The 140,174-nt window shown below is 37.6% G+C and overlaps 5 protein-coding genes across 5 annotated transcripts; 3 read left to right on the forward strand and 2 right to left on the reverse strand.

The window, feature by feature from the left end:
- Positions 1-1,173: 1,173 nt before the first annotated feature.
- On the reverse strand, positions 1,174-18,231 carry LOC103035678 (rab GDP dissociation inhibitor alpha). Its single transcript, XM_022676805.2, has 11 exons — positions 17,870-18,231; positions 13,119-13,226; positions 11,788-11,887; positions 10,423-10,557; positions 8,460-8,658; positions 7,686-7,817; positions 6,417-6,516; positions 6,148-6,319; positions 4,665-4,809; positions 3,408-3,462; positions 1,174-1,778 (listed from the first exon to the last, which is right to left on the reverse strand). Exons 1-11 carry the CDS (start codon positions 17,912-17,914, stop codon positions 1,626-1,628), a joined length of 1,344 nt encoding a protein of 447 aa, XP_022532526.2. The 5' UTR covers positions 17,915-18,231; the 3' UTR covers positions 1,174-1,625.
- Positions 18,232-23,551: 5,320 nt separating this feature from the next.
- On the forward strand, positions 23,552-37,618 carry si:dkey-150i13.2 (mitochondrial carnitine/acylcarnitine carrier protein). The gene is made up of 9 exons (XM_022676804.2): positions 23,552-23,734; positions 26,907-26,999; positions 28,497-28,624; positions 29,045-29,135; positions 30,429-30,546; positions 31,790-31,862; positions 31,997-32,106; positions 34,188-34,309; positions 35,403-37,618. Exons 1-9 carry the CDS (start codon positions 23,621-23,623, stop codon positions 35,463-35,465), a joined length of 912 nt encoding a protein of 303 aa, XP_022532525.1. The 5' UTR covers positions 23,552-23,620; the 3' UTR covers positions 35,466-37,618.
- A 2,054-nt stretch (positions 37,619-39,672) lies between these two features.
- On the forward strand, positions 39,673-48,016 carry tafazzin (tafazzin, phospholipid-lysophospholipid transacylase). The gene is made up of 11 exons (XM_022676802.2): positions 39,673-39,755; positions 41,376-41,512; positions 41,593-41,721; positions 42,862-42,907; positions 43,373-43,458; positions 44,260-44,340; positions 44,437-44,478; positions 44,593-44,655; positions 45,205-45,257; positions 45,350-45,427; positions 46,852-48,016. Exons 2-11 carry the CDS (start codon positions 41,404-41,406, stop codon positions 46,951-46,953), a joined length of 789 nt encoding a protein of 262 aa, XP_022532523.1. The 5' UTR covers positions 39,673-39,755; positions 41,376-41,403; the 3' UTR covers positions 46,954-48,016.
- A 3,633-nt stretch (positions 48,017-51,649) lies between these two features.
- Positions 51,650-65,806, forward strand: atp6ap1a (ATPase H+ transporting accessory protein 1a). Its single transcript, XM_022676801.2, has 10 exons — positions 51,650-51,803; positions 53,436-53,562; positions 55,150-55,224; positions 56,450-56,640; positions 57,444-57,484; positions 57,604-57,689; positions 58,427-58,689; positions 59,400-59,450; positions 59,537-59,774; positions 62,737-65,806. Exons 1-10 carry the CDS (start codon positions 51,676-51,678, stop codon positions 62,944-62,946), a joined length of 1,410 nt encoding a protein of 469 aa, XP_022532522.1. The 5' UTR covers positions 51,650-51,675; the 3' UTR covers positions 62,947-65,806.
- A 22,823-nt stretch (positions 65,807-88,629) lies between these two features.
- On the reverse strand, positions 88,630-100,676 carry tnnc1a (troponin C type 1a (slow)). The gene is made up of 6 exons (XM_007236308.4): positions 100,573-100,676; positions 95,088-95,118; positions 92,341-92,487; positions 90,420-90,534; positions 90,187-90,323; positions 88,630-88,835 (listed from the first exon to the last, which is right to left on the reverse strand). Exons 1-6 carry the CDS (start codon positions 100,594-100,596, stop codon positions 88,804-88,806), a joined length of 486 nt encoding a protein of 161 aa, XP_007236370.1. The 5' UTR covers positions 100,597-100,676; the 3' UTR covers positions 88,630-88,803.
- Positions 100,677-140,174: the final 39,498 nt, after the last annotated feature.

Raw genomic sequence — 140,174 nt, forward strand, 5'->3', positions numbered from 1 at the left:
TGTTATTTTATTCTTTATTCTGTTTATTATTGAGGTAAAAGTCAGATAGGATTGGGCAGATGACTGTTGACTGTTGTCAGGGTTTTAATAAGTCAGTGGCGCACCTGTATTTCCTGCCACCAAGATAGAAACATGGCAGAAATTTACCTGAACACACCTCACTTCCAGACCACCACACCCATCAGTGTATCAGATGTATTCCTAAACTCTAATGCTATTTAAACAGCGCAGTTTTTAGCACAAGGCGTGAAAATTAAGACTGTTAATGGGGTGTAAGATAGCAAAGAGCATCGATAGAGCCCTAAGTGTGTTAAGATGTTTATAATACACTGAATTTGAACAGCTATCTATTTGAATGTGCTGTATATCAGCTTGTTTCGATTAAAGTCAACCACTTCAGAGACTAGAGAGTAAATACAAAACGAAGAACAATCCTACAACAACCAAATCTGTGTCTACTGCATTCATACACACCCATCCGGCACATTCCACACCACGACACACTACAAAACTCTCAAACCACACGGAACTAAATACACTGAAAAAAAATTATTCGTAAAATTTACTTACAACTTACAAGTACAACTTTCTGCATTTGCTTTTTTAAGTTAATTCAATTTCATGTAAATGTAAGTAACTTCAACTCAGTTTTAAGACTTAAATGTTACATACAGTAAATAAGTGAACTGAACTTCAGTTAATTCTTTCTTTTAGTAAACTTTACTTCATTTCTGCATACAATATTACCTAATTACAATTACTTAATTTATACAATATTACTCAAATAATTTATGATACATAATATATTATAATTCCTGAAATTTAAATATTTTTAGTTAAAACACACATTCAAATATTTACATAATATATAATTAGATTTACTTTGTAAACAGACCAAGTCTCACTGTCTCAACACATGGATGGCATGTAATACATTTTTTTTATACTAAAAATAATATTACATGCCATCCATGTGTTGAGACAGTATTTATAAATTTCAGGAATTATAATATATCATGTATCATACATTATTTGAAAAATATTGTATAAATTAAGTAATTGTATTTAGATAATATTGTATGCAGAAATTAAGTAAAGTTTACTAAAAGAAAATATTGACTGAAGTTCAGTTCACTTATTTACTTTATGTAATATTTAAGTCTTGAAACCGAGTTGAAGTTACTTAAATTTATCTGAAATTAAATTTACTTAAAAAAAGCAAATGCAGAAATTTGCAAAAAACTTTTTGTAAGTAGAAGTCATTTTCCTCATCATTTTTTTCAGTGCACAAAGAAAAAGGAAATGGAAACGGCGGAAATGAAGTGAGCGTGAGAAGTGCAGCGCAGACAGGCAGAGGATGTATAATGAAGGTTTCAGAGAGAAGGCGATGTGTGTGTGTGTGTGTGTGTGTGCATGTGTGGGCTGATGGTGGAGCTGGGTGGGCTACAGGGGGTCCCAGGGTTTGCAATATTGGGTTTAACTACAAGTTTAAACCTCAATTAACCTCTAAAATCAGAAATCTCTCAAATTTTCCTTCAGTTTTTCCACCGATGACCCCATATGCCCCGCCCCCTGGACCCACCCACCTCGACCGGCCACGCCCACACACTGCGGCCCCCGCACTCTCATTGCTCGTCCTCCCCGAACACGTCGTTCTGTTTCCGCTTCATGTTCTCAAAGTCAAAGTCAGTTCCCGTCATGCGCTTGTAGATGTCCTTGATGTCGTTGCAGGTGGTCTCGAAGTGGGTGGTGGCGTCGTACGCTCTGGAGCAGAAGATCTGTGGGGGAGAAGACAAATTGTATAAGGAGATGCACTTAAAATTTCGATATTCATATGATTATTATTACTATTATTAATACAGCAAATTAAGATCAATCCCTCTAAAGCAATTTATTTAAAGTCTCATTCCATCGTTTTTTAAAATTCATTTTAAAATGTCTATTTGTGGTCTCTAGCATGAATGAATGCCACATATCACCTCTGATTGGCTAACAGTTAGAAATGTTTTAAAAGACATTTAAAGACATTTTAAAAATAATAACAGTCTTTGCAGTGTCGTATATCACTTTACAACATGTGTAATAATGCTCAGCTAAGTGCAGTTCTGCCTCTGACCTAGTCTTAAGAGTCTCTGTAAACTGCAAAATCCACCGGAGATCCTATGTAAACCTATTGTTACTAACACACAGAGGTGGGTAGTCCAGGTCCAGAAAGTAAAAATCCACCCCGGGGTGGATGGAATCAATTGTACTTGGCTGGTGGTGTTCCTCCATAGACTAATTCTAACCGTTTGTTCCTTAGCTCTGAATTACTGTGTAAAACATATTAAACACTGATGTGTTATTCGCACAAATAACACAGGAATGAACTGCCATGCTGTTCCTAGCGCTGTTATTTCGCTCCTATCTGACGAGACAGCGGCGTCGCTGCGTGGCTTGAGTTCTGCCTGTGGGCGTTCCCGAGTTGAGGTGGGCGGGGCCATAAATACATGAAAAATTCACGGGTTGGCGTAGACATGGTGCTTTTTCTGATCGACTCGTTTTTCTGAACATTTTCTTTTACTAGCTACTGCAGACAATGGAGGCTGAAGAAGAGTTTCATATGCAGCATCATATACAACTCAGATAGAGCTATAGTATTTTACAAAGAACAAGAAAAAGTGGATTTTAGCGGAATGACACCTTCAAAGTCATTCCTCTAACATTAGAATTTGTTTTAGCAACGGAGCTAGAATTAAACAAAGCGTTCAGCATCACATATCACGATTGGTGCCCTATTTTAGCGATCTATAGTGCACTGGTCAATTGATCACCCAGCTCAATTTAAGGCGTATCAGTTTGTCTTTGCTATCGTAATGACGGGAAAAGTATACCTTGCGCAGCTTGAAACACGTAAAAGGCATGTACTAACTTTTTTCCAGAGCTGTACAAGTATTTACTAGTATTTTAATTGACAAAACCAATATAAATATTATTACATTTTACATTTTTTATTTACATTTAAATATCCGCTATAAAAACTTCTTCAGCGTCTTAAGAACAAAGTGTGATTGATCATAGTTAATCACAGATAATATTGTCGTGATTAATCTGATTCAATTTTTTTAAACGATTTACACTAATAATTGTTATTATTACTGGTATTATTATATAAAAAATAAGTTTTAAATGATCACAGCTCTACTGTAAACTGAGTAACAGTTCTGTGCCCAGGTCTAAAACAGTACTGTGTAACTACTACTACTAGCAATACAGTTATTCATTTACTTGTAAAAAAAAAACAAATTCAGTGCGAACTGGTTTATACATTCACTTTTATGGTTCTTGTTGTCTGTCTGTCTCTGCTCATGTCCATCCGCATGCTGCTGCTTCTTCAGATAATGATTAATGTGGAGTGTGACACTGACCTGACTCTCTGATCCATCATCTGACGCCTCGTACAGATCGCTGATGGCCACAAACCTGCAGAACCAATCAGAGAGCACAGCGCGTGAGAGAAACACAGAGAAACACAGGAAATCCCTGAGGAGATGTCACCTGACTCTCTGTGACCCAGTCTGCTTTATGAGTCTCCCTGAGGGCCCGAAAGCTTTAGACACACTTTAATTTCTTCTCACAGAACAGATCCTGACTGTTATCAGCCTTCTGACAGTACAGCCACTGATCTGTGATCAGCTTTAGCTGTCATATTTTAATATTTATGCAATAATACATGAGAGGGAATGCAATAACATGTAATACTGGTAGTGCATAATACAGCTATAGAGACTACCACAGTTTCTGAATCAGTTTCTCTGACTTTGCTATTTATAGGTTTATGTTTGAGTAAAATGAACATTGTTGTTTTATTCTATAAACTACAGACAACATTTCTCCCAAATTCCAAATAAAAATATGGTCATTTAGAGCATTTATTTACAGAAAATGAGAAATGGCTAAAATAACTAAAAAGATGCAGAGCTTTCAGACCTCAAATAATGCAAAGAAAACATGTTCATATTCATAAAGTTTAGAGTTCAGAAATCAATATTTGGTGGAATAACCCTGTTTTTTAATCACCATTTTAATGCATCTTGGCATCATGTTCTCCTCCACCAGTCTTACACAATACTTTTGGATAACTTTATGCCTGCACTCCTGGTGCAAAAATTCAAGCAGTTCAGTTTGGTTTGATGGCTTGTGATCATCCATCTTCCTCTTGGTTATAGTATTTTTTTATTTGGTAAAATAAAAAAAAAATCTTCATTTTTAAGTGGACTCTTATATTTTTCCAGAGCTGTATATCACTGAGTAACAAAAGAAAACATTTTTTTTATCTCACAATTTAAGCTAGGCTAATTATCGAGTAGCATCACAGCGCTAACGCTCAGAGAAAAGTGCAGCGACTCGGTTCTGATACATCAGCTCACAGATGCAGCCTTGTTCTGATCCACATTACCCTAGGAGGGGAAAGAGCACCATCTACTGTACCCACCCAGAGAGAGCAAGGCCAATTGTGCTCTTTCGGGGCTCTGGCAGCTGATGACACATGCTCTACACACTACTCCTGTATGTGTAGCTCAATAAATATGACCCATATCTTCTTAACAGCACTGCAATCCCACATTTCCTTCTAGGCACAACTATTTTTGCAACAATTAAAAATGAAAGTATGAAAGACTGACTTCTGGTCGATGGGCTCCAGCAGCTCCAGAGCGGGTTGGATCTCAGCCTCAGGGTCGCTGGTCTCGACTGTGGTGCTGACTATGGCGATGTACTTGCCCTGCGCTGCCACATTATGGGCATAGGAGATCATACACACGTATATATCTGAAAGAGAGAAACACATGGTGAGAAAGCTGTACTTTTCCCGCTGTTACGATAGCAAAGGCACACCGACACAACCTAAATCAGGCTGCGTGGTGCACTGCATGTCCATAGATCGTTAAAATACTATACTGTGATCATTTTCAGTGCTCAAAAAATATTGATCAGTTGTTTATAGAGTGTAAATGAAGCCTGCTTAGTTAAATTAAAGCCCCACTAGGTAGGATTTCCTTGATTTTCTCTCTTTTTAAAGAAGTAAAATTACAGCTTGAAACTCACTGCAGTGCTGCATTGAGGTGTAATAGGAGGAACAGCGGTGCTCTCGTGTCTGTGCCGGAGCTCCTCTGAGCTCAAACCAGACTCTGTAAGTTTTCCGAGGCGGCCGCGACCAACGCTCGCGAGAACTGCGACCTGCTTTCCGACCTTTAGTTCTAACAGTTCTACAAGGACTACTGGTTCATTCTTTACAAACTAACATACAGACACTCTGGCAGAAGCTGGGAAGAGACCGAATATGTCTGTGAAAGGCAGAAAACGAGAAAGAGAAACTAATCCGCCTGAAACATTTATTACACTCTGCAAGTGTAGGGGGAGCCCACGAGCACAAAATCTCAATCCTACCTAGTGGAGCTTTAAGTGCAGCAAACATTAAATGTAAAAGTATGACACGGTAATTTAAACTGTAAACCCATATGTTGAATTGTTTGAACTCAAATAATTTAAGTCTTACATAAGTTTTAAGTTTTACATAAAATTGGATATTTCTAAACATTACTCAACTATTTTGAGTTAGTTGAACATTTGTGGGCACATATATACATTCAAACTGAGATATTTAAGTTTGAGTTGAACCAACTTACGATAACTAGAGTATAGTCTGTTTTGCCTTTGGCAGCTTCTTTTCCATTGGCTTCTGTCACAATCTATTTGCATACTGGGTGTGTCCAACAGTTTCTGACAGATACTCACCATCAGTGTGTAGTGATTCCCCCTGGGCTAGCATAGAAATAAATCAAGTTTCCCCTTTAGTTGTAAAAACTTGATGTTTTAATTTAAGAGTTAATTTAAGAGTTAAGTAACTCAACTTATCTGGTCTTACAGTATAACAAAAATAAAAGCGTTAAATCAACTTTCCCTTTAGTTGTAATAACTTGATGTTCTAAGTTATGTTAACTTAATTTTCATCATCCATTACTTAACTTTTTTAAGGCAACCGGTTTCCTCAAAAATTTTTAAGTAAATTCAGCTTATCCAGGCTTACAGTGTAAAATGTTTTTTTTAAGAATCTGCCACTTTTTTACCGTATGGACCAGCTCTACCCGGCAGCACGGCGTCACTCACCAGAGGTGCGGTTGACTTGGTTCTGGGGGATGATGATCTGGCAGGAGTTGGCGTCGTTGGTGTTTTTGATTGGATGGCTGAGGATACAGATGACGCGGATCACCTGACCAGCTTTACGTACGCGGTCCTGCACGTAACTGGGGTCACAGATCAGCTGCTTACAGCGAGCCACCTGGAGGAGAAACCATCACAGTTAGGGTCTGTTATATAATAAAAGTAATTAAAATGTTAGTAAATCTACTTTTTATCAGTTTCGTCTAATACATTACCTCTCCTTCAGACTTCACTCCCACCACACGTCCTCCCTCCATCACGATCTCTTCCACCGGCTTGTTCAGCATGTACGTCCCTCCATAGATCGCACTTAATCTAAAAAAAAGAAAGAATGAAAGAATTACAAAAGGAAAAAAAAACAGCAGTTCTTATTTTCTATAACATATCTACCAGATATACAGCACTAATATATGTTTTATATGTTTTTTTTTTATCACAACCTATTTTATCTGTACTATAATCACACACTGTACATCCTGTACATCTGCACTCCTGGACACTATTTACACTTTACATAAATTCAATATTTGTACAGGTTTATATTCAGTATTACCTTATTTATTCTGTATTACTACACAATCTACATGGTATATATTTGTATAGTTTGTATTTATATATTTGTGTATACATTCTTTGTCCACTATAGTAGGCGAGATACTTACCTTGAGGTTACAGCATTTTTTTTATTTTTATTATAGCTTATAAGATATAGTTAATTTTTCAAGCCTCAGTTATCATCTATCTATCTACCTACCTACACTGTAATGCCGGATAAGTTGAATTTACTTAATAAAATGTGAGGAAACCGGTTGCCTTAAAAAGTTAAGTAATGGGTAATAAAAAATTAGGTTAGCATAACTTAGAACATCAAGTTATTACAACTAAAAGTTGATTTAACTTTTTTTATTTTTGTTAAACTGTAAGACCGGATAAGTTGAGTTTACTTTACTTTTTTAAGGAAGCTGATTTGCTCAATTTTTTAAGTAACGGGGAATGAAATCTTGAGTTAACATCAATTAAAACATCAAGTTATTACAACTAAAGGGGAAGTTGATTTATTTCTAAGGGAGCCCAGGGGGAATCACTACACACTGATGGTGAGTGTTAGTCAGAAACAGTTGGACACGCCCAGTGTGCAAATAGATTGTGCCAGAAGCCAATGGAAAAGAAGCTGTTAATGGCAACAGACTAAACTCAGTTATTATAAGTTGATTCAACTCAAAGTTAAAAAACAGACTTAAATCATTTAAATTCAAACAACTTTTGAGTTTACAGTCTATCTATCTATCTATCTATCTATCTATCTATCTATCTATCTATCTATCTATCTAGTGGTGAAATTTCTGTCTGATTTCTTGTATTTTTGTGGCTGAACAACATTATACTGAATTTAAGTTTTAGAGTAATGTGGTGCATCCCTGATTGAGTGTGTGTGAGTGTGTGTGTGTGTGTGTGAGTGTGTGAGTGATGAGCTGTGTGATTACCTGGCGAATCCCTGAGGCAGCTCTCCGAGTCCGTACAGAGGGTACAGATAGGGGCTTTTCCCATAGCGAGCCAGTGATTCACTGTACAGCTTAATACGGTTTATAGTCTCCAGACAAGCCTGGTCCAGGTAACTGCGACAGAGAGTGAGGAGAGAGAAAAAGAGAAAGAGAGTTCAAGTTCCAGTAGTTTTATTGTCAATACTGCATATGTACAGAGGATTAAAATTACATTACTCTCTTCAAATTGATAGTAGACTAATGTACAGCAACATAATTATAAATGATAAAAGAACGACACTAAATGTACAATACAACAAGGTCACATATATAGACATATGTGAGACGAGAGACACAAGACAATAGGGGGGAGAGGGGATTAAAGAGCATGACTTTAGTTTCCGCCTGTTCTCATTTTTCCGCGCATTCTTGGGCTTCCTATCTTTTTATAAGGGCGTTTTTTTTCCCGGCAGTGTCCCAATTCACTAGCCGGGGTAGCTGTGACGACAAGGGTTTGATCCCGCGTGAGGAGTGGTGTGTTTATTTATTTATTATTTCCTTTCTTCTTGGCTTTAACTGCTTTGAATTCAACTGTTCTGCAGTTGGGTTTAACAACACTCTGGGCTGGAGAGCTACTAGTCTGTAGCACTCCATCCCATTACACTTCATTTTACAAGTGGCTTTTAAAATATCTGGCCCGCGGCCAAACTTAATTGCCGACCCCTGTGCTATAGTCTATCATTATTGTGAACTTTTTCCTTTGCTGGATGCACCTACTCATCTGTCCTGTAGAGGGCGAGAGCGTGGCCTGTGAAATCGATCACATCCTGCCCCAGATCAAACTTCTTATACACGTCCCGCATGGTGGTGGTTTTAGGGTCCACACCCTCAAAGGTTTTGGGGTCGTTCTCATCGAAGTTAGCCACAAAAACCAGGAACTTCCGGAATCTCCTCTTCTCAAACATTCCCATCAGATCTGAACACAAAGAGAACAACAGTGATTTCTATACTACAAAAATATCTGGATTTCAGTTTGTTGGAAATGTTAAATATTCTTTAGGGTATTAGAAAATCCCAGCAGACTAAGGCATTGCCACTATTATCGGGTGATCGCTGGTTCGAATCCTGCTCATGCACCTTGCCATCAGCTGCCGGAGCCCTGAGAGAGCGCAACTGGCCTTGCTCTCTCTGGGTGGGTACAGTAGATGGCGCTCTATCCCCTCATCAATTCTAGGATGATGTGGATCAGCACAAGGCTGCATCTGTGAGCTGATGTATCAGAACCGAGCCGCTGCGCTTTCCTCCGAGCGTTAGCGCTGTGATGCTACTCGGCAATGCTGCATTAGCAACAGTTCAAAAAGAGGCGGAGTCTGACTCTGAACTGAGAGTTTTGTGCAGTAGAACTGATTCAAAACTGGCTTGACTCTTAAAATGTTGTGCCACATATTTGTTTTCCTTAATTTTTCTCTTAGAATGAATATACTGATTTGTAAATAAATCAATATATCCAAATATGACACTTTTATGTTTTGCAATACTTAAAGGATAGGATAGGTTACAAAAAAGATTGGCTTTAGATAATGTTCACACCCTGCCTTCAGATTGGATAAAAAGTACCCTGATGTGGGGCGCCGAGTGGTCCAGGGGTCTAAAGCGCTGCCACTATGAGCGGGAGGTCGCAGGTTCCAACCCCCGTTCATGCAGCTTGCCATCAAGCTGCCGGCGCTCAGAGGGACCACAATTGGCCCTCCGGGTGGGTAGATGGCGCTCTCTCCCCACATCACTCCTTGGGTGATGTCTGAAGCACAGGGCGTCTGTGAGCTGATGTACCAGAACCGAGTCGCTGCGCTTTCCTCCAAGTGTTAGCGCTGTGATGCTGCTACAGCAACAGCAGCTTGAAAAGAAACAGTGGCTGACTTCACATGTATCGAAGGAAGCATGTGCTAGTCCAACACCTGTTGTAAAAAGCGCTATACAAATAAATTTGATTTGATTTGATTTGATTTAGTCTTCACCCTCCTGGTGTGTTGGGGCATTACTAGTGATAGGGGGAGTCCTAATGAGTGGGTTGGGTAATTGGCCATGTAAATTGGGGAGAAAAATGGAAAAATTAGAAATGAAATTATATAAAAAAATAAAAAAGTACCCTGATTAAAAAAATAAAAATAAAACAGCATGGCCAGCTCAAGATGTTCAAGATGGAAAATGCTGTTCAACCAGCATGACGCACTGTATGACCAGTGTGAAAAAACATGACCAAGTCTATACTGTACACTTTGGAACATACATAATAGTATATACACTGGCAGTAACCAGGTGAATAGCACAAAGAAAAGAGTGTCTTGCCTACAGTCAAGCATGGGGTGGTAGCATCGTAGTCTGTGGCTACATGAGTGCTGCCAGCACTTCCCTTCAGAAACGGGGCAGTTTTCCAACATGATATCCACCCCAAACTCACCTCCAAGATGACATCTGCTTTGCAAATAAACTAAAGGTAAAGGTGATGGACTGCCAGTCAACCAAGCATGTCTTTAAACCTAAACCCTATTGAGCATCTGTAGGGCATCCTCAAATGGAAGGTGGCACCATCAAAATACATAATTACCAAAGACAGTCCCAGATGTGTTGGATTGTATTGTATGAAAATAATAGATGAATAAACTCATTTAAAAATCAAATAAAAAAAGTAAAATGCTGTAAATGTAAAGTGAATGTCATGGCAGGCGTCAGGCTGACTCACTGGAAGCTAGAGCCTCGGATTCTGTGGAGGGAACCTTATAGATCTTCCCTCCTTTATACACAAAACTGCCCTCCACCACCTTAAAGTCCAGGTAACGGGTCACTTCTGTGTACAGCAGCATCTTCACCAGCTGACCTGGAGAAACACAGACAGGAGGAAACATGTATATCATCACTATTACGCAATATCCTTTATATGTGCTCATTTTATCTATGAACAAAATTATTGGGACACAACATTTATTGTTTCTTCTGAAATTAAGAGTATTAAAAAGAGTTTGTCTCTGCTGTCCAGAGAAGACTTTTTAGTAGACTTAGTAGAAAGTATTGTTGTGAGGCTTTGATTGCATTCAGTGACAAGAGGGTTCATTAGTGAGGTCAGGATGTTGGATGAGCTCTTCGTGAGCTTTGACAGCTTCGGTTGCAGTGCATTAACGGCTGATAACGGCACTCATAAAACCCCTCTCAGCCAATCACTTTGCGCTGTGGTATAATAACAATTATATAACAATACTGTAATTCTCTAATACTTGATATATCACAAGATAATTCCCTACGAAACTTCATGGATTTCTTGGTTACTTTAGTAAGTAAAATTGGAGTTTAAAAAATGTATATGTTTCTACCATCAATGTAATCTATAAATTGATAATGTATCACAAATAAAAACGATATGATTGCAATATTGATTTTTTGGTCTCACTCCTATGCACAGTTCAGCTTGATTTAGGGCATGGCAGCGTGTTTTTGCTATCGTAACGATGGGAAAAGTACACCTTGCATGACTCAAAACATGAAAAAGGCATATATAAATTCCCTTAATTATCCATGAGTGTGTTTTGGACAATGTAAAATAAACCAATCAGTGAGTCACTTGCCATTTCCTGACTTTGGCGGATTGTAAAGGTTTTTGTAAAGGTGCAGCTACCTGGGCGTGCTCAACTCTTCTTAGCCGAGGAAACTGATTTGCTTATTCACACTGTGAAGAATAGCTACCAACAGGCACACACTATGGGTTTGTGCATGGCTGCATGTCCATGTGTTGCATAACATGCAGGGGTGTACATGAGTTGGGGATGTGTCTTTGTTGACAATTCACTGCCAAGAAAGCAATGAACGTCTGACTTTCGACGTCTGTCTGCACCTGTGTTTTCTGGTGCCAAGATAGTAATACGCCAGAAATGTACCTGAACACACCTTATTTCCAGAACACCACGCCCATCCGTGTAGATTTATTCACACGAACTGTTGCTATTCATACGACATGGGCACAACGTGTGAATATAGACGGTTGGCGGAGTGTAAGATAGCAATGAGCATTACAATGGCCCATTGTGTGTATATATGCATATATGGTCCCACTCACCATTAGCCATGAGGAATTTGGGGATGAGGTCGACGTTCCAGTCTCGTCCTCGACCCATGGACTCTGGTGGGCTGTCCGGTAGGTCAAAGCGTTTGTAAAGCTGTGGAATAAACGCAGAGTCAGCGTCCAGAACTCGGCTACGAGCCAAAGCAGGAGCTGTGCATCAAATCAGGTCAAACTTCTGGCTCACAAACTCTACATCATCTTTAACACCACTGCTCTACCGCTCTCTCTCTCTCTCTCTCTCTCTCTCTCTACTTGATAGTGACCCCTTAACAAACGACAGGAAACACATATCCTAGCTTGAGTTGTTGCTAATCCAACAATTATTTCCAATAAATTCATATGCAAACTACCAGAATATTATAAAACTTTACATTTACTTACAATTACAATAGTAATACCATACAATATTGTATCATATTGTAAATACTGCATATATATATATACCAACATACAAAAAGTCATGGGCCAGAATTGATCCTGAAGTGTTACCTCATGGGAGAGATTAGGAATGTGACAGTTGGTGCAGATGGATGGGACGTTAATTTCTGAAGTTCTTAAAGTTCAGACTTTTTTTCCCATTTTCTCCCAATTTACACGGCCAATTACCCAACCCACTCATTATGACTCACTCCCCCTATCACTAATAATGCCCCCCAAAACCAGGAGGGTAAAGACTAGCACATGTCTCCTCTGACACATATGAATTCAGACTCCCCATCTTTTTGAACTTGCCGAGTAGCATCACAGCGCTAACACTCGGAGGAAAGCGCAGCGACTCGGTTCTATCAACATCACCCTAGGCGTGATGAGGGGAGAGAGAGCAAGGTCAATTGTGCTCTCTTAGGGCTCTGGCAGCTGATGGCAAGCTGCATAACTGGGATTCGAACCAGCGACCTCCCGATCATAGTAGCAGTGTTTTAGACTGCTGGACCAATTTGAGCCGAAGTGCAGACATTTAACAAACCTCAACAAAGGCTTGTTTGTTAGTTGATTAGTTAAATCAGGTGTACTGTAATCATACACATTACAATTCAGGGGTTACCGTTTAATATATTTGGATATATGGTGATACTCTAAGTAAGATGATTTATTAAAACAAAAAATATTACAATTTCAGACTGTCATACTATAAAAATGGAGTATTATATTTAAAAAAAATCTAAACAAAGAAAAAATTGACTTTTTATTTATTCATAATATTGGAATCTGAAGTCTGATTTCAGGAGGTCATGTGATCGGTACTCCGGACCGCACTTTCCGGTATACCGCCCAGCACTATTTCCTTGTTTACTGTAAAACAGCACAGATGTGTTTTGTGTACATACCTCCTCCAGCGGGGTGATGGAGGAGCTCTCCCCACCATAATAAGGGTTCCTGTCCATGTGCAGGACCTTCTTTCCATTCACAGACATGATCCCCGAGAGGATACACTCCTGAACACAAAGAAACACCAATCAGAGATCAATAAGACTTTAATTTAACACATTAATTTAACTTATTAACATTCACAGATATCCATGAGCTATATCTTCATTTAGTAACATCATGAAATTAACTAATGAAACAATGGCAAATTACTTGAAGAGATATTGTTCATAGGAATGCACAATGAAATTGAAAAAAAAAAACGTACAGTTCTGGAACAAATAAGAGACCAGTTAAAATGATGAGTTCCTTTGATTTTATCAAATTGAAAACCTCTGGAATATAATGAAGAGGAAGATGGATGATCACAAGCCATCAAACCACCAAACTGAACTGCTTGAACTTTTGCACCAGGAGTAAAGCAGCATAAAGTTATCCAAAAGCAGTGTGTAAGACTGGTGGAGGAGAACATGATGCCAAGATGCATGAAAACTGTAATTAAAAAACAGGGTTATTCCACCAAATACTGATTTTTGAACTCTTAAAACTTTATGAATATGAACTTGTTTTCTTTGCATTATTTGAGGTCTGAAAGCTCTGCATCTTTATTATTATTTCAGCCATTTTTCATTTTCTGCAAATAAATGCTCTAAATGACAATATTTTTATTTGGAATTTGGGAGAAATGTTGTCTGTAGTTTATAGAACAAAACCAAAAATGTCCATTTTCCTCAAAATATACATATAAATAACAAAATCAAGATATGCTGCAGTTAATTGTTTGTAGTAGATTTTGTTTTACATTATTTTACATTATTTTATTTTTGTTACATTTTTCATTCAGTTACACTCTACATTATTTTATACACATTTATACACATATTTTAGTATAGATTTATTGTTATATTTATACTAAATTAAGCTTGAATACATATTTAATATAACTAATTTGAATGAGAAAATTCAATGTTTTGTCACATCGCTAAGAATATAGTTATCTTATAAATACCCTGAAATATTGTGATATTATTTTAGGGCTTTATCACCCGCCCCTCCAGCAGCAGCCTGGCTGTATAGAGGAACAGGGGAACAGCCCTAAAGCAGCACCCCTGACTCAGAAACACAGCATCAGAGGAATAAAGTGAGAGACAGAGGAACTGGGGAAGTGCTCAGCACTGCACAGTCAGCACAGCACGCCTCCCACACCACAGATCAGCTGACTAACACAGAGAGAGGAGAGGTGCACCCTGGGATACGGCTAGCCCCCCAAACCCCACCCATACAAATGCATGAGCAGAGCAGAGCTGGCAGCTTTCTCCCCCGATACCCTCAATACCACCATAACCCTACAATCCTACAATCACCCTGCAATCATCCTGCAATCACCCTCCAGCTCACAACCTGTAATACACACAGCACCAGCACACACAGCACCAGCACACACAGCACCACAGCTCAATTCATCTATTATTGATGATTATCAGTCAACTGCTGACTAATGTTACTCAGTGGTAATGTGATATACTGCCCACAAGGTCTGCAATAGAGCTACAAGAATATAAAATAAATTATTATTATTATTAATAAAAAAAAAAAAAAAAAAAAAAAAAAAATAATAATAATAATAATAATAATAATAATAATAATAATAATAATAATACGTTAATAGATGGTATAACTTTAGAAACAAATGTAAAATCCTCCTGAGAAATTAGTTTTCAAATGTTTACTACTACTACTACTACTACTACTATTATTATTATTATTAGTAGTAGTAGTAGTAGTAGTAGTACTATTAGTAGTAGTAGTATTGATAATAATAATAATAATAATAATAATAATAATAATAATAATAATAATAATAATAATAATAATTGTGCTCTCTCAGGGCTCTGGCAGCTGATGGCAAGCTGCATTCCTGGGATTCGAACCAGTGATTTCCCGACGATAGCGGCAGAGTTTTAGAACACTGGACCACTTGAACCCGAAGTGTGGACATAATAATAACAATAATAATAATAGTAAAAGAGTGTGAAAACCAATTTCTTAGGAAAAACATTTTAGTTAATTGTTTGTATACAGTTGATTGAACATTTGTTTATAAAGTTATACCATCCATTATTAATTATAAGTGAACTGCTGACTAATGTTACTAAGTGGTAATGTGATATACTGCCCACAGTGTCTGCAATAGATCTACAAGTATATAAAATACATTACTGTTATAAACATGTATCATAGAATACAGTATTTCAATATTATTATTATTATTATTATTATTATTATTATTATTATTATTATTATTATTATTATTATCAATACTACTACTACTACTAACAATAATAATAATAATAATAATAATAATAATAACAGGAGAAACCTTTCATTTTATTGTTTGTATACAGTTGGCAAATACAATTTACATTTGTTTAAAAGTTATACCATCTATTACTGATTATTAGTCAACAGCTGACTAATGTTTAACAATAATAATAATAATAATAATAATAATAATAATAATAATTATAATAATAATAATAATAATAATAATAATCAGTAAAATATATTTGCCAACTATATACAAACAATAAAATGAAAGGTTTCTCCTGTTATTATTATTATTGTTAGTAGTAGTAGTAGTAATAATAATAATAATAATAATAATAATAATAGTAATAATAATAATAATAATGTAAAAAAACGAATTTCTCAGAAGGAACCTTTCATTTTATTGGAATCTGAAATATACAGCAAATACATTTTTAAATTTTGTTGTAAAATTATACCCGGGTATCTAATCTCTTCAAGCTCTAATTGTGTAGATCAGCATCAGCAGATAAAGTATATACAAGTGTAATATATCTGATATCAGCATCAGACCAGAATTCCCATATCTGTACATCACTAATCATTATATTATATTACAATATATTTAAAGCTTGACTCACTGATAAAGTCAGTAAACAACATAACTAATAATGAATAATAATATAATAATATTAATACATAATAAATAACTGTGTGGTAATTAAGTTGGGCAAGGCTGGAGGGCCTGCTGTTAACTCTGTTACTCCAGCAATAGTAGTAGTATTTATATAATTATTAATACATTATTATTATCAGTTAACATGACCTTTAAATGAATTAAAACTGGTGTTTTGGTAAAACAAACACTTTACTATGATTAAAACTCTGTTACTCAGATTTGTAACAGACGTCAATGATCCAAAATATCATGATGATACTAATAATACACTCAAAATATAATATGTCCATATATCCAGGATTAAAGTAAAATAAATGATACCAGACAGATATAATCTGTCTCTAGAAGATATATAATGGGAAATGAGAACAGTGTGAATTTTTCTTTTTTTTTTTCTTTTTTTTGCTAAAAACAGTAAAAAAGTAGCTCCCTGATGTGATAATTAGAGGCGGGCGATATGGAACGATAGATATTATTGCATGCGATACGATATGACACACCGCTAATGTATTGTTTATTACCAAATTATGTGTATTTTTGCGAAAGATCACATGACCTGGGCCTCCAGAAAGAGGAATGAAACGAAAATGCACATTTTGCAAAAAGCTTTATACAATGATGCAACGCTATAATATTGCATTACTGCCTTATTACACAACTTATTACACCACATGGTAGTTATATATTAGCTAAAATATAGACATTGCCCATATCAGTCTAAATATTTTATATATTCTTTTTCCTGTTCCTAGTAACTTTATCTTCATTTTGAATTCTAAATATTACTGTAATTCAACACTAATGATGATAAGTGTCTATTGCATCATACAATACACATATATTTACTTATATAACATTACTTAGAATGGCATACTTCCATGCATGCATTTGCACAGGCCTACTGTTCCCACACAGCATAATATGGACAATGCAACCCAATACAATATCACAATACAACCAGCCTGAGCCCTGAGAGTATTCAGTTCATACATATAAAGAGCATTGAGGACACTGCATTGTGTGCAGAATAAGAACTGCACAGTGCATTCAACCAGACTGCAGGGGAATATAAAGGGCGTGTTATGGGGGCCTTATGGAGTAGTAGCTAGCAGCACCACGTAGCATCATCTTCACTGGGCTGGGTGGGTCTAGGCCTAGTCTAGCCGCCCATTATATATTATAAATATATATTATATTCAATAGAGGAGTCTAATGTTGATGCACATGTTGGATTATAAGAAAAAAGCATGCAAAGTGCATGTGCAACGTGTCTAAAGAAAGATGCATGATGCCCAATGCAGCAGGAGGGTTTATACAGCATGCTATGTAGCTCTATAGCTAAAGATCAAACCATTTAAACCATCTATCTCATGCATTTTGTAGATGCCACTGAAACACGCCCCCAAGACCACAGCAACCCCCGTGCACGTGCATTAGATCTCATTAGATCATTTAACGTGGTTATAACCATAAAAAAAAAAAACATGAATAGCATCAATTGCATCAGTTGCATCATTGCAACACTAAAACAGTGCAGCATCTGCCTGCATTACTGTCGACATATTACATAATGCATGGCTGCGTTATGGAGGCTGGCAGATGAGACAGGTTTTTGTCTACTGAATTGAAAGCTTTTGTTACATTGTAACACTCTAGCCCTTTGATGTTTCTTGTTTTTGTTTGTTTGTTTGTTTGTTATCGAAGACGATCATCTAGCTGTCTTACCGTCAGTCCCGTGCCCAAAACGATAACATCATACTCCTCATCCATGATGAAGACAGACCGGGTGTGTTGCTCTGTGTGTGTGTGTGTGTGTGTGTGTGAGAGAGAGAGAGAGAGAGAGAGAGAGAGAGAGAGTGTCTTCCTTTCCTTCCTGCAACAAAGTGTCCAAAGCAGGATGACACTTCAAAGGGAATTCCAAAAGCGCCCTGTCCTCTCTTTGATCCCGTCAGATAATCGTTTGAACCTCGAGGAAAAAACGATACATTTAAAAGCCGTATTCTTTTCTTCGCTCTGCCTCCTCGACCCCGCGTAGCAGCGCTGCTCCCAGAACAGATCCTTCCGCGTCGACAAATAGGGCGCCGCCCTAATTCCCCCTCCCGTCCCTGGCTGCTGCTGCTTCCCTTCCTTTTGGAGTGTGTGTGTGTGTGTGTGTGTGTTGGGGGGGGCTCAGGCAATATTTTTCTCCTCTTTAAACAAGCTAAATATAACCACCATGTGGTGTAATGAGTTGTGTAATAAAGCAGTAATGCAATATTATAGTGTTGCATCACTGTATAAAGCTTTTTTGCAAAATGTGCATTTTCATTTTCCTCTTTCTGAAAACCCAAGTCACGTGATCTTTCGCAGTTCCACGTCACTTCTTCATTTTTATGGATAACAAATTACACATATTTTAGTAATATACATTAGGAGTGTGCCATATTGTATTGTTCAAAATACTGGATATCGTGAACGATATTATACCCTGAAATATCTATTGCGCCATATCACCCACCCCTAATTACCATACCAGGGTGCTACTTTTTTACTGTTTTTAGCAACAAAAAAGAATAATTCACATTGTTCTCATTTCTCATTATATACAGTATCTACTCAGTCAGATTATATATTTCCATTATCATTTACGTATTTTACTTTAATCCTGGATATATGGAGATGTTATTATATATGCAGTGCATTGTTGGAAATATTTTTTTATTCTTGTATTTTTTAATATCTCAGCTAGGGGTGTGCCATATCATGTCGTATGCAATTTAATTAAAATTTAATTTTCATTTTGTAATATCCAGTAAAGTATACAGTAAATAGCTTTAACTGACGTTTAAGGTTATTAGGTTGTAATCCAAAATATAGCAGGAAATACTTAACTAAAAAGCTAAAGAAAAAAAGAAAATACATTAAGAAATGAAGAAAAAAAGTAGTTTGAAAGGGGCACTGGGTGATGTATGGGTTTAGAGGTGGGGCAGGAGGGAGAGCAAATTGGCTGAACAACGGTAGTGTGGCTCAGATGGCTGGATCTCAGCAAGGGTGGTTATTATTGATAGACTGATCTGCAGATTGTGATTTGTCTGCATAGCAAAGTACGTAGACATATCGTTGTTGCCTATAGCACAATTAAACCTGAGAGGGCGCTGCAGAGGTGGAAATTACCACAATAAAAGTGTAAAAAAAAAATTAGCAGGACTGGTATGTTTTATTACTTCAAAGGAACACATTTCAGCTATGAATGGGAAAAAAATATATAAATAAATATATCATATATATATATATATATATATATATATATATATATATATATATATATACAGTGAGTCCAAGAAGTATTTGATCCCTTGCTGATTTTCTTCGTTGGCCCACTAATAAAGACATGATCATTCTATACTTTTAATGGTAGATGTATTCTTACATGGAGAGACAGAATATTAAAAAGAAAATCCAGAAAATAAATCTAAGGAATATATATTAATTGATTTGTATTTCATGGAGTGAAATAAGTATTTGATCCCTTAGTATTCATTAGCAGTTCTGGCTTTTACAGACCAGTTAGACACTCCCAATCAACTTGTTACCTGACCTGAAGCCACCTGTTCTCACTAATCACTTGTGTGAAAAACACCTGTCCACAGAATCAGACAGATCACACAGATTTCAAGTCTCCAACATGGGTAAAACCAAAGAGCTGTCACAGGACCTCAGAGTCAGAATTGTTGACCTTCACAAAGCTGGAATGGGCTACAAAAAGATTAGTAAGGTTTTGGATGTGAAAGTAACAACTATTGGTGCAATTATCAGAAAGTTTAAAGAGTATAACATGACAATCAACAGACCTCGGCCCGGTGCTCCAAAGAAGATTTCGCCTCGTGGGGTGGCAATGATGCTGAGAACGGTCAGAAATCGTCCTGCAACCACTCGGCAGGAGTTAGCAAATGACCTGAAGGCAGCTGGGACCACAGTTTGCAAGGAAACAATTGGCAACACTTTGCGCAACAATGGATTCACATCCTGCAGTGCCCGAAAGGTACCCCTGCTGAAGAGAGCACATGTGGAGGCGCGCCTCAAGTATGCCAATGATCATTTGAAAGATGAACCAAGTTATTGGGAGAAGGTTTTGTGGTCAGACGAGACCAAAATTGAACTTTTTGGCCTCAACTCCACCCGCCATGTGTGGAGGAAGAAAAATGCTGCCTATGACCCCAAGAACACTGTGCCCACCGTCAAGCATGGAGGTGGAAGCATAATGTTTTGGGGGTGTTTCTCTGCCAAGGGTACAGGGCTACTTCACCGCATCACTGGGAAGATGGATGGAGCCATGTACCGCACAATCCTGAGGGACAACCTCCTCCCCTCTGCCAGGGATCTGAAAATGGGCCGTGGTTGGGTCTTCCAACATGATAACGACCCTAAACATACAGCAAAGGCAACAAAGGATTGGCTCAAGAAAAATCACATTAAGGTCATGGAGTGGCCCAGCCAGTCGCCAGACCTCAATCCGATCGAAAATCTATGGAGGGAGCTGAAGGTCAGAGTTGCCAAGCGACAGCCCACCAACCTTCATGATTTAGAGAGGATCTGCAAAGAAGAGTGGGCCAAAATTCCCCCTGGTGTGTGTGCTAAACTTGTGGTTAACTACAACAAACGTCTCACCGCTGTGCTTGCAAACAAAGGCTTTGCCACTAAGTATTGAGTGTGTTTGGCAAGAGGGATCAAATACTTATTTTCCTCATTGAAATACAAATTAATTAAAATCTATACTTTAAAATTATATTCTGGATTTTTGTCTTGAAATTCTGTCTCTCCATGTTAGAATATATCTACCATTAAAGGTGCAGAAGGATAGTGTCTTTATTAGTGGGCAAACAAAGAAAATCAGCAAGGGATCAAATACTTCTTGGACTCACTGTATATATATATATATATATGGTTTAGGGTTTAGTGGCTCTTTAAACCTGTCAGTCAGCAGGTTAAGATTTCAGCACCACGGCCAGAGAATGTACACGTGACATGATTGTTTAACATATATTACATTCTTTTCATTTGAACTTTCCCATTGTTTTGATGTATATTAGCATATACAACAAAGACAAATGACGTAATCACTCCATATATGTCTATATGTGTCTGATTATTTACATAAGCACATTTGAATGTGGTTTAATATTTGAGTGTGTAAAACACATGCAAAGGTCAGGCTGATCCTGAAACCTGCAGCAGGTGTAGTAGCATCCTGCTCTCTGGCTGCAGTTCATAGGATTGGCCGATAGAGGCCGCTGCTGCTGCGTTAACTTAAAGAGGCCTAAAAGCTATGGCTGTGTCCCCATTCTCAAAGGTACCAGTCAAAAGTTTAGACACACCTTTTCATTCAATGTTTTTCTTTATTTCCTTATTTAATTATTTTTCTACATTGTAGATTAATATTAAATACATTAAAACACGTAAGGGACACATATAAAATTATGTAGTAAACAGTAAAAAAATGTTAGTCCTCCACAGTCCCCTGATCTAAACCTCATTAACTTATTTATTTAATTTTGTACTTAATACAAAAAAAACTAAAACTTAAACAGAAACAATAATAGGCCAATTTCATGATTCATGTATCCAATAACATAAAAATATACTAAAATAAAACAATACAGACAAAAAATGTGCAGAGTATTTTTTAGCAGATTTTATTTTATGTATAAATGATTTACCAAAAATAAAACATAAAAGTATTATAAATCTTTCCTTGTGCTCAAATAAAGGTTCATCAAAATCCAAAGTCCAAAAAGAACAAGAAGATACACAGTAAAACATACGTTTTTAGTGAAATTAGTATGCCAGGTGGTTGCAATGGTGCTGCTGAATAGTTGCTTATAGTGTAAAAATAAATCGGATTGTGGTGTTGCTAGGTGGTTTATATGACTCTGCTAGGTGGTTGCAGTGGTGGTACCATGCTGGCTACAGTATGCGAGGTGGTTGTAAAGGTATTGCTGTGGTTGCTATGGTATGTCAGGTGGTTGCAATGGTGTTACTTTGTTTGCTATGGTATATAAGGTGATTGCAAGGGTGTTGTTTTATTTGCTTTAGTATAAAGGTGGTTGCAATAGTGTTGCATTGTATGCTGTGGTATGTCAGGTGATTGCAAGGGTGTTGTTTTGTTTGCCATAGTATGTCAGGTGGTTGCAATGGTGTTACTTTGTATGCTGTGGTGTGCCAGGTGGTTGCAATTGTTTTGCTGAATAGTTGCTTACAGTATTACAGTTAATATGTGTATGGTGTTGCTAAGCGGTTAATATGATGCTGCTAGGTGGTTGCAATTGTGTTGCTGTGCTTGTTGTGGTATGTCAGGTGGTTGCAATAGTGTTGCTTTGTATGCTATGGTATGTCAGGTGGTCCCAGTGGTGCTGTTGCATAGTTGCTTATAGTTTTAAAAATAATCAGTGTATGGTGTTGCTAAGCGGTAAACAAGTTGCTGCTAGGTGGTTGCGGTGGTGTTGATTTATTTGCCGTGGTATGCCAGGTAGTTGCAATAGTGCTGCATTGTATGCTGTGGTAAGCCAGGTGGTTGCAATGGTGCTGCTGAATAGTTGCTTATAATGTTAAAATCAATTTGTGTATGGTGTTGCTAAGCGGTTAATATGATGCTGCAAAGTGGTTGCAATCGTGTTGCTGTGCTTGCTATAGTATGCCAGGTGGTTGCAAAGGTGTTGTTTTGTTCTCTATGGTTTATGCCAGGTGGTTGTCGTGGTGCTGCTGAATAGTTGCTTATAGCGTTCAAGTTAATGTGTGTGTGATGTTGCTAAGCGGTTCATATGATGCTGCTAAGTGGCTGCAATTGTGTTGCTTTTTTTGCTATGATATTTCAGGTGGTTGCAATGGTGCTGCTGAATAGTTGCTTATAGTGTTAAAGGTAATCTGTGTATGGTTTTGCTAAGCGGTTAACATGATGCTGCTAGGTGGCTGCAATTGTGTTGCTTTGTTTGCTATGATATGTCAGGTGGTTGCAATGGTGCTGCTGAATAGTTGCTTATAGTGTTAAAGTTAATCTGTGTATGGTTTTGCTAAGCGGTTAACATGATGCTGTTGGTGGTTGCAGTGGTGTTGCTGTGCTTGCTATGGTATGCCAGGTGGTTGCAGTGGTGCTGCTGAATAGTTGCTTATAGTGTTACAGTGTACTTGTTGATGTTGCTAGGTGGTTGCTAAGTGGTTGGCAGGTGCTGCATGTCTCCGTGTGACCGATAGAGGACGCTGTTGCTGTGGATTTGAGGTAGGACACCTCAGGGCATTAAGTTCTTGGCTCTGGATCTTCTGAGCTTAGCAGAATGGAGTTAAAAGTCCAGCTGGAGCAGATTTACAGGGAGGAGGCGGGGTGTGTCGGGAGGGGGCGTGGTTTTCAGTATGTTGTGGGTTATATGCTGCTGTGGGAAGTTCTCTCAGAGCGCCAGTAAACAGGTTTTTCAGTGTGGGGCGCGCGGAGGAGCAGAGCGCGCTATGGGAGACGCGCCGGCGCTGGAGAGACGGGTCTCCCCGCTGAAGAACTTCGTGGCTGGGGGAGTGGGAGGAGCCTGCCTGCTATTCGCTGGACACCCGCTGGATACCATCAAGGTGAGGGTCACCTGTGCAACTGAGGTGTTGGCCTGATTATAGAAGTAGGAAGTTAAGAGTGAAGTTATTGCTCTAGGAGAAGTTTGAGTAGAAACCAGATGTTTTATGTTCCAGGAAATTCCTTAAACAGTCAAGTTGGATCCGGTTAAAACCACCAGAAGTTGTTAAAGTGCATTCCAGATGTTCTTGTAGATGCATGTTAAAGGCCATGGTCCTTTCTTTATATTAAAAAAAAAACCCGAAATCAACTGTTGGTGGACTATTCTCAGTCCAGGAGTGACACTGAGGTGTTTAAAAACTCCAGCAGCACTGCTGTCTTATTCACTCCAAAAGAATACTTACTTACTTAGTTACAGTTACAGGCTGAATTATCTACTGTTTTTCTCTGAACTCCGTGGTCCTCCCGTAATTTTAGTCCCATCCGGACGCACATCTTTGAGTTTCATCACCTCACATTTAATAAAATAGCTATTTGTCCACTGCCACAATTACACTTTGGACACACGTTTCCACGGAGAGCCACGTAAACACAACAGCGAATGGAAATGGAGGAGCTACTGAACACGATGTCAGGTGACAGAGAAAGCCTAAAAACTCACTGGTCCTCCTGTTTTTTTAATTGCAGTCCAGATGCAAGAGTTTTATCACTGAGTAGAAGTGTTAAATATTTTTCACAGACGTCCCCCTGAGAAACTAATCCTGTCCGGATAGCGCTTTCCCCCCTCCACCAGTTTTACACGCTGCTTTTGGATAACTTTATGCCTTTACTCCTGGTGCAAAAATTCAAGCAGTTCAGTTTGGTTTGATGGCTTGTGATCATCCATCTTCCTCTTGATTATATTCCAGAGGTTTTGTAATTTGGTAAAATCAAAGAAACTCAACATTTTTAAGTGTTTTTTTTTTTTTTTTGTTAATGCCAAATTGAGGCTTTCCACAGTAGGCAAAACTTTATGGCTGCTAGATGTCCTGCAGATATCAATGGGATGTTTCACCACAAGACCTCCATAATCCAAATTGACTGACCATCAGTATTAAAACAGATGCTGTTCCTGGACAGAGAAATCCAGGTCTCTCCTCTGTGACACCAGGAGAATCTGAGACAGTGGTTGCTGGCTGACAGATGACTTAGATCCTGCTGTGGTCCTTTGTTTTTTTTTGTCATTTAGGGTAATTATAGTTCTCCTCTACATAAAAAATACAATACATTAATTATTATTTACAATAACCATAAGCACTTTAAATATATGTGGGGTCTTTAGTTGTTAATAAAGTACTGTACAATTATATCCACCATAAGCTGTAATAGTAGCATTAGCATTTTATTAGCATTGCATTTTTCAGACAGTATAAAGCCAGCATGCTTTGCAGTAAAGACAATGGTAACTTGCTCTTATGTCCTACAACATTGTGACCAGGCAGTCAAGAGTCAACCATTATATAAAATACAACTAAATACCCAAGCAAAGGTAGCCTACATAGGCCAGAGACACTGATAATAATTTAGATGTGGGGGGGACATACCCATTATGCAAATAAAGGATGTCAGGGGCCAATAGGGAGCTTTTGTAACTTTGTGTAACAAGCTAAAAAATGTTGGATTTTTAAGTGCATCTCAGATATTCATTTTAAGTAGTATTTACTCAAATTATGTGGTGCAAACTGTTGCTGCAAATGTATTGGGTAGATTCTATATTGTACTTTTTATAGTCTCTAATTGGGTAATTTGATGTGTTTCTTGGGAAATTCTTCAGTATAAGCGCCCTATAATCTTAGAAACTGTTATGCACTATATATATGTGGCAGCTGTTTGACAAAATGTACTGAACAATGCACTGTAACAGGTAATAGTTACAGTATGTATAATAAGCAGATAACATAGATATTAGGAAAAGCCTATGCTGAGCAACAAAACTCGTTTGGAAGAACCTGTTTTGTCCTTTAACTTGAGCGTAAGCTCTTGGGTCAGGCTTTAATCCTCCTCGATCAGAGTGTCTTAGTCAGTCCTGAGATTAATTGTGAAGTAAAAGAATTACCTTCTGCTACAGACACTGTTCTTCTATGACAAATCAACTAATTGTAGTTCATATATTATATATTTTATTTAAAAAAAAAAGTCCTTGCAACAATATACAGTACCAGTCAAACGTTTGGACGCTCCTTAAATTCAGTATTTTTTCATTATTTTTAAATGTTCTGCATGAAGAAAAAATACAGAATTATTATAAATTATTATTATAAATATTATAATTATATATTTTACATATTTCAAAGTAGCTCATCTTGCTTAGATTAGACAGTTTTGCACATCTTGGTTGGATTTTCTCAATCAGCTTTATGAGGTAGAGTCACTTGAAAAATTCAGGCTTTCAGTTAACAGCTGTGCTGAACTCATCAAGAGTTAATTACTTGAATTTCTTTTCTCTTAATAAAGTGTTTGAGAGCATCAGTTGTAAAGTATACAGAATACAGTATACAGTAAATAGTGAATATTTGAGTAATGTTCTAATCCATATATTATGAGAAGCAAGAAATACATTTTGATGAAACTGGCACTCATCAGGACCAGCCCAGAAAAGGAAGAGCAAAAGTTTCCTCTGTTGCACAGGATAAGTTAATCAGAGTTACAAGCCTCAGAAACTGCAAAAGTTTGGACACACCTAAATCATTTTACAGCCTAATTTTCTAATATGAACTATTGAAAAATGTATGGTTTTAACTTTAAACAAGTTTATGAAACAGTAATAAAATATGTCTTTTTAATTGATACGGACCCTTTATGTGTTTTAAGTCTCATTAAAACCCAGTGAGTCCGGAACATTCCAGTGTGTGGAGAGTGTGGTTTTGCTGGATTCAGATTTAGTGCATGTGGTTGTGTTTAAGAGTCAGTCTGCAGTTTATTGGTTTTTGTGTGTTCCTGCAGTAATTTTACACAACACACATACACACACCCACACACACTACACACTACACAAACACACACAATACCACAGAAGCACAGGCAGCAGATGATAATACACACTCCACCCCTCCCATAGTGTGTATTATCATTCAGAACATTATCAGCCTGCTCACACTGCCCTGTGTTTGCAGACTCATGCTCTATCTGTGTTCATACTGATCTCTGTGTGTGTGTGTGTGTGTGTGTGTCTGTGTGCATGTGTGTGTGTCTCAGGTTCGGCTTCAGACTCAGCCGAAAGCCTCGGGTCCTCAGTATGTGATCTATACAGGAACGTACGACTGCCTTCGCAAGACCGTCTCCCGAGAGGTCAGAGTTCACCTCATGTTACTGATCAAAACCTGATCGATCAATATCATCAATAACATGTCTCATCTTCACTCCATTCAATCACTCTTTCATCCACCTGTTTACTCTTTCTTTTTCTTTCTATCTTATTTAGCGTCTACTTCCCCGTTCATTCATTCACCCAACATTTCTTTCTTTCTTTCTTTCTTTTCTTTTTATTTAACTTCCACTTCCCCATTCATTCATTCCTTTTTTTCTTTCTTAGTCTCTCCTTACCATTATTTTCTTCATTTATTTAAAGTATTCATCCTTCATTCATTCCCTCATCCACTCTTTCTTTCTGCCATATCCACTGCACATGTAGTCATTAACTTATTTACTCTTTCTTTCGTTGTTTCTTTGTTTGATTTGTTTGTGTTTTATTGTTTTGTATCTTTCTTTCTTTCTTTCTTTCTTTCTTTCTTTCTTTCTTTCTTTCTTTCTTTCTTTCTTTCTTTCCATATTTGATGTCTATGTCCCATTTCATTCATTAATTGCTGCATCCCTTCTTTTAATCACTTTTGCTTTCTCCATTTATTCATTAATTTATTTTCTTTCTTTCTTTCTCTCTCTTTTTTATGGTATAACACTTTTTGATGTATTAAAGTTCATGTAAAAGTCTCTCTTTCTTTCTTTCTTTCTTTCTTTCTTTCTTATTTAATGTCGACATTCCCACATCCCTTTTTCCTTTCTTTCTTAATCTCAATGTAGTCATTAATTAATTCATAATTTATTCATTTACTCTTACATTCTTTCTTATTCTATGGCCATTTTCTCCCTCACTTCATTCATTCATTCATTCATTAAAATGAGTGAAGTGAAGTGATTGTTCTATTTCCATTTTCTTTTTATTTATTCCTTTCTCCATTTCAGCTCCCCAGCATTCAACCATTGTTCTTTTACTCACTCTTTCATTCATCCTTTCATTCATATTTGGTCTCCACTGTACAATTAACACTCATTTCTATATTTTTCTGTATTTTGTCATTTGTTATTCTATCCCCATTTCATTCGTTCATTCGTTCATTCATTCATTCATTCATTCATTCATTCATTCATTCACTTATTCATTCTTTACTTTCTTTCATATTCTGTCTTTACTGCACATTCTTAATGTATTTTTTCCTTTGTTATTCTATCCCCATTTCATTAATTGATTTATCAACTTTCTTTCATATTCTGTCTCCACTGAACTTTTAACACTCATTTCTATCTTTCTGTTTTTTTTTTCATTTGTTATTTTATCCCCAATTCATTTATTTATTCATTCATTCATTCTTTTGTTTTCTTTTATATTCTATCTCCACTGCACATTTACATAATATCTTTCTGTATTTTTCCTCTCATTCATTCATTCTTTGTTTCTTTCTTTCTTTCTTTCTTGCTTTCCTTCTTTCTTTCTTTTCAGTAACTTTCGGTTCAGTAATTGACAGTCTCTGATCCCCCGTGTCCTGGTTTCTGTCTCTGGCTGTGTTTCAGGGGGTGCTGGGTCTGTATAAGGGGATGGGAGCTCCGCTGGCCGGTGTTGCGCCGATGATGGCCATCAGCTTCTTTGGGTTTGGTTTGGGGAAGCAGCTGCTGCAGAGCGACCCGTCCGTTCCTCACACGTCAGTATACCACCACACACTATAAATAACCTATACATAGCTAAACACTGCCTCACTCCTGTTACACAACAACACCAGACCCTACAGTAATATCACAGCAGAGGTGGTCCTGTGGTGCTGTGTTTCTATTGGTGGAGGAGGTAAATGGGTAAATTCTCAGAAACTGGGAGGTCAGAGTACATAATCTACATATTAGCCATGAAGTAGTTAAAGAACAATGCTATTCTAAATACGCCTCTGTTGAAATTTCCATTTACACCCTTTACTTCATAACTTTTTAAAACAATTATCTGTGTATGCATATTAATCCCACACGAAATGTAATTTTTTCACTCTAGGCATTGCACTGCTTTCTTTGTTTTGAATTTAATCTAGTCTTGATTTGAATTTAGTCTGTCTGTCTGTCTGTCTGTCTGTCAGGTATACACAGATCTACCTGGCGGGGATGTTAGCAGGGGTCTTCACCACTGTGATTGTAGCTCCAGGAGAAAGAATCAAGTGTCTTCTTCAGGTAAAGAAACACAGAGGAGCCTAAATCAGCTCTACTGGCTTCTACAGCACTAATAGATCTACTGAACTGTCTCACCTTCACCCCACTCAAACACTCTGTTCTTCACCTGTTTACTCTTTCTTTTCTTTCTTTCTTATTCAGTCCTATTCATTTCTTTCTTTCTTTCTTTTCTATTCTTTTGTTTATTCATCCATTCTTTCCCTTTTACTTTATTTTATTATTTCTTTCTCAGTCTCCTCTTACCATAATGAATTCACTTATACTTTCTCTTTTATTTTATGGCCATTCTCTTCATTCATTCATTCATTCATCTTTCTTTATTCCTCTTTTTTCTCCCTCTCACCTTACCATCATTAATTTATGTAGAGTTAATTAATTCAATATTACTTTCTTTTTAATTCTATAGCCATTTTCTCCATTTGTTCAATGTGTCATTAATTTATTCATTAATTCATCCATTCATCCACTCTTTCTTTCTGCCATATCCACTGCACATGTATTCATTCATTCATTCATTCATTTATTCATTTATTACTTTTTTTTCACTCTCTCCTTACCATCATCTTGTCGTCTTTTTTATTCTCCATTTGTTTAGTGTATTCATTCATGCGTGTATTCATTCATTCCCTTATTCACTCCTTCTGTATATCCACTGAACATTTAGTCATTAATTTATTTACTCTTATTCTTCCCTTTTTCCTTTCTTTTTAAATGTCCATTAATTTATTCATTCATGAATTCATTTATTCCCCTTTTCTTTCTTATTTACCGTCATTAATATGTATGTAAATGTAAAATTAATTAATTCACCTATACTTTTTTTTATTCTGTGGGCATTTTCTTTTTTTTCATTTGTTCAAAGTATTCATCTATTCATTCATTCACTCATTCATTGCCTTATCCTGATATACCTCTGCTTTGTTTAGCTGGTGTATTGCAAAAGTGATGACTCACAAAACCTACATCCTGTATTATAACTGACTTTTAATTTAACCCTGTGATAAAAACACTGTTATTAGTCCAGATTGACAGATGGTGCTGCTGTCCTCTTGCTGTATTCTCTCAGGGCAGTATGCTGTTAGACTGACATTTGATCACATGTTGTCTTTGAAAAGGGATTGCAGAGGGTGTAAATATAATATAATGAATGAACATGGTTTCAAATTAAGAATTACATTTATATGTCGACCGGAAATGTTTACTAATAAACACTGCAGTATATTCCTGTGTGTTCCTCGTCTTCTCTGAATGTTCTCTCATCTGTCTCTGTGTGTTACTGTTCTACTGATCCAGGTACAGTCCAGCGCCGGTCAGCTAAAATACGCCGGGCCTATGGACTGTGCAGTCAGACTGTATAAAGAACAGGGGATTCGTAGCGTTTACAAGGGAACCGTCCTCACTCTTATCAGAGGTATGTATGTTTAAAGTGTGTAGGCCCTATTTTAGTGATCTATAGGTGAGCAATTTAGGGTGTCAGTGTGTGTTTGCTATCGTAATGACGGGAAAAGTACACCCTGCACAGCACAGAATGTGTTTTGGGTGTAACGTAAAATAAAAAAGTATGTCACTTGCCATGTCCTTTAAGAGAAAGGTGTGCTCTGACTTTGGCGGATTGCTATTTTAACGGTGCAGCTACCTGGACATGTACAACGCTTCTCAGCAGAGGAAACTGACCTGCTTGTTCACAGTGTGAAGGTGTGAGAGTAGGTCATTTATGGGTACGGCAGGAATCCAACAAAATATAATACTAAAATAATGATGTTATTTTATTTTGTATTCTCTTTATTGTTGATGTAAAAATTGGGTTCGTTGGCTGGGTAGAGTAAGTAAGGTAGCAAGAAGCATTGTGGCGCCCATGCACTCTTACATACACATATAGACACACATATATAAAACATATATGAGTCACGTTATTACATATATGGCAAACCATAATTATTGAACCTAGGCCTTTTATTCAGGCCTCAAATTTCAAAACGCACATGAACAATGACATAAAGTCACATGAGTACAAAAAGAGTTCGCAAACAAGTTTTATTACATGGCTATTGTGGATTTTTCTGTTTTTTGCTAATGTGGCGACAGCCATAGGCACCTAAGGCTCATTGAAGAGATCCATGGAGACCTCAGTTCACTACTAATGTTGGTCTTGCAGTGTTTTCCCACAAAATCTTATAGCACTTCATGTTCATGATTTCATTTTCCAGCAGGACTTGGCACACTGCCCACACTGCCAAAAGTACCAAATGTTCTTACTTTTATAATATTCTAATTTTCTAAGATACTGATTTTTGGATTTTTATTGGCTGTAAGCCAAATCATCAACAATGAAAGAAATAAACGCTTAAAATCTATCATTCTATGTGTTTAATACATCTATATAATATATGAGTTTCACATTTTTAACTTTTCAATAATATTCAAAATGTTAAGATTGAGATGCGCCTGTATTTATGACCTTTTGTCATTTCTCCATATCTGTCTATATTGCACACTGTGTCCTTTAAAAATGCCGTGTCAGAGTTTTTCTACATTAACCACGACTGATTTCCCAATGTCCATGTCTGCAGAGTATTGCACCAGAACATCGCTGAGTGTGGTTTATCTGTATGTGATGATCCAGCTCGTTTGTCTTTGTCCTCTTATCTCTTCAGATGTGCCTTCCAGTGGCCTGTACTTTCTAACATACGAGTACTTAAAGCATGTCCTCACTCCTGAGGGTCAAAGGTAAGAGTCAGCTTTGCTTAATCCAGTCACTACTCGACTCTGTAGACCTGTAGACTTTTATCACCATTCACTGATCTGTGATCTGTGCTTCTACCCCTCCCCCCTGCCCTCAACCCGCATGCCCGCACATGCAGCGTTCAGCAGCTCAGCACGCCCAGGATTCTCCTGGCTGGGGGCACTGCTGGTATTCTCAACTGGGTGATCGCTCTTCCACCTGATGTGCTCAAGTCCAACTTCCAAACAGGTACATTATAAGCATTCTCTGCTTTATTATGATACTAAAGGTGGCTTCAGTAGCATAATTGGGTTAGTTAAATTTACTACATCACACTGTATGAGATATTAAAAGAACAATATACTAAATTATAGCAGGTGTGTAAATTGGCTATATTTTTTATACTTTTATCTGTATTTTTCTGACTATAAGGCGCACTTAAAATCCTTTAATTTTCTCCAAAATTCGACAGTGTGCCTTATAATCCAGTGTGCCTTAAGTGTGAATTCTACCAGTCAGATATTAAGGATCAGTAAAGCCACTCTGCTGAAGTACAGCGTTATAACGATGAGTTTTTAGTGAAGTTTCTCCAGCACTAAGGCTGGGTGCAGCAGCATTAGCATTAGCCGCTAACCACAGCACTAGCTCTTTCGTCATTCATAGATGAGTATGTGTGAAGCTCTGAATTTACACAACTGAGTACAAGACAGGTTCTTGAACTTTTTGCAACAGTAGTAACTACTGTATTCTTTCAGGCTATAAGGCACACTTAAAATCCTATAATTTGCCCAGAAGCCAACAGTGCACCTTATTTATAAATTCTACCAGTCAGGTATTAAGGATCAGTAAAGCCAATCCGCTGAAGTACAGCGTTGTAAGGGTGAATTTTCAGTGAAGTTTTTCCAACACTAAGGCTAGGTGCAGCAGCATTAGTATTAGCTGCTAACCGCAGTGGGACACTTACTGGAACACTTAGGGTTCCTCAGTCTAGCAGCATTTATGTCTCACTAGCACTGCGGCTAGTGACTAATGCTAATGCTGCTGCACCCAGCCTTAGTGTTGGAAAAGCTTCACTGAAAACTCACCTGTATAATTCTATTATAGGATTTTAAGTGTGCCTTATAGTCTGAAAGAATACAAAAAGCGCTTTACTCACCCAAATAAACAGTTTTCAGGAGAGAAATCTGTGTAGATTAACATCCAGCAATTGTTTGACTTGAAAATGTTTTTTTAAGAATTACAGTTTTGTTTACTTGGGCACTTACCCCCAGATTCACCATTAGAAAGAAAAAACATGGCGACACGCTTCACCACTTCGATGTAGGCATCCTTACTAGTGTCGTTTAATGCACCTTACAATCCTGTGTGCATTATGTATGAAAATAGACCAGAAAATAGACCTTCATTGATAGTGTGCCTTATAATAAAAAATAATTTAGCACATCAGCATTCGTCTTGTAGTCCTTCTGGGCTCTAAGCTGTCATTATCTACCAAACACATTGCCAATATTTACTTTTTACACTGCAGAGTTCTGTGTTTTTTCCACTGTTGTGTTCCATACTTGGCAACCTGGTGTGTGGAAATAGGACTAGGGAATGGGCAGAGCAGTGATCAGAAAAACACAAAACACAAAAAGTGGCTAAAGAAGCACTACAGAAAAAAATGTCCATAGAAAAAGTTCTTATTGCCCATGTATTTATTCATCTGCCCGTAAGTTTCGTATAAGTATAGTCCATGACAGAGACTATATGCATAATTATGTAGTTTTAATATTAACTTACTAAATCAATACTAGTTTATTTAAGTATTAAGTGATGAGTGATTTATTGTTTATTATTTACGTTTTACGCTGCAGCCTTCTGTGTTTTTCCACTATTGTGTTCTATACTTGGCAGCCTGGTGTGTGGAAATAGGACTGGGGAATAGGCAGAGCAGTGGGTGGAATCAGATGCTAAATCACAGAGACTGGCTGAAGAAGCACTACTGTCAATAAATGCCAGTGTTTAAGTTTGGCATGATCATTTTGATCAATTAATATTTTTTTATTAATTATTACAGCAAATATAATATATACTGGTCATGTTTTTTAAAACTGGATTTTTCAGTAGGGATGTGTGCATTCATATATCTGTCAGATCACCACGCTCCACCTTTATGTGCCAATATAACACTTTCAGAACATCATGTCTCTTTCTGTCTGTTCCTGTCGTACAGCAGTACTGCTGAGTAGAGCATCATAGTCCAACACTGCCCACAAGTGATGAAAACCTGCTATTACTACAGATAAAGTCTTCAGTGAAGTCATAAACCTCTTTTACCTCTCCTGCAGCTGCTGATGGACGTTATAAAGGTTTAGTTGACGTCTTACGAACACTGATACGGGAGGAAGGAGCCAAGGCCCTTTACAAAGGCCTGAGCGCTGTCATGCTACGAGCTTTTCCTGCTAATGCGGTAAGATACACACATACTGTACATCAATTACGAATTTTTATTTGTCAAATACATAGTAATACACAGTACGACTCGCAGTGAAATGCTTCGAATGACAGTCTGCTCACACAACGTTACTAATTTTAAAATAAAAAATAATTTTAATTTAAATTTTCAATTTTAAACTACATGGTTTAAAAGTGCAAAAATGCAGATGTGCAACGTGCAAAGATAAAAGGATATAGGTAACCAAGTATACAATGTATACAACTGTAATAAACAAGATAAATATGTAAAAAAATATAAACAGATTTTTAAATCTAAACAGAGAGTAAAAGTACAGAATTGCCTTTGAAAAATAAATTATAAATATAATTATAAAAGTACTTTGAATAATAAAATGAATGATCTGTGTGTGCAGAGTTAGAAATGTGCATAGAAAAAGTTTTTATAGTCAGTGTATTTATTCATCTATCCAGAAGTCCATGAGTTCATGACAGAGACCGTATACAAAATTATGTAATTTCATTATTACCTTATTAATTTAATATTAGTATATTTAGATATATTTAGTGATTAAGTGATGAGTGATGATGTTTTATAATTTTATCTTATGAAAACATTCAGCGACTACAATTCCACCAGAAAGCATATTCATATTTTTTCAGTTTTAGGTTTAATGTATAGTACCAGTAAAAATTTGAACACATCTTAACTTCAGTGTTCTTTCTTTTTTTAAATGTTCTAAATTGTAGATTAATACTAAATTCTTCCAATCTATGAAGAAAAATATATTAAATTATTTATTAAACAGTATTTTCTCAGTCAGTTTTATGAGGTAGAGTCACCTGGAATTCAGGTTTTCAGTTAACAGCTGTGCTGAACTCATCAAGAGTTAATTACTTGAATTTCTTGTCTCTTAATAAAGTGTTTGAGAGCATCAGTTAAAGTAAAGTAGTGAAGAGGTAGAGTTACAGGTATACAGTGAATAATAGTGAATATTTGAGTTACCAGCCTCAGAAACCACATGTTACCAGCTCCACAGATTTTGGTTTGTTTAACACTTTTTTTAAAGTATAATCTGTGTCTAAAACATCTTCTTTTGTATTCTCAGGCTTGTTTTCTAGGTTTTGAAGTAGCTCTAAAGTGCTTGAACTGGCTCGCCCCATCCTGGTGATTTCTATACATGCTGCTGACACTGCTGCTGATCACTTCTGGCCTACTAAACTGAGCTTTATATACAGCTCTGGAAAAAAAAGAGACCAAGATATTTTTCTTTGATTTTACTGAACTGAAAACTTCTGGAATATAATCAAGAGGAAGATGGATGATCACAAGCCATCAAACCACCAAACTGAACTGCTTGAATTTTTTCACCAGGAGTAAAGCAGCATAAAGTTATCCAAAAGCAGTGTGTAAGACTGGTGGAGGAGAACATGATGCCAAGATGCATGAACACTTTGATTAAAAAATATTGATTTTCTAAACTCTTAAAACTTTATGAATATGAACTTGTTTTCTTTGCATTAGATAGATAGATAGATAGATAGATAGATAGATAGATAGATAGATAGATAGATAGATAGATAGATAGATAGATAGATAGATAGATAGATAGATAGATACTTTATTGATCCCCGGGGGGAAATTCTTGGCATCCAGCAGCAGGTTACACAATACACAAAGTTAAAAAAGATAAAATATAAAATATAAAGATACATATAAATACAATCAAATAAGAAATAGAATATACAGTGTAAATGTACAGTCTTCGTGTGTGTGTGTGTGTGTAATGGAGATGGAGAATGGAGGTAGTGCAGTTGAACACAATAGACAGTGAACACCAGTTGATGTGCATAATGTGAGGATAACTGATGTCAGCCAAACAGAAAGTGCAAATACACAGTTATATAATAATTATTTGAGATCTGAAAGCTCTGCATCTTTTTTTTTTTTTTTTCAGCCATTTCTCATTTTCTGCAGATAGATGCTCTTTAATTACAATATTTTTATTTGGAATTTGGGAGAAATGTTGTCTGTAGTTTATAGAATAAAACAACAATGATCATTTTACTCAAACATAAACCTATAAATAGCAAAATCAGAGAAACTGATTCAGAAACTGAAGTGGTCTCTTAATTTTTCCCAAAGCTGTATATATGAAAACTCTTCAAGTGACCTCACTGAAATGTGAATGTGGAAATGTGGATCTCCTCCACAGCTTTAATGTTTAAGGTCTGTAAGTAGTAGAGCTGGTTGATATGGTAAGCATTTTTTGTCATGATATTTAAGGACATTTTTATGATATTTATCACAGTATTTATCACAAAGTTTTGATACGCAGACAAAATGCATCAGCAGTGGCAGATTGTTAATAGTTCTTAAAATAATAAAAAATGAAATACTCTTTTATATTATAGTTGCATAGTGCAGTGATTGTATATTTTTAATACATATGATTGCATTTTTTACACTCTACATAATGACATGTACAGTTGGATGAGTGTTCTTTATTTACTGATGCATATTGTTAATTCAATAAGACAATTTATCAAGATATGATAAAATACCATCATATTGCCCAGCTCTATTTGTAAGGCCCTGTTTTATCGTTTTGTTTTTACATCAAGCCTAATTTGTTAGAGTGTGTGGACAATTCTTTTCTATACATAATTGATGGAACCATGAACTAGGCTCTCTACTCGGAGAATGTCTGTCCATCAGTTTGTGACCTCAAGCTCAGGCATGCTTGGGTTCTGCAGCAGGACAATGAGCCTAAGGACACCAGCAAGTCCACCTCTGAATAACTAAATAAAAAAAAGAAATACAAAATAAAATGAATGTTTTTGAGTGGCCTAGTCAAAGTCTGATATTCTAATCTTGATATTCTGATATTCTAATTATGTTCTATTCATTAAACCAGTTTAACAGCAGTAAATTACTACACTTAAAAGTCTTGAGAAATTGCTAGTAGCTGGAACTGCTAGCATGTATTAATATTAAAAACATGGCAACATTGCAATGCATTACAGATACTTACAGTATGTTAGAGATGTTTACTCTTTTAACATATGGAATTATCTTCTGTTTGCATTCTGATTAATTGTTCAGTTATCTACACGTCTAAATAATGTCTATCCAAAGATGTACAAATGAAGTGTTTTATGTTATTATTGTGTTACTGATAGTGTATGTACAAAATTGTAATTATAAATCAACTTCAAATTGTTTGCTGTTTGATGGTGGTTTGGAAGGATGATTGTTCAAAATTTGTATTTTTTTAAAAAACAAATATTGTTTTTTAATAAAAAGTAATTTTGTGTTAATTTATTTTTTAATTTGTTGCGTATAATCTTTGCTAGAATACATTTTAAAACACGGGTAAATTTAAAAATAATAATTGCTTAACATTTAGTAGTAAGTGTTTTCAGTCCTTTAAAAAATAATCAGTGTAAAGGTTGTGATGTCACTTTCTTAAAGGGGCGGGGTTATACCAAGATAACAGGGTGAACAGGCCCCTGACAATAAATGTATGTATATATGTATATATATGTATATATACATATATTTATGATTACTATTTAAATGTCCCTTTCTACTCTGCAAGACCAACACAGTACGTTATAATAATAAATAAAACAAAAAGATACATATTTAGTGGAAGGTGTATTTCCCATTACATCTGATGTTAAACTAACTAACTATAATTTTATAAAAAAAAAACATCATACTGAATGTAAAACATGGTGGTGGTAGTGTGATGGTCTGGGGCTGCTTTGCTGCTTTAATACAGACATTAGACATGATTTAATTGCCAAATAAAGGATGAAAACCCTTAAAACCCTTATGTTTAATTTACTTGCTGTGCTATCGACAAATGTTAATTGATTCATGTGCTGTTCTTCTGTATATTGCAGTTACTTTGAAACATACTTAGAATAATTACAGATGTTTCAGATGCGGGAACAGGACTGAGTAAAACCAAGAGACACAAATCAAATGTGTGTTTTAACTTAAATATTATGGATTTATTATGAAAAATATATATTTTTAAAGCGTAAATGGGATTTGGAGTCACACAACAATGCAAAACAAATAAAAAAAATAGTATTATAATTATATTTAATGATATTCTTTTGTTAGAGAGTGGGGACAGGTTACAAATGCTATTTTTTTAAAATCAGTGTTCTAAGTAGTTTTTATTAATGTTTTTTAATTACATATCTTTTTTTTGCAATTAGGTCAATGTACAAGACACTATGCTTAATAATAAAATGTATTTTAAAGTTATTTTGTGTGCACATTTATACACGTAAATTCCAGGAGACAGAAATATATCACCAATAAGCAGAGGTGGAAAAAGTACTGAAAATTTGTAATTAAGTAAAAGTACCTTTATTTTGCTAAAATTCTACTCAAGTAAAAGTAAAAGTACCCATCTAAAAATCTACTCGAGTAAAAGTAAAAAAGTACTTAATTTAAAAAGTACTTTGAGTAAAAGTTACATAGTTACTTTTAATTATTTGATGTAGAAAAGTACAAGTCATAAATTAAATAATTATTAAATTAAATAATTTGGGCAGTATTTGTTCAGACAACCCCATAAAACATTTTCAAGAACAAGTGGCATAGGTTTCTATGATCCATTTTTTTCTTTACTGTTAAAAAGTTAAAAGGTTATGGCCATATATGTGACAATAAACTGTATTTTTATAGTTTTACAGCTCGTTATTATTTTTTAACTTGCCATTTCTATGCTTTAACTGCTATTTACATGCTTTTTTAACATCCAAGCAGATTGATGTTCCTAATAAAAACTTAAGGAATTATTATGAAAAACTGTTGGTCTGTGCATGCGCAGTGCCGTAAAAAGAAGCGCATATCGATGGGTAGCATATCTTGACAGAACACTGGTTCCCCCGAGTCGCGCGCACACAGACCCCAGCTGATTCACACAGCATCTATCATGCTAACCGTAATAAACACTGCATAGAGAAGTTCAGCTGCGCTGCCATGGAGAACAAAACTTTTTTTTTTTTATTCAGATTATTTGTTTTGTTGTTTAAAATGACCTATTTTAAAAAACTACTTTAAAAATTACAAATTACTCATAAAATCTACTCAATTACAGTAATGTGAGTAAATGTAATTAGTTACTTTCCACCTCTGCCAATAAGGGATAGAAATATAGATTGTACATTCATTATTCTTTAATTATATCCTTATAAATCTACAGAAAAGTCATTTTATTATGGAATGGCCCCTTAAAGCATTTTAGCTTGACCTTTTGACCTTTATACAGGGTTGGCAGGCTTTGTGTCCATTTTGTAAACAAGGAAAAGCTCCAATCATGGCTGCAGCGGCAGAGCGGCTAAAAACTACGTCTCCCATGATGCACTGCTGTGGTGTATCTCTTCCTGGTCGGTCCGTGTGTGTGCCTGACCCAGCAGCTGACGGGGCAGAGAAGGTGAGAGGGGGCTTTAAGCTCGTTTTTGAGGTCGTATTTAAGGTGTTTCTGTGAGTGGAGCTGATATAGAGCTGCAGCAGGCCTGAACCGATGAGTTTATATTAATTTAAAGTGTTGGGTTTTGGTGTTTAGAGTAAAAACAGCCAGCATGCGCTGCTGTGTGCTGTGTGGATGTAACTGCTGTAACTGGAGCTGTAGAAACTTTCTACAGGGAGCTGCTTTAGGTTAGTTTAGCTAGTGTTTACTGTCCTGCTCTGCGTAATTAAAGGATTTATCGGCTGTAACATTAATTTTATTTTCTGTTTAACTAACTGCAGCACTGCTGAGATTCTGTCCTGCTGTTTTAACAGATTAAACCAGGCCTGGTTTCTGTTTTAGTCCTGATCCATTCATTACTACACTGCCTGCAGGACTGATTTTTAGTTAGTTTATACACTGTAACGTTAACTGCTGTTTTAAGGAGGAATTAATAATTACCTACTAAAATATAAGCTAAATTTGTGATGGAAATTTGTTAGAATGTCATTAAAATGTTACTTTATTTTAGTAATTTTGTTCAAAATGTGAAAACCCATATAATATATAGAGTGATCTATTTTGGTCAGTGTAACGTTTATTAATTTAATTTAATTTCAGTTTGAGGCTAAATGCAAAAATAGAAAAATTGATGTAAAAACTCATTCATTTTTTTTACGTAGTGCAGTGTACAAGAAATACGTTTTCATCCATGTTTCCCATTTTATTTTATTTTTTTTTATCTCTGCCCCTTACAATAGTAATTTCAGGAAAAAATAAAAACTAAATTTATTTATTTATTTTTTCATTTTTGCATTTTGCAAGTTGAATTATACCGTCAGATTTGTGTTACAAGATACAAAATTGGACGAATCTGAAAATCAAGAGAAGAATCAACTTCTCATTTTCTTGAAACTCTGTTTGCGATAGGCTGAAATGAAAAAACTTGATAATTGAAAAAATGGATAAACTTTTTTCTTGTTCATTTCGAATTTAGTTTCATACAGTCAGAAAATTAAACTGCTAAAAGGTAGACTGACCTATTTTAAGTGTTAATTTTTTTATTGTTGTTGATGATTATAGCTTACAGCCAACGAAAACCCAAAAATTTGTGTCTGGGCAGTGTGCCAAGTCCTGCTGGAAAATGAAATCTCCATCTCTATGAAAGTTGTCAGCAGCAGAGGGAAGCATGAAGTGCTGTAAGATTTTGTGAAAAAACTAAACTGCACTGACTTTAGACTTGATAATAAAACACAGTGGATCAACACCAGCAGATGACATGTCTCTCCAAACCATCACTGATCATCAGTAAATTTTACATTTCATTTAAAGTAAATCAAGGGAGCAGAGTCTGGAGGAAGAGTGGAGAGACACACAGTCCAAACTGCTCGAGGTCTAGTGTGAAGTTTCCACCAATCAGTGATGGTTTGGAGAGACATGTCACCTGCTGGTTTTGATCCACTGTGTTTTAATAATATTAACCCAGTATCTACCCACCCAGAGAGAGTAAGAGCTCTGATAGCTGATGGCAAGCTGCATCACTGGGATTCAAACTAGTAAATTTAATTATTTTTATGTTTTTTTTTATATATACTCTCTCTGTAGTCTGAATGAAAGCTGCGGTGAGCCTGCAATGCCCCTGGAGGTGAAATGGCCGTTTCCACAGTGCCCTCGCCTGGGCTGGAGGATATCCAGTTCAGTAGTCATGGGCATGGTGGGATCCTACAGCTACCTGTGGACCAGTAAGTTGTGCTTCTTACTCTATTATTATGGGTTTATTTGATTCAGTCTAAACCTCAACCCGTGTATCTCTGTTCTGTAGAGTACGCGAACTCCCTGTCCGTGCACAACCAGGACGTTCTGCTGGACTTAGTTGATGAACGTCCTCAGAACACGCCCCTGATCACTGTGTCCAATCACCAGTCCTGCATGGATGACCCACATATCTGGGGTAGGTAGAGTCTCATGTTTAGTTACATTACTGTTTCATTACTGTTACAAAACCTCAAAGCATTTGAGGCACCGGCTGCTCTTTACATTGTTTCAACTTCCAATTTCCAGAACAATAGACACATACATGAATCGCTGCTTGAATGACGTTCATGTAAATAGGGGTGGGCGATATGGCTCTAAAATAATATCACCATATTTCAGGGTATTTCTGCGATAACGATATACTTGGCGATATAGGAAAACTAAAATAATTCATTCATTTCAGGAACATACAATAATAGTATAACAGAATAATCATAATGTGGCAAAATAAATAATATAGCATAAAATAATATAATGCAGCAAAAATATTGCAGAATATTTAGTGCATGAATATAAACTGCAAACTAAAACAATTATACAATAAATACACCTAAAGCTTCACAGTGAATAATAGACTACTTTTAAGACAGAACATCTCTATTATCACGATATGGAGTTTTAATTTCTGTGTCACGATATATTGTATACGATATAATATTGCCCACCCCTACATGTAATAGTGCTAGTACTCACACTTGCCAGCGAGGCTCTGATACCAACATCCGAAAACTAGTATGCATTCCTGCGCCAATGAACAGACAAATTGCTCAAGTATGAGTTATATATACACTACTGGTCAAAACTGTTAATACACCCATATTGTTTAGGTTTACCCAGACAAGCCGCTTTTTTTCTCATCTTATCAATGTCTTTATTACTGCAGTTCCTCACCTCTCAGTCCTGTAATTCTTCTCTTTTCTGCTGAAACCGAGACTTCTGTGTCTTTTTCTAGTTATTATGATGATGAAAGTTTGTGTAAATGCTGCAGTAGAGAGTAACAGCAGTAACGCCATCTGTTCCAGCACTGCTGTACTACAGAACATTTTTTAAACCCATTTCCAAAGCTCAGTTTATTATATTGCTACTTACCAGCTGTAAGCTGTTAACCAATTAAATGTTTGCTAAAAAAGATTTCTAGATTTATTTTTTACAATACTAAAATAAGTTTTCTTGGCCCCATATATAAGTACAATATTTTATTATTCAATAGTGGCAAAATGAGCTGAGTTGCTGTTAAACGTTGAGGACAGTCATTTACTCTGGTGGATTTTTTCAGGGGTGTTGAAGTTTCGGCAGCTATGGAACTGGAAAAAAATGAGGTGGTGAGTACGCATTCAGAGGATAAATACATATATACAGCTCTTGAAAAAAATAAGAGAGCACTTAAAAATGATGAGTTCCTTTGATTTTACCAAATTGAAATCCTCTGGAATATAATGAAGAGGAAGATGAATGATCACAAGCCATCAAACCAAACTGAACTGCTTGAATTTTTGCACCAGGAGTAAAGCAGCATAAAGTTATCCAAAAGCAGTGTGTAAGACTGGTGGAGGAGAACATGCCAAGATGTTTATTTGGAATTTGGGAGGAATGTTGCCTGTAGTTATTATTTTTAGATTAATAAATGCAAAGAGCATTTAATAGCATAATAACTTGTTACTAATATTAATTGTAGATATTAAGTAGATGGCCAGCTGATGTTTTAAGATGGTATAAAATAAGTATTAGCATGTTTTAATGGCTAATTGCTGATCAGTTGAGTTTTACTGTGTGTGTTTTCTGTGCAGGACTCCCACTGCCGCTGACATTTGTTTCACCAAGGAGCTGCACTCTCGGTTTTTCAGCAGGGGAAAGTGTGTTCCTGTGGTTCGGGGTATGTTCTTTAAATACAATAAATACAATAAATACATCAGCAAGTATCGGTTTTGAAATATTGGCCATATCAGCTGATGCAGATGATTATGCTGATATAATTTCAGTAAAACAGTGTATCTCTAGTAAAATATTACAGTAATTAAAATAATTTTAGAAAATCTGAATGCATTATAGAAACAGAACAGGCTTACTATGAATAATTCAACATGTCAACATTTGCTGTGACTGGGTGGACACATGTATGACTGGGGGGGGGGGGGGGGGGGCGGGGGTGGATGGCGCTCTCTCCCAATATATCTCTGAAGGATGATGTCCGCAGTGCGAGGCGTCTGTGAGCTGATGTATCAGAACCGAGTCATTGCGCTTTCCTCCAAACGTTAGCGCTGTGATGCTACTCTGCAATGCTACATCAACAGCAATTCAAAAAGAGGCGGAGTCTGACTTCACATGTATCGGAGGAGGCATGTGCTAGTTTTCACCCTCCTGGTGTTGGGGCATTACTAGTGATGAGTGGCTTGGGTAATTGACTGAGCAAAATTGTGGAGAAAATGGGGGAAATTCGGAAATAGAAATAAAAAACTAATTTGAAAATATAATGTGATTAAGCTAGATAACCTATACTTATGTGTAAATATAATAAATAGTTAAAAGAATAAAACAATAAGTCATTTTATTGAGAATGTTGAAGTGATAATGATAGATAATGACCCAGATCCATAGATTCTTGTTTTTTAACACATTTAATAAATACATTTATGTTTTTATTTGTTTTTATTTATTTATTTTTTTTTTTCTGAAGGTGATGGAGTTTATCAGAGGGGAATGGACTTCCTGGTAGAAAGACTCAATCAGGGGGACTGGGTGCACGTGTTTCCAGAAGGTGAGAAGAAGAGCAGGATGAGGAGAAGGATGAAAACGTAGTTGTTTAAACTAGAAATTGTTGGCATATATGTCTCATATATGTTCTCCTTTTCAGGAAAAGTGAACATGACAGAAGAGTTTATCAGGTTTAAGTGGGGTAAGATTTATATCTGTGTTTTACACTGTTTTACACTGTTTTACACTGTCATTTAAAACCCAGAGTTCACACTGATGGAAAGTGACTGGTGTACTCTGTATTTTTATGTGGCAGGGGTCGGACGATTAATAGCAGAATGTTCCCTTCATCCAATCATATTACCGCTGTGGCATGTGGGTGAGTGCTAATGCAAGCCTTTGTCAGAAATTATTATAATAACATTTATTATTCATAATAAGCTGGAAATGTGTCTCGCGAGACTTTTGCACAGGTAACCAAAACAAATGTTTGAACTCTGCCTCAGAAATATACAGAGAGGTTCTCTTGTAGGTTGCCAGGTCTGTATAGAACCTTCAGGAGAGGATTGCCAGTTGAATACAGAACCCTCACTGGGAGGATTCTGACAATAGTTAATAATAAGGTCTGAAGGGATTCATGTGAGATCATACAGGAGGGCAGTTTATGCAGTGTATTATAAAACTGCTTACAATTCATACTGTTCTGTATTTTACTGCACATGATAAATCATACATAGTTCATACAAATTGATTGACATTCATTTCTTACTCAAGATTACTCAATATTTTTAAGTTCTTCGTTCCAGTTTGTCAAATAAAATATTTTCAGTCCTATATTTAAGTTAATTAAAATATTATATATATTGTTAAAATCTTTTCTGAAAAACTGTATTGCTTAAACTCCAATTCAGATCTTTTCTTTCCTCAGGTTTGAATGACGTTCTTCCAAATGAAACACCGTACATCCCTCGGACAGGAAAGGTGACCACAGAACTTTACAGATTGTTCAAAGTTTTCCAAAGACAGGATCACATAAGATGTGTGTAATCTCTTCTTTTTTTTTTTTTTAATAGAAAATAACTGTCTTGGTTGGAAAGCCCTTCATGGTCAAGCACTTGGTGGATTCTCTGAGAGCAGAAGACAGAAGTCCGGTAAGAAAAGTGTTCCTCTGTTGTGGGAAGGAGCATCAAAATACCACTGATTTGTTTGTCATTGGAAATGAGAACAGTGTGTATTTTTATTTCGTATTAGTAAACAGTAAAAATTTTTTTAAATGTTTATATTGCACTTAAAGCAGTAGGACAGGAGTCTGCAATAGGCAGCCTGTAAGGTTTTTTGAACGATAATGAAAAAGATAAAAAATTTAAAAGCTTCTCTGGTGAGCTTTTGTTTACATGCCTCCCCTGTCTCTCTCTCTGTTGCGCTTGGCGCGACTTTAGTTTCAGCCCATTCTCATTTTTCTGCCCGTTCTTGGGCTCCCAATCTCCTTATAAGGGCGTTTTTTTCCAGCCGTGTCACAATTCAACAACCCTCTGGGCGGAGAGCTGCTAGTCTGTAGCACTCCATCCCATTACACTTGATTTTCCTAAACAGATTTTTTTTTTTTGTGGCCCGGAACATAAAAGTTAGGAAAATATCTGGTCAGCGACCACGCTTAATTGCCGACCCCTGCAGAAGGAGTTTGGGACACGTGCTTAAATTGTGATATTGAGTCTGAAATAGTACACTGTATTTACAAAAGTATTCTGCTGCTCGGCCATGAAAACTCATGAGAGAAAATTTCATGAGTGTCTCTACAATCTACTGTTCCAGTACTGTGCACTAAGGGTGGGCAATATGGCTCTAAAATTATATCACGATATTTCATGCTATTTTCACGATAACGATACTTTTAACGATATGACAAAACACTGAAGTATAAAAAATATTTAGAATTTTATTATTGCATGTGATATGATATGGCCAACTGAGATATATATATATATTTTTTTAATCAGATTTATAACAGAGTTCAATGATTCAGAATGTCATTATACTAATATACTCATGCACTCTATATATCTCCATATATCCAGGATTAAAGTAAAATAAATGATACTGGACGGATATAATCTGTCTCTAGTAGATATATATCAGCATCCGCTGACCCCGCACTGTTATTTTACACTGACAGAGCACAGAGTCACCGTCGTTCCCAGTCTCTTCTACTGTGTTATAATCAGTGTTGGGCACGTTACTTTAAAAAAGTAATTATTTATAGTTACTAGTTACTTCTCCAAAAAGTAACTGAGTTACTAACTGAGTTACTCTACTATAAAAGTAACTAGTTACCAGTAAAAGTAACTATTGCATTACTTTTGTGTTACTCGCAACCGTAAACCCGACTTGTTTGTTGCACAGTTGCCGCATTTTATAACGGTACCACAGTGCGGGAGTTCACTGAGCTCCTGAGAGCCTGAGACCCATTCTTTCACTAATGTTTGTAAAAGCAGTCCCAGCATGCCTAGCTGCATGATTGGAACACATGAGTTTAATGGTTCCTGAGGTTAAACTATACTTCTCTTCTTCTCACCAGATGGAAATGAGGAAAGCTGTGACCGACTTCATTCAGGCCGAGTTTCGCACTTTAAAATCGCAGGCTGAAGCTCTTCATCACAGGATACAGGCCGGCCGGTGATCCCTCATCACTAGCTTCTCTTTCCTCAGGAGAAATGCTGGACCTGAACTGAACCACAGAGTGCACACCCCTGCTTCAGCAGACAGCGAGACAGCAGAGAGCAGTCTTTCTCTCAGTCTTTCTTACAGTCTGAGAGGAGAAGAAGATAAAGAAGAAGAAGAAGCAGCAGCAGCAGCAGGTGTATCTGTGCAGAGGATTCTCTTGCATCTGCTGAATGATTATAGATAATAGATTATAGATCATATCGTCCATTTTTAAATCCCTCCTGATCAATACTTCTTACTTACATCCATCCAGGGTCTGTATATATAAAGTGTGGAGACAGAATTGCTCTGTTTTTCCTCACATATGAAAGAAATAGTTTTCTAGATTTGTGGTGACCTGAGCCATATTTTGATGAAATGTTTGATACAATGATTATAATAATTTTAGATTTTTAATAGCCTATATGCTAATTTGCCAATTAATGATGTCCAATCATTGTCAGGTTGTAATTATTAGGAGTGTAATGGAAAATGAGTAAAATGGGTCAAATGGGTCATGGCTTGGTTTGAAACGCAGTTTAAACCTCACAGTTCGCTATAGGGCCCAATCCCATTTCACCCCTTGGCCCTACCACTTACCCCTACCCCTCTGTAGGGGTTCTTGTTAGGCTGGAGGGGTGGGTTAGGGGTTAGGTTAGGGCTTGTTAGCCCTTCAAACTGATATTTTTTAGATGCACACTTCAAACCGAGGGTGGTGAGATGGCGGAAGAAAAGCGACCAAAGAAAGCCAAAAATAGGTTAAGCATTTTCTTGTTAAAAGTGACTATTAGCTGGGCGCCGAGTGGTCCAGCGGTCTAATGCGCTGTCACTATGAGCGGGAGGTCGCAGGTTCGAACCCCACTCATGCAGCTTTGCCATCAGCTGCCGGTGCTTAGAGGGAGAAAAATTGGCCCTGCTCCCTCCAGGATGGGTAGATGGCGCTCTCTCCCCATCACACTCAAGGTGGCGCTGGGCGGCATGAGGCATCTGTGAGCTGATGTATCGGAACCTGGCCGCTGTGCTTTCCTCAGAGCGCGCTGGCTGCTCAGGCAATGATTAATCAGCAGCAGTTCGAAAAAAGGGGTGATTGACTTCACACATGTTGGAGGAGGCGTGTGCTCGTCCACATCCTCCAAGGGTCATGGGCGTCACCGGTGATGGGGACGCACAAAGGGGTGGGACAATTGGATATCCAAATTGGGAGAAAATGGGGAAAAATCAGAAATAAAATTATAAAAAAAAAAAAGACTATTAGTGCTGTATTACCATAGTTTCTTCACTAATTCTTCATAACAAGCATAAAAAAAATCTAGCTAACTTTCCCGTTCCACCTTAAATGATGCAACAGACAGCAGTGGCTGCAGCGTTTAAGGCGAAATTAAGGAATGAACAATAATAATTAAGGGTTGAAGGGTTGTCCCAATTCTTAAGGTGGAGGATTTCACCTCTTCCCCTTATTAATCTGTTCCAAGGGGAAGGGTTACACTTGAAAAGAAGGGGCAGGGGTAATTGGTAGGGCCAAGGGGTGAAATGGGGCTAATCCTATGATCTTTCAATAATAATAATAATAATAATAATAATAATGATGTATATTTATTTATATTTATTTGATTTAGTGCCATATAGTGCCCCCCTCAGGTAGCTAATACAGCCTGTAGTGTGTTAATTAAGCAGTAAAGTTTATTATTATTATTATTATTATTATTTTTTTTTTTTTATTACACGCCAAATGCCATGTGAAATAAACCAGTATAACCACTTGTCTGTTCACATGGACAAATTCATTGTCCAACCACTGCATTGGAATATAAGTATGCACAAATATTATTATTATTATTATTATAATTTACATGTACAGCATTTAGCTGAGACTCTCATCCAGTGCGACTTACAAGGTTATTCTGAGAGCACTGACATTTAAAATGAGGCACTGAGAGCTTTGAAAGTGCACTGATAGTTTATTAAAAACACTGTACATTTATTACACACACAGGACCGTACAGTAAAGTAATGTTTCCCTATCCTAACTATTCGTTCGAACTCATTAGTCAATTTTTCATGACTTAATTTCAAGATGGCGGCACCCACAAAATTATTTCAGTGCTTCTGTGTGTATAAACAGTGTTTTATATATAAACTATCTGTGCACTTTTAAAGCTCTTAGTGCCTTATTTTAATAAGTCAGGATCTTCAGAATTCTACCAATGAGGTATGAAGCTACCTTGAGCTTGTTAATAGTGTAAAAATAGTGATGTATTTGTATGGACAACACTATGCCCCTTTTACTAGCATTTTAAGCCTGTTGGAAGCATCGGCTAAAAGCAATGTATCCATTTCACACCAGAAATGTCCACTTTCCAAGTTCATTTTATACCAGATTTCTCCTTTAAGACTAAGAAACTTGGCTAACAGATTCTGTTGGCTTTAAAAATACATCATTTGAGGTAATTGAGGTTGATTTTGAATGAATTTAACTATGTACGTTAGCTTTAGCATGTTTCTGGCAGCTGAATGTGAAGTCTGTCTTTGTCAGCAGTACATTTTTAATCATGAAGATCATTTATAATTACTTCCTCTTCCTTGAATGCCTTTTCTGCCTTTCTGTATTCCCACCCCCTTTTCCCACATATCGTGGTTGGATCCAGCCTGTTGAATCTGCCTTACTGAGATGAACTGTTACCCCAACCTGTGATCCGTATGCCAGTAACTGATTTAAAAAATCATGCTTCATGCTTTTTTCAGATGGTTTTACTGTGAAGGCACAAGTGTCCTACTCTTCTTGTGTGTGTTGCCAGTTATTTGAGTAGGTATTACATAGTATAGCCTAAATCAGAACACAGAGTTTCACACCGTGTGCTATGCAAAAGTCTTCTGTCCTGTACCTCGACTGTATTTAATGAATGATGTTTGGTAAATCTGATTGATTAAATGATTCACTTCTAAAAAAAAAAAAATAAAGAGACGAGTGGTATTTACATATATATTTGCTGCAAGAATTGAGCTTGGGGAGGTAATGTGGTCTGTATAATGGGAGCATTGCTAAAAATAGGATTTTACCAAATTGAAAACCTCTGGAATATATATCCATCTGGAAGATGGATGATCACAAGCCATCAAACCAAACTGAACTGCTTGAGTTTTTGCACCAGGAGTGGCGGCATAAAGTTATCCAAAAGCAGTGTGTAAGACTGGTGGAGGAGAACATGATGCCAAGATGCATGAAAACTGTGATTAAAAACCACCAGGGTTATACCACCAAATATTGATTTCTGAACTCTTAAAACTTTATGAATATAAACTTGTTTTCATTGCCTTATTATTTGAGGTCTAAAAGCTCTGCATCTTTATTATTATAATATGCTCTAAATGACTCAAATAAATGCTCTAAATGACAATATTTTTACTTGAAATCTAGGAGAAATGTTGTCTGTAGTTTATAGAATAAAACAACAGTGTTCATTTTACTCAAACATAAACCTATAAATAGCTAAATCAGATTTAAAACCGATTCAGAAATTCCTTTTCAGGCCTGACCTCGCTCCAGTAATGGAAAAAAAAAGTAAGAATACAGTTTTCTGTCTGTAATGCTCAGAAAAGAAGACAATAAAGTCTATATAGCAAATAAATCAATTTAACTGAAATATGTATTAGCTTTTTATATATCAATTGCAATGAAATCCTTTTTATTTCATAAACCATCTCTAAACCATAAAAAACATGATTAAAAGTGTTCTAAATCACATTAAATTAGTAAAAATTAGCTGTTACTTTGCCTCAATGGCTCCCTGTAATACTAACTTTTTTTTCCAGGATTTTTTTTTAACCGGATGGGGCAAAGTTACTGTTTCATTTGGTTTATAAACTTGTTTATTATGGCTGGTTCTTGTTCTTAAATAGTGTTATGTGCAACAAAACATTTAAAAATATAGAAAATACATGATAATACCATTACAATGGATGCAGGATCTGAAAGGGTTCATTTTTTTTCCAGAGCTGTAGATAAATATACTATGGAAGCCCATTCCCGCCACCTAAAAAAACAAAAATAATCCAGCATTTTTTTTTTATTAAGTAAACTGCTATCTCAACATTTTGAGAGACTAAGTCAAATTTTTTGAGATACTAAGTCAATATTTTGAGACACTAAGTCAATATTTTGAGACATTATCTCAATATTTTGAGACACTACATCTATATTTTGAGACACTAAGTCAATATTTTGAGACACTACATCTATATTTTAAGACACTAAGTCAATATTTTGAGACACTATCTCAATATTTTGAGACACTAAGTCAATATTTTGAGACACTATCTCAATATTTTGAGACACTATCTCAATATTTTGAGACACTAAGTCAATATTTTGAGACACTAAGTCAATATTTTGAGACACTATCTCAATAGTTTGAGACACTAAGTCTATATTTTGAGACACTATCTCAATATTTTCAGACACTAAGTCAATATTTTGAGACACTATCTCAATATTTTGAGATACTAAGTCAATATTTTGAGATACTACGTCAATATGAATGGGCTTCCATATTATACAGCTTTTTCAAAAGGGTTGGATAACTTTACTCTCTGTTCCCTCTGTAGGGATCAGCCTGCATAAGGTGTAGGGAGTAGGGTGTAGGGATCATGTATACAGAATGAGACGCGCCCAGGCCGCAGACAGCTAGTTACCGAGCTGAAGATGGTGAAGATGGCCGCTGTGAGGATGGCTGCTGGCCGCTTTGCTGCGATTATTGCGGTGTTTCTCTGCGTCCTCTCTCCGGGGAGCTGCAGCGAGCAGGTTCCGCTGCTGGTGTGGGCCAGTAACGGGTAAATGTCGCATATTTTAACACTGTTCGTGCTTTTAATGGCGAGAAATGAGCTGAAATTGGCGCTTGTGTATCAGCTAGCCGCTCATCCTATCTCCACCGAATGACCGTTAGCTAGAGCTGGCGAGCTAGCCGAGCTGTTAGCTTAGCTCACTGACTGAATTTTTTGGGGGGTTTTAGAGATAAATTTGGGTGTTACTGCGTTGTGAAACCCTTTAAGACATTTCCACGAGAGTTTTAATTCTTAAGATATGATAGAATTCGGATTAAAACAGATATAAGCTGCGAGTCGTGACAAAATTGTAATGCTAAGCTAATAAGCTAGAGGGCAGGTGTTTCTTATTTCTAGGCAGGTAATTCCACAGTGTTTGGGTTGGTCAGTGAGTGTTTTCTGCATGTTTATTATGTTCTCATTGCTTTTGTGTGATTTTAATAGTGTATAAGTATTAAAAATCCATATTTTAGTTTAATAATTAAGGCGTTAAAACCCCTTCTGTGTCCCAGTTCTCTCTTGTCATTTGGATGAACAAATCATCCTCTCTTAAAATGAATAAATATATACAGTATAGGTAACTTATATGTTTGAGTAAAATGAACATTGTTGTTTTATTTTATAAACCACAGACAATTTTTCCCAAATTTAACATTAAAATATTGTCATTTAGAGCATTTATTTGCAGAAAATGAGAAATGGCTGAAAAAAGCAAAATAAATGCAGAGCTTTCAGACCTCAAATAATGCAAAGAAAACAAGATCATATTCATAAAGTTCAGAAATATATATTTGGTGGAATAACCCTGTTTGTTTGTAATCACAGGTATCATGCATCTTGTCATGTTCTCCTCCACCAGTCTTACACACTGCTTTTGGATAACTTTATGCTGCTTTACTCCTGGTGCAAAAATTCAAGCAGTTCAGTTTGGTGGTTTGATGGCTTGTGATTTGCTTGTGGCATTTATCTTTCTTTTAATTATATTTCAGAGGTTTTCAATTTGGTAAATTCAAAGAAACTCATACATTTTAAGTGGTCTCTTATTTTTTTTCCAGATATGTATTAGACACAGAGTGATCTATTTGAAGCGTTTATTTATTTTATTGTTGATTTATATGGATTATGGCCAATTAAAAAAAAAGTGTCTCAGAAAATAAGAATATTATATATTTAAGACCAATTGGTACTTTTGGCAGTGTGCCAAGTCCTGCTGGAAAATGAAATCCATATCTCCATAAAGGTTGTCCGCAGAGGGAAGCATGAAGTGCTGTAAGACTTTGTGGGAAAACAAAACTGCACTGACTTTAGACTGGATAATAAAACACAGCAGATGACATGTCTCTCCAAACCATCACTGATTGGTGGAAACGTCACACTAGACCTCGAGCAGTTTGGACTGTGTACCTCTCCACTCTTCCTCCAGACTCTGCTCCCTTGATTTACAAACGAAATGTAAAATTTACTGATGATCAGTGAGGGTTGGGGAGACATGTCATCTACTGGAATCAAGTTTCGCAGCAATCTGGGGTGTTGTCAAGCTGTGGAGTTCTACTAAGCTGCTGCAGTTGGCCCTTAATCAAGGCCCCTTTCCTTTTCTGCATCTCTGACCCTTTACTCTGTATACTGTATTTATTTCTGCAGGTTTTCGCTGGCCTCTCAGAATGCCCCCGCCTCCGGTCACATCGTGTCCAGCAGTCAGCTGCAGTCCTACCTGAGTTCAGCACTCAGCTCTGCACCTCATAATGTCCTGCTCTTCCTTCAGGATAAGGTCAGTTTTACTACAGTGCAGTAGTTCAGTTTACCCATTGATAGTGCATTTGTTCATTTATCTTTAAATAAATTAAAACTATGGAGGAATTAGAGACAGCAATGCTGAGGTGGTATCGCTTATGTGTGACCGGCTAGGTTCTAAATTCCACGCTCCTTAACACTGATATTTGTACATGGTAATGTAAGCATGTAAGGGTCTCAGGATTTTTATCATATGTTTTTTTTTTTTTGGGAAGAATGTCCATGTTTTGTAGAAAAACACTAATGCATAGTGCATAGTGATTGACAATGTATTTAACACCTTGTATTTCTTTTTGATTCAATAAAATCATTGTATCACGGCAGTGTTTCTCAAAAGCACTATTAACCTATTATATCAAACTCTAGCATTAAGGCTATTAAAAATTCATTCAGTGACCACAACCATCCCCAATGCATTGTCAAGAATCAAGAAGTGTAAATTATTCGTTGTGCAATTAGACATTTCCAGAGTTTTCTTAAAGTGGCAGTCCATGTTATTTTGTTCCTAAACTGAAAGCAGAAGCATTTCTGAGTGGAGAAGGGATACAATATTGTGTTTAATGGTACCAGTGTGCTAAAATTGAGCCTAATATATTTATTCTAAAATCTGGGGGGTCAGGTCGCTTTTCGCGGGAGTTCTTCTTCTGGCCACATCACGCTTCTTTACATACTTACGTCACACGTACAGCCTCTAAAAGAGGATCCAGCTCAGTTTTACTGAATGTGAGCGGCTGGTGGAGCAATGGAGACTTCAGAAGAGGAAACTCAGAGCTCTGTAGTGTAATTCATTCACTCGTAGTAAAAACAAGGAAGCAAAGGAGTGAAGTTTATGACTGAGCGCTCCCTCGCTCTCTCTCTGACTGAACATAACCTGGAATCAGATTCATCCGCTCTGAAAGGAGACCACATCACACCCGCCCAGTTTAAAATGATTTTTCTGCATGCTCAGTGCAATTACCTATTCTCAACAGAGAGGGCCCTATATCCCAAAATGACAGAAATCAGCTTTAAAACTATGGAGGAATTTGAGACCGCAATGCTGAGATTGGATCACTTAGGTGTGACCGGCTAGGTTCTAAATTCCACGCTCCTAAACAGCATCTCAGATGGTTTATGTTCTTATCCATAGGGTTTTTATCATAGGGTTTTTTGGGAAAATGTCCATGTTCTGTAGAAAAGCACTAACGCATAGTGATTGGCTATTGCCCTACATGACTTGCATTGATTAACAATGTATTAAACACCATGTATTCCTTTTTAATAGAATACAATTATTGGATTATAAAGTTTCTCACAAGCACTATTAACCGATTATACCGAACTCTAGCAGTAGGCTATTAAATATTCATTCAGTAACCCTAACCATCCTCAGTGCATTGTTCATTGTTGAATCAAGAAATGTAAATTATTCATTGTGCAATTAGATATTTCTTAGAGTTTTCTTAAATTAAGAGCTTTAAGCTTGATATAATGTTCCTTATAGCGTGATAATATGGTTTGTTTATTTAATATTCAGTTGTGATGAACAGGTTTAACTCATAATTGATGTGTCTCTGTTTTTTAGCTGAGTGTTGATGATTTCACCATGTACGCTGGAGTTTTTGGCAACAAACAGGACACTGCTTTCCCCAATCTCGAGGTGAGTATTAATCTCAAACACAGTCTATATTGCTTAACTGACATTTTAAACAGCTTAAAACTCTCAGATCTCACTGTGCTTTTATTAAGATACACTGAAATCATTTAAAATAATTGTTCAGATGTTAACAAATATTGCGTTAATGCATCCATATTCAAATTTTAGATTAAGAGTTTGTTCATCAAAAGGGATTGAATATGGCCTTACTAAATTGCATGTGTTGCGACAATAATTTATTCTAAAGTTATTTATTCAAGTAATTTATTTAAGTTGCTTAACATTTCTCATTTTTATTTATTTTTTACCCATGCAAGATTTTTATATTTATTTATTACTTTATTACAGTTACTGCTGTTATGGGTCACACCACGTTATATTTGTCACCTTAATAACAGACATTTAGAAGACTAAACTAGAGTTAGCTAATGTTTGGTGAAAAATTAAAGTACCAACATAAACTTAAACTCACTAAAATGCACACCAATTAAACCCATGAGCCCCTGTGTCCTCTGATTGGTCAGCGCTGTCCGATGCAGGAGCAAGAAAGTAAATATAGTGAGAAGATTCTGTGTTCCAGTGTGAAGCTGCTTTAAAACAGAATGCTGAACATTTGCTGCTGCACTTTCAAGCACAGTGTTTTTAATAGAATGTGCAACGTGCGGCTGCAAGCAGTGAACACAGCACAGATTATGCTTGTAAACAGCATGGAGCAGCAGAGACGACGACGGCTGCTGCTGTTTTGTAATCTGGCTTTTATATTAGACTTAACTGCACCTTATCAGCAGTTTAGCTCAAATAAAAGGAGTATATTTGATAGCTGGGTCGGATGAAGACCAAATCACATTCTCACCACAAGTTCTGGAACGCTTTGGACTGGAACGAGGCCACCTCCTATGACAGGTTGTTTTGATCCGTGTTGTTACTGTTTTCTCACCTGCTCTATCGAACCCCACTAAGGGTACAAACAAACCAAAGTTCATTTTACCTGGATCAAAAAGTGCTGGTGTAAAAACGCCTTAAAAAATTTTTGACTGAATATAATGTAGGCAGACAGAAAATGTAGGCGTCATGTGATTTTTACTGTTACTCTTACCACAGGTGCCTAAAATTTTTGCACAATATTGTATAAAAAAATATACATACATACACTGTCTATTAAACCAGTCTAGACTATATAGGTTCTAGTGTTCTAGTTCAGACACTTCTGTATCTGTTTTATCTCCAGGCGTCTCTGCGGTTGTCCTCCTCTCTGCTGCTGCCGTCCGTGTCCTCCTCAGCCAGTGCGACCCTCCCCACTCTCCTGCAGGAGCAGCTGGACACGGCTCCGCTCTACATGGACCCGGACACTCTTGCCCAGCTGCGGCTGAACGCCTCCCTGCCTGCCCTGCTCATCTTCCGCCTCCCCTACAGCTCCGGGTTAGTGTCCAGCACTCACCCAGCACTCAACACATAAAACATGAAATAATTCTCCTTTAAAGGAGACCTTTTACATCTTAAACTCCTTCATCAAATCCAAACGGCAAGAGCGCAACAATAAACTGCATGAAATTCAGCCTTTGTTAAGACGCACAACCTTCAAGCACAACTCAAGATCAGTTCAGACAATCTACACAAGATGCCGTATAAGTCACTCAAAAATAACACATGGACACCTTATAACAAACGACGAAATAACATCATGTCAACAGTGTAACATCCCACTAACTATGAAACACATCCTCATCGACTGTCCAGCCCATAACCATACAGGGCCATCTCAAAAAATTAGAATATCTTTGAAAAGTTCATTTATTTCAGTAATTCAGTTCAAAATGTGAAACTAATACATTATATAGATGTATTAAACACACAGAGTGATCTATTTTAAGTGTTTATTTATTTTATTGTTGATGATTATGGCTTACAGCCAATGAAATCCCAAAAATCAGTATCTCAGAAAATTAGAATATTATATAAGACCAATTGGTACTTTTGGCAGTGTGTGGGCAGTGTGCCAAGTCCTGCTGGAAAATGAAAAATCTGCATCTCCATAAAAGTTGTCAGTAGCAGAGGGAAGAAGCATGAAGTGCTGTAAGATTTTGTGGGAAAACAAAACTGCACTGACTTTAGACTTGATAATAAAACACAGTGGATCAACAGCAGCAGATGACACGTCTCTCCAAACCATCAAATTTTTCAAATTTGTTCTTTTTTTTTTTTCTTTATATCCTCTCTAATAGGTCTGATATGATGTCTGCAAAAGAGGTGCTCAGTGGTAATGGTGAGTGCTTTTGGATTTCTTTCACCACCTTATTAGAGTGACTTAAATTGTTCTTTAGTTTGGTTTGTTGACTGACTTTGTAGTTGAATTTTTACCTAATTGTCACATGTGTGTTTCAGATGAGGTGATTGGTCAGGTGCTGAACATCATGAAAGGCCAGTCTGTCCCTTACACAGCTATATACACTGCTCTCAGACCCTCACGGGTAAGTAACAGTCCTAAACACTGAGAAAATGACGCCAATAAAGCCATAATTTCTGTTATTTATTTATTTAGGAGTATTTATACTCTGTGAGGTATTGTAGAGACTTCTTTAGTTTCTGAATCAGTTTCTCAGATTTTGCTATTAATAGTTTTATGTTTGAGTAAAATGAACATTGTTGTTTTATTCTATAAACTACAGACAACATTTCTCCTAAATTCCCCCAAAAAATATTGACATTTAGAGCATTTATTTGCAGAAAATGAGAAATGGCTAAAATAATAAAAAAAAAGATGCAGAGCTTTCAGACCTCAAATAATGCAAAGAAAACATATTGATAAAGTTTTAAGAATATTGAGTTCAGAAATCAATATTTGGTGGAATAACTCTGGTTTTTAATCACAGTTTTCATGCATCTTGGCATCATGTTCTCTTCCTCCACCAGTCTTACACACTGCTTTTGGATAACTTTATGCTGCTTTACTCCTGGTGCAAAAATTCAAGCAGTTCAGTTTGGTGGTTTGATGGCTTGTGATCATCCATCTTCCTCTTGATTATATTCCAGAGGTTTTCGATTTTGTAAAATTAATTAAATAAATAAATATTTTTAAGTGGTATCTTAATTATTTAAAATAAACTTCTCCTATAAAATGTAGTGTTTTTGGATATAAACGTTTTTTTGCGTGACCGTGTCGATATGTTAAATTGTAAAAGTGAATCTCTGCTCCTGTGCTGTGCAGGTAATTGAGGATTCGTCTCTGGCGGTCCGCTCTGTGGGGTCCCGCTCTCTGCTGCAGTCCCGGCGGGGCGGCCCTCCTCCCCCGTACCCTCCCGTAGAGTTTAAGGAGCGCGGAACCACCTGTATCCTGATGTGGGCTGAGAACCTGACCGTCAGCCAGTACCGCTCCGGCAGGTGGGAGAGACACGACCTCGCCCCCAAAACCTTCGGGGAGGGGGTCTCTCCCAGGCTGGAGGGCTCCTCCTGTAATGGGACACACTCCAGGTGGGTTTAGAGGAGTCTGTTCAGTACTGTAGTTAGTACTTAAATATTACATTATAAATAAGTCATTTAATTCTGCTTTTATATTTGCTGCACATCATCCAGCTAAACAGGATTTTGTACACTTTCTGTACAAAATAATGGTTATGGTAAAAAGGTCCAAAATAAGAAAATAAAATGTCTTTATATTAACATGCACAAAGTTAATGTTTCCTACTGTTGCTTTCTCATGTAATATTACCATTTAGAGAGGGATGATTTTTTGTATTATAACATATGTATTTAGGTTTAAAGGTTGTGTACAAGAAACCAAAAACACATTTTAAGATTTTAAGCTTTTATTCAGAATTTATGTGACAAAATATAAATATTTACTAAAAATGATTTACTAAATCACAAGTTACAACAGACAGATATTGACCACGAAAGATTTACTTTAATTAATTTTTAGTGCAAGCTTTAGTGGAAGTCAGTAATTCTAGAGACACATTCTTACTTTTTAATTTTTTGCTTTTTAAAAATTCTAACAGTGATTTTACATTACTGTTACTGTTAAACTGTTGATAAGATGTTTTTTCCACCAAATTACCAAATAAATCAATTCAATTTAGATTTTATTAATTGCTTGTATTTATTTATTTATTCTTTTTACATTTTGAAAGATAAAATTTGACTCACTTTTTAAAAAATGTCTTTGTTGTGTTTTTAAACAGGCTGGTCCTGAACTACGAGAACGTGTTGAGTTACCGTAATTTTAAACTGATGTAAGTATGATTATCAGACTTCTCAGTAATAATCTGTATGGTGTTCGCTCTGCACTGTGTGTTACAGTTCTACTCTCTCTCTTCAGTTTTGTGATGAGGCAGCGGCACTATAAGGTTTCTGCACGCCGCTGGTTCACCATGGATCTGGTGCAGCTGGAGTTCGACGGTAAAAAGGCTTCCTTTAACGGCAGCCGCGGAATCTACGCCCCCGCCGAGTACTCGTACCGCTGCGACTCCGTCACCAGCTTCCGCTACGCCCAGCTCACCCCGCGCTCATCCAAGGACAACGCCAATGACTGGAGGATCAGCTTCGACGATTTCCAGGTAAAATTACAGAGAAAAGCACAAGACTAAGGGCGTTTTTACACCTGTAGTTGGTTTCTCTGGTCCAAATCAGTTGAGTTTGTTTATTTGAAGCATTTCTCCCTCTGTTTGGTTTGGTTTGGTTTCACACAGGCATAAACCTAAACGCACAAATGCGCACCATGGTTGGTCAGAGCTGTCTGGCGTGGCGTGTAACATAGTAAAACGAGTTATGCGGTTGTGAGCAGTGAACGCAGCACAGACTGCGTGTGCATGAACACAGCGTTTGTTGATAGCTGTGTCAATCAGCGTTATCTGGCTAATATATCAGATTAAACTGTGCCTTATCAGCACTTTAGCTCAAATAAATGGACTATATTTAATAGCTGGGTCGGATCGAGACCAGATCACGTTCTCACCACAAGTGAACCTCCCACCAAGTGAGTTTGTTTGATCAAACTGCACTAAAGTTACAAACGGACCATAGTTTGTTTTAACCGGACCAAATGGTGCTGGTGTGAAAATGCCTTAGGAGTAAGAGAGAGAGACCAGATTTTTTTAAAGAGTTTTGTCGTTTAATTTCATATATTTTTTTCATTAATAGCTGAAATGAGTTCCTTTTAAAGAAATGAAACATACCAGTCCTGCTTAAAATTTTTATAATCGTTTTCTAACCTTTGAAAAAGCTTTTGTAGTGGTAATTTCTGCCTCTGCAGCACCCCCACAGTTTCAACTGTGTTATAGGCGAGGATGATGAGTCTGTGTACTTTGGTACGCAGACACATCACAATATGCCAATCAGACTATCAATAATACCTCCCACCTGCTGACTTCCAACCATCTGTATCTCACCACTATCAGAGCTACACTGCTCTGACCAATCAGTTAGCTCTTCCTCCTTCCCAGCCTCTAAACCCATACATCACCCAGTGCCCTCTCCAAACCATTCCTCCCCTTTTTTTTTTTGCCTTTTTCAAGCTTGAGCTGAGGGAGGAGTCAGTTAAAATCAGGGGGTTTAGTGCCTCTTCAAATAAGTAGTTATCTACTTTGTTTTTATTAGAATCGTCCTATTAGTGTTGTTTTTTTCCCCACACTGATCAAAACTGTACATTAATTCTGAGTATTTGCCAGAATACCAGTTCGATCTTTGTGTTTCTACAGATAATACAATTTTAAAACCATTTAAAACCGTTTAGCTAAAATTGGTGCTTGACATTATGGCCAAAAAATTTATCACAATATATTTCTTAATCTCGATCAATACAATATAATTCTGATATTAATATGAGCTGTATAAAAGCTAGCGCCTGTGCTGTACCTCTTCTCAAACTGACACTGTACACAGGCCAGATTCTAGGCTACTCAAATACTGAAGAGTAACTACATTCTCCAGGATATTTTAGTTTTGCTTTGTAATAATTAAAGTAACATAATCCAGCCAATCTTAAAGGAGAAATCTGGAGTGAAATGGAGTTGGGTTGTAGTGAAACATGATGATGAGAATTAACTTTTGTCAAATAGCCAACTTTCATTTACCCCCAGCATTCTAAAATACAGTGCTACACAACTTGACACAAAAATAAATAAAGTTTTTAAAATACCAGCCTCACTTAACTTTATATAAAGAAATGCAATAAATAAGTTTGTATGTTTGTTCTACCTCAGTTCTTTATTTTGTGTTCAGTGAGAGAAATATAGTCTGTTTAGAACTTAGACTAGTGTGTTAAATTTAGACAGAATATCTGATGTGTAAATGTGGAGGATAGCACACAAGTGATCAAATCTGTTTTATGAAGAATTGAATATAGATTTTTTTTTAATATAGAAAGTTTGGTATACCATTACTCCTAAATGATACAGTAAAGTCAGTTGAAAAATATATATTGAATACATGAGAAAGAGATCTTTAAGAATTTAGTGATGTTATATGATAACCCTTTGATTTTCATGTTTTATAGGACTCCAAACTCTTGTTTTTTTAGTATTATTACTGGAAACATCCATAATAAATACAAATAACAGTTCATTAATGTTCTTCAAATCTTTAGTTGTATCATTTGATAACCATTTGATTTGCTTATTTTATAGGACAAACATTTCTAAAATGTTACACTGTTCTACAGACGGCTAGTTGCTGTGTTTCTGGTGTGTATTAGTTGATTAGACCTGGTTAAATTATGTTTATTTAGCTGTAAAACCTAGTTTCTTCTTCATTTTTAGTTTTTGGCTGCAGGAGAAGCGTGAGCCTGTGCTCCTCCAGCTCCTCTGTGCACGTGGCTACCGTAATACACTGTATAGATGCACATTCAAGTTTTCAGTGCTGATTTACTTTCCCTTCTAATTTACCAAAAATCTCACGCGGGTGTGGCCCACGGGCCGTACAATGCCCAGGTCTTGCCCATGCAAAGAAATCAAATTAATAAAAAGATTGACATGGGGCGCCGAGTGGTCCAGTGGTCTAAAGTGCTGCCACTATGAGCAGAAGGTAGCAGGTTTGAACCCCCGCTCATGCAGCTTTGCCATCAAGCTGCCGGCGCTCAGAGGGAGCAAAATTGGCCCTGCTCCCTCCGGGTGGGTACAGTAGGTGGTGCTCTTTCCTCTCATCACTCTGAGGGTGATGTGGATCAGCACAGGGCGTCTGTAAGCTGATGTATCAGAACCGAGTCGCTGCGTTTCCTCCACTGGCCGCTCGAAAAGAAACAGTGGCTGACTTCACATGTATCAGAGGATGCATGTGTTAGTCTTCACCCTCCTGGTGTGTTGGGGCATCACTAGTGATAGGGAGTGGGTTGGGTAATTGGCTGTGTAAATTGGGGAGAAAATGGAAAAAATTTGAAATAAAAAAAAAAGATTTAAATGAAATAATAAAGATCCACATTTGTTATTTAATTTAGACTGTTTTATTTATTTGTATCCAAAAAGGAGGTTTTGCACTTTCTCTGTTTACCGTCTTTCACATTTCCCCCTCTCATTTTCCCTTTAGATCCAAGGCTTCAACGTGAGCGGCAAGGACTTTTCGTACGCCAGCGACTGCGCCAGCTTCTTCACTCCAGGCATCTGGATGGGTCTCCTCACATCCCTGCTGATGGTGCTGGTTCTGACCTACGGCCTTCACATGATCATGCAGCTCCACACCATGGACCGCTTCGATGACCCCAAGGGCCCTGCCATCTCTGTCCCTCAGACGGAGTAATTCCAAATTCCACCTTAAGAAAATCCACATTTCCTGCATTCCCACATTCCTTCCCACTGTTTTCCCCAGGTTTCCAGCTCCATCGGTGAACCATGTGACCATGTTTGAGCGTTTGTGTCTGCATGATCATCGTTAGAATGAATAGAAGCTAATCCATTCCACTCATCACTCGCAGGTACTTGTGTTTTGTGCGTGTGTGTATTTATTAGTTTTTCATTATATACGGTACAGGCCAAAAGTTTGGACACACCTTCTATCTTTTTCAATGCATTTTCTTTATTTTCATGACTATTTACATTGTAGATTCTCACTGAAGCATCAAAACTATGAATGAACGCATGTGGAGTTTTATGTACTTAACAAAAAATATATATGTTTTATATTCTAGTTTCTTCAAAATAGCCCCCCTTTGCTCTGATTACTGCTTTGCACACTCTTGGCATCATCATTCTCTCAATGAGCTTCTCTAAAAGAGGTGGCCACCTGAAATGAAATGGTTTTCCAACAGTCTTGAAGGAAGGAGTTCCCAGAGGTGTTTATTAGCACTTGTTGCTCCTTTGCCTTCTTCACTCTGTGCTCCAGCTCACCCCAAACCATCTGGATTGGGTTCAGGTCCGGAGACTGTGGAGGTTCAGCTCATTTTTTGTTAAATACATAAAACTCCACATGTGTTCATTCATAGTTTTGATGCCTTCAGTGAGAATCTACAATGTAAATAGTCATGAAAATAAAAAGAAAACGCATTGAAAAAGAGAAGGTGTGTCCAAACTTTTGGCCTGTACTGTCTGTTTTTTTTTTTGTTTTTTTTTCCTGTATTTTGGGTCAGTGTTTTATTTGGTACGACTGTGTTTACATTTCACTCCTCCAAGGACAAAAGCTTATTCTAAGAGGTTTATTTCAAGCTTTTTTCATTCCATCTCATATATTTATTTGTGTTTTTGTTTGGAAGAAAGTGAGGAATAAGGCTGTAGTCACTGACGGAGTGTCTATTATACTTGAATTATATAAATTAAACGAGAAAGGTAGCTAATAATGACTCAAGAAATTAAGTAAAAAACTAAAAACTCTTGGGGTTTGGTGTCCGAAGCCGCTTGATTTAAGAATTCCTCCTATTTCTTAATTATTGGTCCAGTAATAAATAGTGCAAGAAAAAACATGAATCAGATTCTGAGTGCTGCCACTAGAGGGCAGCAGTTATTCCTGGAACAGTCAGATGCTTCCATGCATCCAAGATTCTCCAACATCCATCAACCATCCACTTTTATATTATATTTATAAAATATATCAATAATGATTAGCCAGCCACACCACTTAAACCACACTTCTGCTCCTCCTACTTATTCTACAGATCTGGAAAGAAAATAATAAGAGAGCACTTCAGTTTCTGAATCAGTTTCTCTGTTTTTGCTATTTGTAGGTTTATGTTTGAGTAAAATGAACATTGTTGTTTTATTCTATAAACTACAGACAACATTTCTCCCAAATTACAAATAAAAAAAAAGTAATTTAGAGCATTTATTTACAGAAAATGAGAAGTGGCTGAAAAAAACAAACAAAAAAAAGATGCTTTCAGACCTCAACAAGTTCATATTCTGGTTTTCAATCACAGTTTGCATGTTCTCCTCCACCAGTCTTACACACTGCTTTTGAATAACTTTATGCTTTACACTCCTGGTGCAAAAATTCAAGCAGTTCAGTTTGGTGGTTTGATGGCTTGTGATCACCCATCTTCCTCTTGATTATATTCCAGAGGTTTTTAATTTGGTAAAATCAAAGAAACTCCTAATTTTTAAGTTTTAAGCTGTATATATCATTGTTTCCTCTGAAATCAGGCCTGTTAAAGGCCTCTAATGTCCAGCAAAAGCTTCTTCTTACTAGATTTTGCAGGTAAATGTTACCCAAATTTGGTATTTCTTTTAAGCTGTTCACACCATCTGTCTGAACAGTTTGCACTTTGTAAGTGGCACACGTGCAACAGAGCAGTGCTTCATGTTAAGTTTCACTTGAATCCCAACCAGAATTTCAAAAGCTATGAATGAGTATAGACTGCTGCTGAGCGTTTCACCGAGAATCTGCTCGAGCTCCTTTTAAAAGGACTCATTATTCATGTTTATTGTTTATTTTCATTTGATTCTTCAGCCACAATCTGTAGGCATGATTTGCCAATTCATTAGGAACACCACATGGCTGCGATATGAGCCTTCTAATATTATTATTGGAAGAAATGCATCAATTTAAATATTTTAAGCTCTGCTTTCCACTATACTCACTATACTCTCTTTTTTATTTATTTATTAATTTTTTTCCTCTCCCCACCTCTTCTTTTTGGCGTAAAAGTCACATTTAGTGCTGTTCTATTACAGTATTTACCACACTAGAGCTCAGTGAGCTCTTTACTGCATGGCTAAGACTGAAAAAAAAACACCTGAAATCAGTGATTGAGCATTTTTTCCCCCCAATACTTTAGTCTGTATAGTGTATTTAATCTGTGCTGTTCAGAGATTGAGGAGCAGAAATGTGGATTAAGTGTTTAAACACAGAACAGGGATAAAAACAAAGGTATAAAGGGATATGTGTTGTGTACAAAATAGTTGGATAAAGCAAATTTTTATTTTACCTGAAGCTTCTTTCCAGTGTCTAAATGCTCAGTTTAAAATGGAACAATACTTTATTTTTGAGTTGTTGAGTTATTTTGTTTGAATACACAGTGGGAACACTCTTGAAGTGGAGCAATCTGAATAATTGTACATATAACCAGATGAAAATATTGCTGTTGTGTAGCTAGATGAAATCTATTATTATTTATTTGTGGCATGTGTACGTTTGTGAAGTTGTGTGTGTGTGTGTGTGTGTGTGTGTGAAAATTGACAGATGTGTGTTAACTGTAAGATACTCACAAGGACGCAGTTTACTGGAAATGTTACTGAGAGCGTTAGAGTACATATGCACTGAACATGAGAAAGGTAGGATATATATAATTATGTGAATTTAAAACAAATTCATGCAGATGTGTTGAATCTGCACTATGTGAATAAACCCAGTCTCTAAATTATTTGTTGCACTACATCATTATCTTATTGAAGGGACAAAACTTCTACGTTCTGGTACGAAATGTAGTGTTTTTGTGTTTATTTTTAAAGGGAAGCAGAAAAAGCTTTTTGTCTCATTGAAGTTCTCCATTAATGTGAATTTGTTTATTTGTGCACATTGATTCATAAATCCTCAATATATTAGCCATTTATGAAAGATAAAATGTCTAGAATTTGATAGAAATGTTGAAAATGGACCTGAAGAAAATTTCAAATATGCGCCCTTTTTGAAGACCTGGTATATATTAAAATATAAAATAATTTATAATTATTATGCTGCTAAATAATTAATACTATAAATGGAAAATGCTCTGCAAATATGAACAATCTGCTCACAACAAAGAAAAGTAATGCATTAAAGTACTCCTGAATGTCGTGTAAATCATTTTATTGTGAAATAAATGATGTGAAAAAAAAATCCAAATTGGCTCTTTCTGTTTTTTTTTTTTTTTTGTTTTTTTTTATGAACACTTTCACTTAAAAAACATTTTTACTAATCTGGTTAGTGAACAGTGTTTAAAAACTCGAGCAGCACTGCCGCATCTGATACACCACAACCATGCTAATCAGTGATAATAAATGACCCACCGCCCAAATAATAATAATAATAATAATAATAATAATAATAATAAAAATATCAATAATAATTGAAGAACAGGGTGAAAGAAGGAGAATAATAATAAAATATATAGAGAAACAGATACAGAACTACAGTTGGAAATTATTATACAACTACAAAATGCTCCTAAATAAGGACCACACACATCTCTCTCTTTCTCTTTCTCTCTCTATCTTTCTTTCTTACCCTCTTTCTTTTTCTCTTTCTTTCTTTCTTTCATCTCTCACTTTCTTTCTATTTATTTCTCTCTCTTGCGCGCGTGCGCACACACTTACTTTTCCACTGTTAAATTAAGTACACGCATACATATTCTGTCTAAAATGCGGAAATATGCTGTATTTGTTTTGTTTACTTAAGATAAGTTAAATTATTTACACTTAGAGAATTAACATAATGTCATTAAAACAGTTTTCAACAGTATATTTGTATTTAATGTAGAGACACAGGAAATTGGAAAGATATGTGGTTAATTTTAGGAATTACTGTTTTTTTTACAGACTACCAATGAAGGTCTATTTTCATACATAAGGCACATTTTTTACGGTATTTATGGTAAGAGTATATTTCCTGTATTTTCAACAGCGGGTTTAGCACCAATGCTATCTGCGGTTAGCGCTAGTAAATGCCACAGACAGCGCTACACTGTGAGCGGCGAAAGAGCTAGCACTGCGGTTAGCGGCTAATGCTAATGCTGCTGCACCCAGCCTTAGTGCTGGAGAAACTTCACTGAAAACTCGCCTGCATAGCTTCGTACTTTAGCGGAGTGGCTTTACTGCTCTTTAATACCTGACTAATAGAATTCGTACACTATAAGACGCACTGGATTAAAAGGCGCACTGATGTTTTTGGGGACTATTTAAGGATTTTAAGAGCACAATATAGTCCAAAAAATACAGTAATTTAAATGAACAGTCTTATTATATTGCAAGTATTATAAGCATTTTTATTCCTTAACAGCATGGCTTTCATTCACAACAAGTCTTAAAGATACATTTGATATATATTTAAGTGTATTTGTGTAAGATAATGCAACAAATAATGAATGGTATTGGCCTGGGTGGGGGATCAGATTAAGCTAATAATGATAGATACATAGCTGTCTAACCTATATACAGTATTTTTAATCTCACAGTGAAATCGAAATCTGATTGGCTGTTAATAATAATAATATTACATATATTTGTCGTATTTGTCATGCTGTTGTGTGTCTCGATCATGGCCAGAGGTTTTCCACACTGCATGTCAGGACATGTCTCTCCTCCGTTGCTAAGGAACCACCAGCCAATCACACGTGTCCAAACATGTCACATGTGCTCGGTCTGTGCTTTGGCATTGAGTTCAGTAGGGGCTACAGTGATGCAATGGCTGTCAGTCAGAGACGGAGATGGAGGTAGAGGTGGGGGGAGAAACGGAGGTGGGGGAAGGAATGGGGCCGGGTTCAGTCCTGATCACCCACACCTCTGGAGGCCTCTGAGCTCCCGACGCTGTCAGAGCGAGCCGACACTGAACCCAATGAAAGTAATGACTTCCTCAGAGTCTGACTCTGTATCTCCTTAAGTCTGATAAGACTAGAAAACACTGATACCATGCAGCTGTAACCATAATGTCAAATAGGGTCCAATAAGACATCTAGAGAGACCAATTATCCTAAAAAAAAAAAAAAAAAAAAAAAAACTAAAAACTTAAGTTTTCAGGAAACAGGAGAAACATTAGACAGTTGTTATGGCTCTCTTTGAAAATCAGAATACCAATCAGACCAATTGGTACTTTTAGCAGTGTGGGCAGTGTGCTAAATCCTGCTGGAAAATGAAATCTGCATCTTCATAAAAGCTGTCAGCAGAGGGAAGCATGAAGTGCTGTAAGATTATCTTGTTATCCTAAAAATATCCCAAAAATCAGGAAACAGAAGAACCATAAGACAGTTGTTATGGTTATCTAAAAATCAGCAATAATTTAAGTGCTTGTCATCTCTATCAGACTCTATAACCGCATTCATAACATATTATAATGCATTCATAAGGCATTATAAACATGTATATAAAGGTCCATCTTAAGAAAAAATAGAATTTCATTGAAAAGTTACTTTATTTCAGTAATTCAGTTAAAGATGTGAAACTCATATATTATATGGATGTATTACACAGAGTGTGTAATCTATTTTAGGCGTTTATTTCTTTTATTGTTGATGATTATGTTTTATAGCCAATGAAATCCCAAAAATCAGTGTCTTAGAAAAAAATAGATTTTATATAACTAAGACCAAGTGGTATTTTTGGCAATGTGGGCAGTGTGCCAAGTCCTGCTGGAAAAGGAAATCTGCATCTCCATAAAAGTTGTCAGCAGAGAACCATCACTGATTGTGGAAACTTCACAAATGTAAATTTTACTGATGATCAGTGATGGTTTGGAGAGTCATGTCTGTCATCTGCTGGTGTTGATCCACTGTGTTTTATTATCAAGTCTAAAGTCAGTGCAGTTTTGTTTTCTCACAAAATCTTACAGCACTTCATGCTTCTTCCCTCTGCTACTGACAACTTTTATGGAGATGCAGATTTCATTTTCCAGCAGGACTTGGCACACTGCCCACACTCCGTACCAAAAGTACCAATTGGTCTTGGTTTTCATTGGCTGTAAACCGTAATCATCAACAATAATATAAATGCTTAAAATAGATCAGTGTATGTGTGATGCATCTATATAATATATGAGTTTCACATTTTGAACTTAATTACTAAAAAAAAAAAAAAAAAAAGTAACTTTTCACTCAGCCCCTGCTTTTGCTTCTACCCGTTCATATCGGGTGCAGTGGGTGTGTTACTGCTGCCCATAGCTATAAAACAGCGGTGGTGTTTTCCGGTTGCATTTGGCACTAATCCTCCCAGCGCGCCACATCTGTGTCTCCACTCACGTGCAGCAGCTCCAGCAGATGATACACACTCCACTGCTGATACACACTCTCAGCTCACCGGAGCCATCACCCTCTCACAAACCTGCCAAGCAGTGATGAAGCTATCAGTCAAACTCCCAACACACACTATACACTGTACACTATTCACTATTCACTATACACAGCACGGAAAGTACAGTACGGCACCGAGGAGGACCGTATACAACCCACAGGAAATGGAATAAATGAATGCACCACGCCCTGCCATCTCCATATCTCCATATCTCCACAGCATCTGCTTCTTCTCGTCATGTTTAACGGGCCGTGAAACTCTCCCAGCCTCCATCCTGATCCAGGAGCTCTGGAGATGATTGATCTCCACGCTGGGTCAGGAGGCTGGGGGCAGTAGGGTTGATGGAGTGCTGTAATCTAACACACTTGCAGCATGTCTTCTGTTTCTGTCGTCTCTCTCTCTCTCTGGAAATGCCTTTATTAGAGAGACGTCTAGCCAATTGGGTGACTGAACTGTGGAAAATGTGCTCAAGACAAGATGGCGGCTTGCCTAATGTTTCAGATCATCCTGGTACGAGGCACCGAATGATCCAGCGTTCTAAAGTGCTGCCACTATGATCGGGAGAATTGAATGCTGATTTGAATCCCAGTCATGCAGCTTGCCATCAGCTGCCAGAGCCCTGAGAGAGCACAATCGGCCTTGCTCTCTTTGGGTGGGTACAGTAGAAAGCGCTCTCTTTCCCCTCATCACTCCTAGGGTGATGTTGATCGATCAGCACAAGACTGCGTCTGTGAGCTGATGTATCGGAACCCGAGTCACTGTGATGCTACTCTGCAAAGTTCAAGAAGAGGCAGAGTCTCTTTTTCACATGTATCAGAGGAGGCATGTACTAGTCTTCACCCTCCTGGTGTGTTGGGGTATCACTAGTGATAGGGGGAGTCCTGAGGAGAAAATGGAAGAAGAAAAAAATTAGCATCCTCTTAATATCCTTGCATCATGTTACATTTCTGCTTCTTTGCATCTTGATACTTAATATTTTAAAACATGAATCCTTTGTCCTCGTATCATATGGAGACCCTGTCCCTACCATCTAGTGGCCACACGATAACATTACCCATTCCATTACAATTGATTGAAAAAGTAGACAGCGGGAATCCCAGTCAAAAGTTTCTACAGCCAGTCAAAACAGGAACTATTTCAACAAGGACCAGATAAAAAAATTCTCTTCCAATTTGGAAGTTTAAAACTAATTTATTTATGTACTCAACTCTTTTTTTTTATTGACTTTAATTGAAAGATTGAAAGAGGGTGTCCCAGTACTTTTGTACATATGGTGTAAGTTAGAGCTTAGATCAGGCCCAAAAAATTCAACCCGACCTGGCCCGAGCCCGTGCAGTTCTGCCCTTATGAACGGTCATTATGAGCCCAAGCCTGATTTAAACCCTACATTTTTTTAAAGGAAGTAGAGCCATAAAATGTAGCTTTTTAAAAACCTTTTTAGGCTGTTTAAATTAGCAAAATCTTTTTAAAATAATGTAAACCCTTTGAACCCTAGGCTGTTTAGGAAGCAGAGTTGTAATATTTTCCTGGAACTGATCGTGTTTTGGTCAAAATTTTACCAAGTGCCTGTTTTTTTTTTTTTTTTTTTTTTTTTACTTATTTTTGAATGTATAGACTTTAAATATATTCACAACTAAGATATCTTTTCAAAAATGGTTAGATATACATAAAGAGCATCAGGCGGACTTATTTTTCTTGATAATCACACCTCCAATATGGCTAATATTCCAACTAATAACAAAACTGATTTGCTATACTTGATATTTATTTTCAGCTGCTAAACGGATCTAAAATTCGTCCCTAGAGTTCTAAGGGTTAATTAACATTGCAACACTGAAGAAGCACAGACTTCTTATTTAAGATAAAAAAAACAATTATTAAAAAACAGCTAAAGAAGAGCTTAGATCAGGCCCAAAATGTCCAGCCCAGGTCTGATTATGAGCCCGAGCCTAAGCTAAATCTGTTCAGAATGATGTTAATCAACATTGCAACACTGAAGAAGCTCAGACCTATTGTTTAAAACAAACATTTATTGATAACTGATCTCCTCGTCTACTCTAATATACTTAACAATGTTTAAGAATATCAAAACACTTTCTGATCAAATATTTTTTTATTTTTATTTTAAGCACATAGCCTTAGTCCAAAACACAAAAAAACAACACAATATGGCTACACGCTGCATAATCATTAAACCCATGAAAAGACTGAGAACGATAACAAAATGTACAATCACTTTCATCTACTCTAATATGATTAACAATGTTTTAAAATAAAAAATACTTCCTGAACAAATATATATATATATATATATATATATGTGTATATATATATATATATATATATATATATATATATATATATATATATGTGTGTGTGTGTATATATATATATATATATATATATATATATATATATATATATATATATATATATTTAAGCATACAGTAGGACACACCGCCCTGAGTGAAACTAAAACTAAAAGTATAACTTTTTTTTTTTTTTTTTTGCTTTGCTTTATTGTGATGATCACACCACAGTTTTATATAACAAAAAATAGCTTTAAAAACAGATGCCTACATCACAGACCATTCTCTTGAGCCCATACCCGACCCGGCCCGAGGAAAGTGGTGAGAAATCTCGGACCGTGAATCTCGGGCTCAGGCAGAGAATCTAAACTCTAGTGTGTGTTAGGAGGGGTCCAGGTTTTTTTGATTTGTGGTGTTGCTGCTCTCCAGTCAGTACAGAAGCTCGAGGGAGGGAATGAAAGGTGTGTGAAAGGTGTGCTGGACTGCTCTCTGAGCTCACTCTGATCTACTGTCACTCTTTTCTGCAACACTGTGAAACTTATAAGATATGAACAGGAAGCTGCGACTCCCCTGCCTCTCCTCTCTTTCATCACATTTCATCATAGAGCAAAGTTCACTCCTTTATTTTACACTTTAGTTTGAGTGGAGTATGTTGGGTAAAAACAGGTTAATCTGAGCTAAACTGGATAAACTCGTTCACATAATATATACAGATGCCTCTCAAAAAAAGATGTATTACACACAGAGTGATCTATTTTAATAGTACATTTATTTTATTGTTGATGATTATATTATGGCTTACAGCCAATTAAAACCCAAAAATCAGTGTTTCAGAAAATTAGAATATTATATAACTAAGACCAATAGGTACTTTTTGGTACGCAGTGTGGGCAGTGTGCCAAGTCCTGCTGGAAAATAAAATCCACATCTCTATTAAAGTTGTCAGCAGCAGAGGGAAGAAGCATAAAGTGCTGTAAGATTTAGCAGGAAAACAAAACTGCACTGACTTTAGACTTGATAATAAAACACAGTGGATCAACACCAGCAGATGACAGACATGTCTCTCCAAACCATCACTGATCATCAGTAAATTTTACATTTCATTTGTAAATTAAGGGAGCAGAGTCTGGAGGAAGAGTGGAGAGACACACAGTCCAAACTGCTCGAGGTCTAGTGTGAAGTTTCCACCAATCAGTGATGGTTCCCTTCAAAAACACGGTTTTACTGGTTGCAGAATTAGAGGCTAATGCTAATGCTAATACACAAACAAACCAAAAATATATCAGTACAGAGTGTATAGTCCTTCTTTCGGTGGGACATAGGATGATACTCAGCATCCTCAAGTGCAGTTAAAAAAAGACTTTAAAAATGTTATGATGAAATTGGCTCTCATCATCAGGATTACCCCAGGAAAGGAAGAGCAAGAGTTTCCTCTGTTGTACAGGATAAGTTCATCAGAGTTATCAGTCTCAGAAACCTCAAGTTTAAAACAGCTCCCCAGATAAGAGCATCTAAATGCTTCTTCAGTTTAGAGTATATTTTTTTAACACTTTTAAGTTACTACATGATTCCTTATGTGTTCCTTCATAGTCTGGATCACTTCACTATTCATTTACAATGTAAGAAAAAAATAAATAAAAACATGGAATAAGAAGGTGTGTCCAAACTTTTGACTGGTACTGTATATATAAAACGTCACAATGCCACCTGTCAGATTTTGTATGAACTATGAAGGTTTTTTTAAGAAATAACTGTAATAATAAAAACTTCAGAAAACAGAAATAAAGCGTGAATTGCCTGATGTTGGCAGTATGGGTGCACTGAATTGTGTTATTCTGCCATATTCAGTCCAAACATCTCTGTTAGTGATCTCTGTTTACGCTGCAAGTCTTGCTGTTTCCAGCCTCACTTCTAAGCCAAGCTTAAAATCTGTCCGTTCACTTGGAAGATTCAATTTAGACTGTGTTCCAAGTTCACTGGCCTCCTCGGTTAGAAATATAACTAAAATATAATGATATTACAGTCAAGGGACAGTTTTCATACTGCTGTCCCATGACTTTTGACATTTGTTGTTATGTATGATTTTTTTTAACCAATATCTGAAGCTCACCCTTGACTGACTTTTTTAGCTTAGTTAATATTAGTATATTTACAACAAAAATAAATGCATAAATAAATAATTATCTGTATATTTGGCTTCGGATTTTGCTCTAAATGTTAAGCCTTTCAAGCCTTAATTGTCACTAATGAGTCAAACTGACTGAAACCAAATGTGTGTAGTATAAACATAAATATTAATATTGTGATGGGCAGTGCTGGGCAGGAGAGCAGGAGAGTGACAGATGGGAAGAATGAGTGGAGTTTGGTCCCAAAACTCCAATTCCCAGAATCCCCAGCAGTGATCAGTGCCAACCAGCCACACCTGTGCAGCATGGTATAAAAACCCAGCCCAAAGCCTCACATTTCCTTACGCCAAGCCAAGCCACCAAGACAGGACAAGCCACCAAGCCTGGCCACCAAGACAAGACAGACCACAAGGCCAAGAAAATACACCAAGATAAGAAAAGCCACCAAGACAAGAAAAGCCACCAAGACAAGAAAGGCCACCAAGACAAGCCAACAAGCCACAAAGACAATAAAATACAAAAAGACAAGCCAACAAGCCAAGAAAACACACTTGGCCAAGCCAACAAGACAAGAAAATACAAGACAAGCCAACAAGACAAGTCGCCAAGCCACCAATCCATGAAAGGCTACCATGTACATCATGGTGTAAAAATCCAATCAAAAGCCTCCTACTTCCTCTTATCTTTGTAGAGTGGTGATTGGTAACAGAGGGGCAAGACAATACAAGCCACCGAGTCAAGCTGCCAAGCCACCAAGTAAAGAAAATACACCAAGCCAAGCCACCAAAACAAGAAAAGCCACCAAACCAAATCATCAAGACAATCCAAGCCACCAAGATAAGACAAGTTACCAAGACAAGCCACGAAGCCAAGAAAACACACCTAGCCAAACCAACAAGACAAGAAAATACAAGACAAGACAAGTCGACAAGCCAAGAAAAGCCACCGTGTGCTGCATGGTATAAAAACCCATCCAAAAGCCTCACACTTCCTCTTATCTTTGTAGAGGGGTGATTGATAACAGAGGGGCAAGACAAGACAAGCCAACACAACAATAACCAAGCCAAGCCACCAAGCTAAGAAAAGCCACCAAGACAAGAAAAGCCACCAAGACAAGACAAGCCACCAGTCAAGCTGCCAAGCCACCAAGACAAGCCACCAACACAAGAGAAGCCACCAAGCCAAGAAAATACTCCAAGACAAGATAAGCCACCAAGCCAAGAAAATACTCCAAGACAAGAAACGCCGCCAAGCCAAACCACCAAGCTAAGAAAAGCCACCAAGACAAGACAAGCCACCAAGCCAAGCTACCAAAACAAGCCAAGCCACCAGTCAAGCTGCCAAGCCACCAAGACAGGCCAAGAAAATACACCAAGACAAGAGAATACACCAAGACAAGACAAGCCACCAAGAAAAGAGAATACACCAAGCCACCAAGACAAAAATAGAAAAACCATAGAAAATACACCAATACACCATACTGCTCCCACAAGACTCTGTTTTAAAGATCGAACTGCTTTAGATTGAAAAACTGAATTTGCTACAAATGTATAAAACTAAGCAGTAAGATTAGATTCACTTTTCCACCAGTTGTGAAATGATGCTTTGTACATACAGAGATTTTCACGTGAGGATTCACTTTCTCATCTTTCCAGACTAAAGTAAATAAACAGCAGAGTGGCCGCGGGGCTCGGCTCTGTTGTTTTGCTGGTTTTGCACTATTTAAAAAAACTCTGAGGTCAAATTCTAGCTGGAGGCATATTCCTGTCTCTCAAATCCCCAGAGAGATTCCCCCCCAGGTTCTGTACAACTGTGTATAACCACAAACCAGGACAGCACAGGTAGAACTGCCTGAAACCACACTGTGCCCAAACCTACAAACATTTACTTTTACATTTAGAAACATTAAACTCTAAGAAAGAAATAATCTTATATAACTCCAGAGTTTAAGCTGCGTTCCATTTAACTCTGAATTCAGAAGTTGGCGATGGAATACACTGAAAAAATGATATCTTAGTAAATAAAACCCTCTTAAATGTGGTGTGTATATCTAATATTTCTCATTTTGAGATTATTAAAGAATTCTATTAAGAATTTATATCTTATTCCAAGGACCTTTGTACTTGTTTTAATTCATTTAATCTACTAAAAGTGTTTAATTCCCTTAATTTAGAAAATAACTTCATTTATTTTGTTTAAGTTTTTGGTCAAGAAATAATGCTTAAACACAAGCATGCATATCTGCCAACATTTTTCAGCAGATTAAATGGCTTTAAACTAAGAAAGACTAATTAGAAATACATTACATATTCTTATGTTTTGGACATTTTTAACAGGAATTAAAATATTTTTTTTCAAACGTGACATCATGCCAGATGTGCTATTTGCACTATTTTAAAACATTTCTAAGAACATTAAGCTATTATTAAAGTATTAAGGGATCACAACTGGTTTAGCAATCTTTTATGCAGTTCTTCTTAAATAGTTTCTTTCTGGTGTGACGTGCAGAGGAGGGGGAACCATGGGTCCGCCCCACTTCAGGACGCACCGCCCCCATCTGTCCCAGCTGGCTCGCATTGGACTGATTAGGCAGTCAGCTAGGACCAGTATAAAAACCCAGCCTCAGGGTTTTTTTCTCAGGCAGAACAGATCTAAAACGGAAGTTACAAAGAAACTATAGCTCCACGGGGCCGTTGCTATGTTGGTTTAAGTTTGTTTGGGTGTGGCGGACGCCGATATTTACCAAAATTAAGGTATGATTTGAGTTCATTTACTCTGTGTCTGTTTCTCTCTGTGCTTCACGACTACCAGACTACTAGACTTAACAATTACATTTTACACACATACCAGTAAGAAGCAGCAGCCAATCGTGCACAGCATACTCTCAACCGGAAACAACCGTCCATCTGGAGGACTGTATCAAGCTCTAAAACAGTGCCAGTCCATGGGTATACAGTCATATATACATTAATACACATCAGGGCAATTTAGAGTATCCAATTTACCTGATTTCCATGTTTTCAGACACAAGGAGAACATGAAACCTCCACCCAGACAGGGACTTGAACCCAAGACCCCAGCACCGGGATGTTTAATAAAATATATAAAGTATAAATAACTGATAATCTATTTATACAGCTCTGGAAAAAAATAAGAGACCACTTAAAATGATTTACAAATTGTAAACCTCACAAGCCATCAAACCAAGCTAAACTGCTTGAATTTTTGCACCAGGAGTAAAAGTATAAAGTTAACCAAAAGCAGTGTGTAAGACTGGTGGAGGAGAACATGATGCCAAGATGCATGAAAACTGTGATAAAAACCAACCAGGGTTATTCCACCAAATATTGATTTCTGAACTCTTAAAACTTTATGAATACGAACGTGATTTTTTTTCCTTGCATTATTTGAGGTATAAAAGCTCTGCATCTTTTTCTTTTGTTATGTTATTTATTTTCTGCAAATAAATGCTCTAAATGACCACATTTTTTATTGGAATTTGGGAGAAATGTTGTCTGTAGTTTATGGAATAAAACAACGATGTTAATTTTACTCAAACATAAATCTATAAATAGCAAATTCAGAAACTAAAGTGGTATCTTTATTGTTTCCAGAGCTGTGTACAGGGGTTGTACAATGAAACTGAAACACCTGTCATTTTAGTTTCATGGCTAAATTGGAGCAGCCTGGTGGCCAATCTTCATTAATTGCACATTGCACCAGTAAGAGCAGAGTGTGAAGGTTCAGTTAGCAGGGTAAGAGCACAGTTCTGCTCTAAATATTGCAATGCACACAACATTATAGGAGACATACCAGAGTTCAAAAGAGGACAAATTGTTGGTGCACGTCTTGCTGGAGCATCTGTGACCAAGACAGCAAGTCTTTGTGATGCATCAAGAGCCACGGAATCAGTGAATTTTATTAGGAAAACTTTAGGTCTCTCTCTGAGAAACTCTTTTTTTGGCACTTTTTGGCCCTTGCCTGTACACTTGCTTGCTTTGGCCCTATTAAATGTAGGCAAACAGACTAGTGGGTCAAGAGTAAGGCAAAGACACATGGAATTATGAGGAGAGGAGCGGAGCTACCATCTGTCGGAGCTAGAGGCTGAAGAGCCAAGGCCAGACTCTCCATCCGGTGCTCTCCATACACAGCGTTCTGCTTTTCCGAAAAGTGTCAAAAACTGGGTTAACAGTGTGAAAAGATCAGGGGGGAAGTAGAGGGGAAGTCAAAGGGCTTGTAAGATCACTCTCTTTAAAAAAAAAAAAAAATCAGAAAACTGAAACGTGACCTGACTGGCAAACCCTATGTAGCTATAGGCTTTTTATTACCCTGCAACACAAAAACACAATTAACACAATACAATAAAATTGTACAACAATCACACTTAATTACACTACCCAAAAAATAAAAAATACTTGAATTTTTGGTGTAGTAAAACATAGCCCACCACTGCTCTCCTCCTACAGCTTTCCAAGATCCAGTAATTTTGTGCTTTTTGCCCAGCACTCTGTACAACGGCCGCTTAAGGCCATATTTTGCTCCAATAAATCACTTTTTTTACACTGTTATCCAAGCTCAACATAGCTCCACACCTCATTGCTAGAATCTGGAGAGCTCTGACATTTAAAACAAGGCATGAATAACTTTAAAGGTGCACAAGAAGCTTCTTAAAAACCTCTGTTTACATCCCATAGTGCAGGTAAAACTCAGGGCGCCGCCATCACTGTACTGATGATGTCATAGACATATATACATAGACTCCACATAGCTGGCGTCCTGGCGTAGCAGCCTGCATCAATTTCACACCGGAGTTCTTCTTTAATTATCACAGCAAAACAGTGTTCAGAACAAGTGTTCAGGGATATCAGAAGGCATGAGCCTTCCTGCCTGATTCTTCTCTAGTTTTTGATTGAGTTGTTCTAGTTTCCTTGTCACTAGTGGTAGCACATGCAGTAGCTGCAGTGATTTCAGGTTGCACAGGTAATCCATCTCCCTCAGAATGTAATTTTGGTCTGCTGGTTGAGAACATCAGACAGTACACAGCAGGATTAGCCACCAGACTTCATCTGAGGGAGGGATCTGTACGAGATCTGTATCTGAGATGTAAGTACATCTATTGTGTTTTTATCGCCGTTAAGCATGAATTAGCTTGTTTGTGTTTTGCCATTTAGTACAAAGCTAAGTCTAGCCTTAGGAAAACACCCAGCGTTTACATGGCGTGGCCAGCAACAGCTTATTTGCATAAAAGTGACAGAGCCCTTAAATGGCTCATTCTGAGAGAGACTAAAACTGGCAAGAGTAGAACTGGTGATATTTTTATCTTCATGTGAGAGTGATTTTGTGCAAAGATGTTTTGAATAGACCGTAGATCTATTCTAACCTGTGTAAGAATAAGGATAACCATCACGGCAATGTCTGATATATTCATTCTAAAAACAATCTCACCAGAGAGATCTCTAAAACCCAAAATCTGGCAAAATTTTACACCATAACTTTAAGTACATTTTAAGGCAAATACAGTTCTTTTATGATTTTATTCAAGTGAAGGTTTAAGGGGAGGACTATTTTATCTTCCATATCTCCTCTTTATTTTATATTTGGTTCACCACTGCTGCCAGTTTTACTATAGTTCTCTTCCCATTATTTTGAGTGATGAACATCACACACACAAAAATACACCACAAAATTTAGCTGTAAATGTACTAAATGTGCATTTCATTGTGATTTGTAGTATGTAAAAGAATCCCCAAGCCTCCTGCAGCCTCGTGAAACACAGCGCTGTTATATGATATGGCTTCTAAGCCGTTCAGGAGAGGGGTGTTACAGAGAGGTCCCCATGTTAAGCCTTAAAATCTTAACTAGCTGAATACCGCTGGCATGAAGTCACCGATTCGGAAGTGTTCGCTTCTGGAGTCGAATCTCCGTCACATAGCTCAGCTTTCATAGGCTGCCAATGTTTGACCGATTTTCATAGTTCGGATCAGAGACTGTAAAAAAAGATGGACGTAGTGTCGCCGTTCCCATTCATTTAATGAAAATGAAACCAAAATCTTCCTCCATGTTGGCGATCCTGAAATCCGAGTCTGTTGAGCGCAGTACAGACCAGAGGAGGGAGAAAGACTGTGGAGAGACAGCCTACTCATTTAAATAATCCCGCCCCTAAGGGCTGCCTCGAGGTCACAGGCTGCAGAGCGGAGTGGAGAAGAGCTGACGGTCTGTTATTGGTCCCGCCCATAACCAGCCCTTTTACAATAACCACACCTGTTTTGAATAGAGCTGAATAACGTTTTCAAAAACGAATTCTGTGGGGATATAAAATGTAACAATATAAGCAGAGGTTACACTAACTGCTGTATTTAAATAATGGAGGTAGAATTACAGTATATTGGGGGGAAAAAACGTGATTGAAAGTTGTTCTGTTTTGCCATTGAAACCTATGGGGGTGGGTGGGGTTACACAGCTTTCTGAAACCGAACAGCAGAGGGCGCCCGACCTGTGGTGGCTTCACTTTTGAGAGACGATGCTTCGGATTAATAATTTTAGTATCAATCTACAATGCAATAAAAAAATTTAAATGATAAAAAAAACACTGAATTTAAAGGGTGTCCAAACTTTTGGCTGGTGCTGAATTCTTATTTACAAAACTAGTTAGCAATAGTACTTAGTAGACAACTGGGACACATCCTCTGTCTTTGCTTCTAGTGTTGTTTTTACTTTGGTGGTCTTCTGAGGTCTTCAGTCTAAAAGAGACTGACTTGTCATTGGCATATTCCTTTAAAGTCATGCATACATAGGGGGCGCCAAGTGGTCCAGTGGTCTTAAGCGTTGCCCATATGATCAGTAGAGATCGCTGGTTGGAATCCCAGTCATGCAGCTTGCCGTCAGCTGCCAGAGCCCTGAGAGAGCACAGTTGGTCTACTGTGGGTACAGTAAATGGTGCTCTTTCCCTTCATCACTCCTAGGGTGATGTTGATCGATCAGCACAAGGTTGCGTCTGTGAGCTGATGTATCAGAACCGAGTCGCTGCGCTTTCCTCCGAGCGTTAGCGCTGTGATGCTACTCGGTAATGCTGCATCAGCAGTAGTTCAAAAAGAGGCGGAGTCTGATTTCACGTGTATTGGAGGAGGCGTGTGCTGGTCTTTACCCTCAATGTGTTGTGGCATCCGTAATGAGGATATGGTGTCCTGACTCTTGCACTAGACCTTTGGTTTCTGGGTCGAGCGGGTCAGTGTTGGTGCCATCACGTGACTGACCAATCAGCTGCTCTCGCTCTGGGTCAATCAATGAGGTGCATGACAGACGGACGCTAATCAGGACGGCGTGGCCTGTGGCAGCGTCTGCCTTTACTCTGAGTAAACACAGGCCGGGCAGAGACAGACAGACAGACGCACAGCTGAGGAACAGCACCACATTTAGACTGATGAGCAATTATCTGTTATCTGACTGAAACACATACGATATATGTCTAAACGTTTGTGGACACCTCTTCTAATTAATGCAATTTGCTATTTCAAGTTAAGTTAAGCTCCTATTGCTGACGATACACACACACACACACAGAGTCTGTAAAAACATAAACCTACTGACACCATGCCTTGATCCTAAAGCCAGGTATGGGGCATGGGGAGTCTATGTATATATGTCTATGACATTATCAATGCAAAGATGGCGGCGCCGGAGCTGAAGCTAGCCTTATATGCTGTAAACAATGTTTTTTAATAAGCTTCTTGTGCTCTTTTTAAGTTATTAATGCCTCGTTTTAAATGTCAGGGCTCTCCGGATTCTAGTAAGGAGGTGTGGAGCTACTTTGAGCTGGTTAACGGTGGAAAAAGCGTGATATCAGGGTAAACTATGCCCCGTATCACCCAGTCTGAAGGGTGTTTGGACAAACTGTTAAAATTTCTGGATCTCTGAATGCTGTGGAAGAACGGAGGTGTGCTATTCATCAAAGGTAAGAACTTTTTATCATGTACTACTACAACAAAAGTCCATTTCACACCAGAGTTCTCCTTTAAAGTAGCTGAATGCATTCATTAAAAGGGTAGTCCAGAAACATTTTGACATATAAAGTATAATGAGTTAGTGAGAGTGTTATACAGGGTTTGGACTATGAAACTGAAACACCTGGTTTTAGAGCACAATAATTGATTGTGGTGACGGACAGTTCTGGTGGAAACAGGAGAGTTGAGGTGCACGCACATTGAATTCTGCGTGATTTGATCAGCCGTGGTTTTATGTTTTTTGGATACAATCCGGGTAAGCACCCAAACATCCCTTTCAGACAGCTTCCTCTTACAGCGTCCACAGTTAATCCTGTTGGATGTGGTTGGTCCTTCTTGGTGGTATCTCGCTGACATTACCCTGGATACCGTGGCTCTTGATGCATCACAAAGACTTGCTGTCTTGGTCACAGATGCTCCAGCAAGACGTGCACCAACAATTTGTCCTCTTTTGAACTCTGGTATGTCCCCCATAATGTTGTGTGCATTGCAGTATTCTGAGCAGAACTGTGCTCTTACCCTGCTAATTGAACCTTCACACTCTGCTCTTACTGGTGCAATGTGCAATTAATGATGATTGGCCACCAGGCTGCTCCAATTTAGCCATGAAACCTCCCACACTAAAATGATGACAGGTGTTTCAGTTTCATTGTCCAACCCCTGTATAACAGTTTTAGAGGTTTTGATGGTTTTTCTCTATATAAAAGTATTTTGATATTTCGTGTAGCATCTCTCTCTCTCTCTTTTCTTTGTGCCGAGGTCAGGAAGCGTCCAAGGTTGTTGTTTGGTGAGCATGAGGGGCTCTTTCTTAATCAGGTCAGATGAAGCAGACCCTGCCTCAGTCTGAGATTACTCAAGGCTCTTTCAGAAAAGAGAGAGAGAGAGAGAGAGAAACAGACTGCAGTGTGCCTTAATGACGAGCAAAATGACTCATCCCACCAGGCTTACATAACCCACTCTCCGCCCCTATTTTTCTCCCCTTTTTGTTCTCTCTCTCTCTCTCTCTCTCTCTCTCTCTCTCTCTCTCTTTCTCTTTCTCTTCTCTCTCTCTCTCTCTCTCTCTCTCTCTCTCTCTCTCTCTCTCTCTCTCTCTCTCTCTCTCTCTCACACACACTCACTGAAGCATATCCACAATACAGCATGTATCCATACACTAACACACACTCATACATACTCATGCCCTGATCACTCCTTTTCAATGTTCATATCATCAGTTAAACCATTCCAGCAAATAAATGTAAAATAATAAGTTGACCATATCTCTTTTTTTGGGAGAAATCAGATATTTTTATCAGTATATTACATTTCTTCATTTAAGAAGACACTGATTTCTTCCAAAAGAAAGAAAATTGTCAATATATAGAGAGTTATTCAGTGGAAGCTTAATATTTAGAATATTTTGTTGTAAATAATAAAAATATTGTACCTGGAGCATTATTTCTATGATGTTACATTCATTACATTACATTACATTACATTACATTTGGCAGACGCTTTTGTCCAAAGCGACTTACAATATTGAAGTGCAAATAATAGAAGAGGTTAAGTACAAAAATAATAGAAGGTAAAAATAAAGCATCTATAGATAGGGCCTTAAGGAGGTCAGAGGGAAATAATGGGATAGAGGAGTAGAGAAGAGGAAGAAGGAGATGAGGTTAGAAGTAGTTAGTGTGTTAGAGGTGTTAGGAGAGTAAGTGCTCTTTGAAGAGCTCTGTCTTCAGGAGTTTATTAAAGATAGTGAGAGATTCTCCTGATCTGGTAGTGGAAGGTAGTTAGTTAGAGGTGTTAGGAGAGTAAGTGCTCTTTGAAGAGCTCTGTCTTCAGGAGTTTATTAAAGATAGTGAGAGATTCTCCTGATCTGGTAGTAGAAGGTAGTTAGTTAGAGGTGTTAGGAGAGTAAGTGCTCTTTGAAGAGCTCTGTCTTCAGGAGTTTATTAAAGATAGCGAGAGATTCTCCTGATCTGGTAGTGGATTACATGGAGTACATTCTAAGCCTCCTGGAACCTACAAACACTGCTAAATCTCTAAATCAATTAATCTCTGCTAATTGGGATCCAACTCCAATAAAAGTTCTTGGGTTAGACCCCTAACTCTACATTTTCCTCCTTGAGTAAAATGATTGTCACTCCTGTCTCATCTCATGCACAATCAGCTCTACCTGCAATCACCAGTCTCTGGACTACGATACCCAGAATTCATCCCACACTGACATCACTCCCGTTCATGATCACATAAAACTGTGAAATAAGCAAGTGTTCTCATAACACTCAACTCAGTGTCTGTATAAGGATAACTTCCACACTTTAACAAAAAGAGCCAATCAGCTTGCTGCTTATGCTGCAAGTGGCAGTGAGTCAGTATGCTATTGGGTAAAGCTTTTTACTCTGAGGATGTCTGTGCAAGTGCAGTAGCTATATCAAGCTGACAAATCTATGTTTTTAAGCATTGTGGGTCTAAATGCTTTTTATCATTTAGATAATTTTATCAGATTTTATCAGTGATATAAAAAAGGTTGTTAAAATGGTAATTAGACCATTCAAACAGATAGGTGGCCGAAATAAGTGAAACGAGTGGAAATAACTTCCTGGTGGTAAAACCAGTAACTAGCTGACTAGTAAACTGACTTGCCTATAAAAACTTCAGTGAACCATGGTTGAAGGCACCTTTTACAACTGCTATTTTTGTTTTGAACCAAACTGATACCATTAAAGCGCCACTAAACCCTAAATTTAAAATCTTAAACAATTTTTTTATTAATATCTGAAATGTGTTCCTTTAAAGTTGTGAAACCATTCTAGTCCTGCTTAACATTTTTATAAATCTTTCTTGATTAAAAAAAAAAACACTTCTACTGTGGTAATTTCTGCCTGCAGCGCCCTCTTTTAGGTTCAGCTGTGCTATAGTCAATGAATAATACCGCCCCCCCTGGTGATGTCCAACCATCTGCACCTCACTGCTATTCCCTTCTGCCCCACCCTTAAACCCATACATCACCCAGTGCCACTCCCAAACTACCCCTCCCAAGTTTTTTAAGGGTGGAGTCAGCAAAAATTAGGGGTTTAGTGCCCTTTTAAAGGCATGGTAACAAACAGGAAACGTTTGAAATGAATTATGACCAATTTTGTCTCATAAGGCCACACAAATAACCTGAGGGAACAACAAAATACACTTCCTTAAGATTCCAGTAGTTTGCTCACTTCTGCCCCCTGTAGGCTAATGTAGTAAATACAGCACTTTACAAACAGCCTGAAGCAACATCAACATGACAATTTCAAGCGTTCCTCACACGCCGCTTATTTACTCGCGTATTTGTTTGGATTTAAAGCTAAATCTTCACGTTTCAAACGAGGTCATTAAGTGTGTAATCCTCCACAGCAGCGTAAGAGGGGTGAAGATGAGATAAATGTCAGTTATTTGTCCTTGGTGGGAGTTAAGTCGCTCTCGTCCCCGCGAATCCGGCCGGGACTACGGTATTTTGACGTGAATGGCTGTGACACGCGTGATGGTGAGATACAGATGCGAGGGCAACGAGTCTGATTAGCTCAGACTTCACTTTCAGAAGTTTATTTGTACGTGGGCATGTGCAGCCTACATAATCCGAGGCGAAGCAACAAGCCCGGCTCATCTTTGTTGGTGACCCCGTTTGACGGTGACTTCTGTCATCAGATTAGCTCTTCAAACATGGGCACTGTGAGGATTAGCCATAAATAGCTGCTGTCTCAATACATTGTGTAACCAGATACAGGCTCTTAATCATACAACTACACACATACACACACACACACACACACACACACTTACATGCCTGCACAAGCCCCGAGCGGTGTAATATAGGGCCTTTGGAATGGGCCTCATTCTTTGTAGCTTGGAAACTACAGCATGCACGCTAGAGTTTAGTTGGGGTGGGCAATAAAAACATCATATTCTGGTTTAAGCAATATTTTTTTAAATTAAAAATTAAGAAAAATGAGCTGATGCTTAGTATTATTTAAAGAATGTGTCGCTTTGTATACCTCTTGTAGTTAAAACAAGTAATTTGACCAATAATATCCTATTTACGCTGTTCCAAATCTGGTTAGTGTGGCCCACAACTGGTTGGAAGTAAGCTATGCTTTGTCCAGGGCTTAATCCTAATGCAAGTAGCAAGAAGAATCTTTTGAGACTCCAGTATCAGAGTATCGGACATGAGGAATTGGGACAAATGTGGATTATACTTGGTAACTGGGGGGTGTTGGCACAATTCCTGTATTATACTCAGCAACCGGGGTGTTGGCACAAGCATTGTGGCATGGTTCCATTCCTGTATTATACTCAGCAACCAGGGTGTTGGCTCAAGCATTGTGGCATGGTCCCATTTTTGTATTATACTCAGCAACCGGGGTGTTGGAACATATGGCATGGTCCCATTTTTGTATTATACTCAGCAACCGGGGTGTTGGCACATGTGGCATTGTCCCATTCCTGTATTATACTCAGCAACCGGGGTGTTGGCTCAAGCATTGTGGCATTGTCCCATTCCTATATTATACTCAGCAACCGGGGTGTTGGCACATATGGCATGGTCCAATTCCTGTATTATACTCAGCAAGCGGGGTGTTGGCACATATGGCATGGTCCAATTCCTGTATTATACTCAGCAACCGGGGTGTTGGCACATATGGCATGTTCCCATTCCTGTATTATACTCAGCAACCGAGGTGTTGGCACAAGCGTTGTGGCATGATTCCATTCCTGTATTATACTCCGCGACCTGGGTGTTGGCTCATGCATTGTGGGGCATGGTCCCAATACTATATCATACTCAGCAACCAGGGTGTTGGCTCATATGGCATGATCCCATTTCTGTACTATACTCAGCAACCGGGGTGTTGGCTCAAGCATTGTCGCATGATCCCATTTTTGTATTATACTCAGCAACCGGGGTGTTGGCTCATGCATTGTGGGGCATGGTCCCATTCCTGTATTATACTCAGCAACCGGGGTGTTGGCTCAAGCATCTTGAACCAATTGCCATATGCTCTGCAACAAGGGTGTTGGCACGTGTGGCATGATCCTATTCCTGTATTATACTCAGCAACCGGGGTGTTGGCTCAACCATTGTGGCATGGTCCCATTTTTGTATTATACTCAGCAACCGGGGTGTTGGCTCAAGCATCTTGAACCAATTGCCATATGCTCTGCAACAAGGGTGTTGGCACGTGTGGCATGATCCTATTCCTGTATTATACTCAGCAACCGGGGTGTTGGCTCAACCATTGTGGCATGGTCCCATTTTTGTATTATACTCAGCAACCGGGGTGTTGGCTCAAGTGGCTCGGGACAAATGCCGTATTATACTTAAACAACTAAGGTGCTGGCACAAGCTTTTTGGGACAATCCTCATATTATACAGAATTGGGATTAGATTTAAATAGTCGCATGTGGTATTTGTCCCAGAACTGGCCTAGATTAGTTTTGCTATTTTGGAATTAATAGGAGGAAAATTTCAGTTAATAGCTGTGCTGAACTCGTCAAGAGTTAATTACTTGAATTTCTTGCCTCTTAATAAAGTGTTTGAGAGCATCAGTTAAAGTAAAGTAGTGAAGGAGTAGAGTTACAGGTTTATGGGTATATTTTGTTTTCTTACAGCACTTCACGCTTCTCCTGCTCACAACTTTTATGGAGATGTGGATTTCATTTTCCAGCAGGACTTGGCACACTGACCACACAGCCAAAAGTACCAATTTGTCTTACTGTATATAATATTTTAACTCTCTGAGATACTGACTTTTGGGTTTTGAGTCAAGTCCGTGCAAATGCAAAGACCTTTGAAAACATTGTGATGAAACTGGCACTCATCAGGAGCACAGCAGGAAATGAAGAGCAAGGGTTCCCTCTGTTGCACTTTTCTAAGTTGCTTCATGATTCCTTATGTGTTCCTTCATAGTCTGGATCACTTCACTATTCATTTACAACGTAAGAAAATATTAATAATAAAAACTTTTGTCTGATGCTGTAGATCTTAATCTCTTCTCAGTTTCTAATGTATGAGATTTCCCCAGAAAGCTCTTGTGAAAAAATTAGACAGAAAGACAAAATGTGCAGATTTAGAGAACAGAGCACTTCTCCCAGGATGAATCACTGAATACATTTCCGTCTCAGCGCTAAACAAACTCAAATCAATTTTAATTATTTCTGGAGACACGGTTCAGCTGAGAAACACAGGCAGCTCAGGCACAGAGCACTTTCCTCCCGATCCATTATTCACAATTTACATGATTCCCTTTATTTCTCCAGGGAGAGAAAATTTACTGTTGGCCTCTGGGAATTAAAAGAGATACAGGAATAAACATTCAGAGCTGCAGTTAAGGCAAACTTTAAGGATTACAGAGCTTTGATTTTAAAATAGGCCGTCTTGGATGCTGGAATCTTATCTCTGAGAGATTCCAGATAAAAGGCAGCGTATCTAACGGCCTCACATCCACCTGAGGTAAAATGTTTCCTACACTGGTTGGATCTAGCAGATAAAAAGCTTTTAAAATGGAAAGAAAAAACTCTAGTTATCTAGACTCTGGTTATAAACTGTATGTACACAAACATATTGAACATATTGCAGATATTTTATATAAAAACAGCCATTTTATCAGTTACAAACATGAATGCAATAATACTGAACTTTTCATTGACATTTTTGAGATAAATAAACCACAGCGCTCGATTCTCTTGGCGCTCCTTGAATCCGAATGTGAAGTTCTTGAGCCATCTTTTATTGCACTTATTCCACACCTTTCATGAAGTCCAAGAACTCTGAAACAAAATAAAATAATAATAATATAGAGTACATCACCAGAGAAATGTCATAACAACTATGCTATAGGTTCTACAGTATAGGAACACCTACATATCAAACCAAGAGATGCATTTATGATGATATTCTATACTAAACCCACAGTCATCAGTTTGTAGTCGGTCCCCCTTTGCAGTTCCAACAGCAGGCGTAAAGCTCTGCAGTTATTGATTATTAGTTTATATAGTTTATATAATATATAGAGGTAGTATACTGATATACAATGTGAAAAGGATTTTTTAAATCAGTGAATAGCTCTATTTAAGTAATGTTCTAATACAAAACAAATCTTTAAGAAATAAAGGTCAGTCAATATGAAACATTTCTATAATGTATCCTCAAGTGCAGTTGCAAAGATCATCAAACATTATGATGGAACTGACTGTCACCAGGTCAACCCCAAAATTATGTTGCACAGGATAAGTTCATCAGAATTACCAGACTCAGAAATTGCAAGTTAACAGTCTGGAGAGACATGAAAACAGCACTTTATCTGAGGAGCTCCTGCTGCTGTTCCTCGCTGTATGGGTGTTTTTATCCAATTAAAATAGAAAAACAACAGCAAATGGCAACTATTCACTTAGAAAAGAGAGGAGTGGAATTGTGCAATTGATCCACAGCTTTGAGAAAAGGTCCTCTCGTCCCTCAGACGAGCCCAGAATCGGCCCTGAGTACAGAATCATTTATTCAGCACAAGCGATAAAACTCCCTAAAGCTCTGGGAATGAGGTGCAAAAAAGCTTCAAGAGAAGTTACTATATACCTTTTAAATATATGAATACTTTAGGTCAAAGAATCGTTTTATCGCACACTGAACTGAATATATTTGTTAAATGGAGAAAGAAAGGGATTGTGGCCAATTTTAATACTGTAATGCCTCCAATGGTTTCAATAATAACACATTGTATAGTAAATTGATATTAAACTTGTGTCTTACTTGTGCAATAGAGCTTTTGAGAAATAAAGTATCTGTTTTGAATACTCAAACAATTTAAGTGTTTATAGGGTTTTATAGAGCTATTTAAAATGTTTATTTTTTATAAAGGAAGCTGTGTTAAAGTTGTTAAACCCAATACTAATCAAAGCCCTAATTTAAAGCTTTAGTGTTTTATATCATATGTAATCTTAACAGTACAGTAAGTCACAAACATATATTAAAGCTCAGTCATGCAAAAAGAATAAAAATAAATAAACATACCATAATATACAGTGAAACCATCAGAATCTTGAAAAAAGCAGTGATTTACATTTTTGGTCATATCGCCCAACACTATGTGTTCGATTGGGTTTTGACCCCAGAAGCGACTCTTACCGTCGTAGTCGATTTTGCCGTCGTTGTTCTTGTCTCCGTCCTTCATCAGTTCCTCGATGTCGTCCTCAGTGATGGTCTCCCCCGTGGCCTCCAACATCAGCTTCAGCTCATCCAGATCAATATAACCATCTTCATTCCTACTCAAACACACACACACACACGCCAGCTGTCTTACACCTGGAGAATTGGTCCCAGAGCCGTTCACTTTCTTTGTTTTACCAAGTAATTCTTACTTATCAAACATGCGGAAGAGCTCGGCCAGCTCTTCCTCCGATTTTCCTTTGCTGTCATCTTTCATACATCTCACCATCATGACCAAGAACTCATCAAAGTCCACTGTGCCACTGCCTGCGGAAACGAGAGCGCAGCACACTGTTACTATTCCCTTTAAAGACGCAGTCAGTGGAGTGAAAAACACACAGCACAGATAAATCAGGATATAATATTCAGTATATCTACACTCAGATACTTTCTTAGAAATGCTTCTTCAAAAAGTGAAACTACAGTTAATTCTGATATACACTCACCAGCCACTTTATTAGGTACACCTTGCTAGTACTGGGTTGTAGAGCTTAGATTAGAGCTCAGATTCTCTGCCCGAACCCGACCTGACCCGATCCTTTTCTAATTCTAACGAAATAGCGAAAACTGAAAGTGAAAAAACATTTGTGTTAACTGAATCTAATAAAAACGGTAATTAAAAGGAAAAAACATAACTAACTCGAACTGTATTGTGTGTTTATAAAACTATTTTTTGGGCCCGATCTAAACTCTAACTTAGATTCTCTGCCCAAACCCGACCCGAGGCCGAGATTTCCCACCTCATTCCTCGGGTCGGGTCGGATCAGGTTCCAGAAAATAGTCTGAGATGAAGGCATCTGCTTTTTTAATTATATTTTTATTTTATATAAAGCTCTGGTGTGATAATCACAATGTAGCTAAGTAACCAATAATTATCGTTGAGGAAAACGAACGAAATGACTAAAACTGAAAGTGTGAGAGAGGGTGCACACAGGCCAACATGCTCATGGCAAGGCGATGTGAATGGTGTTAGAGTTAGAGTTAGGCCTGATAGCGGGTGCTAGACAGATGCAATATTCTATTTCTGACACCTGCCTAGAATGCATGGATGGATCTTAATGATAAGCCCAGCTATCAGCCTGAATTCATTCAACACTTTTGAGAATCTGACCAGGATTAAAGTGAAACTTAACGTGAAGCACTGCTCTGTCGTGCATGCAACCACATTTTCTATGCGTTTTCTTCAGGAAATGCAGTTTTCTAGTTTCATTTCATATTCGAAAATATCATTCGGTGTAAAAAGACCAATAAAAATGATTTAAAAGGAAAATTTAGATGATGTGTAAAATATAAAAATGAATGCAAATAAAAACAGAACACAATAATTGGCAAATCTTATAGACTTGTATATTGATGCAAGGTTCCTGTTTGACAGTAAAATATATAAAAATATGTTTTACATGTATAATACAGTATAATAATTACACAATGGCTATTAAGTGATCTTTAAAATATGAGGGTCCATAGATATTTGGATTTAGTAATTTATACAGTCTTCAGGTTATATAAAAAGCAAAATGTGTTTAAAATGCCATTCTTTTTTTTCTATATATAATTATCTATTACAGAAATCCTGCTCATATCCTGTTGTCCCTTTTTTTAGGCCAGATACTAAATATAAAATAAAAAATGGATTAGAGGTTTGTATCATTTTTTATCATTTTAGCTGTTCAAAACATTTAAAAAATGAATAAAACAAATAATAAACTTACAGAAATTACAGAAAACTTTGCCAGAGCAAATAAACTAACTAACATATTATAGTTCACAAACATTAGCAACATAGCATAAGTGATATGTCTAAAATTGGTGGTAGAGAGCTTCAACCAATCAAAATGCTCATATAAAGCTCATAGACTCATGTATTATATAAAAAAAGATTACAGGTAATAACATCATTTATTAATAAAAGATCCTTCACCCAGAGTTTACAGTGTATTGATTATGAAATACAGGACAGTACAGGACACTGATTTAGATTAATAACCACAGACAGCACTTAAAGAAGGGATCCTAAGGGGTGGTTAAGGGAGGGTCAGTAAGTGTCCTGGGAACTGATTAGTCTGTCCTCACCGTCCTCGTCCACTTCATCGATCATCTCCTGCAGCTCCTCCGGGGTGGGGTTCTGCCCCAGCATCCTCATCACCTTCCCCAGCTCCTTGGTGCTGATGCAGCCGTCCTCAGCATCCTGCACGAAGATGTCGAAGGCCGCCCGGAACTCTGCAGTAGAACAGCAGCAGGGGGTTATGGGTGGAAAGAGTACAGCATGGTGGTTCAGTACCTTAGGTAGCAATCAGAAACACTATGATAATTTTACTTCTTTTAAGCTCCTTTACCCCAATATAACTAATCAAGTTAAAAAAGAATGCATTTTCTTTAAATGTCTCCTTCCACCAAAATCAATTTTTCTTTGTATAATTTGTTCTCTGTATAATACTATAGGTCTCTCTGAGTTGTATATGATGCTGCACTTGAAACGATTTTTCAGCCTCCATTGTCTGCAGTAGCGAGTAAAAGAACATCCTCAGAAATACAAGTTGATCAGAGAGATGTTTGGGTGTCTACATCAACCAGTGACTTCATGGCCTCGCCCACCTCGGCTTAGGACCGCCCACAGGCCTTAGGCTCGATCAGAGCTGACATTGTCTCGTTAGCTAAGGAGTAGCTAACAGCTCTGTTTACTCTGTTTAAAGCTTCTGTCTACAGAGCTAGTTAATGTTAACTATCTTATGTAAATATCGCGTTTGTGCCAGATTTTTTAATATTGATAACATTTCTCTGCCACGGCGCCTCACCGAAAGTTTGACATTAAGTGAAGTTTAAGGGTTAACTTTATCTAGCACTCAATGCTTCATCTTTATAACTAAGGCTGTATCTCTGAAAACATTTTGTTCTTTGAGTTTTAGAGCTGTGAAATTGGAGGCAGCAGGTAGGTGTTCTCTGCTGCAGTGCTGTTGGCCAATCAGAAGCAATATATTTGCATGTATGAATATTCATGAGCAAGATCCCAAAACCTGTCTTTCTTCAGAGACCACTAATTCAGTGATCTACACCTGAGCACTTTTTCTTCACGAAAAATGGCTCACATAGCATTCATTCATACTAGAGACCACAAAAGAATAAAATGAATTTAAAACCGGTGGAATAAGACCTTTAATAAATATTTACACACCACCAGGGCCCTATTTAGAATTTTTTTAAAGAATTTAGTGATTTTGTCGCAGATTTAGCAGTATGTAGTGATAAAGTGATTATAGTAGAAGACTTCAACATTCATTTTGAAAAATTGGATGATCCATTAAAAAAGGCATTTACATCAATTTTAGACTTTTTTAGACAATTTTAGTCTGTATTTGTCAAAATATAACAGGACCTACTCATTACTGTAATCATACTCTAGATTTAGTTTTGACCCTGAGTGATACCATAGATAACCTCAGCAGTTTCTGATCACTACCTTATTTAATTTAAGCTACATCTTAGTCATACACTCTAAGAAAAGTAAGTACAGATTTGTACTTAAAAGAGTACAAAGCTTGTCGCTGGGGCTGGACCTTATATTAAGGTACAAAAAAGTACCTTTCAGTGAAAGTCCTTTTTTGTACCCATGGTTTTTGTGCCTGTAAAGATTATAAAAATTATAAACATTATCATCAACTAAATATGGCTTAAAAACTAGATGATCGAAAATTGTCTGGCTTTCAAATAAAAAATGTGCAATTAAAATATATATAGTTTATTAGTACAGTGATACAGAATACTGAATGTACCCTTTGGTTGGTTAAATGGTACAAATTTGTACTTATTTCTGTTAGAAATTACTTTGTACTTCAGAGGGAACAAATCTGACCCTGTAAAGACCAGTATTGTACCTTTGAGGGTACAATTATGAAGAATGTACCTTTGAGTACAAAAAAGTACTTATATCGTACCTCTGTTTTTTAGAGTGTAGTCATAATATACATACATCCCCCTCATAGATACTCTATGAAACGTTCAATAATGCCCTTTACAGCCCCAACAATTTACCAATTAGATTCCTGATTTATCAACTATAATTTATCAACTCCTGTAGACACAGTAGAACTAGGCAAACTAAGCGAATGCTTAGAAAATGCCTTTCGCTCTCCTTTAGACGGTGTAGCACCCCTTAAACATAAAAACGAGAAACAGAAAATGATCGACTTTGTGCCTGGTAGGGTTTAATCTTCATCGAATCTTCAAATTCTAAGGCTTATTGCTCTAGAAACCTGAATTTATTTTAGTATTATCTAGCAGCACATCTTAAATATATTGTGGGGCTATTTATCTAATTTATTTATTTATTTATTTATTTACAATAGCACAAAGTTTGGATTGTATCAGTGCCCTATTTTAGTGATCTGTAGTGCACCGGTCAATTGTGGGCCACTCAGCTGGATTTAGGACGTATGTGTGTGTCTTTGGTATCGTGAGGGCACCAAAAATGACAAAAAAATGAGCTCTGACTTTGGCGCGTTTGTATCTTAACAGTGCGGTGCTTTTGTGCGTCTCAGCAAAGACAGATACTGACTGGGAGCACCTTTAGGAATGGACTTTGACTGTTGACTGTTGTCAGAGTTTTATTCAGTCAGTGGAGCTCCTGGGTTTTCCACCACCAAAATATATAGAAACACGTTAAAAATTTACCTGAACGCACCTCACTTCCAGACCACCACACCAAACCATCAGTGTAGATTTATTCCTAAACTCTGACGCTATTTTAACAGCGCAGATGCAAGGCGTGAAAATGGACTGTTGGCATGGTGTAAGATAGCATTAGCAATGATAAACATACATACCGCTCTTCTGTTCATCTGTCAGCTGCTCTACCTGCAAACACAGAGGAATGGCAAATTATACAACATATAAGCAGATACAGCTCACTAACTAATGCTAGCCAGGTAGCATAACAAGCTAATACACTGGAGAGCTCTGCTCAGCTCTGTAGATTCAAACGTTTGTCTCTCTGTCCTGCCTGAAGAAAAATGAGAAGAGCACTTTATCTGAAGAGCTCCTGCTGCTGCTCCTCATTGTATAAGTTTTTTTTTTTAAATGAGTAAAATAGAAAAACAACAGCGAACAGCAATTTTTCACTCAGAAAAGAGAGAAATGGAGTTCCTCTCGTCCCCCCGACCAGCTCAGAATCAAGATCAGTAACTTTAGCCCTCTTTGAATATTGTAGCTTGATAGATAATATTGATGCCACTGAACTGAATATATTTGTTAATTGGAGAAAGAAGGGAATGCCTCAAATGGCTTCAATAATAATAAAATATTGTAAATTGATATGAAACTTGTTTTTTCCTTGTGCAAAAGAGATTTTGAGTAATATCTGTTTGAATACTTACATTTTGAGTATTTAGGGTCTGTTTATAGTGTTTATGGAACTATTTAAAATGTGTAGTTTTATAAAGTTGTTGCCATATCTCTTTTTAAGGTACATTGTTCACATTTTCCAGCTGTTTTTTTGCTAATTAAGTCTGATTTATTCATATGTTGTTTAATTTTGTGGGGAAAAAGTAAACCCAATAGTAATTAAAGCCTTAATGTTTTATATTATATGTACACCTAACAGTAGAGTAAATCACACACCTATATAAAAGCCCAGCCATGCAATAAATAAAATAACATAAAATAGAATAATCTTGAAAAATACTGTGATATACATTTTTGGTCATATCGGCCAGCACTTCTCTGATTTCCAGATACATTCAGCCTACATTCCTCTATGCAAATCAGCGTGGAAGTTGTCTCCCTGTCAGTCAGGCACACTCACTTGTTTTTATTTATCTCTCCTCCAATCCCAGCCCATATTCCAGAGACGGGGGGGCAGCGTTCTGGTGGGAGCGTGAGTTATAAATAAAGCGTGGAGCGCGGGGTTAAGGAGCCGCAGATCAAGAAGACAATACGAAGTGCTTTAAATTAGCATAGCTGCGGGCGGGTCTGAACAATGGGGTGGTAATCCTGAGAAAGCCGGCGTGAATGAGCGAGCGTGACAGCTGCTTAAGTAAGAGTTATCATCCATCATCTGCAGGCCCTCTCAGATCCGGCCCAAAACCAAGCGGCTGATGCTGACTCATAAATATGCCAGTCAAAAAATAAAAAAATAAAAAAACAATCCCTGTGCTCCTCGCTCCAGCACACCGCCGCCGGATCTTCAGGGGGGAGATCAGGGGGGGGAGATAGCGGCAGGCACCACCCTAAAAAAGCGCAGATAGTGGAGGAATTCTGGCTGGCGGTGTTTTATCTTAAGCTGTGCTGCTTCCCGTCCTGTAAACACGTCCTACAGAGGCTACAGAGTGAAGAACCTGCCAAAATTAGCCTGGGAGAAGCAGCAGCCGCTCCATGTGTAGGCATCAGGACACAGCATGGAAACACAGGCCTTTATCACCCGCCCACTATCAGCTCTGATAGCCCTCAAGAGTCAATATATATATATATATATTTATTTATTTAAAGTGAATGTATTTAAAGGTCTAGCTTATCTCTTACTCACAGATCAGGAATGAGAAGAAAAGAAAAAAAAAACATGAATGAAGCCTGAAATTGTGGGTAGATGCTGATATTTGATGTCCTTTAAACATGTATCTGCCGCTGTTAACGTATTGGCATTTATTAAATGTGAAACATGATACTCAACTGCCTGTAAATTACATGGAAATATAGTATTTATACTATAGTAGTAATAAAGTAGTTATGTATGGTCACAAATGCAGTAACATTATATGGTACAATGCTGTTATAAATATGTTATAAAGCAGGAGAATTAGATATGTCATTGTCAAATATAAACTTGAACCAACAATCTACCATAATCTTCCATCAATTTACTATAAGTGTTCAAGTTTTATAATAGTATGTAAATATTACAATTTAATACAAGTTTGGACATCAGCAGTTTAGCAGTAATCAGAAGCAAAGATGACATAGTTGAGATGAGTTCATAGCTGTAGTGATTAACTGGGACATAAATCAAGTTAAACTGCACCTGAACAGCCATTTAGCTCAAACATGAGAAGTACAGTGGATTCAGTAGATTTTTATTTATTTTTTTTAAATGTTCTGCTTTGTAGAATAATACTAAATTAATTCAAACTATAAAGAAAATAAATTGAATTACTTATTAAACAAAAAAAATGTTAAACAATTTAGAATATATATTTTGTTATATATTTTACATTCTTCAAAGTAGCACCTCTTGCTTAAATTAGAAACCTTTGCACATCTCTGCTGGATTTTCTCAGTCAGCTTTATGAGGTAGAGTCACCTGGAATTATCAGCTTTCAGTTAACAGCTGTGCTGAACTCGTCAAGAGTTAATTAAACTTGAATTTCTTGTCTCTTAATAAAGTGTTTGAGAGCATCAGTTGTAAAGTTCTAATCCATATTATGAGAAGTAAAGTAAAGGGGGAAAAAAGTATCCTCAAGTGCAGTCACTGCAAAGACTATCAAAAACGTTATGATGATAGAACTGGCACTCATCAGGACCGCCCCAGGAAAGAAAGAGCGAGAGTTTCCTCTGTTGTACAGGATAAATTTATCAGAGTTCCAGCCTCAGAAACTACAAGTTAACAAACAGCTCCCCAGATAAGAGCATCTAAATGCTTCTTCACTTTAGAGTATTTTGGTTTGTTTAACACTTTATTTACTACATGATGCCTTATGTGTTCCTTCATAGTCTGATAGATCACTTCACTATTCATTTATAATGTAAAATAAAAAACTGTATTATTATAATAGTACTTTTGTGAAACCATACATTAAACCGAATTATTAGCTACTGTTCATAATCTCAATTTATATAATATAATTTATTGTTTTAATAGTATAATATTGTTAATAATCGGGTAGTATAGTACAGCAATTGTGATCACATGACTTGTTTCAGATTTCTCCTGGATGCCCCCAGTCAGCGCCCAAGTGGATCTGTTCAATTCCATCAGCAGCTCACCTGATTGACCATCATTAACTCTGATCCACCAAACCAGACTCTAATATGATGAGAATATTAGATGGTAAATTATATTAGATGTTTTTATGAATACAATAATGTCAAACACCACTTTTTGTCACTGCAAACCCATATGTTGTTTGAACTCAAATGATTTAAGTCTGTTTTACATAAAATTGGATATTTCTAAACAATTCTGAACTATTTTGAGTTAGTTTGTGAACATTTGTGGGCACATATACTGTACTATTCAAACTGAGATCTTTGAGTTGAACCAACTTATAATAACTGATTTTAGTCTGTTGCCATTAGCAGCTTCTTTTCTATTGGCTTCTGTCACAATCTATTTGCATACTGGGTGTGTCCAACAGTTTCTGACTAACAATCACCATCATTTCAACCTTAGAAATAAATCAACTTCCCCTTTAGTTATAATAACTTGATGTATTAATTTATTCTAACTTAAGTTTTCATTCCTCATTGTTTAAAAAATTGGAGCAAACTGGCTGCCTTAAAAAAGTTAAATAAACTCAACTTACCTGGTCTTACAGTATAATAAGAAAAGTTAAATCAATTTAGTTGTAATAACTTGATGTTTTAAGTTATGCTAACTTAAGTTCTTCAAGGATTCAAGGATTCAAGGAGATTTTATTGTCATTCGCATCACATGTGGTACATGAGGTGGAACGAAATTGTGATCTCACGATCCAGTTTTACACCCAAAGAGCTGTTATTAATAGATATATAGATAAAAAAAAGAATACAATAAAATAAATAGAATATACAAAATAGATAGATAAATATCCCAAGAATAAAAAAAATAAATAGAGAGTAGAAGGTTCAGCAACATGAAGTCCAGAGTGCAAGTGTGCTATAGCAGCATGATAATGTGAATTAGAGCAGTGGAGAGAAAGTGTCTCAGTGCAAGTAAAGTGACCATGATGGTAAACAGTAAACAGTAATTTGTCCTTGGTGTCAGTGCAGTGTGTTGTTAAGTGGAGTTTAAGAGTCTTACAGCTTCCGGAATGAAGCTGTTTCTGAGTCTTGTTGTTTTGCACTTAATGCTCCGCAGCCTCCGGCCTGAGGGGAGTGGGACAAAAAGTGCGTGTGCTGGGTGGGTGGGATGACCTTATTACCCATTACTTAACTTTTTTAAGGCAACCGGGTATCAATTCAACTTATCTGGTCTTACAGTATAACAAAAAAAAAAAAAAGTTCTAATATTAGTGTTTTCCTGAGCAAATAAACACTTACTACCCAGATAATGAACTTTTATTCTGTTTACATACATCTAAACCGTTTGCACAGTACTGTACATTTGTAGTTTAATAAAATGTGGAGAAAAAGGTAAAAAAACTCCTTCAACAAAGCTTTACATGTACTAATACAGTATATTAGACATATTAGTAGTTCTAGCATCTCTGCTGTTATAATATTCTTAGGGGGTTATAATTTTATAACTCAATTTAAGTGTCTGAATGAAGCCCAAACCTTTCAAATATTATTATAATTTTTAATTCTTTAGTTAACCTACTGAACCAAACAAAGTCCCAACAATGTGTTTAGCAGATTATGCCAAGTTATTTATGGTAGCCACTGTATTATACATTTTATAAATTTTACATATTAATAGTAACTAAATATAAAAACAGAGAATCTTTATTTAAAAATGTTAAATAAATTTTATTAATCTGAAATAAACTGAGTGCTAATAAGGCACTAGAATCCGGGATCCACAGATTAAAGAGCTGATGCTCTTCGAATAGAGGCCTTCCAGGCCTTTCTGGAGTTAAACTTCATGAAATAAGGTTTAAAACTAATCCTATGATTTCTACTTGAAAAAAAAAATAGAAAAAACTCTTAGTTAACTCTTAAAAGTAGAAAAAAAACCTTTTAAAACTCTAGTTAAAAAGAACTCTTAAACTCTTAAAGTTGAGGGGACACATCATAGCAAAATCTATTTAATTAGTATGAACAATGTCTGACTGATTGTTAAATCTTTTCAACATATAAAAACAAGAAGAATATATTAAATAAACAGTCATTTTAAAGTTTTAAGTTGTAAAAAATGTTTTTACCCCAGTTTTTTCCGTATTTATTCCCTAGAAAACTTTGCTTCCCAGCTAATGAAAACCATTTATTAACTTATATATTGAGTAAATGTCATTTTTTTAGCTTTAAATCCACATAAAACTGCTTTTTTCAGCCTGGCAGATTCTTCAAACAGAATCCTTCTATGGATCAGAAGCTCTCACACACTGTCTGTCTGTCTGTCTGTCTACACTGTAAAAAAAACCCAGTACCAGGCAGTGACTCCAGCCTGTAAACACTCACCGCAGCTTTGTAGATGTCGTTCATGGTGCCGAGGCTCCGAGCTGTGTGGCAGACGAGTGGCGGGACCTCAGGGACTCAGTGGAGATCAGGGCATGGCATCTGGGAGCTTTATAGCAGCAGTGCAGGTTGAGCCGCTCCCTCTCAGCCCCCTAACATGCGTGCACGGGTGTGTGTGTGTGTGTGTGTTTGTCCATGCCCACTGCGTCCATCCATCACGGTCACTCGGGCTCAGATAAAAGCTCAGGGTGGCTCTGGAGGGAGTCCACTCTAGAATGGAATGAGGAGGAGCGGCACGGCGGCCTAATCTCTGACCCACGTCCACCGAACCCCCTCAACATTCCAGCAGAACAGGCCTGCAGAACACCAGAGAGAGGCCACAGAGGTCACACAGCGTCCAAAAACCAGAGATATGATATACATAAAGGAAGGAAATCAAGAATGTGATCATATTTACCCTTTAAACTCACTTTATTCAGTTATTATCAGTGTTGGGCACGTTACTTAACAATAGTAACTAGTTATAGTTACTAGTTACTTCTCCAAAAAAGTAACTAACTCCGTTACTCCACTATAGAAGTAACTAGTTACCAGTGAAAGTAACTATTGTGTTACTTTTGTGTTATTCGCCCTGTAAAAAAAAAAAATAATAACAAAAGAAAATAAATGATGTAATTACTATTATTATTAGAAAAATAACAAATGAAAATAAACCTAAAATGTAGACAAAAATATAATCTAATGAAATGAAAAACTCCACACGACCAAAGGATATTACTAAGACCAGAGACTGTAAAAAAAGATGGACGCCGTGTCGCTGTTCCCATTCATTCAATGAAAATGAAGCCAAAATCTTTCCCCATGTTGGTGCTCCTGATACCCGAGTCTGTAGAGCGCAGTAGAGACCAGAGGAGGGAGAAAGACTGTGGAGAGACAGCCTACTCATTTGAATAACCCCGCCCCTGAGGGCTGCCTCAAGGTCACAGGCTGCAGAGCGGAGCGGAGCGGAGCTGACGGTCTGTTATTGGTCCCGCCCATAAGCAGCCCTTTTACAATAACCACACCTTTTTGAATAGAGCTGAATAACGTTTTAAAAAACGAATTATGTGACAATATAAGCAGAGGTTACTCTAGCTGTTGCATTTAAATAATGGAGGTAGAATTACAGTATATTGGTAAAAAAAAAAATGTGATTGAAAGTTGTTCTGTTTTGCCATTGAAACCTATGGGGATGGGTGGGGTTACACAGCTTTCTGAAACCGAACAGCAGGGGGCGCCCGACCTGTGGTGGCTTCGCTTTTGAGAGACGATGCTCTGTCCAGCTATACACAGTCTATGGCTAAGACTTGTAATACTGAAAAAAAAAAAAACGGAAAAAAAAAATTAGCGTCTGGGTATGAAATTAAACAAACCAAACCACACTCAAAGGAAAAATGTATATATAAACAAAACAAAAGAATGGACAAAAACAACAATCTAATGACCGTTAAAATTGTATTAATATAACAGTTTAACAGCTGGATCAAACAGCTTCACCAAGGAAATTCTACAAATATCTAATAATTAAAAAAACAAAACAGAGTAATATTCCTACCTGGAGTAAAGCCGTGGAACAGTGAAATGACGATGACAGGAAGAGATAAAGCTACAAAGATGCGCAGCAGAAACCGAATAAAGGCCTCAGACCCCGGCACAACACTACCACGGCAATCACTGAATTGATTAGAGCAGCAAGTCGTCGCAATTGTGCCTCACTTCACCACACCAGGCCCAGCAGTCAGAAGGTCAAGTTCACCGGAAAGAGGAGGGGTTAACCAGGGCAAACGACTTTCTAAACCTTGCCACTACCCCTTTTTATAGGGTTAGAGCGACCATCTTTCCATCAATCCATCCTTCCGTCCCTTGTGAATCACATGCACACTTGTGCCTTTGTCTGTATGCGGCTAAAGTAACGTGCAGTAACGGGGTGTGGGAAAAGGTAATGGCGCTATAGTTACAGTCAAAGTAATTAGTTAGATTACTCGTTACTGAAAAAAGTAACAGCCTTAGTAACCACGCCATTTATTTTAACGCCGTTACTCCAAACACTGCTTATTAACCATCCTAGGGCCTGTCCGTAGGTTCCAGGGGTGTCGCCTGGCCTGGGCTTCCGGGGCTTTAGCCCCGAATATTTTTCCAGTAGCCCCGATTAGTTTCGCTCAGCTCAGCTGACACCGAACGCTGTGTAAATGGGAAATCTCTTGACGCCAATCACGGAGACAGTTCAAGAATAAACTTCCGCCTTTCAGGAGCAACAGCCAGTCAGCTTCCTGGTTTTGCAAGCGCGGTGGGCTAGAATAAATAATTTCTGAATAAGGTGTGAAACAGTGGTACAGAAAATTTCAGTTTTTTACAGACATACTGTAGCTTTCACAGCTTTTCCCAGTAGAAGTGAGAAAGGGCAACTAGTTGTAAATGATGAGAGAAATAATAAAAAAAGCCATGTCTACATCTAAAGAATATCTAAAGATAATGACATTGCATTTGGGTTTGTATTTGGCTTTTAAGCGCTGCATTGCTAGGCTACCTGTATGTGGTGGAGTAATACATGGAAAGCTTCGGTTACAGTGCATTACCAGCTGATAATGTCACTCATAAAATGCCTCTCAGCCAATCACATTGCAGGGTCAGAACTAACTGTGGCATAATTACATTTATGGTATCTAGCTGACACTTTTATAGAAATATAAAAAAAAAGGTAAGACACTCACTGATTTAAAACATTGTGAAGGATTTAATAGGCGGAGACTCATGTACACAAAACAGAACTCATTTTGAGATTAGCAAAACTAAAGCTACCAAAACAGATATGGGCAAAACTAATAAAATAACGAACCATGAGAAAGAAACAAACAGGGAGTAAACCAGGACAACAAGCAAAGACTGAAAACGAGGCTGACAAAACACAAGAGAATGCTCAAGAGGTTTTTTATGAAACAGTTGGCAATACTTCGCAAAGTCTAAGACTTACAAAAAGGGGTACATATACAGGAAGGAAAACAGGGGACCAGGTGACCCTGAGAATGATAACTGTTTGTAATTGGCTGATGATGTAATTGTCACATGTGACTGTGGGAAATGTAGTCAATAGAGTCAAAGAGGACCGAAATGTGCCCTGTCTTCTATTAAGTGTATTATATAATTTATTTTAATTTTCAGAGATGTAAAATGAATCCATACAAACGCAGAACCTGTTTTTTTTTCCAGTGTTAGAAGCACAAGCACAAGCGATGTGAACATCAGCGTGTTTTTGGACTGAAATATAAAAAGTGACAGAAGAACCCAGATGTGATACAGAGCCAAAGGCAGCAAACCACTAACTAAATATAGCAGCTCCGTCCACTGCATCCAGTTTTATAACAGTGGCATTACGGGACACGGGGACATGACTGTGGCTTGACACAAAAACATACACAAGGGATGCACCAAAATATTCCTACTTTACTCAAAATGAACAGATCATACACTCTAAACAGATTTTACATTAAAGCAATAATACACTCGAGGTTTGTGCTATAACATGTAATATTGGCACTGCTGTGCTGTGGTTGTTGCACAAACCGCGAGTGTATTATTGCAATTATGCCACAGTTTATTAAAAGATTTTGAGTTGAATAGGAGGAGAAAATATGATCTGTTTGGTTATAAACACTCCACCAGTTAAAGTATTTCCATTGCTGTTCTGTTTGTAGCTGTGCTGTTTGGTTTGTAAGCGCTGCATTGTTGCTAGGTTAGCGTTGTGGCCTCTATTTTCTGCCATTTCTTTTAAAATTTTGGAAATATAAGCTTACTGTAAATAAACTTTAGCCCTTTACTCACCCAAATAAATGGTTTTAAGAGAGAAATGTGTTTAGATTAAAGTACAGTGCTCATTTGACAAAATGTTTATTTTTTTAAGAATTAACATTTTGTTCACTTCAGCGCCCCCCCCAGTGGCGAGACTTGTGGAATTTTAATGGTCCCCTATTTTCAGCCCCCTTACATTCAATTTAAAATATCATATATGAACTGGAAAATATATACACTTAAACTAATTTTCATAATAATAACTCTGATATCACTGGCTGATAATATGTGTAATAATGCGTATTTTCTAATATTTGTGGGACGCGTCTTTGTCTGCGCCGCCTATTGGAGATGCCTATGGCATTTCTGCACTGTTTCTATGGGATCTAGCGCCTCCCAGTGGTGAATAATGACATCACATTTGGTTTGTATTTGGCTTGTATGCGCTGCATCATTGCTAGGTTACCTTTATGTAGCGGAGTAATACATGGAGAGCTTCGGTTACAGTGCATTACCGGTTGATAATGTCACTCATAAAATGCCTCTCAGCCAATCACATTGCAGGGACGGAACTAACTGTGGTATAATTACATTTACGGCATTTAGCTGACACTTCTATCCAGAGTGACTTACAAGGTTATTCCTATTACAGAGGTGGACCAATGTAGGGTTAGGAGTCTTACCCAAGGACTCTTATTGGTGTAGCACAGCATTCAATCACTGGGTTGATACGAAATTTAGCATGCATTTGAATAGAAACTGTGTTCTGCCACAAAAGGGCATGAAAATGCTTCCCCCATTTCCCTGTAAAAAGGTTCTCAGAGGCTACTTTGGGTAGTGCACCTCCTGGTGAAAGACTGTTGATGGCTTGACATAAAATGCGCTCACGGGCTTTGACATCATCACTATATTTTGCCATCTAGGCCACTCATTGGCCAGTTATCATTACCTTCACTGGTAGTGTCCAGACTCTGTTCAGGATCAATTATTACTGGCGGGTCTGTATAATTGGTAAAAATTAGTATACTGTATTTTTCTGACTATAAGGTGCACAGGATTATAAGACTCATTAAGCGACACTACTAACTACACTACTAAGGATGCCTAAACCAAAGTGAACAAGGGTGTCACCATGTTTTCCTGACGTATTCAAAGTACGGATGCCCACACAGGACAAATGCAATGTCATTATAGACCACTGGGAGCCGCTGGATTCCTTAGACACAGTGCAGAAACTCCATGTCTCCAATAGGCGGCGCAGACAAAGGCACAGTCCCTCAAATAAATAAATAAGCCCAGCGATTCAAAAATATGCCTTATTACACACATTATCAGCCACCGATATCATGATAAGAGTTGTTATTATTAAAATAAAAGCTTAGATATATATTTGAACAGTTAATTTAGGATATTTTAAGCTGAATGTATGGTGGTTGATAAAAGGGGATCCTTCTAAATTTGCAGGTCTTGCTGCTAGGGGGCGCCGAAATAACCAAAACTGTAATTCTCAAAACAAAAAAAGAGTCCTAGCTGTTAATCTACACATATTTTTGTAATGAAAACCATTTATTTGGGTGAGTAAAGCGCATTTTTTTTTTTTTTACAGTAAGCGTAGATTTCCAATGTTTTTGCTAAAATGTTGTCAATTTTAAATATTTTTGAAAAATATGATAAAATAATAAAAATGGAGATACTTTTTACTCTGGTCTAAACCAGCGCTGAATCACCAATCACCAACAGGCGTTCTACACCAAAATCACAGGTTTTCTTTTTTTTGTGTACATATTTTTGTATTTTACCTAGTGTTTCTTGTTTTTATGGAAAGTTTCATGCCAGTGCTTCTAAAAATGTGAATACTGTTGATACTGAGTGCTTATGTCTATGAATTGGCTGAATCCTGCAGTCTAGGCAGACACAAAACATCATTAAAAAGCCAGTATTTTCCATCTAACAAAAGTTTGCATTGCAGACAGTAAGTGTAAAGGTTTATTCTGAACCTGAGAGCAGAAAATCTTTTCAGGCTGCTGTCAGGACGGCTTAAATCTTCCTCAAGACTCCTGTCAGGTCCTCTTTACGCAGAAGTCAAAAATGGCTATTTCTGTTTTTTTTAAAAACTATATGTCTAAATAACATGAATACTTGCTCTGCTAAAACTCTGCTGATATATATTACAGTCTGCCAGGTTGGGAACAGAATATCAGTCTTTGTCATTTTTTGTTACTATACTTGAATTACATAGCCAAAAAAATTATATATTTTATACAGATTTGGATTTTTCCCCATGTTATTAATCTATTTTAATTATAGTTGAACATTTGTGGTCATATATACATTCAGATTAGGTTTTTGAGGTGAATTAAGTTTAGTCTGTTGCCATTGGCTGCCACTGGCTGCCACTCATGGTCAGTGTATAGCCATTTCCCTTGGACTGCATGTTGATCTTATCTTCAATAAATTTTAAGTTTATTACATAATTTGAACTGAACGGTCCCTTACACAATGTTAACATTTCTTAATTAAAGGACCAATAGAAGTTGCCCATAATGACCTAAAATAAACTACATTTATACTGACTTCCATTGAAATGTAAGAAGGTTTTATCTCTCTCCTGTAAACTTGCTTTTTTGGAGATACATATTTTTAATTAGACAGTGACAATCACTGGTGTCCTCCCACAGTCCAAAAACATGGAGATACTCTAAATTGGTCTGGTGTGTATGTGTAAAAGTGTGTGGTATGTGTGTAAGTTTGTGTGTGTGTGTGTGTGTGTGTAAATGTATGTATGACCGTGCCCAGATATGGATTGGCACTCTGTTCTGGGTAAATGCTCTAGTGCCCAATGCAGTCCTCCAGGTGGATGGTGGTTTCCGGTTAAGAGTACGCTATGGGCCATTGGCTGCCGCTTCTCACTGGTGTGTGGATGAATGCTGAGTACAAGTGGTTGTGTGTAAAAATGTGATTTGAAGTGTCCTTGGGTTTCTATAAAGAAGCTAAATAAGTGTAACTTTCATTATTTTTAGGAATGGATGTATGTTAATAAGTTAAATGAAGTTGATCAGATAAAACTAAAATGAAATATCTTGGGTTCAGATTGCCTGCAATCCAATAAAAACAAGGTAAATGTAGGAAACACTGATTCAATTCTGCCCCAATGTTGTTGTTTTTTTCTATTTAGGGTTGTAAATATATATTTTTTGATTTCTTCATATAATACACAATTAAACAGAAACTATCATACAAATCAATGATAAAATTTGATACATCAACACAAGCTTTAACAGTCCTAGCAGTGAAGGTGCATCTTCTGATTTCCCAGCTTGAGCGCGTTTTATTGAACCCACTGGTTAATTATAAAGCTACAATAGGTGCACTGGAGCTGAGAAATCGCAGGAGATAGCTGGACCCTCCAGGAGCAGAATTGATGACCCCACCTTTAAAACCATTATAGCCTATAATTGGGGTCGAATTCAAGAGGATGGAAATACAGCAGTTGCCCCTGGGGGATGGTAGAGGTCACTGTTTTTTTTCTGTATGGAGGAACACAGTGATCAATGGAAGTCTTTAGACTGTGTGTAATATACTATATGGACAAAAGTACTGGGACACCTGTGTATTTCTGGCTACTTTAGAAATCAAGGGTATTTAAAAGAGTTCATAATTTATCCTGCTTTTTAGAATAACTGTGTGTAATGTGCTGGACAGCTGGCTTTCAACTAGATTTTGTAAGTATGTATTGACACGGTGACATGTCTCTCCAAACCATCACTGATTATCAGTAAATTTTACATTTCATTTAAAGTAAATCAAGGGATCAGAGTCTGGAGGAAGAGTGGAGAGACACACAGTCCAAACTGCTCGAGGTCTAGTGTGAAGTTTCCACCAATCAGTGATGGTTTGGAGAGACACGTCATCTGCTGGTGTTGATCCACTGTTTTGTTTTCCCACAAAATCTTACAGCACTTCATGCTTCTTCCCTCTGCTACTGACAACTTTTATAAAGATGCGGATTTCATTTTCCAGCAGGACTTGGCACACTGCCCACACTGATAAAAGTACCAATTGGTCTTCTAAAATATTCTCATTTAGGTAACTTTTCAACGATATTCATTTTTTTAAGATGCACTAGTATTTTTAATCCCATAAAATATTTTTGGTCATTTTTATTAAAAATTTTAAAACTTACATTCCTTAATAATAAGGCTTCGAAATACACTACATTTTTTTAAGTACAAATATAATTGGTCATTAAAAAAACAAACAAACATCAATTAGTTTCACTACATGCTATATTTACTTAGAAAAATAATTTAAGTAGTAAGTAACAATTAAGATGCATTCTATATTGTAAACATTACTTTTATAAGATAATTTCAAATCATATATTGTTTTTTTATTCATTATGTACCGTATTTTACAGACTATAGGGCGCACCCGATTATAAGGTGCACTTTCGATGAACATCTATTTTCTTAAAAACAAAACTGTAATTCTTAAACATTTTCTTCTTCTTAAAGCCAAACGAGCGCTGGATGTTAATCTACTTCCGGCGCCGACGCGAGTGGCTGCCTGTTCCAGTAGCTCCGTGTATATTCTATTTCTTATTTGATCTTATTTGATTGTTTTTATATGTATCTTTATATTTTATATTTTATCTTTTTTAACTTTGTGTATTGTGTAACCTGCTGCTGGATGCCAAGAATTTCCCCCCGGGGATCAATAAAGTATCTATCTATCTATCTATCTATCTATCTATCTATCTATCTATCTATCTATCTATCTATCTATCTATCTATCTATCTATCTATCTATCTATCTATCTATCTATCTATCTATCTATCTATCTATCTATCTATCTATCTACACAGCTTTTCTACTGAAAACTTTTTTTTTCTTTTTATTTGGGTGAGTAAAGCGCCTTAGTTTATTTACAGTAAGATACCCATAGATTTGCAATATTTTTAACAGCGGTTATCAGCACTTAGCGCTAGTACATGCTGCCTAACAGCGCTAGACTGAGGAAACCTGAGTGTTCCAGTAAGCCAGGGCACTAGCAGCTAGCGGCTCGTCCCACATAGCTTGTTTTATGCTGCTGCACCTAGCCTTAATGCTGGAGAAACTTCACTGAAAACTCACCCTTATAACTCTGTACTTCAGTAGAGTGGCTTTACGTCTCCTTAATACCTGACTGATAGAATTCATACATAAGGCTTACCAGATTATAAGGCGCTCTGATGATTTTTGGGAAAATGGAAAGAGCCAACCTCCTGAGCACCCGGGTGGAAGTGGCTTGGTTGGGAAATGAAGTGACATAGCATTAGAGTCTCCTGGTAGAACTGCTCCACAGCACAATACTGGGGTTTTTTTATACACCTCTAGCCAATGCCAAGAAATGTTGTGCCAATTGGTACCAATTGGTCCTATTCTATTGGCAATACTTCTTCTCTACAGGCAGAGGCGGTCTTTGCATAGAGGCATTGCTAGGCAACTGCCTTGGGCCCCTCCCACTGCAGCCCACTGTAGGGGCCCCCTGACTAGCTGCAAACTTCCCATAGGCCTACAGCTGGTAATTGGGGCCCTTTGGGCAATAATTCACAGAAATGGTGATTCTTGTATGTTTAAAATGGAAACAAAGACAACACAATAAATTACAAAGAAATACAGTTCAGTCCACACCCCCTCTCTTTCCAGTTAAAATGGAATATTCCATCCACCATGTGGTCATGCCGTGAACCGCTACACGAGGAATTAAGGTGAAATTAAGTGTACAAGTGGGTTTTGAGCGAAGCCATGAAGCGCCACTTGCTACAAAAAGAAAAAAAGAAGGAAGAGGCTAAACTAAAAACAAATCCTCTTCCAAAGCTGATAAGCTTTTTTTTATCAATAAAATACTAATTTTTTTTAAATGAATAATAAGTAATTAATATAAAATAAAAACTCATTTAAAACACAATCAAAAGCTATATAATAGTGCACAGAATAATATCAGTTTCAGTTAGTTTCAGTTTCAAATAATTGAAACAGCTCACCAAAACCTCTACCCATCCTTTATATTTGACAATATTTTATTACTTTACAGGTCCTCACCCATCTTAATTTTAGTTGTTATATTATTTTTAGCCTCGCGCTGAATTTAGCTCCGTGCTGTGGGAGGGAGGGAGGGAGGGAGGGGGAGAGAGAGAGCGCAGCCTGGTTCATTTTGCCTGATTTCTCTTGATTAAATTTCAATAAACATGTGAATGTAATACCTTTTAATACGATATATTTTAATTCACTTGATAGGACCTTATTTATTAAAAAGTTTTTTTTTTTTTAAATCGCAATGCCGCGCGCGCTTTCCTTTTGACTGACGCTAAACTGTTTGATCCAGTTGTTATATTATATTATATTAATACCATTTTAAAGTTTTTCGTTTCTATGTTTTGAAATTTGTTAGATTATATTTTTGTCAACATTTTTGGGTTTATTTTCGTTTGTTATTTTTCTAATAATAATAGAATTTACATAATTTATTTTCAAAGTACCGTGCCCAACACTGGCTGACAATGAGCAAGTTTCCTGGCACAAACCAGCATGAATGACATGAAATGTTTAAAATTAATACAGACATGTAGAAAAACGAAGACGAAGACAAGCTGTAACCTAGATATAAATAATAATAGGATAATAATAATATAATAATAATATAATAATAATAAATAATAATAAATAATAGAATAATATGCCAATTAGGCATATTTGTAGCAGTAGGGTATTTTTTCATCCCTGACTCTAATTCATTTAAGTCATATACCTGATTTGATCTTTTTCCTACAATCCCTGCTAAGTTTTAGGTGAAGGAGACCTAAAGAAGGTCAGTGCATGTTTCTGCAAAAACAAAACAGTGGGCGTGGCATCGCGATGGTTACCATCCATCGCGATGTTGGGTCATAAATGAGGATGGACGATGATATCGTCCATCGGCACAACCCTATTTCTTGCATATTAATGTCGATGGGCCCCCTAGCTAAATTCGCCTTGAGCCCCCAAATTGCCAAGTCCGCCACTGTCTACAGGGATTAAACAGGCTGTGTGTGCATTTGAACATCTGTGTCAGCAATGTATGTGCAATGTAAAGTAGATAAAAGTGTTTATGAAAAGAACTATCCACAAACATTTGGACCTATAGTGTTCGCACAAGAACTAAACCAAAGCGATGCAGCTCAGCCTTCCTCCCAAGTCCCCAATATGTCAGTTTCTTACTGTCAGCGATGGGAAGACACTAACAGTTGCCTCCCAGATGGTGCCTTGTCCTCTGTGATCAGCCTGCTGCCATGTAGCGCTGGGCTACGCCATCCTGACTAGACTGCAAGATGTGCCGAGAACAGTGTAACTGCATCGCTGTGGTATAGCGGAAATGCCATACCATATACAGTCATGTACAAAAATATTAAATAAAAACTTAAAAAAAAAAGTTGGTAACACTTCCTATGAATCCTGTATTCATTATGCATTATATGATTTTATAAGCTTGTATAATAACTCCTATGTACTAATAGCAACATGCATAGCACAGTATAAAATACATACAGCTCTGGAAAAAAAAAATAAATAAATAAGAGAGCTTTTAAAATTTATGTTTTTCTTTGATTTTGCCAAATTGAAAAGAGGAAGATGGATGATCACAAGATCCAAGCTGAACTGCTTGATATTTTACACCAGGAGTAAAGGCATACAGTTATCCAAAAGCAGTGTGTAAGACTGGTGGAGGAGAACTTGATGCCAAGATGCATGAAAACTGTGAAAAACAAATATTAAATACTGAACTCTTAAAACTTTATGAATATGAACTTTTTATTGCATTATTTGAGGTCTGAAAGCTCTGCATCTTATTTGTTATTTCAGCCATTTCGCATTTTCTGCAAAAAAATACTCTAAATTACATTTTTTTTTGGGGGGGGGGGGGGGGTAGTGTGTGTAATTTATAGAATAAAACCACCATGTTTATTTTACTCAACCATGTACCTATGTTTGAGCTGTATAAGCAACTTAATAAGGAAAGTATTCATAAGGCATTATAATCCTGTATCTGTTCATAAGAACATGGTATATGTCAATATTAGACATAATGTAACACAGGTTGGTACCACTTTAAAATAGACTAAAATAAAGACTACCTTTTTATAAAGGGTTTATAAATGGTTTACAATTAGTTTATTAATGGTGACTAATTAGGTTGTAAATGCCTTAAAAATCATTAATAATCAGTTATAACACATACGTAGAAAGGGCAACAATTACCTGTTGTTTGCCAAATAGTGAACGCACAGTCATCTATATTGTTGCCCTTTCTACGTACATGTTATAACTGATTATTAATGATTTTTAAGGCATTTACAACCTAGTTAGTAACATTAATAAACTAATTGTAAATCATTTATAAACCCTTTATAAAGGTAGTCTTATTTTAAAGTGGTACCCACGGGTTTATAAAGAAACATACTCATACTGTATATCATGTTATGCATGTCACTAAAAGTATTTATGATTTATTATGCAAGCTTAATATGCTAATTATAAGGTATTTTTATGCCGTATATAGCATTATACATGCACTCATTGTGCATTATGAATACACAATTTCAAGGATGAGTTTGAAAGATTTGAGAGATAGATGCTTGATGAAAATGTAAGACCATCAATAAACACCAAAAACTGAAGCTGAAGTGGAGGTGGACCATGCCGCATGATAATGACTCAAAGATTTCAATAAATCTGACAGGGGTGTTGGTGGGCATAGCTAACTAGCAGAACAATTCTGAAAAAAAATATATTCTAAGAATATTTTTAAGTACAAGTTTATGCAGTACTTAGCCTTACAAATGTTTCCAATATTTCATTATGTAATATGCAATTAAACAGTGAATAGTGTACATTGATAAGCAATTTGTAAGACAAGAAATAGAAAGAAGTAGAAATACAGGCTGTACAGCAAGTATTTCATCAAAATCACATAGCTGAAAGAATTCTGCATGGAGGAGTGGGAAATACCCACTCCCAGTCAATGTCAGATGTCTATATGTTCAAATATTTTTATTTAAATAAAGCTTTTCAAAAGGTTTTCTCATTTTTCACATAACTGTAAGAATATTAGGCCAATACAAATGCTCCAAAATGTTTTGGAATTGAATTAAATCATTTGCTATGTTATGTTAAAATCCTATTGAAATCTATGACGTTTTTTTCCCATTTCCTGTAATGTTCCCATTTTAGAGAAACAGGGTTGTAGCATGTTTATGAAAGTGTGTGTGTGTGTGTGTGTGTGTGTGAATGAGTGTGTGCTGAGCAGGTATTAGGCTGTATGATGACCGGAGGAGACTGAAGCTGGCAGGATTGTGGGACTGAAGAGCAGAGCACAGACTGGGTGACAGTCACACTGAGCTCTAATGGAATGCTAATGGGAGCTGGCAGAGCTTGTGCGCATCGTAAAATAGGCCCGCGAGTCCACGCTGAATATCAATTCTGACAGAGCACGTAGCCTAGCAGCATCAGATGCTGAAAACACAAGTAAATAGGGGAAATTAAAGGGTTAATTTAATTGTATATGTGTGTGTATGTGTGTATGTGTGCTGATACATAATGTAATACATTACAGCTTACTGATTTATTAACCAGCAAACACGCATTACATTTAAATTCATATAAACTCTTTTAAATCAAGGAGACTAAAGTGCTGCCACTCTGATCGTCAGGAGATCGCTGGTTCAAATCCCGGTCATGCAGCTTGCCAGCAGCTGCCTGAGCCCTGAGAAAGTACAATTGGCCTTGCTCTCTCTGGGTGGGTACAGTAGATGTCACTCTTTCCCCTCATCACTCCTAGGGTGATGTTGATCGATCAGCTCAAGGCTGCATCTGTGAGCTGATGTATCAGAACCGAGTTGCTGGCTAGCTAAATTGGGAGAATATACATATTCACAAGAATATACACAAATACAAATATTTAGTATTTGGATTACGAACCTAAAACACAAAAAAACATAAAACAACATCAATTTCATTAATAACATTCGTCTCTCCTATTTTTATTTATTTATTTATTTATTTACTTGCACAAATAGAATGTAACATCAAGTAAACAAATGAACAAACAAACAAACAAACAAAACTCTGCAGGGAAAGTAAAAAAAAAAAAAAACCTTAAAAGCCTAAAAAGCCTCCAAGGAAATTATAAGAGTAACACATAAAAAAACCCAAGAAATAATTATTAAAAATAATAATAATAATAGTAATAATATGCAAATACTCAATATACATAATCACAAGAATATACACAAATACATATTTAGTATTTGGATTAGGAACCTGAAACAACTGAAAAACAAACAAACACACAAAGAAATATAACCTTCTTTATCTTCATCAATTTCATTAATAACATTCGTCTCTCTTATTTATTTTTTATTTATTTATTTGCACAAATAGAATATAACATTAAACAAATGTTATACAAATGAACAAACAAACAAACAAACAAAAAAAAACTCTGCAGGCAAAGTAAAAAAAGCCTAAAAGCCTAAAGACTCCAAGGAAATTATAAGAGAAACACAAAATAATAATAAACACAAATACACATATTTAGCATTTGGATTAGAAAAACAAACACACAAAACAAAGGTCACCTTTTTTATCCTCATCAATTTCATTAATAACATTCGTCTCATCTATTTATTTGTATTTTTTATTTTTTATTCATAACAAATCACAAGAATATACAAAACTAAATATTAAGTATTTGGATTATGAACCTTAAACACAAAATTAAAAACAACTTTTTTATCCTCATCAATTTCAGTAATAACCTTCGTCTTTCCTATTTATTTATGTTTTTTTATTTATAACAAATCACAAGAATATACAAAACTAAATATTTAGTATTTGGATTACGAACCTGAAACACAAAACTAAAATAACCTTCTTTATCCTCATCAAATTCAGTAATAACCTTCGTCTCTCATATTTATTTATATATTTTTTATTTTTTAATTTATAACAAATCACAAGAATATATACAAATACACATATTTAGTATTTGGATTACGACCCAGAAACACCTGAAAAACAAAAACACAAAGCAACAATAACCTTCTTTATCTGCATCGATTTCATTAATAACATTTGTCTCTTCTATTTCTATCCATTTTTCTTTCTTTATTTCATTCGTTCTCTCTCTCTCTCTCTCTCTCTCTCCTCAGCATGCCCACCCCTGCTGAGACGGTGGAGCTGATCAGAATGCCAGATTGAGCAAATCCTCGACAAGATAAAAAAAAAAAAAAATCTATTAACTGTTTATTTATTTCTGCACTCAGCAGGGGGCAGCAGATGCAAATGATTTCTTCCTCTCTCTCTCTTTCTTTATTTTTTTTTCTTCATTCTCCTCCACTCGAAAAGAAAGGCAGCGTTCTTGCTGGCACGCCGGAGCCCCATCAAAAGGACATATGGAGAGAGCAGCTTTATTGGAACACTCTTTACGAATTTCCTTTTACAGCGCCGGCTGACGGAGCGAGAGCCAGCCCTCCTTTCCCCTCCGACTGTAATCATAAACACATCTCGCGCCGCACCATTCAGCACATACACATCATTTTGGAGAGGTTGCCATAGAAACTCCGTAGTAACGGGAGGAGAATGGGGAGAGATGAGCGCAGCAATTTCCTCTCACCATTTTGTCCTCAAAAAAAAAATAAAAAATCACCCTTTCTCTCTTTTTTCTCTATCTTTCTCTCCGCCTTCTCCTCTCCTCCACACGGCTGAAGCTCTTTCAAAAAGCCCTCTTCCCCTCCTGCGAGCGGGGCTTTAAAATAGCACAGGCAAATGTCAGAAAAATCCGCGGTTTAGGCTATGTCAGAATTCCTATATGGATCAGCACGTAACCTAGAAGCAACCCATTACGCAAGTGGAGCAGAACTACAGCGGCTGCAGGCTGTGCTGAGACTCTTAGAGAAATTCTTAAACTGTGCACCAAAATGTGTCCAAAACACCCCTTAAAATGAGAGAATTCTGCTGATTTTGGGTGCACCCATTTGTGCACCAATATTAGCACAGACACAAGAGTACAAACAGTACAAAAAGCCCTGGCAATAGTCCCAAAATACAATGGAACAGTCTGATCAACAGACAAGCAACAGAACATAAGCATGAGCAGTGGGCTGTAGAGTGTTGGAGTTTTGTCCCATACCTTTGATCAGATCTGATTATCCAACATGATCACTACCTGACATCAAGGCTGGACTGGGACAAAAAAATCGGCCCTGGCAATTTTGGTTTAGACCCCTCATAATTAGCAGAGCACAACTGACTTGTAATTTATGTATGTGGGGTTATATAGAAGCGTAATGTATCATCGACATATTAAATATAAGAAGTTTATTGTCTATTTTTAACTCCACCATTTTTGTCTGCTCTGTGTAGTTTAATTAATTTTTTATCCTTTTTATTGAATTCATGTCTAATATGTATTTTCTGAATTTCTCTGGTACAACAGCTCAATTCAAAATGTTCAGGTTAAAGGTGCTTTCTCCTCTAAACAGCTGTAACATGTATTTGTATCAGGCAACAAACAGAATTTTAGTTCAGTGACCAGGGTTAAGAAACTGCTTTAAACTTCCAACATTACCCAGTGTTGTACTCAATTCTAGCTATCCTCTACATCCGGCTTCTAGCAAACTAGTTAGCTAAATGGATTTTCATTCATTATAGCTTAAGTCCTAAATTACGCCACTATCACTGGTCTCAGCTACACTGGTAAAACTTGTTTTAGCGTTTAAAGCTGGTTCTGGGTAATTCCGCGCTGTTGGGTCAGAGAGGGCAGTTAGTTCATTAGTTGGATCAGCTGTGTGTAAATATACGCTGTAAACATTGTGTTGCTCTACGCTGTTAACTGGTGTTGCGCCGAAAAGAGTCCCCTCCAGATCTCTGAACTAATGCGAAACAAATAGCAGACATGCGCAGACTCGCTGTGTGATGTCAGCGTTTTCAGGAAGCTTCTTTTCCCCGTCCGGGGTCTGAATGTCTGAACGTAGTTGACCACGCAGAGAGAGGGTGGGACCGCTTTCATCCTATATCCTGATTGGTTCAGTCCACTGTCTATATTGAAGAATGGCCAATGGGCCGCCCCGTCTACATTGTGGGCCGGTCTCTTAGGAAAAATAGGGAAGTAAAAATATCCAACAGCATCGGCCCCTGAGGACTGCCGGCCCGCCGAGCAACTGCCCGGTACGCCAGATTACCAGTCCAGCCCTGCCTTACATCCCTATTGCTCTAATAGAATAAAGCCAGGCGGACACTACGATTTAAGCTCTATTTTTGCTTCATCGTGTGTTTGTCTAGCTGTGTGAGAGGGGAAGTAATGTCCGAGTAACTGCCCAAATGAGCTGTGAATGAGCAATCGGATGCAAGGAGGGATTTCTGACATGGTAACAATTTTGGGTGAGCTGTTCTGCTAGCTGATTTCCTAATGTCACAAACCAAGTACTGTAGATCGAATAGACCATTACATACTGATACTGTCTATTTAATTAACCAGCAGACAAAATTCAAGTGTCTGAACGCACATAGCGAGAATGCTTCAGACACTCCTACACACATGTACACTGATGTAGCAGCATAACTCTAATTCCCTCTGTAAAATGGACAAACTGTATAGTCCACGTCGTCTCAGCCACCTGCGAGTCTATGTACGTCTCTTATTATCAGTGTTGGGCACGTTACTGTGAAAAAAGTAATTAGTTACAGTTACTAGTTACTTCTCCAAAAAAGTAACTGAATTACTAACTGAGTTACTCCACTATAAAAGTAACTAGTTACTCGCCCCCATAACCCCCACCCCCCCAACCTTCTTAGAGCGTTTTTCATAAGCCAGATAAATTAGCCCATGTCTGTCTTGTGTTTTTCCCTCATTTGGTCCCTTGTGCTCCTGCCCTCTGTTTTCCTGTCATGTGTTCCCAGCCATGTGCTACTGTTGTGTTTTTGTCCTTGTCTCCGCCCTAGCCCCACCCTAGCCATTAGTGTTGTCACCTTGTGTCCTGTTTGTAACCCCGCCCCCTCATTACCGGTCCTCACCCTCCTTGTGTATAACTAGCCCTTTGTATGAGTGTTCGCTTGTGGAGTCTTTTGTATCCTTGTGTTCTGTATATGCGTGTATTGATTTTGTGGTTTGTGGTCCTTGAATCTGTTTCTTTTTGTTAAGTAATTGTGCCTAGTTTGTTCATTTTGTATTCTTAGTGTTATTCTAGTTTGTTAGTTTCTTGTTTCATTAGTTAAGTTAAGTTTTGTTTATTAATCTTCCAAGTTTAGTTTTCTTAGTTTTTGCGTTACCCGTGTTTGTTTTCTGTTTTGTTTTAATTTATTTTGTTTGTTTAATAAATTGAAAAAATATTAAACCTGCACTTATGTTCACCCTCCTCATACATGACACAGAGCTCCAGGGACGTGCACAGGAATCTTAAAGGGCATATCGTCGCTGTCCAATGAAAAGCACTTATCTCCAAAACAGCAACTTTACAGGAGAGGGAAAAAACCTTCTTCAATTTCAATGGAAGTCAATGTAAAAAAAGTTTATTTCAGGTCATTTTGAAGAGTTTCTATTGGTCCGTTCATCAAGAAATTTTGGCACAGTGTAAGGGACAGTTTGTCTGTTCAAATTATGTAGTAAACTAAAAATCGATAAAAATGGAGATAAGTGTTTTTCATAGGACAGCGACGATATGCTCTAACCTGAAGAAAGTGGGGAAAAAAAGAGTCTCTCTATCCTGCATTCGTCTCTTTTCCGTGGGCATTTTGAATGTTCTGCATTAACACAACGTGCATGTGAATAATTGGAATAGTGCTTTATGTCCGTCATTCATCTTGCTGGATAAAATGAAATGTTATCAGCTGCATGTAACTTAGTTTGGTTAGCCTCCCACAAAACAACCTGAGCCATGTAAAAAGTTGACTGCAAGCTAGCTGGCTGTCGGGGTATTTTGCTACCTAAACGTGGCACAGTAGGTGCTGTCAGATTATTTAGGATCACTAAACGTCCTAAACTCGACGACAGCGGATTTTAGAGCAGTTGATTGTGATCATATCTTGTAATACTGTGAAAGCTACATTTCAAGCTCACCTTCAGGGTAGTCGCTCTACTCCCACGGCATCTTCAAACTCCTCTGCTAGTCGGCTGAAGCGCCGCCCGGTCGTGTGCTGCGCTTTTTTTTTTTTTCTAGTGAAGCGTGCTGCGTGTCCCCCGCTATGCCTCTCTCTCGAGGTGTCTGAATCTGAATGATTGACTCTGAAAACTTCAACCAAAATTACGAATTATAAAGAAAATCTTGTTGAAATATGAAATGATATTTGCCTATATTATTTTTTCCCCTCCCTCGGAAGGGCAATATCAGCCAAGGACGGCAAAAGGGCAGTTGCCCAAGCACTTTGGGCCATAGCGTCTGCACGTCACTGCAGAGCTCTTATGTCGCAGCATGTCAGTTGGACCATACAATGTGAGAGATTATAAATCACAGGCATTGTTTATACACACTACAAATGATTTAAATGTACAGTTTGAGCTCTCCGCAATGCACCAATTAACAAAATCGTACAGTGTCTGCCTGGCTTCATGCAATCAAATTCTGATAGCATAGAAAAGCACAGGCAACTAGAAAAGTGCTAATTAAATGTGTGAGCAGAAAGTGGTTCTCATTGGTTGCAGAGGTGGTGCTAGGTGGTTGCTACGGTGCTGCTAATCAGTTTGTAAAGTGTTGCTATGCTAGTGCTAAGCTAGATGTTGCTATGGAACAGCTCTAGGTTGCTACATGGTTTGCTGCATGATTGCTGTGGAAAAGGTTTGGTTGCTAAGGGTATACTAGGTGTTCAAAGTGGTTGCTAGGTGTTGCTGAAAATGAATAGGAATTAATGGATGGAACAAAGGATAAAAAGGCTCCTGTCTTGAATGAATAGTAGTGAAGTTGTGTTACAAGGGATGAATATAAAAAGACAAATAAATGAGTGCAGGTCAAAATTATTCAAGGGAATTCTATATCCTAGATGGATGGATGGATGGATACTTTATTTATCCCAAAGGAAATTTAGGCATTCAGCAGCAACAACACAATACAATAAGAAACATATTCAAACATAAATTAAAACAAAGAAGAATAGAAAATATATAAGGCTATAAAAAAACGTACTATACAAGGTAAAGGTATATCTGTAAACAGAACAGTGCAGTAGATGTTGCTAATGGTCATTAAATAATAAAATAAAATAAAAATTAAATAATTAACAGAGCTTGTATGGTTTACACAGAAGCACAGTATATTGGGGCTTATAAAATAAAAGAATGGGATCCAAAGGGGAAAAATAGGGATGAAATTTATTGTATATACATGCAAACCTCACAGTTACACAAACCAATCTGGAGTTAAAAGGTCCTTCCAGCTAGAAGGATATTAAACTCTGGAATGTGGTGTGATGGAGTTTCATCCAATAGCTTAAGCCAGAACCAATTTTCCTACATCATCAGTACCTGACCTATCTAATGCTGTTTTGGTGTAAAGCAATCAAATACCGACAGCATAGAAAAGCAATGCAAATACAATGGGACGCTCTGGAGCAGCTGCACATGAACCTAAGGTCAAAAAGGCCCATTTAGAAGGGTATAAGCCCCCCAGCACTGGGTTCTGGAGTGATGGAGCTTCTTCCAATACCTTCCACCAAAACTGATTATCCAACAAAAATGCAATCAATCCAAAGCAAATGGAGCAAATCAAATTCAAACCCTTTAGACAACATGGATTTGCAGCTTTCCAAATATATTGGTTATGCCATTTATTATATTTCAATAGAAGTCAATCTAAAAAGATTTTAAGTCAATTTAGAGCAAAAAAAACAGGTAGTTTCCAGAACCAGGAACATTCATTCGCAGTGGGAACCAAAGAATACTAGGTTCTTTAGAGTGAACCGGGACCCCCCATCAACGGAAACTTGTGAAACACACCAGATTTTGGTGAACAAGAGCTCATTGAGGGCACTGTTTTAGCTTTCTATATGCAAGCTATCAACCGTGCACAGTGCAGCTTGGTTGCAGCTTTGCTATCATAACGACGGGAAAAGTACACCTTGCGTGGTTTCTACCCCTAGTCTATTTTCATGCCTTTAGTCATTGGCGCACCTGTGTTTTCTGTTGCCAGGATAGCAATGCACCAGAAATGTACCTGAACACACCTCATTTCCAGACCGCCACACCCATCAGTGCAGATATATTCACAAGCACTGTTGCTATTCAAACAATTCAGATGGAAGGCATGAAAATAGACTGTTGGCAGGGTGTAAGATAGCAATGAGCACCACAACACACCTTGCACTGGGTGTAAGACAGAGCCCTGAGGGTTGTTATACTGTAAGAACTTCCAGAGAGTCAATCATTTTGATTTTAACATTGGATATTTTATACTTCACAGGCTCTAGTTGCAAATTTGAGAACATGGCGGACAATCTGGCGTCATTTCTGTAGTACAGAAGGGACTAGAACCATGATGCTCATGTTTATATACAGTGAATGGATTTTACTGACTTATATATAATGGTTTTGACTTAAATGGAAGCTTAACAATATGCATTAATGAGCCCTAACTGTCGAGGCTTTTTCGCCGGTTAAAATCAAAATGATTGACTCCATGGAAGTTTTTACAGTCTAACAACCCTCAGGGCTCTATCTTACACCCAGTGCAAGGTGTGCTGTGGTGCTCATTGCTATCTTACACCCCGTCACCGGCCTATTTTAATGCCTTCCGTCTGCATTGCATAAATAACAACAGTGAGTGTGAATATATCTACACTGATGGGTGTGGTGGTCTGGAAATGAGGTGTGTTCAGGTAAATTTCTGGTGTATTGCTATCTTGGCAAGAGAAAACACAGGTGCTCCAATGACTAAAGGCATGAAAATAGCCTGGAGAAAAGGTCTCGACAGTTGAGGCTCATTAATGCATATTGTTAAGCTTCTATTTAAGTCAAAACCATTACATATAAGTCAATAAAACCCAGTTACTGTATATAAACCATGAGCGTTATGGTTCTATTTTCTTCTGTATTATAGAAATGAAGCCAAATTGTCCACCATGTTCTCAAATTTGCAACTAGAGCCTGTTAAAATCAAAATGATTGACTCCATGGGAGTTTTTACAGTCTAACAACCCTCAGGGCTCTGTCTTACACCCAGTGCAAGGTGTGTTGCGGTGCTCATTGCTATCTTTCACCCCGTCACCGGCCTATTTTCATGCCTTCCGTCTGCATTGTATAAATAGCAACAGTGCTTGTGAATGTATCTACACTGATAAGTGTGGTGGTCTGGAAATGAGGTGTTTTTATGTAAATTTCTGGTGTATTGCTATCTTGGCAACAGAAAACACAGGTGCTCCAATGATTAAAGGCATGAAAATAGACTGGTGAAAAGGCCTCGACAGTTAAGGCTCATTAATGCATATTGTTAAGCTTCCATTTAAGTCAAAACCATTATATATAAGTCAATAAAACCCAGTCATTGTATATAAACATGAGCATCATGGTTCTATTCCCTTCTGTACTATAGAAATGAAGCCATATTGTCCACCATGTTCTCAAATTTGCAACTAGAGCCTGTTAAATATAAAATGATTGACTCCCTGGCAGTTTTTTACAGCAGGATGCTCATGCTTATATATTGTGACTGGGTTTTATTGATTTATATATACCGTATTTTTCGGGCTATAAGGCGCACTTAAAATACTTATTTTTTCCCAAAAATCGTCATTGCGCCTTATAATGCAGTGCGCCTTGTGTATGGATTTTGCTTGTGTTTACTGACCTCGATTTTATGTGGTACACGGCGCTCTGTTGTGCAGAATTCCTCACCCACGCCAGAAAAAGATCCCCCTCTTGGGCTAGCGCGCGGTTACCTTTGACTGCCGTACTGCCTCTCGGCTGTGGTTCAGGGTAGCTAGTTTCCACTGTAGCTCCGTGGCCAGAACAAGGTGCCGGTAAACTTTCCTTTCCACCCGTTCTGGGGTAATAGCACAAACTGTTTCTTTTTAGTGCCCACTTCTAAGTAAAGTTAACCTCTTAACACGCGCTGGCCCACCGGCGGGCCAGAAATATTTAATATTTCATAACTGGCTGTGTTTCTGAATAGTTATGAACAGTTACAGGTTCAATATAGACATCCAATATACCATTTTAAAGCTTAGAATCTCTGCTTTTGAGCTATTTAGCCTATTTAGCGGAATATCCTTTCAGAAAATAAACATTTAGGGCGAAATATGCCTTGGTTATGATTTCAATAATTCATAACTCTCATATTTGCGTTTATCGTTCGTCCATATTTCATCGAATGCGGTCATGTCATACACCATTCGAACCGTCTGGCTCTCCGGATTCCAGAACTGTGCTTTTACTGTAGGATGTATGTTTCATGAATTAGAGCTGCGTCAGAGCGCATGTTTCCAGTAATAAAAGGCTCTCCTTTTGTCCTGGGGTAACCTCCGGTCACTGCCGCCACCCCCCGAACACACACCCGCGCTCAGCCACAGGTCCTACCTTCAAAACGCGTCCAGACTAAAGAGAATCCATCAATCCAGTCTCCTGTAATCCACAGCTATATGCAAACAGCGCTGGAAATCACTTCATCCAGAAATGAAACTTATCCAATCTTTATCTCTGTTTTAAAACCGTTTTATTCACCGAATTCGGCACAACACGCTATTATAGTCAGAAGCCTCGCGGAGTAATGCGGTACTTGCTGTGCTTCAACATAATATTATGGTCTGTCGGAGCGTTGCGGCTACCGTTGTCAGGAGCGTCGCGGAGTAATACGTACTTGCTGTGCTTGTTGATTTATTGCTCAGAGATGTTGTTATTTTTCACAGATATTGTGAAGGATTTATTGCTCAGAGTTATTGTTACTGATATAAATAAAGTTTCATTTAGTGCGCCTTATAATCCAGTGCGCCTTGTGTATGGACTAACACTAAAAATAGACCGTTCACTCATCGTGCGCCTTATAATACGGTGCGCCTTATAGTCCGAAAAATACGGTAATAATTTTGACTTAACCATATGTGTTAATGAGCCCTAACTATCGAGGCCTTTTCTCAAGCCTCTATTAAAGCGATGTACGCTGCGTTTCTGAGCCTCTCTCTCTCTTATGCAACGCCACTTACTGCAGCTGCTCTGTGGCGGCTCTATATTGTCTGAGCTGAGCGACTGAATGTGGTCTCTGTGCAGCCCCCGCGCACTTGTTCTCTCGGTGGGGGGTTACTATGAGTCCATCAGCCTGCTTCCACGAGGAGCCTCTGGACTGCGGGATTAAAAGAAGAGTGGCTCAAGGCTGTTTTATCTCTCTCCGTGCAGCTAGCAAGCCGAGCGATTAGCTCTCAGAGGGAAGGAGGGGAGGTGAGGAGGCTTTTAAATGGCGCTTGATATCTGGGGTGGGGATGGGAGGGGGGGGGGGACAGTCGGCTCTACATTTTCTACATTTTCCTCACAGACCCTTTTGCTTCATTATCACGAATTTCTGTGCAGTGTTTTAATAGAGAAATGTGGTTTTCGTGTCGTTTTCGTGTCGTTTTCATGTGGTTTTCGGCCTACTCAGATAAATAGCTTCATAGTAAATAGTGTATTGTTCCTGGTAACTATCTAAACAGATATTTTGTGTGATGGTGATTTTAATATTTAGTCAAAGCAATAATCATGCAGTTCTGGGCCCAACTAAACCAGAGCAATTATTATAGTGTCTCATCGAACCTTCAATGAGGTTGAAACCACATTACCTCCAGCCTGACCTGCCTACCCATAACCCCCCATAACACACACACACACACACACACAGAGACACACCATCTCAGCCGCGGGCAAACTCTTCCAGTCCAGCGCATCACCAAGTCCATAACCTCCTCTCTTTCTCTCTCTCTCTCTCTCTCTCTCTCTCTTTTGTTTGGTGTCCCTCTCAGATACGCTATTATTCTGTCCTACATGAAAGGCTGTGTATGAGGTTTTGCACAGCTCTGATATGAGCGAGCTCTTTGTGTTAGCACTGTGTTCATGTGTTCATGAATAGCAGCACACAGCCTTAGGAGAGGACATACAGTACCCTGAAATAATCTGCTCCATAAACTAGTGCTGGGAATGCACAGGATTAACCTGAATAAATGTATTATTTTTATCAATATTATTATATTGTTACTTTTTCCTGTAATTCCCTCTTTCACAGAGCTGGAGTTGCTGTGGTCCATTTTCAGCTCAAATTTGAAGAAGGCAAAAAAAAAAAATAATCCGAGGGGTAGTTTGGGAGGGACATTGAGTGATGTATGGGTTTAGGGGTGGGGCAGAGCAGGGCAGGAGAGAGAGCTGATTGGCTGAATACAACCCAGATAGACGTCACCAGTCAGATGTTCATTGCTATCTTGGCAGTGAATTTATTGCGATTTATGCCTAAAACACACCCATGATTGATTAAGAGCATTAGTACATGCCTTTTGCGCCTTTAGACCAACGCAAGGTGTACTTTTCCTGTCGTTACGATAGCAAAGACAAACTGACATGCCCTAAATCAAGCATGAAACCTTAGCTCAATCAGAATAATAGATTCTAATAAAAAAAATCCTAACTGAACTGATAGCCTTTTTTAGCTGGGAACTAACTTTTGGCTCCAAGAACTGTGTCAAACAGTTTAAAACTAGAAAGATAGACAGACAGACAGACATACAGCTACTTTATTAATCCCATAGGAAAAATCACATATTGCAGCACCCAATCACATTAAGAAAAATAAAATAGTATTAATAACTCTACAGTAGTAATATATTCATAAAAACTAACAAAAGAATACATTTATTTAGAAATAAATATCCTGAATACTCCTATCAGAATAAAGTATTGTAGATAAATAAATGGCCTATCTTAAGTGGACTAAACAATGAATATGAAAGAATAAATATGAAAATTAGAAAAAAAAGTGTATTGTCCATCATGTGCTCAGTTTGTTGGTGCTTAAGTGTTCACGTTTAGATGTCCGATGCTAATGCTAATAGATCAGCAAAATAAGATGCATTTTTAAGTAAATTTACTAGTTTGCAAAGTGACTCAGTTTTACTTCCTAAAAATACAAGGACATCAGAGCTTGGTAAGTTGTGATTAATCGTGATAATTTACAGAATATCACTATTGTGATTAATCTGACTACATTTTTTTATTGATTGAATCCACTGCTAGCATTTCCACTGCTAGCATCGGCAAGAATTAGCCGGGTGCACAGTGTCCGATTTCAGACCGCCAACATAGTTTAATGGCAATACAAAAAACACAGGTGCTTCACTGACTGAATACAACCTAGAAGTCAACAGCCAGACGTTCATTGCTATCTTAGCAGTAAATTGTCAACACAGGTGCCTTCTTAATGTGCATACAACCCAACTTGTTACTTAACACATGAACACACTGCAGAAGTATTGGACATGTCCAGGTAGCTGCACCGTTAAAATAGCAATCTGCCAAAGTTGCAGCACACCAGACTCTTCAAAGCAAAGGCTACTGACGCCCTCATTGATTTATTGCACTTTACACCAAAACACACCATTGATTAATTAAGAGCATTAGTACATGCCTTTTGTATGTTTAAAACAAAGTGAGGTGTACTTTTCACATCATTATGATAGTAAAAGACACACTGACATGCCCTAAATCATGCATGAAACCTTAACTAAATTTTTTTTTTAAATAAATCATGCAAACTAAACTGATAGCCTTTTTTTATCTGGGAACTAACTTTTTGGCTCCAAGACCTGCGTCAGTTAAAAATTAGAAAGAAAGATAGGCAAGAATTAGCCGGGTGCACAGTGTCCGATTTCGGGCCGCCGCCACAGTTTAATGGGATATTGGTATCCATTCTAATTTGGTGGTAATGCTGGCTTTCGGCCTTGGCTTTGGCTGGCTGCAGAAAATGATGTCCAGTCTGGGGCTGAGAAGCTGAGATTATGGTTTTTGAATGTGTAGGAAATGCGGAACATGCTGACATTTGGATTTGGTCTCCGCGGAACGCCGTTAAAGCGGCTGAAACTACCTGCCGCAGCAAAGATTGCGCGGTCCCAAATGCCTTGTTATAAATGAAGCTGGACGGCAGAAATAGGCACTCTGAGGCTTGTCACTCCTGTGCTGCAAGAAGCCATCAGCTTCTCATAATGAGGGGGGACCATGTTTCAGTTTTTAAAGAAGAACACACTGGGGACACACAGTGGTTGGGATGTTGTTACTGGGGGGCTTCATGTAGGCCTTATAATATCTAGGACCATTCCAAAATGTGTGTACAGCTGCATCTCAAAAAAAATTGATTATCAGTGAAAAATTACTTTATTTTAGTAACTCAGTTCAAATTGTGAAACTCAAATACATTTAATACACACAAAGTGATCTATTTAAGAGTTTATTTATTTTATTATTGATGATTACAGGGGTCGTACAATGAAACTGAATCACCTGGTTTTAGAGCACAATAATTTATTGTGGTGACGGACAGTTCTGGTGGAAACAGGAGAGTTGAGGTGCACATTGAATTCTGCCGTGATTTGATCAGCCGTGGTTTTACCTTTCAGACAGCTTCCTCTTACAGCGTCCACAGTTAATCCTGTTGGATGTGGTCGGTCCTTCTTGGTGGTATGCTGACATTACCCTGGATACCGTGGCTCTTGATGCATCACAAAGACTTGCTGTCTTGGTCACAGATGCGCCAGCAAGACGTGCACCAACAATTTGTCCTCTTTTGAACTCTGGTATGTCTCCCATAATGTTGTATGCATTGCAATATTTTGAGCAAAACTGTGCTCTTACCCTGCTAATTGAACCTTCACACTCTTACAGCTCCTACTGGTGCAATGTGCAATTAATGAAGATTGGCCACCAGACTGCTCCAATTTAGCCAAGAAACCTCCCACACTAAAATGACAGGTGTTTCTGTCTTTTTGTTGCACCATTGTTGGTGCACGTCTTGCTGGCGCATCTGTGTCCAAGACAGCAAGTCTTTGTGATGCATCAAGAGCCACGGTATCCAGGGTAATGTCAGCATACCACCAAGAAGGACCAACCACATCCAACAGGATTAACTGTGGACGCTGTAAGAGGAAGCTGTCTGAAAGGGATGTTCGGGTGCTAACCCGGATTGTATCCAACAAACATAAAACCACGGCTGATCAAATCACGACAGAATTCAATGTGCACCTCAACTCTCCTGTTTCCACCAGAACTGTCCGTCACCACAATAAATTATTGGGCTTTAAATCCAGGTGTTTCAGTTTTATTGTCCAACCACTGTACATATAAGCCAATATTAGAAGTATGAGTCTGGGAATTAGAGAACCTTTTTTTATCTTCACTCTATAATAATAATAATAATGAATGAAAGCTAGCAGGGCCTTCTCACCATTATGTGAAATTGTGTCATGCTAATGCGTGGCTGTTAGCTTATTCGTTATTAGCCACGTTAGCATTTCTGGACAGACAGTTTCTTTAACCTGCCAGGTCCACTTTCGCTCAGCCTGAATAAAGGCTATACGCTCTCGGATGCAGCTTGACTGATACGCTGACTGACGTTTCTGGCACAGTTTGGATGGTCCACTTAGGCTCTCACGCAAAGATGTAGCCTGAGGGATGCATTATTTTGCATGTCATAACTCATAATGGGATGTTCACACTGTGGGAAATTACTCACTAATTTTATGAACTATAAAATTTGAGCTCAGTAGACATTATCTCAAAGATAACCAGCTGTTCCTCCCAAATTCCAAATAAAAATATTGTCATTTAGAGCATTTATTTGCAGAAAATGAGAAATGGTTGAAATACTAAAAAAGATGCAGAGCTTTTAGACGTCAAATTATACAAAGAAAGCAAGTTTATATTTATAAAGTTTTAAGAGTTCAAGAGAAAGCAATATCTGGTGGAATAACCCTGGTTTTTAATCACAGTTTTTATGTATCTTGGCATCATGTTCTCCTCCACCAGTCTTACACACTGCTTTTGGATAACTTTATGCTGCTTTACTCCTGGTGCAAAAAATCAAGCAGTTCAGTTTGGTGGTTTGATGGCTTGTGATCATCCATCTACCTCTTGATTATATTCCAGAGGTTTTCAATTTGGTAAAATTAAAGAAGCTCATCATTTTTAAGTGATTTCTTAATTTTTCCAGAGCTGTATATATTTTTAAGTTATGTGTTCATAATGGAAATACTCTAACTGTGTTTATTTTATTGAAAAACACAGTTTGCCTCTCGTAAATGTATTAGACATTGTGTTGCGTTGTGTTTGGTCCAAACATGGAACCAAAAGTGGAAGAACCCTTTGTAGTATATCTATGTCTAATATCTAAAATCTAACAGCGTAGTAATAATAAGATTAAATCCATATTAAGGTCTTAAACACTGCCACTATGATTGGAAGATCGCGGGTTTGAATCCCGGTCCTGCAGCTTAACATCAGCTGCTGGAGTCAATTGGACTTGCTCTCTTTGGGTGGGTAGATGGTGCTCTTTTCCCTCATCACTCCTAGGGTGATGTGGATCATTACAAGGCGTCTGTGAGCTGATTTATCAGAACCGAGTCGCTGCGCTTTCCTCCGAGCGTACTGTGATTCTACTCTGCAATGCTGCATCAGCTGCAGCACCTTAAAAAGAAGCGGTGGCTGGCTTCACATGTATCAGAGGAAGCATGTGTTAGTCTTCACCTTCCTGGTGTTGGGGCATCACTAGTGATAGGGGTTGGGTAATTGACCTTGTAAATTATGGAGAAATAAATAAATAAAAAGTAGTGAAGCTGAGGTTTGGTACTTGCAGTGACCTGTACTCTCAGCATCACTGTAGACAGAGACTGTTATGAAACCAGACGCCCCCTTTGTGGTGGAGTCGGGTGGGCGGTGTCCACACGGCGCTACAGGGCAGCCGTGTACCCTCCGTCACCAGCGTGACGCAGTCTGCTGCCGTTACTCAGCAGCTCGCGGTCATTAAGGTGTAGAAATCCTCCTCACATCACTTCCTGTCTGGAGAAAACAGCAGTTTCAGTTCACTCGAAACACAAACGGCCACAAGCAGAACAGAATGAACTGCAGTAAGTAAATAAAATGGGAAAACCGTGCAGATTTAATATAGAATTCAGTAGTTTAAATGTATTTATTACGAAAACCTCTTGACTTACATTTTAATCCAGTTTTTTAGTCAGCTAATCAAGTAGCAGCAGTGCAAAGCAGGAAATCCTGCTAAATATGATCCCAGTGATTTATGCTGCATTCCATTTAAACTTAAGTGTCTGAATTTCCCAGTTTCAAAAAGGGAATTTTAACTAGAATGCCCTCACTAAAGAGATTATCTAATATCTAATACTTACAGTTTATTTTAATCAGTAAACTTAAGTAAAGTTGAAGTACAGGGGTTGGACAATGAAACTGAAACACCTGGATTTAGACCACAATAATTGATTGTGGTGACGGACAGTTCTGGTGGAAACAGGAGAGTTGAGGTGCACATTGAATTCTGCCGTGATTTGATCAGCCGTGGTTTTATGTTTTTTGGATACAATCCGGGTTAGCACCCGAACATCCCTTTCAGACAGCTTCCTCTTACAGCGTCCACAGTTAATCCTGTTGGATGTGGTTGGTCCTTCTTGGTGGTATGCTGACATTACCCTGGATACCGTGGCTCTTGATGCATCACAAAGACTTGCTGTCTTGGTCACAGATGCTCCAGCAAGACGTGCACCAACAATTTGTCCTCTTTTGAACTTTGGTATGTCACCCATAACGTTGTGTGCATTGCAATATTTAGAGCAGAACTGTGCTCTTACCCTGCTAATTGAACCTTCACACTCTGCTCTTATTGGTGTAATGTGCAATTAATGAAGATTGAACACCAGGCTGCTCCAATTTAGCCATAAAACCACCCACACTAAAATGACAGGTGTTTCAGTTTCATTGTCCAACCCCTGTATATTTCCCAAGTATATAAAATGTAGTAATTATAGTACTAGTAAGTGTACTATTTCAATAATTCTTGGGACTAGATCTGAATTTGGCGGATTGCTATTTTAACAGCGCAGCTACCTGGAAGTATCCAATGCTCCTTAGCAGAGAAAACTGAGTAGGTCATTTAACACTAACAATACTATAATTAAATTTTACTTTAGGAGTGTCTTGGTGTTGGTCTAGAACGTTTATATTTTACTAATGTTAAGACTTTTATTCATAGTTATTCAAGAAAGTTCTCTTTTAGTGTTTTAGTTTTTATCCTATTTTTTTACCTAAATTTACAAGGCCAATTACGCAACCCACTCGTTAAAACTCCCCCTATAATTAGTGATGCCCCCAACACCAGGAGGGTGAAGACCGGAACATGCCTCCTCCTACATATGGAGTCAGCTCACCGACTCAGTTCTGATACATCAGCTCACAGACGCAACCTTGTGCTGATCCACATCACCCTAGGAGAGCTTAGGGGAAAGAGCACCATCTACTGTACCCATCCAGAGAGAGCAAGGCCAATTGTGCTCTCTCAGGGCTCTGGCAGCGGATGGCAAGCTGCATGAGCGGGATTCGAATCAGTGATCTATCGATCACAGTGGCAGCACTTAGACATTTACTTTTACCTTATTGTCCAAGTTATTTCCTAGTTATGTTCGAACATAATTTCATGTTATTTTTTATATTTTATATATTTTAAGTTTGAGTATTCTAATTTAAGGACTGTTCTACACGATTGTTCTCTATGTTTTTCTAACATTCTGTTCTAGCTCTTCTAAAAACTGTTTAAGACCATTCTACTCTCTATGCTTCTGTATTTAATATTCTTGAGTGTTATCTTCTAAGACTTTATTATATTAATTTAATCTGTTATTTTTTCAATATATTTTTCTGATCATCCTGTTCTTCTTGTTCTAGTCCACGGTGTCCCAGTTTTTCCAGAACACACGTCTCTTTCTGAGCTTCCAATCTCTGAATGAATAGTAAATACAGGGTAATATATGGATAAATTTGCAATTGGGGTTATTTTGCAAATAGATGGGGTGATTTATAATCTAGGTTACTTACATAACTGGAATAGTTTGGGGGTTATTTGGGGGCTCATTATGAGGAATTTGGAGCTGTTCTTCAGCATAAATAAACTGCATAGAGAACATACAGCTGCTGAAAACAAAAAGCTACATAGCAGATTCATACAGATGTTTAGGAAGATTTCATTTTTATAGATTTTGTTTTATAGTTAACCTCCTGATATGTGTATAATAATTACAGACTGTAGTTCTGTATCTCTGTTTCTTTGTATACTTTATTACTATCCTCCTTTGACCCTGTTCATCAATACTCAGAAAACCACCACAGAGCAGCTATTATTATTATTATTATTATTATTATTATTATTATTATTATTATTATTATTATTATTTGGGTGGTGGGTAATTTATTCTCAGCACTGCAGTGATTAGCAGTGATTAGCATGGTGGTGGTGTATGAGGTGTTAGTGAGTGTTGTGCTGGTGGTACAGTGAGTGGATCAGATACAGCAGTGATTAGCAGTGATTAGCATGGTGGTGGTGTATGAGGTGTTAGTGAGTGTTGAGCTGATGGTACAGTGAGTGGATCAGATACAGCAGTGATTAGCAGTGATTAGCATGGTGGTGGTGTATGAGGTGTTAGTGTGTGTTGAGCTGGTGGTACAGTGAGTGGATCAGATACAGCAGTGATTAGCAGTGATTAGCATGGTGGTGGTGTATGAGGTGTTAGTGAGTGTTGAGCTGGTGGTACAGTGAGTGGATCAGATACAGCAGTGATTAGCAGTGATTAGCATGGTGGTGGTGTATGAGGTGTTAGTGAGTGTTGAGCTGGTGGTACAGTGAGTGGATCAGATACAGCAGTGATTAGCAGTGATTAGCATGGTGGTGGTGTATGAGGTGTTAGTGTGTATTGAGCTGGTGGTACAGTGAGTGGATCAGATACAGCAGTGATTAGCATGGTGGTGGTGTATGAGGTGTTAGTGTGTGTTGAGCTGGTGGTACAGTGAGTGGATCAGATACAGCAGTGATTAGCAGTGATTAGCATGGTGGTGGTGTATGAGATGACTTTGGTTTCTGCCCGTTTTCGTTTTTTTCCACCCGTTCTTGAGCTCCCGATCTCCTTATAAGGTCGTTTTTTTCCCGGCAGTGTCCCAATTTACTAGCCAGGGCAGAGATAGTGTATTGGACCGCGACCCTGACGACAGGGGTTCGATCCCGCGTGAGAAGTTTATATACTTATTAATTTTTTCATTTCTTCTTGGGTTTACCTGCTTTGAGATGAACTGTTCTGCAATTGGGTTCAACAACCCTCTGGGCTGGAGAGCTACTAGTCTGTAGCACTCCATCACATTATACTTCATTTTACAAAACAGATTTTTTTTTTGTGTACCGCCAGATAATAGATATAGAAATAGATAGATAGATAGATAGATAGATAGATAGATAGATAGATAGATAGATAGATAGATAGATAGATAGATAGATAGACAGACACTGCTGTATCTGAACCACTCACTGTACCAGATATTAAGAGATATTTAATACTAGCTGCTCTGTGGTGGTTTTCTGAGTATTGAAAAACAAGGTAAAATGAAAAAAAAAATAATACAGTATACAGAGAAACAGATACAGAACTACAGTCTGTAATAATTATACAACTACAAAGCGTCCTGTATACAATCAGTGGAGCTAATAAAATGAATATGCTCTGTTCCTGTTTGTTTCTGCAACAGCATCAGTTGTAAAAAGTGACGTACGAATACATCTGGCTTAATTTGATTTGATTTAGATACACAAAGTACAAAGCCATAATTAAACAAAGAGGATTTTATATTGGTGTTGATTCTGTTTACAGAAGAGTTTTCCTGCTTTGAGTTGAAGCTAAATACACAAACTGCAGCCTAAATTCAGCCAGACTGAGGCTTTAAGGCCTTAAACGAGCATTCTGTTCAAACTTTGTACTTTAGACTGAAACCAGTTAAGAGGAACTGGGCCAGATCTTCCTCTGGGTAGACTCTTACTGTAAACTAAACGCAGACACTGCAGGCAGGGAAATAAAACTGGTTCTTGTAAAGTACGTTTCTATTAGACCATCTCAGTCAGCTTTATGATTTAGAGTCACCTGGAAAGACTTTCAGTTAACAGCTGCGCTTGAATTTCTTGCCTCTTAAGCCCTATGGGATTAGTTTCTCAGGGGGGCGTCTGTGAAAAATATTTCACACTTCTACTCAGTGATAAAACTCCTGCATTCAGACTGTAATTGAAAAAAACAGGAGAACCAGTGAGTGTTTAAGCTTTTTTCTCGGTCACGTGACATTCACGTGGCGTTCAGTAGCTCCTCCATTTCCACTCGCTGTTATGTTTACATGGATCTCCGTGGAAACGCATGCCCAAAGTGTAATTGCGGTGCACAGAAGTGAACAAATAGCTATTTTATTAAACACAAGAAGACGAAACTCAGAGATGTGCTTCTGGACGGGACTAAAATTACCGGAGGACCACAGAGATCAGAGAAAAACAGTAAATAATTCAGCCTGTAATTTATTTATCAGAGGTCGTCTGAGAAAAACACATACATGGTCGTTCTGGACGGGAATAAAATCAAATAAGACCCCCTGTAAAAGAGAAAATTACCCCAGAACCCCCTGAGAAACTAATCCCGTCCAGATAGGACTTTAATGTGTTTGAGAGCGTCAGTTGTGAAGAGGTAGAACTACTTAACTAGGTAAAGAAAAGTTACCTCGAGAAATGAAGGTGTCAATTTGAAACATTTCAAGAATTTTGAAGTGCACTCAAGTGCAGTCACTGCAAATAAAGACCATTAAAAATGTTACGATGATGATGGAACTGGCAATCATCAGGACTGCCTCAAGAAAGCAAGAGCAAAAGTTAACAGCTCAACAGATAAGAGCACCTAAAAGCTTCTTCACAGAGTATTTTGGTTTGTTTTTTTTAACACTTTTAAGTTACTACATGATTCCTTATGTGTTCCTTCATAGTCTGGATCACTTTCTATTCATTTAGTATGTAGGGAAAATAAAGAAAAACAATACATGAGAAGCTAATTGTGTAACATTGCTGTGAGGTTTTGATTACATTCTGCCACAAGAGCGTCAGTAAGGTCAGCTCAGCTCCTGATGCTGGATGATTATTTCTGACACTCCAACTCATCCCAAAGGTATTGGGTATGGAGCTCCATCATCGCTCTCGAGACCACCAGCCAGTTCCATGGCTCTTCAGCTCAGTGCTGGGGGGCTTTATACCCCTCTAGCTGATGTTTGTCATTGGGCACGGTGACCTTAGTCTCGTGTGCCGCTGCTTCAGTAAATCCCATTCTATTGGCAGGGCTTTTCCTTAGGGATTATATAGTAGCAGCACTCTGAGCACATCTGAAAGTCATTGTCAGCAGTGGGTGCTGGGTATGGGTAATATTCAGTCACAACATCAATACAGGGAGCTTTATTCACCTCCTGCAAATAGGTCTTTAGGTATTTATCTGCTCATGGTGGTCATATTCTAGTGGCAGTACTTCTACTCTCTACAGGGAGTAGATAAGCTGTGTGTGTGCATTTGATCTTTTTTGTCTAAATGAATAAATGTAACCCTTTAAGACCTGAATTACTGTATCTCCAGTAATGGAAAAATAAGAATGTAAGAATGCTGTTTTCTGTTGTCTGTAATGCACACAAAGGAAAGGTCTCTAATATTCCAATATAATTTTAAATAAAAACTTTAAATCCAATTTATACTTAAATAAGTAACAGTTTTTTACGTAAAATTTTAGATTTGATATTGACCTCTTTGTTCACAAACCATCCCTAAATGCTTAAACTAACATGATAGAAATGTGGTAAATTGCATATAATTAGTGAAAACTTGCTCTTTTTATTGGCCTCTTTGGCTCTAAGTGCTGTTTTTTTTTGTCAGTGCAGTGGGCGTGGCTAAGGTATCGTTTCATTGGCTTATAAACTTGGGCATTAGCTCGGTAATAGTCTATTCTGATTAACAAAAGGTCTTAATTAGTGTTGTGTGACACAAAACGTTTGAAATAATAAGAAAATCATGTCCATTGTAATGGACATAGAGTCTTTAAATACTATTGTATTTTTCACACTATAAGGTGCACTGGATTATCAGTGAACATCTATTTTCTGGTCTATTTTTATACAGAAGGCGCACTGGATTATATGGCACATTTTGCAACACTAGTAAGGAACAGGGGTGTTGCCATGTTTTCCTTTTAATGCAGCAGATTTCACCACTGTGGGGTGGTGGAGGGGGGATAATAAAACTAAGATAAGTAAAGGTAAGCTAAGTAAACAAAACTGTAATTCTTAAAAACCCTTTTCTTTCAAAGTCTAACGAGTGCTGGATGTTAAACTACACACATTTCTCTCCTGAAAACTGTTAATTTGGGTTAAGTTAACCACTTCCTTTTATTTACAGAAGCTTAGTTTCCCAAATTTCTCCAGCACTAAGGCTGGAGCATTAGCAGCTAACCGCTAGTGGTTAGCAGTTAATGCCACCCAAAATGTTCCAGTAAGTCATGGCGATATTAGCTAGCGGTTCATCCCATGTAGCTTGTTTTAACACAGTAAGAGAAAGAGTTCGCGCTTAGCACGGTTAGTGGCTAATGCTCATACTGCTCCAGCAGTGCTAGCCAGGGTTAGCAGGAGGCTACCGGCTGATAATACTCACCTCTGAATGGCAAAAGAGCTAGCACCTAGCATAGTTAGCGCCTAATGTTGATGCTGCTTTAGAAGTCCTAGCCAGAGTTAGCAGCAGGCTACAGGCTGAAAATACTCACCTCTGAATGGTGAAAGAGCTAGCGTTTAGCGTGCTTAGTGGCTAATGCTCATACTGCTCCAGCAGTGCTAGCCAGGGTTAGCAGGAGGCTACCGGCTGATAATACTCACCTCTGAATGGCAAAAGAGCTAGCACCTAGCATAGTTAGCGCCTAATGTTGATGCTGCTTTAGAAGTCCTAGCCAGAGTTAGCAGCAGGCTACAGGCTGATAATACTCACCTCTGAATGGTGAAAGAGCTAGCGTTTTGCGTGCTTAGTGGCTAATGCTCATACTGCTCCAGCAGTGCTAGCCGGGGTTAGCAGCAGGCTACAGGCTGATAATACTCACATCTGAACGATGAACTACTCCAGTCTCATTGCTGGAGAGAACCAAACTGAAACCCCTTTATAATGCTTTTATTACTGCTCCTTACAACCTGACTTACGGAGGGATTATAAGGCGCACTGCCGGTTTTCGGGGAAATTAAACGATTTTACGTCTGCCTTATAGTTCGAAAAATAAAGTATATAAAAACCCTTTTTTCCTCAAATTGATCTCTGATTTAAAGGCAGCTAATTTTGTTAAATTAGGTTCTCTTATCAGGTGTTAGCAGTAGATCAATGAGCCTCTGAAGCCCCTGATAACCCTGTCACCTGTTCCTTGGTCAGCCTAATCAATAGGAATACAGAGCCAGAAGGTAACATAGACATGAGGGCATCCTGAAACATTGGTATCCATACTCTCCAACACCACCAACATCTCAGCTTGCCATACATCACTATGTCCATGAACCACTGAATCTGTAGCTTTTATCAAAATCAAAAAGTTAATCATCAAAAGCTGAGCTGGACATATTATAATTATACGTTTTTACTAACTACTAAGTTATAATAGGTCTATAAGCTGTAACTACAAAACATGTTCATGAATTTAAAGATAAAGAGATCTCACCAGCTTCATTGTTGTTAGTTTCAGTTCCTTTCAGAATGAGCCATTTAAGAGCTTTGTCACTTGTATGCAAATAAGCTGCAAATGGCAAAACATGAACAAAGCTAGTTCATGCTTAACTGTGATAAAAAACCCACACAAAACTCATTTTTTAAAAATGATAACATCTACTTACACCTACAGCTGATTTGCCACAGACAGTAGTTACAGATCCCTCCCTCAGACGAAGTCTACTGGATAATCTTGCTGTGTACTGTCTGAGGTTCTCAACCAAATTGACCAAAATAGGGGAACTTCAAGTAGAAGATCTAGTGGGTGGGGCTATGATGGGAGGTGGTGCCAGGGTGGCCTTTTTGCAGGTTTCCTTATTGTGACATCACAATAAGGAAGGATCCAGAATTAGCTCATAGAAACTCATATGATTTTTGTCACCAAATTCTTTCAGCTGATCCACAGAAAACTGATGGATGGAATTTTTTTCATTTTAAATTTTTTCTCATTTTTGGAGTGTTTATTATAGGGGCAGTCGAGACCCAAGGGGAAATACAAAAGCATGCAAAAAGGGAGTTTTGCATAATAATATGACCCCTTTAACAATTATTCTGAAGACTGTATGGCTCATAATAATACTAATCTGTCACGAGGGGATTTTTTTTTTTGGAGATGTGAGGTTATAAAGCCTGGAAAGTCCATTTAGGATAGAAATACTCTTTTCTACACTCCCTAAAAAACACCAAATTCCTTAATCACGTCTGCAGAAATACAACTGCGTTTATTAAAGCAGTGAAATCACCTAGCGCTGTGTGTGTAAGTGTGTGTAAGTGTGTGTGTGGCTGTGGTGGTAGTGGAGTTCAGCTCGGGGCCCTGACGCTTCATTCGAGTGTGCAGAAATCTGACAAGGCCGATGACGAGCGACGCTGTAAATATCCGAACCTCGCCTGACTCACAGCTCGGCCCGCAGGAAACCACGAAAGGTCAGTGTTTCCTGATGCCATTGCCCACAACTAAATGAAGTGACTTCACAACCCTTCACTCATTCCTTCCATCTTGGTGGACGGATGGATCTAGTGCTGCTACTGAAAGGTGTTGCAGTACACACTCTCCGTTACTGCCGTACATATTTGCTACACACATATTCGTGCATTCATACACGTATTTCTACATAAATCGATCATTAAATGAGTTCTGATCTTCATCTAAGTCACAACAATAGACAAACACAGTCTGATTAAACTAATACCACACAAAAATTATATATGTTTGCACAGTTTTATTGAACACAACATGTTAACATTCACAGTGAGGGGGTAAAAAGTATGTGAATCTTTGAATTTAATAACTGGTTGATTCTCCTTTGGCAGCAAAAAACTCAACCAAACGTTTCCTGTAGCTGCAGAACTCAGTATGAACAATGTCTAACTAGTTGTTAAACCATTTAAATGGTAGTTCTATGAGATTTTAAAATTATAATATAAAAACAAGTAGAATATATTAAATAAATAATAATCATTTTAAACCTTTCAAAGGAACTCTCCATCATGTAATTAATGGTTCTACCCCAATTCTTCCCATATTTATTCCCTAGAAAACTTCGTCTCCAAGCCATGAACGATTTAATAACTTATATTTAGAGTCAATTTTGGACAATTCCTCTTTAAAAATCAGTTTCAGTTTTTTTCAGCAATATTCTTGGGATATCTGGTGTGATTCGCTCTCTTGAGGCCATGATGCCACAGCATCTCAATTGGGTTCAGGAGGTCAGGACTCTCCAGAAGGTCCAGTACTTTCTTCTGTTGAAGCCGTTCGGTTGTTGATTTACTTCTATGTTTTGAGTCGTTGTCCTGTTGCATCATCCATCCTCTGTTGAGCTTCAGTTGATGAACAGATGGTTTTAAGTTTTCCTGCAAAATATCTTGGTAAACGTGGGAATTAATTTTTCAGTTGATGTCAGCAATCCGTCCAGGCCCCGAGGCAGCAAAGCAAAG

The sequence above is a fragment of the Astyanax mexicanus genome, chromosome 13 (genome assembly GCF_023375975.1).
Source record: "Astyanax mexicanus isolate ESR-SI-001 chromosome 13, AstMex3_surface, whole genome shotgun sequence".
Taxonomy (NCBI): Eukaryota; Metazoa; Chordata; class Actinopteri; order Characiformes; family Acestrorhamphidae; genus Astyanax; species Astyanax mexicanus.

Bases quoted from the DNA above. Each gene is read 5' to 3' on its own strand.
- LOC103035678 (XM_022676805.2), bottom strand. From the start codon at position 17,914: ATGGATGAGGAGTATGATGTTATCGTTTTGGGCACGGGACTGACG. The intron at 6,320-6,416 runs GTAATGTATTAG...TTTCTCCTCCAG, and splicing joins GAGTGAAGTCTGAAGGAGAG to GTGGCTCGCTGTAAGCAGCT. The intron at 1,779-3,407 runs GTCAGTGTCACA...TCTCCCCCACAG, and splicing joins ATGATGGATCAGAGAGTCAG to ATCTTCTGCTCCAGAGCGTA.
- si:dkey-150i13.2 (XM_022676804.2), top strand. From the start codon at position 23,621: ATGGGAGACGCGCCGGCGCTGGAGAGACGGGTCTCCCCGCTGAAGAAC. The intron at 30,547-31,789 runs GTATGTATGTTT...TTATCTCTTCAG, and splicing joins CGTCCTCACTCTTATCAGAG to ATGTGCCTTCCAGTGGCCTG. The intron at 34,310-35,402 runs GTAAGATACACA...TTGTATTCTCAG, and splicing joins GAGCTTTTCCTGCTAATGCG to GCTTGTTTTCTAGGTTTTGA.
- tafazzin (XM_022676802.2), top strand. From the start codon at position 41,404: ATGCCCCTGGAGGTGAAATGGCCGTTTCCACAGTGCCCTCGCCTGGGC. The intron at 45,258-45,349 runs GTGACCACAGAA...TTTTTTTAATAG, and splicing joins ACATCCCTCGGACAGGAAAG to AAAATAACTGTCTTGGTTGG. The intron at 45,428-46,851 runs GTAAGAAAAGTG...TCTTCTCACCAG, and splicing joins GAGCAGAAGACAGAAGTCCG to ATGGAAATGAGGAAAGCTGT.
- tnnc1a (XM_007236308.4), bottom strand. From the start codon at position 100,596: ATGAACGACATCTACAAAGCTGCG. The intron at 95,119-100,572 runs GTGAGTGTTTAC...CTGTGTTTGCAG, and splicing joins ACGACATCTACAAAGCTGCG to GTAGAGCAGCTGACAGATGA. The intron at 90,535-92,340 runs GTGAGGACAGAC...TCGTTTCCGCAG, and splicing joins CGATGAAGTGGACGAGGACG to GCAGTGGCACAGTGGACTTT.
- atp6ap1a (XM_022676801.2), top strand. From the start codon at position 51,676: ATGGTGAAGATGGCCGCTGTGAGGATGGCTGCTGGCCGCTTTGCTGCG. The intron at 51,804-53,435 runs GTAAATGTCGCA...TTATTTCTGCAG, and splicing joins CTGGTGTGGGCCAGTAACGG to GTTTTCGCTGGCCTCTCAGA. The intron at 57,690-58,426 runs GTAAGTAACAGT...TGTGCTGTGCAG, and splicing joins CTGCTCTCAGACCCTCACGG to GTAATTGAGGATTCGTCTCT.